At 47.8% G+C, this 137,705-nt stretch overlaps 13 protein-coding genes, 3 long non-coding RNA genes, 3 other non-coding genes and 1 pseudogene across 57 annotated transcripts; 16 read left to right on the plus strand and 4 right to left on the minus strand.

The window, feature by feature from the left end:
* The first annotated feature begins 857 nt into the window (after positions 1-857).
* Positions 858-3,854, plus strand: LOC120698035. Of its 3 annotated transcripts, XR_005684671.1 has the most exons (4): positions 858-997; positions 1,065-1,588; positions 1,660-1,763; positions 1,838-3,854. It is a non-coding gene; the product is annotated as an uncharacterized LOC120698035 (long non-coding RNA). The 3 variants fall into 3 exon arrangements; XR_005684670.1 differs by having other exon boundaries at positions 1,660-3,854; XR_005684672.1 differs by having other exon boundaries at positions 1,672-3,854.
* A 1,459-nt stretch (positions 3,855-5,313) lies between these two features.
* Positions 5,314-5,820, minus strand: LOC120700671. The gene has a single exon (XM_039984918.1). It carries the CDS (start codon positions 5,818-5,820, stop codon positions 5,314-5,316), a length of 507 nt encoding a protein of 168 aa, XP_039840852.1.
* Positions 5,821-13,359: 7,539 nt separating this feature from the next.
* On the minus strand, positions 13,360-21,656 carry LOC120698036 (protein STICHEL-like 4). Of its 2 annotated transcripts, XM_039981482.1 has the most exons (7): positions 19,847-21,620; positions 19,334-19,553; positions 18,538-19,083; positions 17,815-18,454; positions 13,971-14,031; positions 13,797-13,872; positions 13,360-13,695 (listed from the first exon to the last, which is right to left on the minus strand). In XM_039981482.1, exons 1-7 carry the CDS (start codon positions 21,560-21,562, stop codon positions 13,568-13,570), a joined length of 3,387 nt encoding a protein of 1,128 aa, XP_039837416.1. In that variant the 5' UTR covers positions 21,563-21,620; the 3' UTR covers positions 13,360-13,567. The 2 variants fall into 2 exon arrangements, with proteins under 2 accessions (XP_039837416.1, XP_039837417.1); XM_039981483.1 differs by lacking the exon at positions 13,797-13,872 and having other exon boundaries at positions 13,385-13,695; positions 19,847-21,656.
* Positions 21,657-25,570: 3,914 nt separating this feature from the next.
* Positions 25,571-29,325, minus strand: LOC120698037. 16 transcript variants are annotated; one of them, XR_005684685.1, is made up of 5 exons: positions 28,880-29,325; positions 27,307-27,358; positions 26,597-26,645; positions 26,160-26,205; positions 25,571-25,896 (listed from the first exon to the last, which is right to left on the minus strand). XR_005684685.1 is itself a non-coding variant. In XM_039981484.1 (5 exons), the coding sequence occupies exons 1-5, from the start codon at positions 28,891-28,893 to the stop codon at positions 25,804-25,806; spliced, it is 324 nt and encodes a 107-aa protein (XP_039837418.1). In that variant the 5' UTR covers positions 28,894-29,325; the 3' UTR covers positions 25,571-25,803. The 16 variants fall into 16 exon arrangements, 1 of the variants encoding a protein (XP_039837418.1); XR_005684686.1 differs by having other exon boundaries at positions 26,580-26,645; XR_005684678.1 differs by lacking the exon at positions 26,160-26,205 and adding an exon at positions 28,551-28,665.
* Positions 29,326-30,560: 1,235 nt separating this feature from the next.
* On the minus strand, positions 30,561-34,312 carry LOC120698040 (ubiquitin domain-containing protein 1-like). Its single transcript, XM_039981486.1, has 4 exons — positions 34,079-34,312; positions 31,804-31,926; positions 30,975-31,094; positions 30,561-30,883 (listed from the first exon to the last, which is right to left on the minus strand). Exons 1-4 carry the CDS (start codon positions 34,110-34,112, stop codon positions 30,819-30,821), a joined length of 342 nt encoding a protein of 113 aa, XP_039837420.1. The 5' UTR covers positions 34,113-34,312; the 3' UTR covers positions 30,561-30,818.
* A 260-nt stretch (positions 34,313-34,572) lies between these two features.
* LOC120698039 (ER lumen protein-retaining receptor A-like) lies at positions 34,573-37,748 on the plus strand. The gene is made up of 6 exons (XM_039981485.1): positions 34,573-34,797; positions 34,877-35,142; positions 36,227-36,342; positions 37,040-37,113; positions 37,206-37,269; positions 37,363-37,748. Exons 1-6 carry the CDS (start codon positions 34,707-34,709, stop codon positions 37,397-37,399), a joined length of 648 nt encoding a protein of 215 aa, XP_039837419.1. The 5' UTR covers positions 34,573-34,706; the 3' UTR covers positions 37,400-37,748.
* Positions 37,749-43,748: 6,000 nt separating this feature from the next.
* Positions 43,749-47,560, plus strand: LOC120698041 (enoyl-CoA delta isomerase 2, peroxisomal-like). 3 transcript variants are annotated; one of them, XR_005684689.1, is made up of 3 exons: positions 43,762-44,556; positions 46,848-47,058; positions 47,480-47,560. XR_005684689.1 is itself a non-coding variant. In XM_039981487.1 (2 exons), the coding sequence occupies exon 1, from the start codon at positions 43,802-43,804 to the stop codon at positions 44,528-44,530; it is 729 nt and encodes a 242-aa protein (XP_039837421.1). In that variant the 5' UTR covers positions 43,749-43,801; the 3' UTR covers positions 44,531-44,556; positions 46,848-47,169. The 3 variants fall into 3 exon arrangements, 2 of the variants coding, with proteins under 2 accessions (XP_039837421.1, XP_039837422.1); XM_039981487.1 differs by lacking the exon at positions 47,480-47,560 and having other exon boundaries at positions 43,749-44,556; positions 46,848-47,169; XM_039981488.1 differs by lacking the exons at positions 46,848-47,058; positions 47,480-47,560 and adding an exon at positions 45,833-46,747 and having other exon boundaries at positions 43,752-44,556.
* A 2,952-nt stretch (positions 47,561-50,512) lies between these two features.
* Positions 50,513-53,935, plus strand: LOC120698043 (protein LIKE COV 1-like). Its single transcript, XM_039981489.1, has 7 exons — positions 50,513-50,832; positions 51,458-51,510; positions 52,260-52,369; positions 52,748-52,915; positions 52,986-53,083; positions 53,328-53,454; positions 53,579-53,935. The coding sequence occupies exons 1-7, from the start codon at positions 50,653-50,655 to the stop codon at positions 53,674-53,676; spliced, it is 834 nt and encodes a 277-aa protein (XP_039837423.1). The 5' UTR covers positions 50,513-50,652; the 3' UTR covers positions 53,677-53,935.
* Positions 53,936-54,599: 664 nt separating this feature from the next.
* LOC120698044 (probable WRKY transcription factor 24) lies at positions 54,600-58,030 on the plus strand. Its single transcript, XM_039981490.1, has 2 exons — positions 54,600-57,478; positions 57,597-58,030. Exons 1-2 carry the CDS (start codon positions 57,063-57,065, stop codon positions 57,796-57,798), a joined length of 618 nt encoding a protein of 205 aa, XP_039837424.1. The 5' UTR covers positions 54,600-57,062; the 3' UTR covers positions 57,799-58,030.
* LOC120701669 lies at positions 54,816-54,913 on the plus strand. The gene has a single exon (XR_005686230.1). It is a non-coding gene; the product is annotated as a small nucleolar RNA Z43 (small nucleolar RNA).
* LOC120701671 lies at positions 55,153-55,234 on the plus strand. The gene has a single exon (XR_005686233.1). It is a non-coding gene; the product is annotated as a small nucleolar RNA U83 (small nucleolar RNA).
* LOC120701653 lies at positions 55,317-55,418 on the plus strand. Its single transcript, XR_005686216.1, has one exon. It is a non-coding gene; the product is annotated as a small nucleolar RNA snR60/Z15/Z230/Z193/J17 (small nucleolar RNA).
* Positions 58,031-58,843: 813 nt separating the features above from the next.
* LOC120698045 (50S ribosomal protein L20-like) lies at positions 58,844-61,678 on the plus strand. The gene is made up of 3 exons (XM_039981491.1): positions 58,844-58,990; positions 60,574-60,802; positions 60,947-61,678. The coding sequence occupies exons 2-3, from the start codon at positions 60,617-60,619 to the stop codon at positions 61,127-61,129; spliced, it is 369 nt and encodes a 122-aa protein (XP_039837425.1). The 5' UTR covers positions 58,844-58,990; positions 60,574-60,616; the 3' UTR covers positions 61,130-61,678.
* Positions 61,679-70,159: 8,481 nt separating this feature from the next.
* LOC120698046 (respiratory burst oxidase homolog protein F-like) lies at positions 70,160-79,710 on the plus strand. 2 transcript variants are annotated; one of them, XM_039981492.1, is made up of 15 exons: positions 70,483-71,203; positions 71,292-71,451; positions 71,547-71,595; positions 72,214-72,327; positions 75,116-75,538; positions 76,382-76,765; positions 76,874-76,969; positions 77,043-77,158; positions 77,266-77,433; positions 77,534-77,693; positions 77,875-78,072; positions 78,164-78,292; positions 78,429-78,507; positions 78,945-79,063; positions 79,158-79,710. In XM_039981492.1, the coding sequence occupies exons 1-14, from the start codon at positions 70,483-70,485 to the stop codon at positions 79,052-79,054; spliced, it is 2,907 nt and encodes a 968-aa protein (XP_039837426.1). In that variant the 3' UTR covers positions 79,055-79,063; positions 79,158-79,710. The 2 variants fall into 2 exon arrangements, with proteins under 2 accessions (XP_039837427.1, XP_039837426.1); XM_039981493.1 differs by having other exon boundaries at positions 70,160-71,203; positions 78,945-79,710.
* A 3,068-nt stretch (positions 79,711-82,778) lies between these two features.
* LOC120698047 (anthocyanidin 3-O-glucosyltransferase 2-like) lies at positions 82,779-84,723 on the plus strand. The gene has a single exon (XM_039981494.1). The coding sequence runs from the start codon at positions 82,863-82,865 to the stop codon at positions 84,327-84,329; it is 1,467 nt and encodes a 488-aa protein (XP_039837428.1). The 5' UTR covers positions 82,779-82,862; the 3' UTR covers positions 84,330-84,723.
* Positions 84,724-87,201: 2,478 nt separating this feature from the next.
* On the plus strand, positions 87,202-88,221 carry LOC120698048. Its single transcript, XR_005684691.1, has 2 exons — positions 87,202-87,720; positions 87,792-88,221. It is a non-coding gene; the product is annotated as an uncharacterized LOC120698048 (long non-coding RNA).
* Positions 88,222-89,412: 1,191 nt separating this feature from the next.
* On the plus strand, positions 89,413-91,363 carry LOC120698049 (anthocyanidin 3-O-glucosyltransferase 2-like). The gene has a single exon (XM_039981495.1). It carries the CDS (start codon positions 89,631-89,633, stop codon positions 91,059-91,061), a length of 1,431 nt encoding a protein of 476 aa, XP_039837429.1. The 5' UTR covers positions 89,413-89,630; the 3' UTR covers positions 91,062-91,363.
* A 1,646-nt stretch (positions 91,364-93,009) lies between these two features.
* On the plus strand, positions 93,010-95,823 carry LOC120698051. Its single transcript, XR_005684692.1, has 2 exons — positions 93,010-94,601; positions 95,531-95,823. It is a non-coding gene; the product is annotated as an uncharacterized LOC120698051 (long non-coding RNA).
* An 18,870-nt stretch (positions 95,824-114,693) lies between these two features.
* Positions 114,694-117,345, plus strand: LOC120698052. 18 transcript variants are annotated; one of them, XR_005684694.1, is made up of 6 exons: positions 114,694-115,617; positions 115,682-115,804; positions 116,221-116,326; positions 116,402-116,426; positions 116,633-116,941; positions 117,020-117,345. XR_005684694.1 is itself a non-coding variant. In XM_039981501.1 (6 exons), coding segments are annotated over exons 2-6 (591 nt in total). In that variant the 5' UTR covers positions 114,698-115,617; positions 115,682-115,730; the 3' UTR covers positions 117,231-117,345. The 18 variants fall into 18 exon arrangements, 8 of the variants coding, with proteins under 8 accessions (XP_039837437.1, XP_039837435.1, XP_039837434.1 ...); XR_005684695.1 differs by having other exon boundaries at positions 116,636-116,941; XR_005684696.1 differs by having other exon boundaries at positions 116,405-116,426; positions 116,636-116,941.
* A 5-nt stretch (positions 117,346-117,350) lies between these two features.
* LOC120700672 lies at positions 117,351-124,542 on the plus strand (annotated as a pseudogene).
* The last annotated feature ends 13,163 nt before the right edge of the window (positions 124,543-137,705 follow it).

Raw genomic sequence — 137,705 nt, forward strand, 5'->3', positions numbered from 1 at the left:
TAAACGTCTGGTCTCTTGTGCCTCTTCTGAGATTTTCACGTCCGAGGTTTCACATATTTATAGATGCGCGGCGTCACGCAGTCGCGCGCGCGCGGATACGCCCAATCGAGATCGAATCGGCATTATTCTGAGCACAAGGCGTTGAGATGAAAGAGTATATTTTTTCTGACGAACGATGCCTGAAGATATTTCAGGCCTGATTTTTCTTTTCTTCAGTCGTGTCCAATGGGTTTGAGCGCCGTTTGCATTTGATGGCTCCTCTGCATGCTGTCGACTTTGGGCTCGATCGATCTGCGCCATGAATGACTTATCTGTGTTCTTGATCAGCTCAACTGCTTCTGGATATGCCTGCTCGACGGCATATGCCGCCTGCAGAAAGCACCTAGGGTCATCCCGTCTCGCACTCACAGGTGCTGTAGGATCTAAATCTGAGAATTAAAAGGTTAAAATGGGTATCAACTATAGTTTATTCACAGCCATCTCCATCTCACGATACGACTACTTGTCAGGGAAGAACTTCATTTTCACCATTACAGATCAAAGCGCTCAACGCAATATTCCTTTATGGTCAGCTAGGTACAGAAGCAGGCCAGCTGCTAACACCTGCCACTTTTTGCCTGGTGTTTCATTCAGGAAAGCTCAGCAACTGCGCGCCAATAGAGAAGAGAAGATCCAATGGAATGTACCCTTGTAGCAGCAACATGCAAATGCACACGAACAAAAGCATATATACAGCAACGATTCCTCTGCTCCATGTGGAACGCCCGGGTGATTTCAACAGCAACGTCTCAGTTAAAAGCTGGCAGCCTATCCAAGAATAAAATCTATTCATATCTGTTGTGTATAGGAGGTATACCGTATACCACCTGTTCCTCTCCACTGGTAGTTTCTGCTAAGACAGCTTAAGTTCATGCTAAATGCTATCCGGGCAATCACCTACTTCTAAGGCTGTGTGGCATTACTTGAACAAGCATAGTTTGGCTTGGCGTCCCAAGAGGTAATCTTGTCTGCATTACTGGATGAATCTGCACAAAGTTCTCGTACTGAACATCGGAAAATGGCAGGTTGGCTAGCTTTAAGAGAGGAGGACCATTCCACGAGCACATTCCAAAGGGAACCGGATAGAGAGACCCTCTGCAAGAAAGGATTAGCTCCTCCGGAATAGTTCCCGTCCTCGGAGCATATCCGTTTCCTGGTGCCCTATATAAACAAGGTCAAGGCGCAAACCCATTCATCGGCGAGCGTCAAGGTTCAGAAACTTACAGGGAGAGGCTAGTAGGCATGTCAGCATGTGCTGAGCATGAATTACAGGGTATATCTCCTTTGGCACGGAGGCACGCAACCATCCGTAGGTATGTTAATGGATGGTGGCAAGCTGCTGGCTTGGAAGATGCAGCATAATAGCCGTGCGTGCCAAAGGAGAATTGCCCTGCGATTCACGGTTCTGTAATGTTTTTTTGTGTGATCTGACAGTTGATCGAGCTGTGTGTATAGATCCAATTAAGCACCAATATCAGATATTGGCTATGCAATGCGAGTACATCTGATCAGACTCTGTTCACTTCAGACAATTGTCGTGATCAGCTAGGTACCCAGTGAGGCATTTTATATCAGTAGTTGTGCATATGAATCTGCCAATAGTGACATGAAATTATTCAGACTACCTTGCAGGTGTCTTCATCCATTACAATGGATCAAAGAAGTTAAGCTATCCTTCTGGCCCCAACCGCTCAAGAAAACATTTGAATTCATCTTCAGGACATGTGAGTTTTCTCATTTTATCACAAAGAAAAATTAAAACTATTCCTTTCTCCTCAAAACAGAACATATATTTCAGGGACAGCACATTCAGCTGTACAGTAATATGTACTCTACCAGCCATGGTGCGTGGGGGGGATTATGTATATTTAAGGCCGTATGGATGGAGTACCCATTATGCTACTACTACATGAAAACGATGCGCTCCCAAACGTATTAGAAATCTGTAAGCCAATGCTTGTATATATGGAACATCATGGAGAAAATGACTGAAAAGCCAACTCACAGCATCATCTTACACTAACAAGAGGACGCATGCAATTCAAATTCCACTTGAGGTTAAAGCTGCCTCAGGTCATCAGGTGAATATACGCATAATCACATTTTTCATAATCTAACACTTGTCAATAATATAATTGTCTCCTTTAAAAAATTGAAAAGCACAGTCTAAAACATAGATGGATTAAGTCATGTTTCCAACATGAGGAACTAACGTTGATGATAATAAAAATTTGTAGACCAAAGCAAATAGAGTGAAACTAAGGGTATGGGCCACCGTAAAATAGCTCCAGACCCATCGGAAGGCTTTGCTTACATGTTCTTTATTTGAAGTCTACCAACCAACTTGGGAGGCAAGGTGCATATATATAATAACGATACGCGCACGCTTAGTGTCGTGTCCAAGAGTGCAGATTGTATGCACTTTTATGTCGTCAACATCGTGTGACTTAAGAACTCTCCATGCCCCGGCATCAGTAAGAAAAATCGAATTATGCTCTGGATGGATTCCGTGTACCATGCAGAACTTTCTGATTCCGAACATGCAGAGTGAAGAGTGAAGAGTGGAGGCTTGTCAAATGCAGAGTGCCATTGGAGAAGGCGCTTCTCGAATCGTCACGCACAATAGCCTTGCTACCCCACTCGCTCGATCTGCCTGCTTGTCAAATTGTAAATTAGACACCAAGCTACTTTGTCATTTGAGGACTGAATACGTGACAGGTGACTCCATACAGTCATCTAAATAGATGTACAGAACAATGTGTAGATGAAAGCAAATATATAGAGTAGCCATGTTTAGCTCAGAGAGAACAAAAAAATTGAGTAGAAGCAGGTCCATTGTGATAGCTACGGAGTAGAATACAAACCAAAAGGCTTGCTCACAGTTTACATATGCTTCAAAGACTAGCCAGCATTGTTCAAAGCTACAAGAGGTCTTTGTGAACAGGCAGATGAGAACGACAACAAGCTGAAGTTGACCTGTGACTTATTCCAAACTGCTATCTCAAAACAAGATGACATTGACTCCATTTCCAGCAACCAGTTCTTTCTCGCGTTGTAAATTTTTCTCTTGGTCCAGAGTTTCTGTAACTTTAATGTCCAGGTGGCAGCCAATCTGAGAAGCAAGGAACATAAGGGCATGCAGACACACTGTGGTCTCCAAGAGTCCAGATAAAACGCACCTTCTTCTCATCCATGTTGTATGACATGAGACTCTTTAGCTTGCCTGCAGTAAGGAAAATCAAACCATGCTCCGGAGTCCGGATGGATCGCATGCACATTGAAGTTGCAGGAGCCCCCAAAACTTCTAGGGAGTGTTCCAAACATCTGCCTTTCACTGACTTCATGCTTTAGGGTCCATTGTTGCCCAGCATAATCCTCAAGAACCCAGATTGACAGTCTCTCTTTGTTATTGTTGTTGATATATCGATTGCTTATGTGCACAGCATGCAACTGCCCTTGAGAGACTCCGATGAAATCGAAATCACGCGGAGTAGGGATTTCCCGCCACTTATTGGCATCTATGTCCACCGTGAGCAATGAAGAAGAATCAGGGCTTGTCAAATGCAGAGTGCCCTTGAAGAAGACAGAATTCCAACTTGCTACAGTACCATCGCCCCACTCAATCTGCCTGTACGTCCACGCTCCAGTTTCCGACGAGTAGATCTCCATTCCTGTCAAATGCAACTCGAAGTTTTCTTTGGCCTTCACGAGCACGAACACTCTGAAGTGTGAGGACACGGTGTAAGGAACATGGTCCATGATTTTGGTGATTGAGTGACAACATAATTAATGGGACTAATAAGTTTATGAGATTACATTTGTAGGAGTTTTAAGGTCCCATGAATATAATTCAAAATGTCCAAACTACCGTCAAAACGCAATGTTCAATCCATCGTCGAGACGCCATGTCCAATCCACCATTAAGATGTCAAGTCCAATCCGGCGTAGAGGTGCCAAAGCATAGTGAAAATCAGCTGCACCGGTTAAACCGATGCGACAAATTGGACAAAAGGTTGCAGAATCAGCTGCACCGGTTAAACCGACGCTATATTATCAGTGCATCCGATGGTTGCCGGATAGACCGACGGCCAAGCATCGGTGTAAGTTTGGACGCCAGATGGAATCAAGTGAAAACAGCCCTAAGGTACCGGTTTAACCGACGGGTCAGGAACAGGCATCAGTACAATCGACGTACTATTGTCCAGAGACGATGTCAAGTGCGCAGCAGCCAATCCTTCAGCACCAGAAGAACCGATGCCCCATCGGAGCAAGCGTCGGTGCAATGACATCAGCAGAAAAGGGTCAAGAGCAACGGCTACGTGAAGATCAAGTGACACCAGTTTAACCGACGCCCTAGCATGGGTTTAAACCGATGGTCCCTGGAAGTTGTTGCAACTGTGTCAGAGAAGCCAACGGCTTCTTCAGTGCTTAGTGTGACCGGAAGAACCGATGCCTTAGCACCGGAAGTTCCAATGCCTACGCAGAAAAGTGTCCAACGGCTTCAAACGGCTAGTTCAAGTTTGAGGTCTATATATATGGCTTCCCCCGGCCATTCGAAGCTGGCTGGAGTTCCTAGAAGTCTCATACACATCCAAGAACACCTCCAAGACATTCAAGTGCAAATAGATCAAATCCTTAAGCTTAGCACAAGCTTTGTGAGTGTTAGTGCTAGGATTAGTTCTTTAGAGAGTGTGAGAGCAAGGTGTTACATCTTGTGGCTGGTTCTAGAGTGAACCACACTTGTATTTCGGTGTGCCGGCCTCCTTGGAGTATTGGTGGCTCGCCGGCACGTCAACGACCCTTCGGCTTGGTGTGGAGCGGTGTCAACAACATTGTGCGGGGGATGGAGACCCCTCCTTCGTGGGCAAGCTTCCTTAGTGGAAAGCGGGATCAAGGTGATCGTGATTGTGTTCACGGAAGAGACTTAATTACCGGAAAGCGATACTCTTCGTGAGTGCTTCAACAACGTGGATGTAGGTGCGTCTTTGTGACAATCCGAACCACGGGATAAATCTTCGTGTCGAGAGTTTGCTTCCTCTCATCCCTCTTCTTTAAGCTTTCGCATTTCATATTGCAACTTGTGTGTTTTTATTTTCTTAGTGTAGTATCTTGCTAGGAGTGTCTATATGTTGCAAAACTCTTTTGGGATGAGGATTTCACACTAGAAGAATTATAGTTGCACATCTAGATAGATTGTTTTAGTTTAAGTTTTTGTGTGTTGGAGCCATAGGTTAAGATTTTAGAGTGCCTAATTTACCCCATGTCGCTGTTAGACTAGAGCACCCGATCACTTTCACACGGTTGGATCGAAGCCCAGACGGACGATGGGGAAATACAAGTCGCTTTTGTGCCCGGCAAATCAATCCACTCCTCCGTCACAGTTGCAGACAAAATAGCGGGATCCGACGTGCGGGCGCACATCCTCACGTTTGTACAGGAGGAGACCGTTGTAGGAGTCGATGATGCACGCGTCCCGGTGGCCGGCCGGCAGGAACGAGAAGGAGGGGTCGACCATGGGCGCGCCTCTCCCGACGAGTTGACGAAGTGGCGAACGTACGGAGAGGAGGGGCCGAGGGGCATGATGCGGAAGAAGAAGCCGGCCAGGGTCTGCGGGCACCAGCGGCGGACGGCGGGGTCGGAGCAGAGGGCCCGCCATGACCGCGAGACGAGCTTGAACCGGCAGAGCGAGCGGTAGGGCACCCGCGCGACGATCTCGGTGACGAGGTCGCCGGGCAGCCTGACCACGCGCGGCTCATTGCCGGAGCTGGACCTCACCTCCATCCCGCCGTCTCTCATCTTGGTGGCGGTGGCCGGTGGGGGGGTCCGATCTGCAGCACTGGTCGCCGCGGTGCTCCTGCGGGCACTAGGGGTAGCGAGAACGAAGGGGGATGGGAGGAAGCCGTGGAAATGGGCGCCGCCGAGCGCCGAGAGCCTGGCACCCTGCGCGGCCGCCGCAGCCAACAAGGCGGGGAGGAGGCCGGCCGCCGGGGCTGGCTCAGACGCCCGCGGGGAAGCGCTCGGCGATAGCTACCGCAGAGCCAACACCGAGGTAGGGAGGAGGCCGCCAGCGCCTGCGTGCGAGCCGCCGCCGCAAGGGACAGGGGGAGGAATGGGTGTACAGGCGGCGAAATGGAAATCGGGCCGCTTGCCGCGGTTTCGGGGCAGAAGATGAATTCGTGTGAAATTTTTTGGAGTTTTATTTTATTTTATATTATTTTTTTCGATTTATCAAAAATAAATGTTGTTATATTTTTTTGCAAATATGTCACCCTGCCGCCGGTTCGTTTGGCGGTAATTAGATACCGCCGGAAGAACCGGCGGTAGGTCGCGCCTGACAGCATCTCGCCGGATCAACCGGCGGTAGGAGGCCGGCCGGTGGGCCTTGGTGGGCCGGGCGCTTACCGCCGGATGCAACGGCGATATCTTGCACTTACCGCCGGCTCATCCGGCGGTAAGTACCTGCCGCCGTTTGGTCCGGCGGTAAGACCCCCCGTTAAATGCCCTCGGGGTTTCCCCGCGCCGCCGCCCGCCCGCTCTCCCCGCGCCGCCGCCACCCGCTCGCAATGTCCCGCGCCGCTGCCCATGCCGCTCGCACCCCCGCGCCGCTGCCCGCCCGCCGCGGCCCGTCCGCGCCGCAGCCCCCCGGCCGCAGCGCGGCGCCTGCGCCTGGCCCCCGCGCGCCGGGCTTTGGCCGGCCGGCGCTTGCCCTGGCCGCGCGCTCGCCACCTCGCGCCGCGCGACTACTCGTGTCAGGTATATTTTAAAATTTAGTTTTATTAATAATAATTGGTAGGTTAGTATTAGAAATATTAGTTATGTAGATATAGTTTTAGGTGTAGAAATAGTTTTAATAAATATTAGTGATTTACATATAATTGTTTTTAATATAAAATCGTAGTACATGAAATTGAAAATATTAGTTTACATACAAATATAATTGAAAATATTAATGAGTTCAAACAGACATATTAGTCTCATAAAAATATTATTAATTGATATTATATTACATAGAAAACGTACGAATATATGTCAGTAATAGAAATTGTAGAGAAATAATTAAGATAGATGTAAAAATAGCAGAAATATTTTTTAGCGTTGATTAAATTCTAAGGACGAGTAATTATTGTCGTAAATATTGGCAGGCATGTCAGATGATTTGTATTGTCAAGTTTTTTATGGGTCAGGAGAAGTTAGATATGGTCCTGAAGGGGTAGATTTGTCAGAGTTTAGCTCGATCACAAAAAAATACCCCGAGCTAGAGAGAGGACTTGGATTTCAATATCCAATTGGCTATTTAAAGCTTTCGGCCTTAGTCGAGATGAACATGAGATCTCTGTCATGGCAGTGGTCAGTCGAAGGGAACCAATATTTTGGGAGTTATTGCCGCTTGAAAGGACGCAAAATTGGACGAACCTTGTCAATATAAGTAGTAGCCGAGGCTTACCGCTTGTGTTGTTTGTGCAAGCATTCGAGAAGATAAGTACGGGAACTGAAGCGGGTGGAGATCATGAAGGGCAGGGAGATATAGTATCGGAAGAAACCGAAACGATGCATGAACCTCATGAAGAAGGTGGTGAACTCAAGATTTTAGAAGATGATAGACATGCTGCACACGAACCTCGTCAAGCAACTGGTCAGGCTGATGAAGGGGAAAACATTCCTGAGATAGTTGAAGAGTTTCAGAGGGAGGGTGAACAACAGCACAATGCAATGAATGATGACTCATCGGATGATGATGATGACGATGATGATTATCATGTCCCACACAACTGGTCTAGGTATGATTTTTCAAAATTAAGTGTAAATGAAGGTGAAGCGGTCCCTTGGGAGTACAGGCAAAATGAGGTATGCATCGGTTCGGTGTATGACAACAGTGACAATATGAAGGAAGCTATAAAATGTTGGTCAACTCTCTCTTTGCAAAGACAGTTCAAAGTTGTCAAGAGCAGTCCGAGAACATATGACGTGCGTTGTGTGAGAAGCGAATGTCCTTTCAGGGTGTATGCTTCTATGGGCAAGTGGCAGGATTTCTGGGAGGTCAAAAAAATTGTGGAGCACACATGCCTGCTTGAGCAATTAGAACCACAGCACCGCAACCTCAGTGCAGGTTTCATAGCTAACTACATGTACCCTTTGATCGTGGACAATCCTAGTTATGAACCTAAGTCAATCATTTGTACTGTTGAGGAGGAGTTTAAATATAAAATTAGCTACAACAAAGCTTACAGAGCGAAACAGAAAGCGCTGCAGATGAGGTGGGGGACGTATGAAGCTTCGTATCACAATATGCCGGCATTGCTGCACACTATATGTCTTAGAAATCCTGGTAGCTACTACGACTTGAAAACGTATCCATGTGCCCAGAAGCCTGGAAAGCAGGTACTCCAACGGTCGTTCTTGGCCTTGGGCGCTTGCATTGAGGCGTTTCCGCACTGCCGGCCAGTCATTTGTATAGATGGGACATTTTTGACAGGAAGGTATAAAGGCACAATCCTCACAGCTGTTGCAGCTGATGGTAACAGACAATTATTGCCTTTGGCAATTGCCTTTGTGGAGAAAGAATCAGGGGATACTTGGTATTGGTTTTTGCAGAGTGTGAAGCAGATGATTGTCAAAGATATAGAGAACGTGTGTTTGATTCATGATCGGCACAAGGGTATATTACAAGCAATCGATGACATACAGAATGGTTCTACTGAGCGTAGTAGGACTGCACTTTGGCCGGACCTAAAGAGTAGGTGGTGCATGAGGCATATGGGTGCAAACTTTCATAGCCAGTTCAAGAACAAAACCCTTATGAAGTTGTTCAAGTGGCTATGCAGCCAGAATCAGGAAAGGAAATTCAACTTCCTATGGAAAAAATAGGATGAGCTAACAAAAAAGCAAACGGCGGAGCTAGCGAAGAGATCTGTCAATACAGAGGAGGACGACCAGGTCTCACTTGAAGACGTGGGCTAGGACGATCCAAATGTTAGGCGCAAAAGGAGAAGGGCAATTAAGACATTCTCGGAGTGGATTGAGCACGAACCAAAAGAGAAATGGCTTTACTATTTGATGAAGGAGGTGCTAGGTACGGTTTAATGACTACGAACCTAGCCGAGGTATACAATTGGGTGCTGCGTGGTGTAAGATCATTGCCACTTGTTGGGATCGTGGAGTTCTTCTTGTATCGCACTTGCGAGTACTTTAGGGACTGTTACGCTGTGGCACAGAAAGATATGGTCGATAATCGCAAAGTTTATGGATATAAGGTTACGGAGTATATGGAGGCAGCTTTCAAAAAGGCCCGTTTACATCGGGTGACTCCAGTTGGCTCTATGGAACGTCGGTACGAGGTGATGTGTAGGGACAAAAGCTGAATGGGGGGCCGGCGTGAGAAGCAAGTGCAGGAGTGTGTTCTCTGACCTGATGCTTGTATTTACTCATGTCATAAGCCAAAGCTGTTGCACATGCCGTGCACACATGTCATTGCTGCCTGTTTTGAAGCTGGTGGACTACAGCCTCGTATGTATGTCTCAAATTACTTCATGAAGGAAACTATTTGGATGACTTGGAGGCACGAGATTTATGGGTTCCGCATCCTGGGAGACTTCATAACTGATCCTGAACATAATGTAACTTACATTCCGGATCCAGATCCAGAAATATTTCAAGGGGTGGGCCGACGCAAGAAGAAACACATTAGAAATAACATGGATCGATCGGAGGCTAGTCGAGACATCCGCCTCTGCTCGAAGTGCCATGAGACGGATCATAAGTACAAGGATTGTATGGCATTGAGATATGGTGGCTGCACAGATGGAGCGGGCCCATCAGAAGCAACTCCAAATCCGGCAACGCAGGCAACGGGTCGTCGTGGCCGCCGTCCGAACAACGAAGGCCTTATGTGATCGATGACGATTGTAAACTGTGTCATTCGATATTGAATCATGTTCGATGTTAAATTATGTAATATTAAGAACTAATATGTCGTAAACTGTTTTCGTCTTGCTGTACGAATATTTGTTGTAATGTGTGGAGCAAACGTATGTTCAACTTTGTTGCTGTAATTGGAAATTGAAGTTATATGATATGTAATTTGTTGTGTATCATTTATTAGTTTATTATGTTATGTTTTATTTAGTATTTTATTACATATTTGTTGTGTGTTTCATTAACGTTGTATTATGATGTAATTCCTATGGTTTACATTGTGACGATTACGCCGGTACCGTGTAGTGTTCCGGGCGATGGGATGTATCAGGGCAGTGTAATAATCACGAGTAGGTCGATGCAGTGACAGTACGACGAGTTTAAAGTGGTCGATGCGATGAGTAGGTTGATGCAATAATCCGTGTTTAAAGTGGTAGCAGTGAGCGCTGTGGAGCGTGCGAGTACTGATGGTACAAGCAGTGAGAGGTCCTGTTGTTGTTTAAAGTGGAATGAGTGCGCGCTGTGGAGCGTGCGAGTGCAGAACCGTGGACGACTGTGGAGCAGTAAGAGGTAATATCTGTGTTCAAAGTGCTTGGACGATGCAGGCAGCCCTGCGTGTATAAAAGAGCACCTTGTGGTTGCCGAGAGCACAGACTTGCAATTCAGGTTCCACTTTTTTTAATTAGCCCAAACAAACAGCTATGAGATCCTCATTCTCTCGGGCATCTTTCCGTCGGGAAATAGAGGCTAATTTAGGACCCTCTCCTAACGATCCCAATAGATGTATTACAGATTGCAAGGTATGGCCGAAAGGTGTAGAGCCACCCGATTGCTATTGCCAAATGCGTTGTGTTCCGAACATATCTCGTGATTACGAGACTTTTGGCCAGAGGTATTGGTGTTGCAAGAATATCGAGGAAGTCCAAAACAGAGGTGCAACATCACAGGTATAGATTAATTTGTAAATATGCTTTTGTTATTTTTATTAATTTTGAATCGTTTCTTGTTTGCAAAAGTACGCTGGTGATGACACGCATACTCATTGGTGTCATGTCCATGAGTGGATTGACACGTGGATCACTCATCGTGATCAGCAATATATGGAGTGGTTGAAGAAGGTGAATGAAGATTTACGCAAAGGCGAGCGTGCAAAAAGCAGACATGATTGATTGATGTTGTACTGCTCCGTCTGAATAAATAATGTAACATTTGTTCGAATTACCTAAGGCGTGTTAGGTTTAGTCTTGGACCTCGTTACCGTAGCTTGCAACAGGTCCTGACATGCCATGTCATGTGTTCTGTGCGTTGAATTGTGTGGACCACTATTTAATTTGTGTTCAATGTATGAACGGTGATTGTTTTGATTGTTTTTATTGTGTGTACTGGCCGATATATGCCCATGGAGTTGTCATCGCGTCGGTCTGAAAAGTTTATTTGTAGGGCAATGCTTCTGAAAAATCTAGTTGTAGCCAGTACAAAGTATACAATGCAGATTAATTTGACATTGAAATTACAAAAATAATTGCACTGACATGTACATGGAACACGCTAACGTCGTGTTCCATCTAGACCTAACATGCCTTAGGGAATATGAAATTCGAACATTACATGATAGTCATCTACTGAGTGCACCGAGGATACTTCCCCTACCTAATAGCCTCGGGCCCCGCCTCCTTCGCACGGCGGGCCCTCTCTCGCTTCCTGTCCCTATCAGCTTCACGCTCCTCCGCCTGCCGATGTTCCACATCTGCGAACCTCTTCTGGATCTCTTCTTTATCTTTCTTGCGCTTCTCCTCCATTTTTTTCTCTTGCAGCATTCGCTGCCACCTTTCCGCAGCCCACCTTGCTTCGCGCTCTACGTGTTCCTTAGCTTCGGTCGATTGCTCCGTGTCCAGCCACTGTATGAAATCACAAAGAGGTGGTGGACTCTATTTCCAAGCCGAGTTAGAATTAACTTACTGAACTCCGAAGGCGCAAACTAGATAGTGCGAGGTGATACTTTCGCTTTGTCCTTGCCGTATCGCTTTGGCGGATCTTACTCGTAGTTCTCACACATGAAGAACCTCCTACCGAAGTCATCGCCCAAAACTTTGGACTCCATCAGCTTGCACAACGAACCGCAGAAGCACATTGGAATCTGCACTCCTTGAGGCACAGGTTCTCTAATCTTGTTCCATTGAATGTAGGTAGAACCAGAGAAAGACATGGTGGTCGTGCGGGGATGGCTAGTGACTTCGTATGAGATGGCTATTGACTTCATATGAGATGGGGCGATGTTCTATTTATAGATGGAGCTATTTGGTCTATAGGCATGGTTCACGCATGTCTATCGCCATTTCAAACGGCGGTAGGTCCTCCTACATTTTTAATTATAGTGGGGGTGCAGAAGAATCTGATGCAAGGTGACAGGACATCGAAATCGTAATTGAAACTCATGAATATCTCATAAAAATATATTTTCACAGACTATTAGAGTTAAATCTAATTTGTATAAATTTTTTTTACCCTAACCTCCGCTATCTCTATTATTTTCTGAAATATCTCTAAACGTAAAGAAAATAATTACAGTTCAGACAACCTATAAAATAATTATACAATTAATTACAGCAGTGAGAGCATATAAAATAATTAAAAAAATTGTGGGAATACCTACCGCCGTTTCAAACGGCGGTAGGACACTGGCCGTCTACAGGACGGCTACAGCCGGCTATAGCCGCGCTGTAGCCCGGCGGTAGCACTTACCGCCGGTTCGTTTGGCGGTAAGGAGCTACTGCCGGATGAAACGGCAGTAAGTTCCATGGGCCGTGGGCCAAGGATCTTACCGCCGGATCATCCGGCGGTAACTCCTTACCGCCAAACGAACCGGCGGCAGGGTGACATTTTTGCAAAAAAAAATATAACGACATATATTTTTGATAAATCGAATAAGAAATAAAAAAATAAAAAAATTCACTTTTTTGGGCGGTCATCTGGGCCGTCGACCGCCTTACGCTCTGGCCTCTGGGCCACATGGAGTCAGTTCGGATCGACGAATTCTCCGGCTGGACTGGAGCAAAATACTTGGGTGTACTCCTGTATTTGTCAAAGAGAGCAGAGAGCGACTTGTAGCCTTGTAGGGCACCCGCGTGTGGATCTCAGCGATAGGTCATCGTCATCGGAAGGCCACGCCCAGCTTCTTGCTGGAAGTTCGCTTCATCTCTTTGTGGTGATGGATCCGAGCGGCTGAACTGCAACTCTGTAAGTGCTGAAGGATCCGAGCTGCGAATGGTTTGGGCAAACTTGCCCTCCAAGGATTTCATGGTCAGTGCTCAACCAGAGGATCCTCTGGGCTTCTGGGCCTTCGTTTATTTCGGAGCGCCTCTGGCAGCTGTGCGCCTTCTGCTAACGCCGGCAGATACACAGAATTAATTTACGGCAATGGCTTGGCTTCACATAAAAAAATAATTCTGGAACAATTATTTCTGGTGTTCCACGGAAAAGAATGGGCTATGATGTTTCTCTCATTCTCCTACATGCTACACACTAGCAGCACTATATACTAGTGCAGAATAGCACTAGCATCTACAATTTTCTGCTACAGCCACAGAGAGCAAGTAATGGATCACAACTAAGTTAGCTACGTGTAAATCCGGGGCAACCGCCCCCAACGTTTCATCTTGGAGATCTCACCGAAATGCACCTTCCGCACAAGGCAATCCTTGATAAAGCTCGTAATCTTCGTGTCCTGATCCTCAGTGCCGACAACTGCAGAAAAAACGACTCGGTTAGTCAGAGTGAAAAAGTGGAAAGCGTCGCCACAAACAGAATGGATACCATACTGCAGAGTACTATTCAAGGTTACCAACCAACAAGTCCCAAGCTACCCAGCATTTCTTTGTTACAACCATGTGATTTGTAACAATATTTCAGCATTTTATTATCCTGACACATGATTAATAATAACACCCAATTACTGTTTCTTTAAGAAAAGGGAAATAAAGAGAGAAAAGCTGGCCTAAGAATGCCATCAAAATCATTACCTTCCGTCTGGAAGTGCTTGAAGCTTTCCAACAAAGCAAACTGGTTCTAGGCTCCAATCTCCTGCAAACATATTATCATTCAAAAATACATCAAAAGCCATCTTCTGAGGATTGAAATCTATAATCTTGGACTTCCACATAATTTGCATGTAGACTACTGCTTGATCTAAGTTCCAAGGTTTCCAAAACAGAATACTGACTCTATATGATAGTATATCATGCAGCATGGTGCATCGATCAAAATTAGGCCTCATATGTCTGATAGCTTTTGACTTTGTGTGGTACTGTTAGTTGTTACAGATAGGAGAGAGTGAACTGTGCGATAGTATTGAGTTAGGCCCTTTGGGCAATATATAGAATACAAGAGAAGAGGCACCCAAACTCTAGACTACTAGTACATTTACCATTATACCCTTATATCCTTAACACCCCCTCTCAAATGCAACATGAATGCAATGACGTTGCATTTGGAGAGTGAACTAAGCCATAGACTAAAAAGAAACAAGAAAAAGATACATCCAAGTCTAAAATCTTGATATCGTCAAAGCGTGCAACTCTTGAACATGTCATGTAGATGAGCTCCTCCACAAGAGGGTATTGCCTTCACAAACCAGTACTTGAGCAAATACCTCGAGTCTTCACAAACCAGTACGTCGACTCCTCAAACACGAGCCTTGCTTTGGAGAATTGAACTTGACAATAACTTGAGATGTGTCAAACCAGCCAAACGGAGAGGAGAATCAGAGATCACTGCTGCAAGACGGCAAGCAGGAGGATGACATGATGATGACGACAAATAAACGGCCATTGATCATGATGTGGAACAAAACGGCTCCGAAAGGACCAAGAGGGCATTGTCGCACCAACAACGATGACAATGATTAGCTAATGGAAATAGCATTCTGTCACGTTCAGAGCCAACACCGTCGCCTCCGTCAACTTCCTCTCTCTTCTCCTTTGCTGAGGCGACAGGCAAGCGCGCTGCTCCACCCCGACCCCGCCGCCTCACCATTATGAGCCGACGAGCTCTTCACCGGCAGCATCCTCCTCTCGCTCCCCGCCCTGCCCCTGAAGGGAGTAGTCGAGGAGTGCAGTGGCGAGCACCGCGAGGGTGACGATGGCGGCGGCGCAGGCGAGCTCCAGGGCATAACCGAACGCCATGGTCAGGACCGGGCCCAGAGGTTGCCCTTGGCTGCTCCCACGGCGGCTCCCACGGTGGCGCGAAGCCCGGCGCCGCCGGAGGCGGAGCGGAAGGCGGCGACGGAGACGGCGATCTTGATGGTGGACCCGGCCACAACGGAGCTGAGGAGGCACCGCCGGCGGCGAGCAGGAGGCTCTGGAGGTCGTGCCGGAGCGCCCGGACGAGGTTCCGGTATGTGGCGGGTTCCGGGTCGGCGCCGCTGATGGCGTCCGCGTCGAGCAGCACGGCAGCGGCGAGCGGCTACACGGCGAGGGCGTTGCCGAGGAGCAGCGGTGCGGCGAGCTCGGCCGTGAGGGCAAGGAACGGCGCGAAGGGATTGGAGGACGGGCTTGGAGCAGGATGCGTCCAGGGAGGTCGGGGAGGAATACGCTGCCAGCGCAGCCACGGCGGCAGGCTGGGGAAGCGGCGCCGGAGCTGCGGCCTCGGGCTAGGCCGCCACGTCGACGGGGGCCGCAGCCGGGGCGCGGACTGGGATGGGCGGCGGCGGGGTGGTGAAGATGAGGCGGTCGAGGTCGGACGTCGGAGTCCGTGAACGGCGGGTCCGCGAGCTGCGGCCTTAGGCGGTCCACCACGTGCTCCGCCAGCTGTGCCACGAAGAGGTCGTCGACGAACACGTTGGACGAGCGCCCGTTGCCTTGCGCCTCGCCCTAGCCGACGTGCAGGTACGCCACAGGGCGTGCGGCGCCCAGCGCGATCTTGTGGCGGCGCTGCCACATGAGCGGCGAGCCGCGGGCGGCCGTCGCCTCCGTCGTGCTCGTGCAGGAGGCCATGCAGCGTGCGGGTGCGCGGGAAGTAGTCGTAGACCAGCAGCTTGTTGCCGCACCTGTCGTGGTAGAAGGCCCTGAGTGGCACGAGGTTGTGGTAGCGCGCGGGCGATGCGGCGCACGACGGCGCGCAGGAGGCAACACGGGGACAGGCCCGGCGAGAGCGTTGGCGTGGAGCGGTGCTGCAGCAGAGCTGGCGTGTGTCGGGGGCGGTGGACCACCCCCAGCGGAAGAAGCAGGAGCCGCGCAACGTGGGCACGTGCAGGCGGCCAGGAAACATCGAGACACAGGAGCTGCGCGGCACAGCCATGGTGAGGTCGGCAAGAAGGGAGGAGGGAGATGCGGTTCACGGCGTTGACGGAAAGCGTGACAGAATGCTAAATTAAGGTAACGTTCTTTCTTTCCATGCTATTTTATGGAGCGGCGAACTTTAGATGGTATTTTGCGGAAACAGCGATATTTCGATGCTATGAGACCAATTTTCTCTTAGCTAAATCGACAGGACTCAGCTAACCATAAAACAAAGAAGATGGCTTACTAACAACTTGAATATGTGGACACACACGGCATCGACGAAGGATATGTGAGCAATTGAACTTGGATTGACACTGACTTGGATGAATATAGCAGAAATATGACATTATACTATGGATAGAAGCAGCAGCAAGCAACGAGCAAAATAGAGCAGCAATGAACAGAGCAGCAGCAAAACAGGGCAGAGGCAGAGCAGCCGCAGCAAAACGGGCGGACGGTCCGCGACAGACGGACCGAGGTGCAAAGCAGAGCACCCCCTTTCCTCTCTGCACCAGCACCAGCACCAGCACCAGCAGAAAGTGGGCGACAGCAACCAACAAGCAAAGGGCCGGAGCAACGACGAGCAATCCGCGACGGGCGGCTGCAAAGGTCCTGGGCCTGCTCGGGCGGCGACAGTGGCGAACAGGGGCAGGCGCGAACAGGCGGAGGCACACGGGCAGCCACGGATGGAGGCCGCGACGGACGGCAGTGGAGGGGCCGCGACGGGCGGGGACGGCGCGGACGGAGAGGATGGCGGGGACGGACGCCGCAACGGGCCGCGACGGGCGGTGACGGGCGGATCCGCGACGACGGCAGCTGGACAGGCGGCCGGCGGCTTCGCAACGGGCGGATCCGCGACAGCAGAGGCCGCCGCGACGGCCAGACGGGCAGGTGGCCGCGGCAGCGTCTGCAACGCGCGGACGGCCGCGCAGACGACGCGAGGATGAAGACAGCCGGCGGAGGAGGCGGGGATGACCGGATCCGCGAGGCTGGATGGCAGCGGGATGGCGGGGACGGCCGGATCCTCGACAGGCGGACGGGCGGCGATGGATCCATGACGGGTAGGGGCTGCTGCTCCCCTCCCGCGAGCGGATCGACGACGGGACGAACGGCGATGGAGATCTACGACGAAATCTTGCTGCTGCTGCTGCTACGACGCAGCTACTAAAAAAAAGAAATGGGTTTGGGGCTTCTGGAGGAGAGGCCGCCCCCAGGAGTAGACGAAGCTCCCAGGGGCAGCGCAGCGGCGACGGAGGGTGGCGGACGGATTCAAGAAACCTGGAGCTCTGTTACCATGTTACAGATAGGAGAGAGTGAACTGTGCGATAGTATTGAGTTAGGCCCTTTGGGCAATATATAGAATACAAGAGAAGAGGCACCCAAACCCTAGACTACTAGTACATTTACCATTATACCCTTATATCCTTAACATTAGTGACCATTTTCATCTTAAGTATTCAATGATTGCAAGTACTAGACAACATTCCCAAGTGCCGGGCAGGCACGTTTACCTATTCTTCTGCAAGTTGCTCAACTAGTATAGAATTGAACTGATACAAATTAGTTGCAGCATGGAATTACTTACAAATTATCTTGTTCTAGCTTTTCTGCAATCGATATAGCTTTGTGTCTAGACCAGCCACTTTGTTGAGAACAAGCTTCTGCCTGGTTAATAACATGAGCAAGGGATACCTTGCCTCTTACAATGTTCTTTTGCTGACCATGTTCATTATTCACATTTTTTCCTCCTTGAGAAACTTCTTGGTTCTGTGATGACAAACATTCTCCCCAGGCGCCCTCTTGTCTTTTGATTGACATAACAATGCTGTTATCTGGTTCAGCCTGCCAACCAATTTGAGATCCAACTTCAATAATTTCGCCTTCAGTCAATATGTGTGGATCGGATTGCATCCAGCGTGTCTGATTTGAGCTGCTGCCCTGGACCACATTGTCTTTTTGAAGCCTCCTAATTAAATTCTCGCCTCCAGAAGAAACTGAACTATGTTTAGTGAAAGACCTCTTCAATACCATATTTGAGCCATCCTCAGGGTAGGGAGAAATAACTGGAGCATGACCTGCTATCAGATCATCCTTTGATTCGTATCGGATTTCAAGAATTATAGCAGAAGAAAGAACAGATTCAAATGCCTGCAGAATCTGGCCCCTATACTTCTCGGCTTTGGACTTATTTACACGAGAGCTGAATATTAATTGGACAGTTGGAGCTGCATGGCCAAAAGAATCAAATGTCAGCAAGACATCTTAGAAATGTTACAGTTATAGAAGTACTTTGTGGAGTGGATCTGACCTGTGCCTAGGCTGACGGAAATCAGTCGACCCTCTCTAGCCAGCAATTTTCTTAATGAGTCTGACTGAACATTATCTAGCACAGCCTGCCAAATCATTTCACTGTCAGTTTTGCTGTACCTAGATCCTCCATTCACTCTAGTAGCTCCCGTTGACAACATATGGCTGTCTGGAGTATGTTCCCCAGGTCTCCTTCCAGCATGGTAATTGCTTGCCATATTGTTGCTGGAACCAGCCACTAGATTAACATCTCTATACTGTTGATTTCCAAAATCAGATGCTCTTGGTAAGCCATGGGTACCAGCATATATCTCACTATGATCCATAGCAGAGTTCCTTGCTATGTCTCCCTCTGGGCGGGTAAGCAGCCCCCGATTAATACTTGTACTTGGGGATGAACTTGGCAATATATACTGTTTATCAGGAGCAAGTTGAAGCAGAGCAGCTGTAAGCCAGGTCATCTTGTCATTAGAGACCCTCAACTGTTTTTCTGCTTCAGAGAGTGTTTTCAAGGCCTGGCGTAGCTTTTCCATATCATCCTTTGATACTGAAATCAGTATATAGTTTTTTTTCACAAACGTGATGTGTTCAATATGAATATTTGCAGTAACAGGACTGATTGTAAGAGAGGAAACGCTTGATAGACATAAGTAGTGTAGTATGCTACTAACACTGTATTTTGTTGTAACGAAGAGATATGAATACATGACTAATAGGTAAATCAGGGAAAATAATCCATCAGTACTAGAACACACTAGAGTATGAATTTGGTAATAAGAAAGGGAAATGCTGCTTACAGGTTGGACGTTTGAAGAATTTTCTTCGCACTCTTTCTCGAGTGAATGCATAGGTGCCAGAAAGGATGTCAGTGATTATTGTAGCAAGTTGAGACATCAGGGCCAATGGCTCAACACCTGTTTCGGTGATATCTCGCAAGGTTTTCACTGTGTTCACTGTGTCAGCAGATAATGCCAAATCAAGCAAGTCAACCAACTTCTCATCAGAAACCAAGCCAACCTGTGGACATGGGAATGATGTGTTGTTTTGTCAGGTAATTTCAAATGAAGAATTCAATATGGTAGTAGAATTAGTCGCATAGGTGTCAAATGCTATACTTTGAAGCCACTATATTCTTTAGGAAAAAGTAATGCAAAAGAGGAGTCTGGCCATTTAAAACTAACATCACAGTTCTTTGATGCTACAGATATTTAGCAAAGAAGAAATAAAATTGAGGGAACAAAGAAGCAAAGAAGAAGAAAAAGTTGAGGGATCAAATAAGAAATTTTGATGATGGTTGTTGGACAACTTACAAGTTCTTGAACAAGCGACATCGAAATTCTCTGTCCAAGCAAACTCAACTGATCCAGAGTCATCTCTGCATCCCTCAGTGACCCATCTGACCGGGAAGCAATAAGTTTCAATGCATCTCTATCAACATCCAGACCTTCAGTAGTAGAAATCCACTGCAAAGTGTTGATAATGTCACACTCCTTCAGCTTGGGGAAAAAGAACTTTTGGCACCTTGACACAATTATATGAGGGAGATCGAGATTGGGGCTGATGAGAATAAAAACTACACGCCGTGGGGCACGTTCGACGACCTTGGATATGACACTCCATGTATCAGGCGGCAATGTGTTGCAATCATCAATTATAAACACCCTGTGCTGGGATGGCATGGGCGAAAGCATCACATTATCAAGGATATCCACAATGCTATCCAGATCAATGTTACCCACGGGTCCAATCTCCAACAAACTTCTACTCTTGCCCAGATTGTGTGCAATACAAGAGGCACATGAGTCACAGGGCCTCGGGTGCTCAGCAGAATGGCAATTCAAGGCCTTTGCGAATACCCTGGCACACGAGGTCTTGCCTGTGCCATGTGGTCCGTAGAAAACATACACCAGTCCAATCTTTTTCTTCAGAATGGCATTGGACAGCGCCTGCACCACCAAGCTCTGCCCAACGACGTCCTTGAAAGTCCTTGGAGCATACTTCTGTGTCAAGCTCCGGTGCCGACCACGGTGCGAGCTCCGTGACCTCTGCCCTGACCGTGCCTCGGACGCAAGGTCAGAATCCAGCTCGCTACTCTTGGAGAAGATCCCGAGCTCCCCAGAGAAGCTACTAGAAATGCCACCGACGCCATTGCGCACGCCGTCGACGAGCAGGGGCAGAGAGTCCGAATCTGAACTCGTCGAGGACGTCATCAGCCTCGCGGTAACCGGGAAATGCGGGTGCGAACGCGACCCATTCATATTACCGCACGAGGCCGCGGAGGTGGCGGCTTGGGACCTCCGCGCCCCCGACGCCGACTTGGGGTCGGAGAGGCCGCACGAGAGGCTGCGGCCGGCCATGTCGAGGATGGACTTGCCGCGGTGGTGGATGCGCGACCAGTTCCACGGAATGCCGCACACGTTGCGCGACTCCTGCGACACCTGCTGCTGCATGAGCTCGTCGCCGCCGCCGTCGCCGTCCGCTCCGCTGGCGCCGAAGAGGTACCTGTTGCCGCAGACGGCCTCCTGGGAGCTGGAGTTGGCGGAGACGCGCGGCGCGGCGGCGGGGCGGTCCAGAGCGGCGGCGGCGGGGACGGCGCGCCGGCCGGCCCCGCGCCTGAAGCGGCGGCGGGGCCGGCGGGCGGGCTTGGGGTGCTGGTTCTCCGCGAGCTGGTCGAGGAGCGTCTTGAGCGCGCCGCGGCGGGAGTGGTCGGCGGCGTCGGGGTCGGCGGCGACCCTGCTGCCGTTGTTGTTGTTGTTGGACGCGGAGTCGACGGAGCGGCGGGTGCAGGGGTCCCGCAGCGAGCGCGAGCGCTGCAAGGCCAGGAGGTCCCGCATCAGCGAGGCCGACGCCGACGCGGAGGACCCCGTCGGGCTGCGCCTCCGCCCGGACGCGCCGTGCGCGTGGTGGTGGCGCAGGTGGATGCAGCTGGTCAGGTGCGCGTGGCCGCGGAGGTGGTCTCCTCCGCCGCCGCCGCTCCCCGCCGCCACCGGCGCCGTCGCCCGGTCGGGCGGTGCCGGCGCCGGCATTGCGCGGATTCGAACTATCCCCCCGCCTCTCTCTCTCTCTCTCTCTCTCTCTCTCTCTCCGGCTAGACCATTTCGGGGCTACAGGCCACTGACGGCGGACTGGAGTGGAGAGTGGCGTAGCGTTGGACGGCGAGGGCGAGATGGGGATGGTGGTGGCCAAGTTGAAGGGGAGGTGGGCGCGGCCTCCCTCTCCTTCGGGGCGGGTGCGGGACTGGCTGTGCGTAGGGGTGGTAATGGCCATGGCCTTAATGGCCTCTTCACAGTTCAATAAAGCCCTTAAAATTTTTAGTTCAAAAATATATATGTTTAGAGCCCAGTCTTTTTAGAGTCCGATCCTTAGATTTTCTAGTTCAAAATGTTGTTCCCTTTACCACCCTTAGCTGTGCGCCTGCGACGTCGCGTCCGCGGCGTAGGCGTAGAGTAGGGAACAGCAGGGCGCGGCTGCCCGGCTGCCACGGCCGATCTGTGGATTTCAGGATTCCGTTCGGCGGCTCGGCCGTTGCCCACTTGCCCGCACGTAGCACTGGTGGCTCGGCCGTTGCCCACTCGCGGTCGCAGCCAGGGTTAAAAAAACCGCTGGGAACCGGACCGGTTACCGCGGTTACCGGTCTAACCGGCCCGGACCGGTTCCGGTTCCGGCCGGTTCAAACCGGGCCCAAATTCAAATTTTAAATTTGAATTCTAAAAAATGGAAAAATCCCCAAAAAATCTTAAAAATATTTCAAGTTGTGACGAATTTAATGATGTCAAATTTTTTCAAATATTCGTTCATTTAGTATACTTTGCGAGCATTTGAAGTTAAACAAAAAAAACGTGCATACAAAAGTATACAAATACAATGTAAAAGTAGTACAAAAAAGGGTTGGAGGGTTCATTTAGGCTAAAACATGTTATACAAACATTCATTTAGTATACTTTGCGGATATTTGAATTTAAACAAAAAAAGAAAAAAAATTGAATTTAGCGGGTTACCAGTCAAACCGACCGGTTACCAGTCAAACCGACCGGTAACCGGTCAAACCGGACCGGTAAACCGGTCTAACCGGCCGGTTAGCCGTTCGAAACCGGTATAACTGCGGGTTTTGAATTCAAATTTGAGTTTGACCGGTTTTTACCGGTAACCGGTCAAACCGGACCGGTTAGCCGGAACCGGACGCCGGCGGTTCGGTCCGGTCGGTCGGATAAAAAAACCCTGGTCGCAGCCCGGCATTGGCAGAGGCTAGAAACTTTTTTTTTCAGGCCAGAAACTTCTGCTTCTGAAATCTGAAGCATTTTCTGCTTGCAGCGCAGGTGCGGTGTCTCAGACAGTTAGTGCCCTCAGGTCATGAGATTCCACTTCCATGCTTTTTTCCGAGTACTCCTACCCGCGATCAGTGGGCGAGACGAGTGGTGCTAGGTGCAATTCGGCTTCAAAAAAGGAATGTTGCACTGCGGGCATTCTTCGTTTTGATCCCGATTGTTTGGTCTCTTGCTTTTTGTACTCGTGGTACTGTTTTTAAAATGGCTCCCTCTTCTGACCCTCACATGGCGAGGATGGGTAGGATCACATTTTATATCCGCGAGTTACGAAGAAGGCTCGCTCAGGATTTTCTTTGGTTATGGCCATGGCTCCATGATTTTCTTTGGTGTACTTCCTGATTCTCAGTAGGAGTATCTCCTTGACTTGCCTGCCGTGTTCATATGCTCTAATGGACTATGATCCGTACGTACGAGCTCGCGCGCTGCGCGCCACTAACTAGAGAGTACCGCAACTAACCAGAGATTGCCGTATGGTTATTTGTCAGATCACACGGTGGTTACTTGTTAATGTTAGCGATCATGCGTTCACTGTGCGTTGCCGTACACAGCGCCGCGAGGGGCTGTACGACGAGCAGCAGACGACCTCATGTCTCCTCAGGGCAGGTACAGGCGTTTCGCCCAACACATCAGCTGCTGGACCGAGCTGGAGGGGAGAGAAAAGAGGTGAGAGAGTGAGCTTGTCGCTCCTGTGACCGCCGAGCGCTTGCACTGTTTCTTGAGTAGGTGGGGTCTGCCACTTCCTCTCATCCAACCACAGGGTTTTCAAAGTCAGGAACCCCTCCACTTAAGGACAAGGTGGGTCTAAACAAATTTAAATAAAGGAAGTTGGAAGATGTGAAGAGATGATATGGGCTTGGCTTATAGCCAAGCTTATTGGCCATGCTCTCACACGACACGAGGCGTGCAGCCACATGTCTCTTCGTCGTACTCGTACAAGTCGTCTTCGCCCACATGTACCCCGGTCCTCCCTTCCCAGCGGGATCGGACGGAATCCAGAGGCTCTCCGTTCCCGCCGCCACGTCATCGCCACCCGTCCGATCGCCGACGAAAGGATAACTGCCGTTGGTGGTGGTCCCACGGACCAGTGACCACACCCGGTGGGGCGGCAACCGAGCGTACTAAAGTACGACGGCGACGGTCCGCTCTCCGCTGAGATAGAGGCCTTGTTTGGTTGATGGTGTGAAAACAATTGCATGAAAACAATTGCATATGTTTGGTAAACATGATGGCGTCGAAAGTCAAAAAATGTTACATGCACACACATGATGTAGTGAAGCGCCGCGGCTGGGAAACAGGGGCGGCACTTGACGCCACGGGTGAGGGACCGGCGGTGCGACGCCGGAACCCGCACAAGGCAGGGACGCGCCGTGCCGCGGGGGCACCAAGGTCTCCGGCCGGCGCACCGGAGCAAGGTAGGCGGCGGCGGAAAATGAGGGAACTGCCCCCGGCCGGCGGACGGATTCGAACTAACGGGCGGGGGGAGCGGCCGGGAAGGACGGCGATTGGGGCCAGCCGGCGGCGGAACCGATGGCCGGGGCGCCGGTGGGGGGGGGCGAACACGGGCCGGCGGCCGCCGGTCCGGCCCCGAACCCGCGGAGGCGCTCCTGCTCCTTGTAAGGCGGCGGAACGGAAGCGCCCTCAGATCCGGTGTGTCTTGGGTTGCGGCCACCGGATCCGGGAGGCGGCCGGCAGCGTCCGGCGGCGGCGGCTTGCGGCGGCCCAGGGAGAGGCGCCCGTGCGGCGGGAGGGAGCAGGCGGGTGAGGGCTGTGAGGGGGAGGAGGGTGCATCATCGCGGTTCGGCAGCCCACGGGTACGCCTATCTCCGTCCGTCGTGGGTCCCACCTTTGGCCCCATCCTCTGGGCCCAATTTGCATACTGTTACAACCAAACACATGAGAATGAAACTAGGGAAATTTTTCCCTCCCCAAAACCAAACACGGCCAGAGTTTTTTTTTTTTTTTTTGAGCTGCCGACGGCCGCCAGCGACGGGGGCGCAGCCCACGTGGCGGGAAAGCGGGCCGAACGGGTAGAAGGGGGGGGGGCGGAAAATGCTAGGCCCACACGATGTGGCCCAGGGAAAGGCATGACGGGACAGAATTGGCCGATGGATGGATAGATGTTTTTGCAAAAAAGAAAAAGTCCAGAAATCGTGATTAAAAAAAGGTCCAAATGGTCGATCGGGTGAGGTCGCGATCGCAAAACGGTAGGATTCTGGCAAGAGCTGGCGGAAATGGCCCGAGTGGTTTGCTCCCTGCCGGCACTACCTGGCAGTCTGCCACATCTGCGAATGGCATGGGCCCGAGTGGTTTGCGTTCCACGCAACGCGGCTCGCCCTCCCTCGACGTTTCCAATACGGTTGGAGCCTTGGAGGGGCGCGATCTGCAGACACACCCGCGAGTCAACTTGCCTGCCTCCTCTCCCCGTAAACTGGAGCATCCGTGAAAAAGGCGTCGAGATCGATGACATGGCCCTTGATGCACGGGTGCCATGGCACGGAAGCGCCAAGCGTAGATGCCAGTCCATGTCTGTTCGTCCTTGTTAATCACTGTGGCCATCGGAGAACGTTAGATTGCTAGTAGTACGTAGCTATACTCAGTTTCTTAACTCACACTCAAACCGACCTCAGTCACATGAGTATAGGCATACTAGCACTACCCCGGAGGAACCGCAGTAACCGCCTTGTCGGAAGGAAGCATGATCCATACCAATCAATCCAAACAAAAACATGTTATGGTAGTTGCCCAAGTAAACTTCCAAGAACAGCATGACCATAGTTATATCAACAAAACCTGAATTCCAATATTGAGCCAGCAAATGACCACCCAAAAAACCTATCAAAGACGGGCACCAAAAAAGAACTACAATGCATTTTTCGATTAAATCTGTCACTTGCTTCCCAAAACGACAGTGACCCTATCTAGAGCTTCTCCAAGACTTATCATCAAGGAAGGCATCCCGAGGTGGCTTTCTCACAAGCTGATCCTAAATGAAGTGATGCAAGTATAGATGTATCACCACCAGAGTCCAGAGGTATCTGATTCATCAAATCCAAAAAAAAAAGGAGGCAAATTAAATTCAGCCGTACACACATCCTATTTGACCATAATCATCAGATAATTGATGCAGGTGTATAAAATAATTTCGTGTATAGAGCAATATACAACACATCTGTAAATGTATACATCATAAATCAATATAGAGCATTAATTTCGTGTATACATCACATCAGTAAAAAGCAATATAATACTAAGAACTATCTGTAAATGAAGGATCTCAGAATGGTGAGAAGCATGTTACCAGCGGATTAAAAAACATGTTGGCATATCCATGATGCAGTGTGTGGCTGAAAAAAACATGTCTAAGATTTGGGATAACACAAATCATAATTGTTGCTCCGCATCAACAAACACCTAAATAACACTTGTGTTTATGCTAGAGCATACCAGAAAGATGCACATCACCAAATAACTTTCCAAAGGTATTAAATTTAGATTACAAGTTCTACAGCTGTTTCTAATGAGAGAATGATTTACCACCTCTCAAGTTGGAGGAAACAGTTTCAGCATGGACATGACTATAACAAAAATTGTAACACACAATTGAATGACTGCACTGCAGTAAACATAAAAAATAGTCTAGCTATTTAGCTTTTCACAGCAAAAGAAAAACAGAAATTAATATGGTAAAAGAGAAGTACAGAATGAAAATCTGCCTAACCAATTGTGCTTGCTCACCGGTTGCTTTGATATGGCATTCTTTTGTACTTTCTTCTTGTTCCACAAACTGCATAAAGAGGTGAGATAAATTGAAATTTGAGAGCAAAGAAAAGAAAAAGAATAAATGATGCCATTCATCCAGAGTAGTTGCATTTTTAGATTTATTTTTAGCGTTCATTAATTGACTTTCCTGATCAATTTAACCACCGTTGAAATCAGCTTTTTATTCATTTATTACTTTGGGTCGGACTGGAGAATTGCAAACAAAAACATCCAATAAAGAGGCAGCAAATAGGGACCCAATTACTCTCTATCCATTCAGAGCATCCCCATAAAGACCAGAGAATCAAAATAGGGAAAAAAGAGAAGAAATCAATTCAGTACGGATGCATCCCCATAAAGAAATCAATCAAGCTCGGCAGCATGTCCACACCATGCCAGCCAGCCAGCCTATGATAAGTTAAATTTCCAAAGCAGAGACAATTATTTCAAGAACCATCTAATATGCAGAAGCACTGTATGACACAATCATAATGTTTGGCCTGTAAAATAATGGCTTATAATAAGATCTAGACTCCAGAGAAAGTATTGTATGCCACAGATCTAGAATGCAAGATATATCAACAGAACATTAACTCTGAACAATGCTAATATGCAGCATTTGTAAGAGTGAGAGAGAGAGAGAGAGAGAGAGAGAGAGTATTTCTTCATGTGCCCTCTGTAATTACCATCCAGCAAACGATCATGATTCAGGCTCAGGTGCACCACGTCGAGGACGTCCTGCAGGCAGAAGCACAAGCACTGTTGTTGGGGACTTTGGTTGCCAAGGCACTCAACCTGACGACCTATATGGCATATCTATCTGACAGCAAGCTACTCATACAGACCCTCACAAGTGACAACCCTATTCAGGCAACAACAAATTACAGGATCAGATCTCAACTATCAGAAATCATGCTGAACACCCAAGGCAGGAACGCGCAATACATCAAGATCCAAAGGACGCAAAATTCCCAGGAACATAGATTGGCTAAGCAGGCAGCAACATTTACTGGCAATACTCACTGCCTTTTCTCCTGCTTCCATTTGGATCACACTTCCAACTGTCCAGTGCGGCATGCACTGCAGTCTGTACAATGGGGCAGTTTCAGCCTCTTCTCTGTAACTTGCATTTGATGCTTAAATAACGTTCTATAAGTATAAAAAAAATGCTATTACTAAGGCGTAGCATTGCACATAACCTCACAGTATATCCATTTCAGTTATTTGACTATTTAAGAGATGCAATTAGTTATGAACATCTCAGAATGAACAGTCGGTAACAAACCAAAGAATTTCAGCAAACAAACCCAACATATTCTTCTTGCATCAATATCAAAAATTCATGTTGCTACTTGTTTATAGTATCAAATAATGGTAACATTACAAGATGACAGACGTAAGTGCTCCTGCTCACTAATTCCAGACCAGACACAACCAAATCAGTTTCCATGTGATTTTTAAATGATAATCAAATCTATATGAGTTTAGCCATCCTGCAACCAGTCTCATTATTACTTGAAACCTGGTGGCTTCTTCAGGCATGCTGCCTCAAAATATTTTTACCTATCAATAATTGTATTCAAAATATTTTGCAATCATTTTCAGGCAAAGAAATTCCCCATCCTCCTAGACAAGATATGTCTGCCAAGGGAAGGTACCAATATGGATACTGCACAACCAATTGACAGTATAAAGTATAAACAATGGTAGGGAAATTGACGTTGGCTGAACTTGCACAAGAAAAGGACCTCTATGGATCTATCTAGGACCACAAAAAAGATTGACAGAGGACCATCTTCTTCCATAATCTTCCATAATAGCACCAACGAGGACTATCTCTTACTCTATCAAGGACAACCAACAAACTGACATGCTATGGAAACAGGTTGAAACGTAGAGCAAGTGCAGATGACATCAAGCTGTACTGTACCCCTAGACACCGAGCAGCTTCCAGAGCAACTCAGGGACTCCAACTTAGATGACCATCCCTTCCCTCCAAGCATTTCAACCCACGCCAAGCAAGCACACTCCATCCTCCATGAACTCTGACAACTACAGAACCGATATATGTCCTGATAATCGATCATAAAAAAAGAATAATGCCACGAACAAAAAATCCATGTTACCCTAATCAAAATGTTACTCGAATGTTAGCAGGCATTCCTAAACAATGTAGAAATTGAGGAATGCAGAACCGAATTGCATACTGAAAATCCCCAAATCTCCCAAACCTAACCCTAAGATTGAGGAAATCCTCACCTTTGCGGGAACATGGAGTTGCTACAGGCAGGGCACTCCAGCAGCTCGTGCACGCTGGTCGCCGGCGAGCCCCCGCCTGCTCATGCCGTGGAGCCGCGGCAGCAGCAGCAGCCGCCGCCGCCGCTCCGGCCCCACCTTCGAATCTCGCCAAAATTGATTCCCGTCGCTTCTTCTTCTTATGGACGGCGGAATCCCGCGCGACGAGCGGCCCGCGACCTCCGCCTCCACGCAGCCGCAGCCGAGTCGGCCTCCGGCTCCGCCCTCCGCCTCCGGCCTCTGGGTCCGCCGCGCCGGCGGCGCCCTCCGCCCGCCCGCTCGCGCGCCGGTTGCCCCCTCCGCCGGACGCCGTGCCCCGCGGGCGGAGCCGACAGCGGGCCAGTCCGCAGCAGCCGCGCCGGCGGAGCCCTTGCAGATCCGCACGCCGTCGCGTGCGTCCGCCTCCGCCTCGCCCGATCCGCTCCGTTCCTTGCGGATCCGCACGCCGTCGCGGCTGCGTGGAGGCGGAGGTCGCGGGCCGCTCGTCGCGCGGGAGTCCGCCGTCCAGCAGAAGAAGCGACGGGAATCAATTTTGGCGAGATTCGAAGGCGAGGCGCGGGCGATGGGCTGCTCGCTTCAACGCGTTGAAGCAAATGTTTCTGGTCCGTTGGATGGAGTTGTAGATCTTTTAGGTGGATTTTGAACCCTCGATTTTTAAAGAGTGGAGATTTTGGGTACAAATCAGTTGGTGCACAGCTTGCTGAGCGTCTCAGCGGGGGACACAGAACTGGGTGGACGGAGCATAATTTGATGTTGGGTGGATGGAGTGGGGGTCACAGTCACTGTATTCGGCAGATTAGAGCTGGAGGCTGGAGCTGGAATGGTGTGAAAGAAAAATACTGTTGGGCTGGCTGGAGTTGGAGCTGGTGGCTGGAGTGGTGTGAGAGGAAAATACTGTTGGGCTGGAGCTGGAGTTGGCTGCCGAACGCAGTGAGTATCTGATGCAATGCAAGGGCAGCAACTGTTGCATTGTCAAAGTTTACTGTATTTTGTCGCGCAATTTAATTTGGGCCAAATTTGTCACAAGTTGTTGGGCGCCATCACGCGTAGGCGTCCCTGCAATGCAATCGAGACTGGTACGCCCTTCATGCAGGTTCCAGGATGCGGGAACAACAGCTCAACAAGGCACGCACTTGAGCTTCACTTCTTCTTTTAGTAAGCAGAGAAAAATGCCACAGCTACTGTTTGTCCGAACACGAACAGCAAGCACATCGCGGGCAAATTCAGACCCTCTTTTTTTCTGGGCCCGACTCGACAAACCCCACTGTACAGAGTGACCTCTGGAGTCTGGAGGCATACACACAATGTCACCTCAGTGTGATCATGTGAGACTTCCGACGAGTCGATCTCCAGTTCTTCTGGTAGATCCGCCCTTGCCCTGCCGATCACATCTCCGATTCAACACTGCCATGCTGGATTGCTGAGCGGGATTGATTCTAAGAAGCCTAGGCTAATCATCCGCGGCCATGATGATTGGCCTAGTAGCTTCATGCTTCAATAACTGTTGTTCTTGCCAGGCATTTTCAGCTTTTCACGACTTCTTTAAGATGGCATTTGGCCGCGGCTTCGGAACAGCTCGCCTCGTTAATTTTCAGCACTGCAAACGGCGAGTTTAAATGCAGAATTGCAGATAAATGACACCGTATTTTGCAACAGGCATGGGGGTGCAGTGTTTCTCCAAGCACAACAGATGGATTGGTAGAATATATATGCAGCAAAGTCAGCACTCTCCGGTATAAGCGACTTCAGTGGCAGGTCTACGACTAACCAATAAGATTTACTATACAGTGGCTAAAATGAGGTCGTTGACCCCGAAAGTTGCAACCAGAGTCAGCGACCAGATGGACATTTTAACATAATTTACGTGGCCCTCTGTTTTGTCTTCTAAGTCTTCAATCAAGATTCAACCGTCGCGGATCAAATTAGTTGGTTCGCTCAAAACATATTTCGGCAGTTCATACTTGGCACCTGCAACACAGAGGTCCCAGTTTTAAGACCGGCCCTGAACAACTCGTCAAGAAAAAGAGAATCAAGAATTTGGTAATTAAGATATACGCACCTCTCTCGTCGTAGCAAAGCGTCATGTCAGGGTTCGAAACGATGATCCCAGCAGTGTCCACTATGGTTTGTGCAAGGGCTAAATCAGATTCTGCAGCAACTTTAAGAGCATCCCATATCTCTGGACAAACAAACAATAATATATTACTAAACTGATGCTAATAAAGGTGCCCCTTCATAGTAAAAACTGAAAAATATGGCTTCCAAACTTTAGCCAATGATTATATACAGTAAGTTTGCATCTGGCCAGTATCAACAACTTGTGAAAAAATTATAATTGCCCAAACCAAACCCTTTTTTTGGTGCAACCGAGTTAATGTTCTTATTTGATACACCCCAAACCAAACCCTTTTTTGGTGCAACCGAGCTAATGTTCTTATTTGATACAAAGCCAGTACCACAAAATTAAGGCCTCAGTATTATTTCTGCTGAAGAATTAAAATTACATCGAACAAATACAGCCCTGAGTTTAAGGATAATAACTGTGTAATAACTGGACAGGTCAAACAAAATATCAGCCAGATATCGTGCAAACATTCACTCTGTTCGGCGGCTAGCTTCCGGCTGCTCGCGGCTGCTGCTGCCGTTCGGCTTGCTGCTTAGGCTGCTGCTGGCTGCTCGCTGCTAGGCTGCTGCTGGCTGCTCACGGCTGCTGGCTGCTGCTGCTGCAGCCCGGAAGCTAGCCGCCGAACACGGTTATTGAAAAACAAGATAGAAGACACCAACAATTGGAGACTAGCAAAATGAAATCAAGTTGCAAGAATCATGCAGCACACATCAAAAGAAGAATTTAGTTGTGTTCAACTTTGCCTAAACAGTTGTAAACATACCTTTTTGGCCACCATAATGCGGAGCCGTGTCCCAGAATTCATCACGCATCTGTTTGAGTTGTGCTGGTGTAATTGGTTGACTGTGCTTCCAAGCCTTAGGCTTTTTCAGCTTCTTATTGTTCTCTGTATTCATGGAAATATCTCTTAACGTTATTTTATTGGATAGTAGGTCCAAAGGCACAGTGTTATCATGTGAAAGAATGCTGCTAAATCTAATAGAGAGTGGATTATTGGGAACTGAAGGATGTAACCTATAACATCAAAAGAGAACATCCCATATAACCTATCAAGATATCATGATGCTACCATGCTAGGATATAGAGAACAATCGGGACGAAATCTGGATTCAGGAACTGTTGGAAACTGAAGGAAGTAAATTCTCTTTAGTCGACTGCAAGACTAGCACACAACACAACTTTCTTCACAATTCTTCAACAAAGTCGCAAACGGATGGATATTCGATTAGTCTTAATTAAACTCTCTGTATGTAGGCTGAGTTAGCACTGATTGGACACACACATATATGATGCCGAAATTAGGAATCATCACAAAAGCTAAAATTATTTTGTAAGTTTCAAATTGCGAGTATAAGTACTTACAAAGAATAGTGCTTCTTTTCTGAAATGTGACACCTAATAAAGTGCTTGGAACTGGATAAGGCATTGGCAATAAAAAAAGGAAAAATTCCTCACATGTCATTGGTTAAACACTAAATCCCTTATATGTCACCGTCAGTCAGTGGCGGACCCAGGTATTGAAACTAGGGTAGTCCTAGCAAAAAAATTTCTAAGTGTAACTCGGTATACTCTAATAGCACTTTGGCAAAATTACGGTATATAATGATCAAAATTTACAATAACATAAGTATAAAGGCCTCATAATCATTCAATTCAACAAATTAGTTAAGAACCATGGTTCCATTAAGTGAGATTGAGATGAAATCACAGAATCATAGTCTCGTGGAATACAGGAACAGAGTACTGATCATTGAGGGGAGTGCAATTGTGCAATCGAGTTAGGCAGCCAGCTGCAGAGGCGCCGGACGATCGGGGCGGCCGCGCGGGTGTGCGGGAGGCTGTTGGCGCAGGTGTGCTGGTTTGCCGTGGCTGCCAGCCGCGCAGGCCCGCAGCAGCCGGGAGGTGCGCGCGCCGCGCTTGCCCAGCAGGGAAGCTGCTGCTGCCGTCCGTGCAGACTTGCGCACGACGCCGGCGGGAGGCGCGCGCGCCACGCTTACTTAGCAAGGAAGCAGGCAGCAGGGACCGCGGGAGGCCGGGCGTCTGGGGTCAGGCGGGCAGTGGCAACTGGCCGGCGCGCGACCGCGGGTGGCGACGCCCGGTGTCGGAACGCCAAGGCGCTGAGGCGGAAGGGGAGTCGGAGGGAGCCCGAGATTGGGAGACGGGGGAACTTGGGCTGAGGAAGAGGCTATTTGTTGGGCTAGGATTGATTGTTGGGCCATTAGTTAAGCCTGGGCTTTAATTTTTAAGCGCTAAAAGCTTTTTGGGCTGAATTTTTGGGTAGTCCTGGGCCTACCTGGACTACCCATTGGGTCCGCCACTGCCGTCAGTGACTTTGGGGGACCCCACATGTTATATACACAATGATGGCATATGAAGGATCACAAGTTTTCTAGGTGGTATATAAGAAAATTGCCCATCCAAAAAGAGCAAATTAATTTGCACAATCCATAAATAAGTTCCTTCGTCCTATTGTGAGAATAAACCATCACTTCGCCGCTCTCAAAATCTCATCTTAGCTTTTAGTAGGTGCAAACAAAGTTGCTTTTATCATGCTAGAGAATATAGCCATCACTTCAGGTGCCCTTTTGAACATGATAATGTTATCCATTTATCTCTCCACTAAACAAACCACCGTGATGCAAGAGTTTCCACTAGTACTGACTCCACTGTACCAGCCTTACCAAATTTGGACGAGTACATCGATGGGAATCGACAGTTGTGACAATCTACATAGAAACATCATCGCAGTAACCCAGCAGAGACAATTTGCTAAATTTCCTCTCGATCAACACTTATGTTGCTTCAAAAAAAAAAAAACACTTCTGCAACTGAATTCTTGCATGACTAGTGAATTGGTGTCTTCAATCCATGGGATTTAGGGTCACTCGATCAAGAATCAAGACGATAGACGAGTAAAGAGCAAACGATCAAACCCTACTCCTAACAGCAGCGCCTGGAAACAACTCAGACCTGATCCTAGCACCGAACAATTCAGAATCAAAGGCCACCAATCAGCGAAGCAAACACCAAGAAGTTACCATCGACTTTGGGAGTGGATCCAGCGCAGCCCATGGCGACGCCCGATCAGACGCTCATGGGACAGGCGTTCCAGAAGCTTCTGGAAGCGCAGCCGGATCTCGGGCCGGGAGAGGCGGGTGGAGGGGTAAGGCAGAGAGCGGCGGATTAATAAGTGGAAGCAGGGGGGAGTAGGAGACGCGAAACATCAGCGGCACGTGAGAGCCTATACAAAGTGCAGTGCAGGCCACAGAGAAGAAAAGCCGATGAGGTGACACCACGCAGGTGAGGTGCCCGGCCACGTCACCTCTGCGCGCTGCCCCCACCCATAGCTGCACCAACTTCACAGAGCCACGACTCGCCACCGTAACTGACGCGTGGGACCAGAGGCGAGGCCCACGTGTCGCTCGCGCCTCCCTCCACGACCTCTCTTCCTGCACCCACCTCACCAGTCCAGAAGTCACTGACGTGTGGTCCCCACATCATAGGCTCTGTCCCCACCTGCCCACGACGCTAGCACCTCCTCCCCCTTCCCGTTTCTTCCTGTGCTGTGGCGTCCTGCCCACCTCCGGTCCGCCATTCCCCTGCGCATCTGGAGCTGTTGTTTCTAAACCCACAAACCCTAGCCGCCGCGCCGCCGGCGCCGCAGCCATGAACGCCTTCAGGCTCCTCGGGGACATGACCCACCTCTTCTCGGTCCTCGTCCTCCTCCTCAAGATCTACGCCACCAAGTCCTGCTCAGGTAAGCCGTGGCTGCGCTAGGGTTTCGGCCGCCGGTTAGGGGAGGCTCGCCGCTGACGGATCTGGGCGCCGCCGCGCAGGGGTGTCGAGGAAGACGCAGGAGCTGTACATGCTGGTGTTCGTCGCGAGGTACCTGGACCTCTTCACGGACTACATCTCGCTCTACAACTCGGTGATGAAGGTGGTGTTCATCACCAGCTCGGCGGCGATCGTATGGTGCATGCGCCGCCACCCGCAGGTGCGCCGAACGTACGACAAAGAGCAGGACACCTTCCGCCATGTGGTGCTCGTCGCCGCCGCATTCCTGCTCGCGCTGATATTCAATGAGCGGTTCACCTTCCGGGAGGTGATGCCTTCTCTCTAGCTGATCTGTCCTGGATTATTTATTGCAATGTTGAATCGAGGTTTTTACTGGATGCTTGATGAAACTGAAGTTATGTTAATCGTGCTTTGAAAAATATGATATCATCTAGTAAAAAAAGAAATATTATATCTTTTGCATAGTTGATTTGTCCGTCATTTTATTACTTGAACTGTAGAAGCTACGGAGTACTATTAAACAACTGCAACTGGCATGTTTGAATTTTGAAAAACTCTTCCAATGATGTCTGATAGTCCCTCAACCAAATTAGCTGAGTATGTCTGGTGGCGATTTGATGACCCATCACATAGATACGTTCCAAAAATTCTTTGGTGCAGTCATTGACAGAGTATCCTAAAAGGCCATTTCATGCCAGATTGCCAAAGGTAACCCCCATCACAGAGGACTCCCATCACATAGATACGTTCCAAAAATTCTTTCGTGCAGTCATTGACAGAGTGTCCTAAAAGGCCATTTCATGCCAGATTGCCAGGCAAAGGTAACCCCCATCACATAGGACTCTGATCTATTTCATGCTAGTTAAAGGTGATCTGAGATAGTTGTAGAAGACCTAGCAAAGTGCCTGCAGATTCTACTTGTAGGTGACTAGAATACTAGATGTTATTTGCTGGTGGTCAGATTTTTCAGATTCTTCTTGTGATTCGACATTTTGATCTATTTAACAGAGTATCTATGTTACAGTACAAGACTTGATGTTTAGTTTGCTGAAGTGTATTGCAATCCTAGAATGTAAAATTGTAAAGAGAAGATCAACTAAAACAGCATCTAACTCTACGAAGTTGACTTATAAATCAGTCTCCCTTCCATTCACACTTCTGTAAATTTTGTGTCTTATCTATCTTCTTTATTAGTAACTGCCTGTTTTGGGCAAAATATCGTTCCTTATTGTCTTTGCTGGGATTGTTGTAGCTACTAATATGTAGGCTCAATGATAACGTATCTGAATCATAAATAGCATAAGTTATTGCATAAGCTGAAATTGTTACTGGTTATACCAAAGATTCATTGACAGAGTATCCTAAAAGGCTAAAATACCGTTCCTTTGCAGATATGCTGGGCATTTTCAATCTATTTGGAAGCAGTGGCAATTCTCCCGCAGTTAGTGTTACTCCAGAGAAGCAGAAATGTTGATAACTTGACTGGACAATATGTTTTCTTCCTTGGGTATGTATTTTTTTCGCTCCCTGCAGGCAATTTGCAATTTTTCTGAACACCACATATAACAAGGAAAAATACGAATCAATTTACAGTTTACACTGCATTGAAGTATGTACTCTAATATTAAATCTATCAGCATTTAACAGTTATACATATCTGTAATAACTGGCACAGACAATTGTATATGTCAGTTATATATTTTCTTTAGATTTGTATCCATGATATGATTCAGAGTTAACTGTTGAATGGCTCTCTTCACTTTCTGGAACTAAATAGACAGTCCGACTGGTACTGTAGAATTATAGTAATGGACTATTGCATGTTATTTGGAGTTCATATTTTAGAGGAAGGATAGTGTTTGTTAGTACTGCTCTGTCAGCCTGTCGGAATTAGTTTGTATGGAATAGTTTTGGAGTTTGGACTAGAATCTTAACCTTTAACCCAGGACAGCTTAACTTTTTTGGCATGCACTCTGTGCAAATATTATTTTGTTATTTTACCATTTGAATTATACTTGGGACTGTCGTTGTAGTTGATGTGCAGTTTAACATATTCTTCTTTCCAGGAATGGGCAAAGTTTATAATAATCAAAGATGCATCATGAGACAAGAAACATATTATTTAGAATACTAAATTTTCGTCACACTTTTCAGTTCACTTGCTACATTGTGCCTTCATAATAACACCATAATTATTTTCTCAGGGCCTACCGTGCACTCTACATTCTAAACTGGATTTATCGTTATTTCACGGAGAGTCATCACAGCAGATGGATCCGTAAGTTGTCACTTTTCTATCTTGGTGTTTTATCTCATCTCTCTCTTTTTTTTTTTTGGAATTGCTGTCCTCTAATGGTCTATTTCTTTCAGCTTGGCTTGCTGGTTTGGTGCAAACAGCTCTGTATGCAGATTTCTTTTACTACTATTTCTTAAGGTGAACTGCATACTATTGTGAATTGTCACATATCATTGACATATTATTCTTTGGCTACTGAGTATTGACAATTCTCAGTGCTAATCGTTGCAGTTGGAAGAACAACGTGAAGCTCGAGTTGCCTGCTTGATGTTCTGAAAGACTGCACACTACGTGACTCAAGTGTTCTAGAGATTAGTTCATTATATGGGCAGGGAGAGACTTGGTGGAGCAGTTGCAATTGATACCATATCCTGGGTCTTGCCTGCGAGAATTGATATTTGTGTTTCCCATGGCAAAGTCTATACGTTTCAGAAGCTAACAGTTGCTGCTGCACAGAAGTAGACTAGTCCCTTTTTGTATCTGCTACCTTTGATATGAAAAATCACATACATTTCAGCTGGTCTGTTGTTTACTCGCGCTGTTTCGATTGTCGGAAACAAAAACTTAAGATTCCAGTGCTCATGCCATGCCAGTTTTCTGTAAAACCGATGTGCTGATTCGGTTGCGCATGTGTTTAGTGGTGGTCCGAGTTGTGCAATTGGATATTTTTGCCCGACTCATGAGGTATTGTATCGTATTAGCAAATGCGTGATTCTTAGGTGCACTTCAACCTTCTTTAGTTCAAAATTTATACTACTTCAAAATGTTACGAAATCTGAACGCTCGTTTATCTGCTTAAACTATCTACTTGTCAACACATGCTGGAAGATACCAATAAACTGCTTGCTTTGATCTGGATTAGGGCTCATTGCCTAGTCATGGTTGAATCACCTGCGCGGCACCATATCGCATCACACGTATCTTTAAAAAAAAAATCGCATCACTCATCTTACGGAATCTGGATTTGCCTACTTTTCTGTATTTGCACACTCTAGAAAGTACTCGTAGCAATGGCTTTGTTCTGGATCGGGGCCATCCGCCAAATCATGGCTGAATCACTGGATGCCGGGTTGGTCGGTCGTCGCGTCGATACCCAAACGTTTATAGCGGCGCCAATGCCGCACAAATCTTTGCCTCCTCCGTCATCCATTTTTCAGCTTTACCTCCCGTACTCAGAAGCGTCGATCCGTTGAGCAAAATGAATAATCTCCCATCGTTACGTCTGCTAGCTGCTGCCGGCCTGCCGCCACTACGAGTCCACCACGACCAATCTACCTGCCTTGTGCGCTGCGACTTCTGTAGGCATCAAAGAGAAGCGATGACAGAAGCACTGAAAACGTACACTTGCTACTCATCTCCTCATGGCGTTCCACGTTGTCGTTGAAGTTCCCAACACACAACCATGGGTCAGCGTTCAGCAAGCTTTGCACGTAGGAACCTCATCAAGTTCCAACTTCCCCTTCGTTCTCACCTCCCTTTGGTTAGCGCCACTGTTGGCCGGCCGTTCAAAGCACCACATGAGAGAACTGGCATGGATCCTATGAAAATGTCCGAAAGTGGCCAATTTGTCCTCATCGAGATCAGAGAGCGCATTCAGCCATTTATGCAACGCTTGACCTGTCTGAAGATCCATTCACAAAGATGAGGTGCTTTTTTTCAGAGGTTGCGACGGCGCACTACCACAGAAGTTTAGGCACGTCTCGCATTGCAAGCACCATGAATCATCTTTCTGTCTGAAACAGGCTTTAATTTGTTTCCGCACATATTTTTGGCACAATTGGTCATGTGGTTCTCTTTATACTCTTCACGAATCACAATTTTTAGGGGGTGGTCAAATGGAATGCGGTACGTACACGATCACATGCTCGAGATGCAAACACGGATAACAGACGCGCCACTATCTGAATCTTCAGAAGATAGAAGTGACAAAGACACCACTGAGAATCTGGCACAATGGACTGATCCAATCTGGGTGGATCACAGGAACACTTAACTTAAAAAGATTGTGGCCGACTGGCCGGTGATTAGGTTCATATAGCCTGCTCCATCATCATCCAATCGCGGGCTGATTCGTCGGTTGCTCCGGGCTTCAGCCTCCCAGCTGCAGTGAAAACCGGGCGCCACTTGATGCTCCACAGTCCACACCAGCACGCTAGTTTGGCTCTCTAGCTCACTTTGCTAATAGTAGTGTGCGAAAAGCTAAAAGGCGGACACCGTCACTGGCCGGTTGAGATATCAAAGAGAAGCGATGACGGAAGCACTGAGAAGGTAGGTCACCTGAGATGAGTAGGTCATGTATCTGATGAGGTCAGTAAAACCACAATCCAGCACTACCTCCTGCCTCCGGGAAGCCAGCCATTTGCCACTGCTCCCTTCCGTCACCACTAATCCGTACCATTTGATTTGTTTTGTCCGGTTTTAAATCTATACCCGTGGTAAAGATCGTCGACAGGCATGGATCACTTCTTCTGAAAATTAAAGCAGGAGCAATGCCATATCATTTAAGGGAAGGGCAGCTTCAACAGGAGCATCTCCTCCTTGATTGAAACGAACACTTGAAGAGGTTGGCTAGATTTTCGATCAAATATCCGTCAATTTCTTTCTTTCCAAAGATTCGAAGCAGTGTACATTAAAATTGTAGCTTCCAGTCTTCTCAAATTCTTCGGCAGCCCTACCAGCGAGCCGCTACACGCCTACACCAGGCCTCAATTGTGCTGGTTGGCTCAGGAACAGTCACAAGATCATTTGTCCATGCTCTAATCTTCTCCCGAACCTCTCTCGCAAATGGGCAGAGCAAAACACGAGTACGCTGGTGTCTCAGCCTCTTGATCACAGATTGTGCAAATTCGGTTGCAAGGCCAATTTCTAGCCATCAGCTTGTCCGCAGTTAAGATTTTACACTGAAGCTTAACCAAGCTAGCGAAGAAACTTTTGCTTTTCTTGTACATGTACCTTTTTTTTGTGCTTTCCAAATCGAGGATGCGTTGAGAAACTGAATGATCCACTTAACTAAATTGTACTTGATACGTGATCCGAGTACTCTCCATCCCCAATCCATCGCCAAGTGATGATGTCATCAGATTGATCTGTGAGAGAAAAGTTGCTAACAAGATCCCATAGCTGAACAAAATCTGCCATATCTTCAATTGTGGACATTTTCCAAAGTCCTCTTGAACAAGTTAGGTCCTAGATCCTTTGGTGCCCTTCGGTCCAGCCAATAATCATGTGCCAGTAAAGTCGCCAACAACGGCCAGACGGCCAGGATGACGAGGACAAGCAGCTGCAGATGGGCCCATGAGAGTGCGCCAAGAACGTGGATTACAAGTACTGAGTAGTGCTACTACAAGGTCTTTTACCTCCGCTAGCTTGTGGCGTCACACGTTAATAGCCTACATCCCGGACCTCTCCGACCTCACAGGCATGGTGGCGGACATGCTCCCGCCAGACGCGACCTCGAAGAAGAGCATCGTGGACGCCATGCGCCGTATGGTGGTGCCGCACAGGCGCATCGACACATTAGTGAGCAGGCCGAGACCAGGTGCGGGCTTGCTGGTGTAGCTGCGCTGTGTATTGCCAAGGACGTGAGCTTCCCATAAGGATCGAACCACTCGAACCGGTGGTTCTTCCAGTTTCGATCCGCTGACCCTACGCCGCTTCGTGGGTTGGAGTAGGAGCCCATTTGGATCGTTTCTATGGATCGGTTCAACGATCCGCTGGAGCGAACCGCACCACGCCCATCTTTATGCACAATTAGGCCTTGTTTAGTTGCAAAAATTAAAATTCCAATCTATCACATCAAATGAGAATCTTACATGCATGGAGTATTAAATCTAGACAAAATAAAAAACTAATTGCATAATTTTGCTTGTAAACTATGAGATGAATCTAATGAGCCTAATTAGACCATGATTAGACATCAAATTGCTACAGTAACTGCAACAGTACCATGTGCTAATGATGAATTAATTAGTCTTAATAAATTCATCTCGTAGTTTACAGACGAGTTATGAAATTAGTTTTGTGATTAGTCTATATTTAATACTTCAAATGTGAAAAGATTCTATTTCAAAAATTTTACGGAGGCAACTAAACAAGGCCTTATTAATGCGGTTCTCTTTCTACATATCACAATTTTTAGGGGGGCGGGCAAATGGAATGCGGTACACGATCTCATGCTCGAGTTGCAAACACGGATAGATAGCTCCAAAGTGAAAAGGACACCACTGAGATAGCTCCAAATTAAGATTGTGGCCGAGACTGGCCGGTGACTAGGTTTATAGCCTGCTCCATCATCATCATCCGATTGGTGATTAAACGGTCATAACCTACCGTGGGGTCACTAATCTTTAGTTAGCATAGTGCCTTTTTAGTCAGCAGGTTTGTCATGTTATCTTTTTGCCCACGTAGTAGTAAAGCTCGCAAGATATGGTGATGTCAAATGAAATGTGTCATGACTTGTGCAACCACTTGCAATTGTATCTAAATTAATTACAAGTATTTTAGCAGGAGAGGATCCAGAGTCTGCGGGGAAGGGGGCTCCTTATAAATTATGTGTCATGTTACTATTTTTATCTCAAGCATGTCATTTAATGAAATTTTAAAATCCCCATAAAACTTGCATTGTCAATTCTTAGAATGACTCGATGTAAAAACTAATCAGTTCTACGTTGTGGTTTTTCCCCCAATTAACAAAAATACTCGTCAGTCAGCTGAATAACAGGTTCAGATTAGTAGGTAGAAGCGATGTCATGTATATTATGATTCACAATCACCTGAATCAGCCGTCTGCTAAAAGAACAACGGAAATCCCATTTCGGGGCAGCTTTAACGGTCTGGGCTGGGGCAAATTTTGTACTGTATATAGTGACTACAGAATTCTGATGCTTTGCTAATACATGTAAAGAAAAATGAGATACTTCTATATTAGTAGAAGAAGTACAGACACCAGTAGCGAGGAAACATATGAAAAGAAAAATACTTTTGAGGCGGCAGTTGGTCCCATGGGCTCTCCACTCCACCAGTAGCGAGGAATCATCTGCGCCGGGAGGCTATAAAATGGAGCTCATCCTCGGCCCCATCGGCACGAGCAGCAACGCATCCTAGTCTGTCTCTGAAAGCAAAGCTGGTAGCCGACTAGGCAAGCCGAGCCGCCTCCTCCGACCAGAGCCGAACCGAGAGCGAGGAACACAGCACCACCGCGCTTCCAATGGGTTCACGCGGCGGCAACGCTTCCCTGCGGCTCGTGTCGGCGTGCCTTGCCCTGTGCCTGCTCCTGCCTCGCTTCTCGCCGTGCGAAGGCCGGAAACTGCTGGTCGCGGAAGAGGAAGGCGGCAAGGTGACGCACTCCGAGGCCGACCCGGTGCTCGGAGTGGCACCGCCGCCCAGCATCGGCTACGGCCCAGATGCTGTTCTCGCAGGGCGACCTGGTGCCCATAGGTCGACCTGGTGCCCAGACTGCCCGCCAGCAGGGACGCGCGGTTGATGCGTTGTTGTTGTTGCCGCCGCCTCCTCGGCTAAGGTCCTCGGCTGAGGTCCTGCTTCTGCGCCTAAAAAGTGATAATGCGCCTAGGGTGATAAAAGGACTAAATAATTTAGCTTAACAAATTTAAGGATCGGGTAAATATAATATTCTCTCCGTTCCGAATTATTAATTATTTTGACTTTTTTATATATATAATTTTTGCCGTGCATTTAGATATATATCATGTCTAAATGCATAGTAAAATTAGTATATCTAGAAAAGCTAAAACAATTAATAATTTGGAATGGATGGAGTGTGTCTTTTGCGTGGTGTGTGCCATTGTTACTAGCCGTGTGGCCGCTTCTGCTTTTTTTTTTTTCTGGTATGGATCCTACAAATTCCAAGGCTTTAAACCGTCGGCTCGGCTATCTAGCTTGAATCAAGGTAGATAGTTCGCCCCCCTTATTTGGCTTGTCGTTTCCCTTTCCTTGCTGTTTCTGGAATATGAAATCAGTGGAATTTCTGTTCTTATAATAAATGGGGTAAAAAAAATATCGCATCACACTGAATCTGGATTTATGTACTCGACTTGTTTGCATGTGCATACTCTAGCAGATACTCCTAGGCCCAGCTGGGGCGGCAGTGGCTGAATCACTGGACGCGAGGCTCCTCACGTCAACTCCGATGCCCAAACGGCCAAACAAACGTTTGAGCGAAACATGGCGGCCCGGCACCTTTGCGGTGCGGCGGCGCGAGCTCTTTGCCTCTTCCGTCATCCATTATTTTCAGCTCTAACTCCCCTACTCAGAAGCTTCGATCCGTTGTGCAAATTGAATAATCCCTCGTCGATACGTCTGCCGCCTGCGGCCTGCTGCCACTACGAGTCCACGACCAATCTGCCTGCCTTGAGCTGCAACTTCTGTGATTCTGTCCATACGAAATTGTGAATCAACTTCATCCAAGAGACAAGATCCATTCGTCGGATCGGTCGAGAACATCGTGCGCTGCATATATACGTCATGGAAACATAAAAAAAATCGTGCGCTATATTTTTCTTTCGGGTAAGCATCGTGCGCTAATTCGTCGGTTGCCCCGGGCTTCATTCTTCCTGGCTTGCTGCTTAAAACTAGACCCACACCACACCAACCCCCGTGACCGTGAGGCGTGAGAGAGGAGCGTCCCCCCCCCCCCCCAAATCTGCCGGCAGCGATGTGCACCCTGGAGCAGCGCGGCCGCGTGTTCGTCCTGACCCTCACGGGCGACGGCGAGCACCGCCTGGGCCACGCGCTCATCTCCTCCCTCCGCTCCGCCGTCGCTGCCGCCGCGGAGGCCGCGGCCCGGGCGGGGCCGGGGGCCGCGCTCGTCACCGTCGGCGAGGGCCGCTTTTTCTCCAACGGGCTCGACATCGGGTGGGCGGGCGCCTCCCGCGCGCGCCTCGGGGAGCTCGTCGACGCGCTCCGCCCGCTCGCCGCCGACCTCCTCGCGCTCCGCATGCCCACCGTCGCCGCCGTCACGGGCCACGCCTCCGCTGGCGGCTTCCTCCTCGCGCTCTGCCACGACTACCGCCTCATGCGCGCCGACCGCGGCGTGCTCTACATGAGCGAGGTCGACATCGGCCTGCCCCTCCCGCCCTACTTCGTGGCCGTGCTCCGCGCCAAGATCACCGCCGCCAACGCGCTCCGCGACGTCGTGCTCCGGGGCAGGAAGCTCAGGGCCGCGGAGGGCAGGGAGATGGGCGTCGTCGACGCCGTCTACCACTCCGCGGCCGAGACGGCGGCCGAGGCCTTCAAGTTTGCCGAGCAGCTCGCGGCGAGGAAGTGGGACGGGGCCGTGTACGCGTCCATAAGAATGTCCATGTACCCTGAGGCCTGCAGGTCGGTTGGAATTGTCGAGGAGGGTGACGAGGAGAAGAGGAAGCACTTCGCTTCCAAGCTCTGACGCCGTGTGATTGTGATTCGAGTGAGGTCAGTGTTCGCAACTCTACATCGTCGATGCAGAGTCCTTTCATCCTTCGACTTCATATATAATCTCCACGCCTTGTTGCTGATCATCGTTAATAACGCGCGATGGAAATATATAGTTTCATCTGTGCTGATTTTACTTATGAAATGGTTGTGCTGTACCCAAATCGATTCACTATACCCCATAGTTTGGAATTTCGGATGATGATGTTGACTATCAGTAAGAATCTGCTTAGTTTCAGCTCTAGTTGTTTTTTTTTTTTTGAAAAGAAAGCTCTGGTTGTTGCCCTTGAGCATAGTTCGAAAATTGAATTCTATCGCAGTCTAAGCTTAGCAGATGTTTTGGATCTTTTGCGGACCGGCTTTAGAATTTAGATATGTGCAAACAGTGTCGGAGTTTGGAGCAAAATGGATAAATGATTATTTAAATACAACACTGTGACGACATAGCAATAGAAGCACAACTTGAGGACTGGTTGGTAAATGCCAGGTCAGGTAGAGATCAATATAGGGTTCAGGGATGATTGGTTACGGAATAACAGTAAAGGATGGATGCAGTGGGGTTCTATCTTTCCTTGTCCATCTCTCTCATGGCATTAGCAGATAAGCTACAATTTTCAATTTGTCTGTTCCTTTTTATTTGATTGTTTGAGTTTTTTTTATTGTTTGTATATGCAGATAGTATGGTGATTTATGTAGGTTGAGCTCAAAGAGGGCTTTGATTCACTGTGCCATCTTTCATGTTTATTGCTGTTCTGAACTCGAGGCTGTTTTCTTATAACGACAACCCCTTAAGAAAGACACATCAAGTTTGGATAGCTACTAGTGTGACAATAATTCAGCAAGTGGTCTAGCTATCGATACTTGTTAGCATTTCCAATTGCATGCTTGCCAATCATGATGCAACCATATTTGTTATCATGAATTCATGATACTGAATTATTGGGCCACCAGATCTTCATGAAGATGCCCATATTCTCTATTGCAAATTTGATTTGAAGATGACATGCGCGTTGCATCATCAACTAGATTTTCGTCACATTTGACTATGCATTTCTCATTGACGCAACTTGCAACATGAGAAACATTCAGTTTAATTTCTGCTCGTTTGGTTGATTGTATAATTGTGCTGGAACTAACCAATTCAGATAAAAAAAATTCTCCCTTTTGAGTGTAGTTCTGGTCCTTGTGAGAAGCTTGAATTTATTGGGAGTCATATAGAGCCAAGCTTAGCTGATGTTGTTAATCCATCTGATGTGAATCAGCTAACTATATCCAGGGGCGGAGCCAGGACCCTTGTTGGGCGTGCTGCAGCACGGGTCCAGCTCGGTTCATCCCATGTAAGCCTGTGTAGTATTTAGACCAAAGCAGTACTATTTTAGCATAATTTTAATTAACCTGGTATTGTTCACTGGTTTAGCCCGGGCTGGAGGGGCTTTCTAGCTTCGCCCCTGACTCTATCTGTACAATGTTGATCCATCGGTCAATTCAAATACACAGCTGTGGAATGAGTTTGAGAGTGACCATTAGGGCGACCACTTGTACTTGAAGTGGATCTAGCTACTGGCAATTGAAAGTTGAAAAAGGATGGGAGCATTTTATCTTTCTTTGTCATCATGGTCATAACTACAATTCTCAACTTATTCACTTAAAATGTTTGTCGGTTGGATAGTTTAGCATATGAATTACTATCTTATGAACCAGATCCATAAGCCTGGTACCAAGCCTTTGGTTCTTGCATTTGTAACCTTACAGATATTATTTAGGAAAATTTGCATATGTACGACCAATCTAGACCTGGTATGCAATAATACTGTCACATTTTAGCTCCGTCCATCCATACCATCGTACTTTCAAAATTTTCCATTCAGACCACCAAAATCACCTTCATGGCTTGACTCCTCACAGACAGTTAGCATCGTTTATTTGATACCAAAATACCCTCATATTCATCGCCTCCTATGACTTATCTGCAGTTTGCATCACTGTATAGATTACCTTGCATATCATCATTGTACGATCAAGAAATCCACTTTCTTGTATACATTTATGAATTTTGAATCATAACTTATTTACACTCACAAATCATGTTGGTGCAAAAGGTGCTGCTAAGACTACAAATTACCTCCTGGCATCCTTATATATATATACATTACACTTTCTGAGATGTTGCATTGTCCATGGTCCTACTTTGTGATATCAAATAAGCAATTGTGACACCTTTGTCAATTCTGACAAACAACCTCTTTTGGAGTTTCTGAACCAGACCTTATTTTCCTTCTTCTTTTTTGCAGGGTTTCTGTGGTGGAGATCCCTTCCCTTCACGTTCTGTATTGGTACGTCGGACAGCCATTGACACTATGGATAAATCAGACAATATGTACATTTGCAAACCTTGTGATTGTGAGTTTGGTTGCTTGAAGGTGGGGGACTAAATTCATGATTCTCTCCCCACCTTGCTGGAAAAATTTCAATGTGCCTGCTAGACTATATAGAACTAGTCAGGTAAATGAATGAACAATCTAATTATATTTTGTGGGTTTACGGAGGAAAATCAAAACCCAAGAAGTTGTACAACTACCACATGTAAATGTAGTATACAAAGTTTAGTTATTATTTTTGTATGTAAAAGTAGTTAAATATATTTTGTATTGTCAAATAATGGAAGGAAAATATTTTTTCAGATAAAGAGACTAATTTAATAGAATCGTGGGCCCCACGTGGGTCCCGCTTGAATAGTACATGGGTCCCACGTGGGTCCCGACTGAATAATACGTGGGTCCAACGTGGGTCCAGCCTGAATAGTATGTGGGCCCACGTGAATAGTACGTCGGACCCGCATGAACAGTGCACGTCCCCCCGTGGGCCAGGACTCATGAGGTTGCTCCAATTCCTGGAGCTTTAGTATATGTACTCAACTAGTCAGGTTGGCGCGCTACGCGCGCCTGTACAAAAAACGTGGACCTAAAATATTAATAGAAAGATATTATTTGTTACTATATTCGAAGCAACATCGTATCGATGTATTGAGTTAGATCTAAAAATTACAGTAAAGCGGGCATAGTAGTTTTGTGTCTGAGAGTGCGCAAATCTCAACCATTGTAGTATAGAGGTACAGGTAATTTTTCCTTAGGAATTTTTTTTGGGTGTCAGTAGGTATAGTTTAATTATTTTAATAGGGAAAAAAGTAAGATTAGAAATGAATGAACAATCTAATTATATTTTGTGGGTTTACGGAGGAAAATCAAAACCCAAGAAGTTGTACAACTATCACATGTAAATGTAGTATACAAAGTTTAGTTATTATTTTTGTATGTAAAAGTAGTTAAATATATTTTGTATTGTCAAATAATGGAAGGAAAATATTTTTTTAGATAAAGAGACTAATTTAATAGAATCGTGGGCCTCACGTGGGTCCCGCTTGAATAGTACATGGGTCCCACGTGGGTCCCGACTGAATAATACGTGGGTCCCACGTGGGTCCAGCCTGAATAGTACGTGGGCCCACGTGAATAGTATGTCGGACCCGCATGAACAGTGCACGGCCCCCGTGGGCCAGGACTCATGAGGTTGCTCCAATTCTTGGAGCTTTAGTATATGTACTCAATTCCAATAAGATCACCAATATGTGTTCATATGTTGTGGCCGAGCTCGCGTTATTTCGTCATACTGGGATATTGGAAGTTTGTAACTTTCACGTTGCAATTTGCAAGTTGCAACTGCATCCGTGGCGGGCGGCGTATCTTGGCCACTCCCGTCATCCCGTGGCTGCAGCCCGCCATGGATTTACATCCTTTCCGGCTTTGGTTGACTGTTGACTCTTGTTGGGTGGTAAATCTAGCCGGGTGTTAGAATGCACCCGCCTAAGTCCTGAGGGAGAATGAACTCGAGGGTAGGTAGGATTAGTTCGATCTAGATGCAAGAACACGATGAACACAGAAGGTTTAGAGTGGTTCGGGCCGTCGGACCGTAATATCCTATTTCCACTATGTGTTGTATTGACTGTGCTCACAAGAGATTGCTCGAGAGTGGCTCCAACTGGTGAGCTGAGAGTGTGAGTGAGAGTGAGTCCACTTGTCCTGAGACTAGCGTGTGCTCCCCTTTCATCGTTAAAGGGATGCACGCACATAGCCGTTGAGACCCCGACAGGTGGGCATAACGTGGATGTATTTAAATAATATAATGCCTAACACTACTATGACGCTACGCCTGTTGTAGATCTCCTCCGGGCTTGCCTTGTCCCGTCGGCGTGATTCCAGTAGCGTAGGTTGCGGCGTAGACTGTTATGCCAGCAATGTAGACTGCGGCGTAGGCGTCATGATGTAGAGGCGAGCTGTCGCCTCCACTTATTGTGGTGGACAGGCGCGTGCGGCGCTCGTGACTTTACTGTTTACCCCGGTAACTCGTGACCCGCTGTGCGGTCATTCGAGCCACCTCGGTAACTCGCGATCCACAGTGTGGACTGACAAAAGCTGCCCCGTGCCCAGCGGCAGTAGAGCACGCCTCAACCACTCGCACTTAATGCGGGTGGGTGAGGGAGCTTCCAGCGGAAGGCTTGTGCCCGCGCCCGCACATGCGGGACACGTGGGCGAGCTTCCAGAGGAAGGCTTGTGCCCGCGCCCGCGTCTGCGTGACACGTGGCGGCTCCGGACCCCTCCCGAGCAGCTAGCGGAGCCGAGAGCTCACGGGGGTCCGGATAGGCACGTGGAGGTCCTGGACCCCCCCCCATCTTGCGGGGGTCCGGGTCGCGGCCACAGGTGCTGAGTATTTCCACCTCTGGGACACGTGTGGTGACACCGGACCCGTCCCGAGCGGAAGCGGGTCCGGGTCCGTTGGTCGGTGAGATGGAGTCGGACCCCAGGGGTCCGGCTGCTCAGCTCCTTAGGGCGTAGTTACGGATAACTACGCGAGTTTTGGCACAGTAGGAGTGATTAGCCCAGTTGCAGACGCCTCAACCACTCGCACTTAATGCGGGGTGGGTGAGGGAGCTTCCAGCGGAAGGCTTGTGCCCGCGCCCGCACATGCGGGACACGTGGGCGAGCTTCCAGAGGAAGGCTTGTGCCCGCGCCCGCGTCTGCGTGACACGTGGCGGCTCCGGACCCCTCCCGAGCAGCTAGCGGAGCCGAGAGCTCACGGGGGTCCGGATAGGCACGTGGAGGTCCTGGACCCATCTGCGGAAATCTGAATGGCACGTGGAGGTCCCGGACCCACTTGCGGGGGTCCGGGTCCGCGGCCACAGGTGCTGAGTATTTCCACCTCTGGGACACGTGGTGACACCGGACCCGTCCCCGAGCGGGAAGCGGGTCCGGGTCCGTTGGTCCGGTGAGATGGAGTCGGACCCCAGGGGTCCGGCTGCTCAGCTCCTTAGGGCGTAGTTACGGATAACTACGCGAGTTTTGGCACAGTAGGAGTGATTAGCCCAGTTGCAGAGTACCGACGACTATAAAGGGCTCCACTCGCGGTGCGCCGCCATGCTGGCTTGTATACTGGATAGGCTTTCGAGACAAAGAAATGATTACGTGAATTTTAAAAGGAAGGATGTTTTGGTTCAAGTTGCTTACAACTTTGGATTAGAAGATCCTCAGGATGTCGCCGTAGACTTTAGTACACACATTTTTGCAGTATTCAAATCAATTTGATGCCACCTACAAAGTCGGGAATTCAATATGTGCCGGAGGCTTCACTGTTAAAAACCTTGTTTTGGCGTACCTAACAGTTTATATCGTGCTAAAAATCGATCAAACATTCAAACTCCACCCACCTGATTTTTTTTGAAATAAATACCCACCTGATTGATCGGTCATCAACTCATCATTAACTATCACTCCGTCTCGCACGTACATGTGGGCCCCACGTCTCCTTTCCACGGGAGCGACTCGACACGACAGGTGCCAACGAGGCACCGAGACCGCGAGACGGGACGAGCTACTATGCTCTCAAACGACTCCAGATTAAAGAAAATTGAAAATAAAAGAGGAAAAGTCCCTCGGCCCCCTCGGCCGTGCCGAGCCGGCATCCCCCATCCCCACCTGCACCGATCGCGACGACCGGAGCCGGCAAGGGTGACCGCCGCCGCGGCAAGCCGGCGAAGGAGCCCCCATGGGCGACAACAAGTCCCCGCTGAGCCTGAGCCCGATGGGCGGCCGCGACCGCGACCGGGACCGGGAGCTCCTCATCCCGGTCTCCGGCGGCGGCTCGGCGCCCGGCGACGGGGACGGAGACGGCGACAGGGCCTCCTCATCCTCCACCTCCGCCGCGCTCTCCTCCTCCGGACGCGAGGTCCGTCTCCGCCCCCACCCCCAGGCCTCCTCTCCCGCTCGATTCATAGATTTTCCCCCCTTTTATTCAACTGCTGTTCGGCTAATTTGATGGGTCCAGTCTACGCTTCCTGCTGTTCTCGCCGTTTCACCTCGCAACGTCTTGTAGACTGCACTTAACTGCATGAACCAAGTAGCAAGCAGTAGAAGTTATGTGCTAGGAAATGCATCACTGTCGTATTTGGACCTTGAGCCCGAATTCATCAATTCAATGGCCTTGATGCACCTTATTAGATCTGCTTAAAATGGTAAGCTGTGAAGATTTTGCTTCAGCTGCTTTTCGGCGATGACACCCCTTGATATTACACTTGGAACAGAATGATATTTAACATATTTATTATGATTGAACTGGTATGAAATCCCTAAACAGCCTAGAACCTTTAGGATACCGTGTTACAATTTGAAACTGTTAGGCAATATTTTTGTTCCTACCCCCTTGCTGGTTCATGTCCTTCCCCTTTAGCTTATACTTGCCTTTCAGAAACTAAGAAGGCATGCTCTCTAGATTAGGTATCTCTCTTTGTATTGTTCAAGCTAGAACAGCTCATGTTGATTTTTACATCTCCTTTCCCCCCCCTGAAATGCAGGCATTCCATAAGGTCGTCCGCAGTTGGGCTTCAAAGAAGTTCATGACTGGGTGGTAAGTCTATAGCAAAACTAATCTTCTCTGGCCTCATGATTACTGTCTAGTGTTTAGCAATGAAACAGTAATAGTGCACTTCCTAGTAGCTAATGCAAGGTTCTGTTTCCATTATTTTGTCATGTATATCCTGGTTGTTGCGGATAAGTGCTGTAGCATCTAGCATGACTTAGCAGCCACTTGAAAAGTCAAGTTTGTGGTTGCAATGCTATATGGTTGTCAAGCCAACATCCACTCCCCTGTACACCACAGGAAGTCATTTAGGCAGGTGATGCCATATTATTAATGGATACAACCAGCAGTTACTAGGAACAGTGGGGTGTTTTTTTTTTAATTCTGGGTTTTGTTTCTTTAAATAAAAAGATTACCTTGTTGAAATCCTGATAAAATCAGGAGGTGCATGGTTGGTATGAAGGATTTACATGTTGTAAGTTTGTAACGTGATAATTCAACATTCAAAATATGGGAATTTGAACTTACATTATAGAAGAAACATACCATGATTTTCCATCATTAGGATTGCTGTAAAGTCCTAATAACAAGGAATTTCCTGATTCTATTTCATTTTCAGATAATTTCGAACATATATGTTCCATCCTCTACTTTAGCCGTTCAGAAAAAAATGATGTTGCATGTGTCATTCTTATGCAATTTGCAATTATGTTGCATGAATTTATTCTTCCATGTGCTTGCCACATATACTAAGACATTTTTCTTTTGCTGTCATTTTATTTGCTGCGAATCTCTAGTGTGATTCTCTTCCCCATCGCAATAACATTCTACATCACCTGGTGGTTCATTCATTTTGTTGATGGATTATTCTCTCCAATATATGCTCAACTAGGAATCAACATATTCGGTATGTGAACTTACTGTTTTTTATTGAAATCTCAGAATTTTTTGACTGTTGGTATTGTGTAATGATTTCGTTTCATTCAGAAAAAGGGGCACCTTCATTCTGCCTTTAGTTTGATTCGTATTACAAGTCAGCTACAATGTTATGTTCTAGCCGCTGATCTTTTATATAACATATTAATCTGGACATCATTGTACCCAAAAGTTCTAGTGCTATCTTGTTCTAAGTTTCACAATGCACCATATGATTGGATTATCACTTCTTCTAGAAACTGGGAGACCTGGCAAAAATTAGTGTCATATGGTACCTTGTCTTCAACGAGAAGAATTTGTGTTGCATATCCAACCTAATTTTTCACTTTTCATTCTGATGATTTCGCAGGTCTTGGCTTCATCGCATCTGTTACTTTCATATTCTTGATTGGAGTGTTTATGTCATCTTGGGTTGGAGCATCTGTCCTTAGCCTTGGTGAGTGGATTATTAAGCGCATGCCTCTTGTGCGCCATATCTACAATGCATCCAAGCAAATAAGTGCTGCAATATCACCAGGTAAACTTATCATCACACTGGTCAATCAGCTTAACTTAAGCGCAGAATAAACTCTGGTTGCTTCGTGCAGATCAGAACAAACAGGCATTCAAGGAAGTGGTCATCATAAGGCATCCTCGCGTAGGAGAATATGCGTTTGGTTTCATTACATCATCAGTCTCGCTCCAGGTCTGAAAGGCTCTTCAATATTACTCTCAGACAAGATTGCCTTACATCTCTACATTTTTTTTATGCATGTGCTACAGTTTGCTACCTAGTAGTTGTAGGCTCGTAGCAAATTTCAAATTCTTGCAAAGGTTGAAACTCAAAATGTTCTTACAGTTTCAGGGCATGAGAATAGTAATGATGATGTGTGCTCTCTGGTTTTGATGTGATGTCTAAGTAAATTAATATCATCATTTTGTTGCCACAGAGTTATTCTGGTCAAGAAGATCTTTACTGCGTCTATGTCCCTACCAACCATCTTTATATTGGTGATATCTTCATGGTGAATTCAAAGGATGTCATAAGGCCAAATCTTTCTGTGCGTGAAGGCATAGGTAATTCACAATTTCTCCTGTGTCTGTCATTTGATATTTTGCTTAAATAAGCGGTGGTGGATAGTTACTTATGCAGTTATGCCAAAAGACATTTTCACATTAAAAGAGCATATATCTTCTGCAGAGATTGTCGTATCTGGTGGTATGTCAATGCCACAAATTCTGTCAACCCTTGACCCACAAGTGATCATTGGGGACAGAACCGGACCAAGCAGAAGCTGAAGCTGATATGAGCTCTTTGTGTGCCCTTTATCCTGGGCACCAGTAACATTTTCATACGAGTACAGCAAACTAGATTCTGAGCCGAGGTATCTGTATATTAAGTAGATGTAGGCGACTCACATGGTTTGATTGTTGGCTGGAGTTTGTACTTGGTACTGCACCTTATGCAAGAAAGACGCATCACAGCTGTGATATCCAACTGTTGTAGCATTCCTATCCTTGTGCTCCTTTGATTCTGTTGAAGAGCTGCTTTGCTTTCGTTCGACGATGTTGACTTAGGGGTTCTCAACTCGTGGAGCTGTCGACGATGGTTGCATTCTTCTTCATTTTGTTTGTTTTCGAAGCTAAACTGCATCGTGGGCGCATTATTCGTTCTCCTAACTCTTTGGTTGAAATTTCGATGTTCTGTTCTGCTGTGTTCGTGTACGTGCGGCTGATTTCCTCAGGTGGCAACATCCTCACGGTGCCTTCTTCCGTGAAATTTCAGCATCCTTCGTGTTATCTTCTTCGTTTCGTTGAAAACATGAAAAATCTCCGGACTTCTTTTTTTTTGCGGGTAAATCTCCGGACTTCTGATCGACAAAGCAATAGTTATAGACAGAACCAGAAAAAAACGCGTACTCGAGTGTTGTCGTGTGTTCGTTGCGCTTAGCCGATACGGCGCTACACTACACATAACACATGTTGACATTTTTTTTTTTGAGGAGGAACACATGTTGACACTTGCCCGGGCCTGGGTTACTTTCCATGGGCCTATATATTTTCGGCCTTGGCCCAAATAGCGGAAACCCCACCACTAGATGGGCCTACTCGAATGCGATACATCGGACGGCTGCGATTCGCTAGCCGGAGAATCCGAGAACGAGAAGACCCGCCGCCTCTGTTAAAACCCTAGTGCCCAAGAGGCCTCTATATAAGCACGGGCCGGCCGGCTCTCTTCCTCACGCCGCCATCTCAGTATCTCACCTCACATTGGTTGATTCCTCTCTCTTCCGTCCTTCACTCTGTCCATCAGCAGATTTCGATCAGCGTTTTGGTTTTGTGGGCATCAGCAAGTTTTTTTATCTGCCTTTTCTTTTCGGTTTGTTTTTGGTTCTATGACTCTGATGGTGGATTTGAGTTGCATATTGTCGGGTTGAGGACTGTGAAGATTGTATCTATTGGTCTCGTTCGTCGTAACTGGCATCTGTTTGCCTTGCCGACCATCCTGATATATCACCACCCATATTCCGAGTCCTCTACTCAGCCGCAATCACTACCTAGTACCCATCGAGATTTTATTTTGTTTGTTCTGCATTTTTTTTCTCAGATCTGTTGGGTTTTCTGACCGATGATTAAATTAAAAAAATAGACAAGCATATGTCTGAATCCTTCTGTGTGGAAAAGCCTAATCTTCTCTATGAGGTCAACTAGATCTTTTAGTCTTTGTCTTTATTTTTTATTTTTTTGGATTTACTTGGGTTTTGATTCCATTGGGGCCTAGGATTAACCATTTGGATGTTATATTTGTATGATATATTTGTGATTACAACACCATTACTGCCTTCCTTCTGAGGCCTCTTTACGTTTGTATCTTCTGGAATTCATGTTTTTTTTGTTCAATCTATATTCTCTAAGTTCGCGGAGATTGATTTGTGCTGTAAGGTCGGGTGATGAGTACCAGTGCATAGTTCAGATGATCTAACCCTAGTGGTTGTGATTACTTCGAATAAATAGTCTTTCGCTCCTAACTGACGACCATATCAAAACCCAATCTCTGGACTTTGGTGAAGCTCAATTTTTTTTGCCAGTTTTGTTCTTTATATTTTCTTTCATGCTTAAATTTTAGTATACTTTCATGGAATGATATATTTTTATGCATGGGCCGAGGGGTTTTTTTACTGCCTAATTCATTGTCGTCCAGGATTTACTCGAGCTGTTCTGATCTCTCTATTTTAAAAGAGCTTTTCTCATTGTGGAGTCTAAGATGATGTTGAAGATTTCGAACCTGTAATCAGTTTGAATTTTTGAAGTTAAAGTCTGATAGATGCTGCCCCTAGCAGTAAGGAAGATTTAAAATTTGTAATTACGTTGTGAAAGGAAGATGCAGTAGCATTGAATTTATTCCTTAGCTTGCCCTGTAAATATCGTTCGAAGGATTTATTAGGCTCTTGATCAAAAACGTTCGTTCATTTTAATGATGTTTGATCACCTGATGTACTACAAAATTGTTTATACGAAACAAATGTAAATGTTCTAATTAACCAAGTTCAAATTCGTATGATTCAAAGTGAAATATTTGTATGTTGAGATATCATTTGTGCAGAGGTTTTCTGTTGTTGCGTGAGCGAAGATGGAAAAGCATCAGCCGAAGCCGTGAGCCTACTGTCCGGGGGGCTGCTGGGGTCACGCCACAGACTTCACCCACTCCAAATTTTATGTTATTAGGTCTAATTTTTTTTATGTCAAATTTTATGTTATTGGGTCTAAAATTTGACTATAGTCAAATTTATTTTAGAATAAATTTATTTTATTTCGAAATATTTTTTAATTATTCTAGTAACTAGTAATAAAAAAATTGTTTGGAAATATTTTTTAAAAAACAATAAAAATAATTATTAAACTTTGTGTGATGGTTTGATTCTTTTATTAGCCCAAGCCCAGATCGGAAATGCCTGGGCACGAGCTACGCGTTCTGTTCTCTTCGGCCCATTTAGCAAGCCCGGATTGGAAATGCCTCGTCCCGAGCTACGCGTTCTGTTGTCTCTATGGCCCATTTTACCTGGACGATATCACTGAATGAGACTGGTTATTGGTTTAGCTCAACCCCGCTCTGGTCAAACCCCGATCGACGTTGTTTGGTTATGGTAGAATGTACACCAACCGATGTATCCTGTCTATAGTCTCAGCAATAAAGACTAAGTTGGCTCGTTAGTCGTTTAATCTAGATTTACTTAGTTAAGCTCAGTCTTCGTTTCTAAAACAATCTGGGTGAGCCCCTACTTTCTCGCGGCATGCATAGTTGAGCTCAGCTAGTGGCTTCCCCACCCCGCGTCTCCAATTCGTAAGCCGGTAGGCGTTTCGGTATATCGCCTGCCGAGCTTCGGAAGAGGTAAAAACAAACAGTATCCGGGGTGGACGGGGCAGTTGAGCTGCAACCACGCTCATGCAGCGGTGGTTGGGTTGCGGTCGCTGGCCTTCCCTCACCTCGCCGTCGCCGCGCTCCGTTCCTCCGGTCTCCCGTGTATCGCGCCCAACGCCTCACCTTCCGGCGTCCTCCCCCTCACACGCGCGCACCCGCCAGTCCCAGCTACCGCGCAGCCGCGCCCCCCTATTCCCTTACATTATCCATCCATCCCGCGGCCCACCTCGAGCTCCTCACGTGACCTCGTGTGCAAGTGCGGCCGATGGAAGACTCGCCGCAAGGAGGCAGCAGCCAGCAGCAGCCGGAACCCCAGCTGCTGCCTGCTCCTGCTAGGTTGCTCGCCTCGGCCTCGCAGGTGCCGCAGCTGGACTGGGCGTCGCTGCTCCTCCCGCGCGTGCCGGGGTCGTTGCACGATGTTGGGGCGATGTCGTCGCAGCAGCAGGAGATGGCAGGGGCTAGTGGTTGTAGCAGCAGTACAGCAGGGGATGGCGACGGGGAGACGGAAGCTGGGGAGAAGAGCGGCGGCGGGACGAAGGGGGATAAGAAGAAGACGAAGAAGAAGAAGGTGAGCCGGCCGCGGTTCGCGTTCCAGACGCGGAGCGAGAACGACATCCTCGACGACGGCTACCGGTGGAGGAAGTACGGCCAGAAATCCGTCAAGAACAGCGCCTATCCCAGGTTTAAGTATTTTCCATTATCCGTCTCGATCTACAATGCAATGAAGTTGGAGTAATGGTATCTATCTTCAAACGTACTGATATGGCTTCTTGTTTTTGCCTTTTGCCAATGCGTGCAGGAGCTACTACCGGTGCACGCACCACACGTGCAACGTGAAGAAGCAGGTGCAGCGGCTGGCCAGGGACACGAGCATCGTGGTGACCACGTACGAGGGCGTGCACAACCACCCCTGCGAGAAGCTCATGGAGGCACTCAGCCCCATCCTCAAGCAGCTCCAGCTCCTCTCCCAGCTACAGTGCAGCACCAATCAGCTCATCTGATGAGCTAGTACTATTCATCTGACGCAGATGACAGCGTGCATATATATAGTCAGCGCGAACTAATGCAGATTAATTTAATTATTGCCCCAAGTGTACAAATAAAAGTAAAAACACGATCTAGATCGGGAAGAGAAGGAAATAGTAGACTGTCCTACCTCCCAGATACAAATTAAATGTGTTCCTTCTTGTTTCATGCATGTATCAAAAAAACTTGTGTGTAGGCACTGATGCATGTGTTGTGTTGTAAACTTAATTACAAAAGAATATGTGTGCTAAACCGCTGATCGGAAAGGCCCTAGTAAACTTACAAAAGAATGCAACTTTATCGTGCGAGCCTTGTTTAGTTCTTTAGGTGTAAAGTTTTTCAAGCATACGGACACACATTCGAGGTATTAAACGTAGACTAACAACAAAATAAATTACAGATTCCGTCTGTAAATTGCAAGACGAATTTAATATTTCAAATTCCAGCAAAGAGCGGTGTAGATGGACAAGAAAGCAGGGACATCTGACGGATCGTGACTAGGCAGCATAGTAATGGAGTATTTTGATTGAATGCAAGAACTTAAATGCATTTTTCTCCCAATCCATGCATGCGTCTTAGATGTTGTTTATAATAAACTCAAGAAATATTAATTTTTTCTTTTTTTTAATTTAATTATATCAAAATACTTATTCAACAGATTTTAGAAAAAAATGCTGAAACAGTATTTCTAAAATGTTGAGCCAGATTTAATGATATGTTGAGCCAGGTGTTTAAAAATGTTGATGGTGAAATGATCAATCAACATTTTGAATCCATCATTTTAACGTTCATGTTTACAATTTCAAAATTTGACATAAAATGTTAAACGTGTGCTAAAAAGCGTTGCCATTGATTTTAGAAAATTCTGAGTTAACCATCTAGTACGATTTTTGGAAGGTCATAAGAGAAAGATAGAACAGAATGGAAAAAAATGGGAAAAAAAATCTAGTCTAGCCAACTGACCAAATTGGGCCGTGGGCTTATTGGATGGGCTTCTATTGGATTATAGATGAATACCACCACCCTACCTTAGAAGCCCCCCACGGAAGTCCCCCCTCTGTTCTCCTCTCTCGCTCGTTCGGCTCCGCCGCCTTCTTTCCAAGCGGCGACGGCAGGGGAGTGGCGCCGCCCTGCCAGTTCGTCGTTGGACGCTTCGCCGGCGACAAGGTATGTCCGCGCGTTCCCTTCCCTTCCTTTCCTGCTGCGAAATCGAACACCCGAAACCCCTAACCTGTGCTATTTGTATTCGGATCTGACCATGTATTTTACCTACAAACTTCGAGTATTTTTGCAACAGTTTTGGGTGTATATGTGATAACCCATGACCTATACTGACTATTGAGTCCGCTCCTGCTACTTCACCGTTGGCTTGGCTGTTGGAGTGTTGGGTGTGGCTAACTGGAAAATTGCAAAATAGCGAAACGGCTATATCGCAAGTTAATTTGTAGTTCCCACTAGGCTGCTACTGCGTTTGTAGTTTTAGTGTGGCTTATTATTTTTTCATAAAAATGCTAGCGTATCTTCTTTTAGGAAAATGACGTATCCGTGTATCTGTATCCTCCCGATACTTATAGGCATATCTGTATCCATGCTACATAGCTTTGAATGATCGTCCATGAACATAATGTATTCTTTGTTTATTGCAGCTGCCAAATCAATGAGTTGTTATTACTTATTACCTGATTAGTAGATTTTGTTTTTCAAATTGCCCTGACCCATGCCAAGCCAGTATGGATCCACATCGACAGGGAAGATGTGAATCCACCTCAATAGAGAAGAGAAAAAAAATATATTCATTACGCTCCTAGAATACCGCGAGAGTACGGTTAACCCCCTACAGTATTTTTTTACTGAAAACCTTGATCTTGTAATACGAGCTCACATAATCCTCTTTACCAGTTTCGCTGAGCCGTTCTGATGATGTGGAAGCAGTAGTGTGCTGCCATTGCCTTTCTTTTGCACCATCGGTGGTATGAATTAGTCGAAGCATCAGTGGTATGAATTGGTGGAAGCATTAGTAGTGTGAATTGGTGGAAGCACAGTGTGGTTGCAGGAGCTGAAACATTTGGTTTCCAAAAACATTTTTGCGATCTGTGAATCACTCCATGTGAACTATTACTGGTTGATGGTCAGATTAATGTGATATGAGTGCAAGTTGAATATCAGATTTGTTTTGCCTGCACTTGTTTTGCCTTGGATATCAGATATGTGCTTCATTTGTTCATATGTATTTGGTTTTCAAGATTCGAGTCCTTGGTACAGTCTTGTCTCTAAAATTGTGAAATCTATTTATAATTCAATTTCTGTGTTCTATTTGCACTTGGCTTTTAAATTAGTTTTTGTGTGTTAGATGGATTAGTTAGGTAGTGTTGGTGCTGTCTGCCTGTTTATATTTGGGCTGATCATTGAACAAAGATCTCCATTTCGGGAGGATATTTTAGAAATATCATAAGTAATTAAATGACTCCTTCACACTCTCAAATTCTCTCTGTAACATATGCTTCCAATTTCAGTTGAACTCGTGTGACCTTGTAGTATTAAACGCATTGTAAAAATTATCTTCTGTGATGTTTCACTTGTACGGGGTCTCTAGTTGGTAATAAATGTTTGCCAGATCCTATGCATAGTCTGAACACACATCTGATTAGTGCATACTGAAATCCTGTGTTTTCCGTACCTTTTCCTTGATACACATCTGATTAGTGCATACTGAATTCCAGTGTTTCCTTACATTTTCCTTGATGTTGCAGATACAGGGAAAAGTGTTTTGTGTGAGACTACCAAAACTTGAAAATGAACAAGGGCAAGATTTTTAAGTTAGCTAAGGGATTCAGAGGAAGGGCAAAAAACTGTATAAGGATAGCAAGGGAGAGGGTGGAAAAGGCACTGCAGTATTCATACAGGGATCGGCGCAACAAGAAGAGGGACATGCGATCTCTTTGGATTGAGCGCATCAATGCTGGTACACGCCTTCATGGGGTATGTATCCACTTACATTGAGGCGTCACAGGGCAATCTGTTGCACATTTTCTATCTTAGCCCAAAGTTTCTTGCGTGCTCATGCTAAAACAAGCAATTCTCAGAAATCACCTGCTTATTATATTTTCTTAATTGTTTGTCCAGGTGAACTATGGCAACTTCATGCATGGATTGATGAAGGAGAATATCCAACTTAACAGGAAGGTTCTCTCTGAGCTGTCCATGCATGAGCCATACAGCTTCAAGGCTCTTGTCGATGTATCTCGCAATGCATTTCCTGGGAACAGGCCTGTTCCTGCTAAGGAGGGGCTAGCAAGCATTCTGTAACCATTTCTTGCCCAATAATCAAACTTGACGGCTACATCTGCATCTGAAAGTACCTTTTGTCTTGTAACGTTGTGAAGACCTTGTCTGTTTGATGACCTGCCGGACCGACAATCGTAGTACATGTTTTGTACTGCAATTACTTTTAGATTTCTGAAAAATGTATTCCGTTTACTCCTGAAAGCCTTTGGAAGAATTAGTTAGTGGTCAGGTTTTCTACTTCATTGGCAAGCTTATAAACTGCTACCAAGAGAGCAGAGTAAGTAACCACTCATTTTCAAGCACGTGGAAAAAGGATGTGTGTCTGATACTGCAGACGGCAGCCGAGTGGTTCGTATTTGCCTTCTTCTGAAATCATGGCATCATCGCATCTCTTAAAAATTCGGTGCGCGGGCTGCATCATCGTCTCCTAGATGATTAGAAGAATGACGCTTCCTGTTGGCTGCTTCGTCCTGGTCGCCCTATTTGATATTGTGTGGATGAGCAAAACTTTTCATGGCATGTATACATTTATTCTATCTCACACAGCTCTTTACCTATTCTTTAAAAAAAGAACGCAACTCTTCTACTTTTAGTTGTACTCAAGTTTCCTTGATGCAGCTTCCATGTTCGTTCAAGGATTTCCTTCAAATTTGAATAGATTTGAATTATCCTGCCATGTTTTTCATCATTTCATTCCTGTGTTTGTAAGCACATTACTTTCAACTATTCATATTCTGGTGGAGGGATTTATCACAATGTGTCTTCTATATATCTAGCTTATGCAGCCATTGCAATCTCCATCACATGGGATGGGAAAGGTCCGAGTGAGCTTCCCGTGTGAGACCGATCACAGTCTGGCGTTAGGTAGGTCCATGACTATCTCAGATAACCGAAAGAGATCCATCTTCCCTCGATAATCGTCGTTGTCTGTACAGCGTGGATGACCCGTCGCTTGATTGATGCATCGTACACGTTGTACCTGAGCTGCATGCAGGAAGTTTTGTCACTGACAGGCCGCGTCAAGTTGGTCACAGTTTGAACAAGTGGGAAAACGAAGCCATGGTAGGTCGGCGGCACTGCAGCGTCTTGGTCCAAATCTCGGCTGCAGCCTAGGACAAACGCGAGACGTCTTTGGGGTACTTCCAATCTGGACCCTGAAAAGCAGGAGTGCGGATTGCTTCATCTCTGAACTGTCTGGTTCTCCGACAACATTTTGCTGCAGTTCGCAAGCACCAACTCAGGACATGAGCTGGCCGATTTATATTCAGAAAGCTTTAATCATGGCCATTAACCAGACTGATTCAAATCATCCAATGTACTTCTCATTTGTTCTAGTAACAATATTTTAAACACAAGCATCTGAACCTAGGGTACGAACAATCTATCAAGAACATGTGTTCATTCTAGATCATGGGCGAGCTGATATGATTCAGGAATTGCCAAGCAGATACCTGTATCTGTATACCAAATGACTTTGCCCCCAAGGTCTTCCTGTGGCAAAGTCAGATGTGGAACATGGTTGTGGTAGCTATGTCAACTAGGAATTCTACTTTATTCCCCACAATATAATTAGTTTTGTTTTTATGATCATTAGATGACCAATCATTTCGATTAATGACACTCATGCCTCTTGAGAACATCCCCTGTCTTTGTAATCTGTAAATCATATCAGCTGGAACCCAATAATCAAGAGCAAATCATATGCAAAGAGGCGTGCGAGTTCGGTATGGACTTGGTCATCGAGCGTTCGAGCTCAAAGATGTCCTCCACTACGCCTTGTTTAGTTCTCAAAAAAATTTCTACAGTATCCGTCACATCGAATGTTCGGACACATATATGGAACATTAAATGCAGTTGAAAAAAGCTAATTACACAATCTAACTGATTAGCACGAGATGAATCTTTTAAGCCTAATTAGTTCATGATTGGACATTATTTATCAAGTAACAATAAAATATGCTACAGTACCAAAACCAACAATTTTTCACCAACTAAACAAGGCTGAGCATTGCTCAGTACATTCCCGTGCTTTCCTATCCTCTGAAGCACAGGTATTGGTAGGCATAGAAATCCATTGACCAAGCTCGTCAAGCTCAACTCAATGCTGAGTTCCCTTCAGGCACGTTAAGAAATGTTTATGGGTACGGACGCGATCTTTTTATTTGATGCGCGTATATAAATCTTTAGCTGATGAGCTGGTTAATCATGGGGCGTTAGTTGCGTTTTGCTAATCAAATGGGCAGGCCATCCATGCATTGCAAAAAAAAGTAGTAATTGTTTGTCAAAGAAGTAATTGTAGACCGATTCTATGAAGCGATCTCTAAACGGACTCTGAGGCTAGTAGCGGAAATAAAATACTTTTTTGCGGATTCAATTGTGGTGCATATAGTCACTTTCATCTTAAAAATTTTGATCTAGAAGAATGCTTTCAGCAAAAAAAAAAAATCACTCTCGCAGTTTATCAGAATGAGCTTTCACAAACAAGCCCTTACGTTTGCCGTCCAATTACAGTTTTAATTTTCCGCGAAAGCATTGTTTTTACACCGGAAAAAAACCACTTCCATAAAACTGAAAAGGTGAAGCGTCCCCTCATAAGAGAATACTTAAAAGTGATACAATATTAGTCCCATGAGGCTGATAACACTTTTATTACATTAGATGGTACATCACCGTATAACTCTACGCGGAAGTGGGCAGCGAAGCGCCACTATCGCGAGGATAACAACTAACACCCACACAACGATATTAACTACGAAGAGGGGGTCGTCAGAGTCTTGCGCCATACGGAACTTCCCGCGAGTGACCCTATCCACAGGCAAGGTTAGGTGCAGGACGGAACCTCTACTCAACGTCTTCGGGAACGAAGTATGGATCTTCCTCAATAAAAATTAAGAATAGGGTGAGTACAAACGTACTCAGCAAGTCCAATCACACCCACGGAGGGGGTATAAACAGAATATAATGCACATGATAAATCAATGATAAGGCTATGGTTTAATTTGCGAAAAGTGAATTTTTATGCAGGGGTTTATTTGCAAGAAAGGGGTTTTCAAAAGCAATTATCTTGCGCTGAGTAACACGTAGGGTTGATCCACACATGATCCCAGTTTTAAGTTGCTACCGGACTCCTCATCCGCCGTAGCACATGACACAGCTGCCGGACACTTTTCCAAAACAACACACGCCAACCCATCCATTCTCAGAAGAAACACTAGTTGTGTGACCAAACCGTAACTCGCCCAGTACCGTGGGCATGGCTATTCGAATAGATTTTAACTCTGCAGAGGTGTGCAACTTTACCCACAAGCGGGGTACCACAGCACGATCACCTTAGTGTCGGTGCAGATCCCAACAAAGCCATTACCCACCTTAGCTAGACCTGACTAGCCACCACGGGATCCACAAAGGGGTCATCAACCTATCACCGAGGTTTAATCGGGGCGTCAGTCACACAGAGCTTATCCCTTCTCCTTGGTCACCCGTTGCTCTCAGCTCTCCTGATGGCTATCAGACTAACTAGTGGGGTTTATGCTAAGCCGTTGCCCATACAATGGTCGAGTGGTTTGCACAATAGTGGAGTTAGACAAGATGACACACCAACTTGGTCCTTAGTTGTGACAGGATGGATATCTCCCTTCCTTGCTCAACCACACAGTTACGAGCACACCATTCGGCAAATCACGCAGAAGTACCATCCATCCCATCTAAACTCATCTTTCGAAAATTCCACATTTTTCCCTTCCCACACTCACACATTTTCCCTTTATAAAACAAGTTGTATCGTATTTAAGATCCTAAGCGTTCTAGCAGCGATTAACGTCCAAACAAATCACATTCAGACATTAATCTAGGTGGTCAAGGAATGGTTATTACAAATCAAGGGGTGGCTATCCAACCATATTTCCAGTAAACAAAACATATGCAATTTTATAAAATAGGCTAATAGGTTGTGTTTATAAAAACTGGGATACAACATGCATCAAAGGATGGGATTGAACTTGCCGTTCTCAAAGCCTTCCGGGAAGTCCTGATCGAGGTACTGTCCTTCAAGTTCAGGGTCGCGGAACTGGTCCTCATTCACTTGCTCGCAGTACTGCTCGTCGACGGGTTCTCCCTCATTCACACCGTGATCTACGACGTACACAAGCAAGCACACAATCAAGAAAAAGAAATAAAAGTTTTATCGCTGAGCTCGAATCGGAAACAATTAAGATATGGAGATAGGAGTAATATTTTTGGGCGATTTTCTAATGGCATGGCCAAAACTATGTTAGAAATGGCATGGTAAAGTTTCAGGTCGATCGGAGATTATTTGGCGCATGAAATGATAGGTTACAGGGAGGTTTAGGGGTTAAACCGGGGTTCAGGGGCCTATTTGTAAATAGTTTTGGGATGACAGGGGCTTGTTTATAATATTCAAACATGTCAGGGTCACTCTTGGAAAGAACAGGGATCTATTTAAAATTATTTTCATTTAGTGGAAGGGTTTGTTTGCAAAAAGGAAAATAGGAGGGGCCTCTTAATTAAAAAGGAAAAGGGCAGGGGGCTAAGGGCAAAATGCCCTTCTTCAACCTCCCTCCCGAACAGAACAGAGGGGGGGACGGGGCGCCGGCGGCCCTGTGGCCGGCCTCCTAGGCCTCGGCGGCGGTCGGGGAGAGGGGGAGAAGGGGCAGGACGGCGCGAGGAGTCGATTCCCCTGCCCAATTTCAGAGGAGGAGGCCCGCAGGGAGGGGTGCGACGGCCATGGACGTGGCGGGCGGGCGGCGGCCATGGGCAGTGCGAGCAGGGGCGAGTGCCCGTGGGGAAAAGGGAGAGGGAGGGCCAGGGCACCTACCTCGGCCCTTGGCTCGAGCAGGGAGGCGGCGGAGCGGGCCGGCCACGGGAAGCAGGCGCGGCGGGCGGAGCAGGCTCGCGGCGGCGGCGCTGCTGCGCAGAGGAGGAGGGCGCGCGGCGGTGGAGGTGGTTGTGGAGCTGGGGAAGCGGCGCAGGTGCCTCTTTATAGGCCGAGTAAGGCAGTGGGGAGAGCGGTGGGGCGGTGGCCACGGGGTGGTCGGCTAGCGAGCTTCGCGGGCGCCTTTAATGGCGTTTGGCCGCTTACGAGCGTCGCGGAGCGGCGCGCGGGCGGCGAGGCCGGCTCAGGAGGACAAGACGGCTCGGGCAGGCGCACGTGGGGGAGGCCTGGCCGCTGTGCGCGAGCAGTGCGGCTCTGCGGCGAGGCGGGGCACAGGAAGGCGGTGGCGGTACTAGACGACGGGCGACGCGGCGAGTGTCGGGGTCGCGCGGAATACGTGTTGCGCACAGCGCGCGGCGCGTGGGCAAGCGGGCAGGGCGGGTCGGCAGCGGCGGGCGGCGCGGCGAGCGGCGCGGCCGCGTGAAGCGCGTGCGCACGCGTGGGCAGGGGCGCGCGTCGAGGCGGCGAGGGGGCTCGGCGTCGAGGCAGGCGAGCGGCACGGCGGCTCAGCGAGGCGGGGTCGAGCGCGTGGAGGCGTGCTCGGCGCCGCGCGTGCGGGACAGGGCAGAAGCAGGAAGAAGGAGAAAGATGGAGGAGGGAAGAAAAAGAAAAAAGAAAATGGAAAATAAGAAAAAAAGAGAAAAGAAAGAGAGAGATGGCGGAAATCGCGGCGGTGCTCGCGACTGGACGCGCACGCGTGCCGGTCGGGCGTGACGCGCGGAACAAGGGAGAACAGGGAGACGAGACAGCGATTGGATTCGGATGTCGGGACAGAGATTTGATGGAAACGGTTCCAGGGAATTTGGGGAGCTCAACGACGAACCAAAATTTTGAGATGATTTCGAGTAATTTCTTTAGGTGAATTTTTGGGATGTCACAAAAGGTAGCCTATGTGCTATTGGGCGGCAACAAGCGCGATGTTTGTTTGGCAGATTACTTTTTCCTTTTTTGAGTGGAATGTTTGGCAGAAGGTTGAGAAAACAGGTGTGGCTGGCATTAGGCCTCCTCCGTCGGTCGACGGTATCGCCAGCTAAATTATTTTTCTAATCATTAAACAGTGCCTCACACCTCTCGCTAGCGACGCACTCCTCGCCCAGCGATAATCCTCTCCCCCTCACAGACACGCGACCCGAGGCTCTGTTTTTACTGTGCCGCCCCAGCGATATCGTCGGTGCATACTGTAACCGCTGGAGGAGGCCTTAGGCTATCTCCAACAGTCGAGACCCAAATACAAGAGGCATTTCATGGTTTGGGTCGCACACAGTCACAGGATCACGCACCCAAAACTCCTTTTTCTCCAACAGCGGACGCAAACGCCGCCATGTCTCCTCGCCGTGCCGGCGGCCGGCTCCCCGCCGCGCCCCACCTCGACGCGGACCCGCCGCACCGGCGGCTCCCCGCCGCGCCCCGCCTGGATGCGGACCCGCCGCGCCTCGGTTTCCTCGCAGTGCCGGCGCCTCCCTTCCTCTGCTCTCTCTCTCCCATGGCCGACGGCGGCAGCAACCTCTCTCCTCCTTGCCTCCACCGCACCACCACGAGCAGCGGCGGCCTCCCTTCTCTCTCGTGAAGCACACCCCTGCTCCTCCGTCTCCATGCGTTCCTCTCCTCCAGATCCACCAAGCAGCGCTACAGCCCCCTCTGCTCAGCCTCCCGCTGCTCACCTGCCCGCTGCTCGACGCGGCCTGCGGCGGCGCGCTGGATCGAGTTCTGGAGCGATGCGGCGTCCGGCCGCCGCCGCCGCGACTCATCCTCCTCGGAGGCCTCCACCACGTCGTCGCTGTCCGACTCGACTCCGTGCTGCGGCCGGGCGGGTGGAGGGACACGGAGGTGACGGAGATGGTCGAGGTGACGGCCGTCGGGGGAGCTCGCGCCGGGGGAGGGCCGCCGCTAGTGGAGGGCTTGGGCCGTCGGCTAGCCCAGCTCGCGCGGGAAGGAGCTCCGACCGCCGGGGTCCCCGCCGAGCGCCGAGCCGCCGAGCTCCGTCGCGGGCTCGCCTCGCGGGCCCGCCTCGCGCCGCCGCGGAGCCTGGAAGCGCCGGCCGTGCCCTGTCGCGGGCCCACCACTGGACGAATGCGTCGCGGTGGAGAGGGATGCAATTTTGCGTCGTCGGTTGGATGGGGGATTTGATACCCAAATGCACTGTGCCGAACCTATTTTGGGTTTGGGTTCCCATTTGGGTATGTTGTTGGAGTCAGTCTTAGGACATGACAGAAGTGATCCACGACAGCTGTTGCGGTTTATTCGCACTGTTTGCCGCTTGTGAGACCGTCCACAGTGGAGGGAGCAAATGAAGGAGCAAATACACTGTTTGATATTGTAGATGTATTATTTGGCACTGTAGACAGAGAGGCGTGGGAAACGAGGAGGAGGAAATTTGCTCTTGCTCCCTCCGCTGTGGTCAGCTGGCGTACGCAGCGGTAGTCCATTTACCCGGTGATTTGGTTTTTTTAATCGATAAACAGTGCGCACAGTGCCGAGCTAGCGACTCTCTCAGCGCTAGCGCGCACGGTTGCCGATGCCGTCTCCTCTCTGAGGCACGCTCGCCCACGCCCCTGCCGGCACTGTGCGAGGACCTTTGCGGGTGCCCTATAAGACACGCATTTCCTCCCTCCCTTTCCTGTCTCCCTCCAAACCTCCTGCCATCACTCACCAGGTAGCCAGCAGCCACTTGCATGGCCATGACCCGCCGTCAGCTGCGGTTTCGGCCCCTCACCAGCCGATGACGCTGCCACCGCACAAGCACTCACCGAGGGCTCGAGTACGCTTCGACGAGCTTATGCCCTGCCGAGCAAACCTGGCGTCGGCGACGCGCCTGGAGGAGTAGGAGTGAGGAGGGGGAAGGTGCCGTGCTCGCCCCCGCAGCCGCACCCACACGGCACGGCACGGCACATGCAGCGGCTCGGCTCATGATGGCGAGCGATATCTTCTCGGGTGGCCGCCAGCAGCCGCGGCGCGGGCCGCAACCGTCGTGTCCCGCCCGCCCCCGCGATCTCACAGACGATCACGTTAGGTGCGCCCCACCCCGATGGACTCGCACGGTCCCGCACTCTGCCTTTGCCTTTGCCTGCACGCGGCGCGGCGCCGAACGAACCCAACCAAAGGGGTGGGGCGGGCCGGGGCGGGGCGGTGGGTGGCGTTCCGTATCGCCGGGCGCGGGGCCGTGCGCGGCCGGGCCTGGGAGCGGGACGAGACAACTCACCGTGCACGTACGCGGGGGGGTTGACGTCGGGAAAGGGTAGTTGTGGTCGGCTGGGCAAAGTGGAGGAGGGAGGACGTGGGCACTGTCGTAATCGCGCATCCTGGCGCGCGCAGGCCAGGTAGAGTGTCCGGCTTGGCGCACGCATGCCCACGAGCTGGAAGGAGGAGATTCTGCCTGCGCCAGATCATCATCAGCAGCAGCCGCCGCCATGGCAACTGGCCTCCGGTGGTTAGAGGTCAATTTATCTCTTCCCCGTCCACGGTCGGCGAAGGCTCTCTTTCTTTCCGGCTCCAGCTACTCCTGCATTGTTCAGTTTCTCCTCAGCTGCCTGTGAAGTGAAATTCGCCGCCATGCGACTGTAGATGATGCGGATTTGACCTGGAGCGACGAGTAAAATCTCACCGCGGACGCGTGCACAACTGCTGATCACACTTAAACAGGGCGCTAATAATTTTTTCTGCGCTGGCGGGCGCCTGGCGGAAGCGGATATACCGGCCGCGGCGCCGCAGCTCCAAGGAGTGAAAGCACTGTGCAATCAAACTAAAAAGATCTTCAAAAAATTTGAAAAAAATCATGAATGTACATCTCGGTCTACCCCATCTACATAAAATTTCATAATCAAATTCATCTTACTCTAACAGTTACAAAAAAGATAAATTTGGGCTGCATTTGAACGTTAATGATTGTCAGAAAATTTGTCTTTTTTGTAACTGCAAGTGTAAGATGAATTTGATCGTGGAAATTTATATGTAGATGGGATAGACCGAGATGTACATTCATGATTTTTTTCAAAATTTTTTGAAGATCTTTTTAGTTTGATTGTACGATGATTTCACCAGTTCGGTGATTGCACCAGATATGCCTCCTTTTTTACTTTGTTCTCGGGGCGGCGTCGGCTTTTGTCTGTCCCCGATAAATTGCTCGCCGTGTCTCCTCTCCCCTTTCCTCCGCTCGGCGCCTCGGCTGTCCTCGGCGCGAGGGTGCGGGTGCCTTCCTCCACGCACGCACACGCGCGCGCAGCCCACAGCGAGAAGGGAGGACAGAAGAGGGGACGGAGGGTGTGGAGGGGTGACTGCAAGCTACCGCGTTTTAGGTCGCGCCCGCTTGGACTGTTGCGCCTGCGAGCTAGCTGCCCAAATCGTCAAACAAGTTTGGTGGTGGCTGGCTGGGCTGGCTTGCAGCGGGTAGCTAGCGGCGCCAGGCGGGGGGGAGGAAGAGGAGGCGATGCGAGGAGGAGGAGGAGGAGGGCCGCCGGGCGTCGGCACGCCGGGCCGCCCGCGATGGGGCTCCGGGGTGACGACGCCGCGGTCGCTGAGCACGGGCTCCTCGCCGCGCGGGTCGGACCGGAGCTCCGACGACGGGGAGGAGCTGGTCGAGGTGACGCTGGACCTGCTGGAGGACGACAACATTGTGCTGCGGAGCGTCGAGCCGGCCGCGGCCGCGGCTGCCGGGCTGGGGGTGGGGGCGTCGCCTTCGTCGTCGGGGGCGCCGGCGCCTCCCCCGCCCCGGCGCCACCCGGAGCCGTCGTCCGGGGCGCCGTCGCGGTCGCGGTCGCCGGCCATGCGCCGGACCTCCTCGCACCGCCTGCTGCAGTTCTCGCAGGAGCTCAAGGCCACCGCCAGCCGCGCCAAGCAGTTCTCGCAGGACCTCACTAAGCGCTTCACGCGCACCCAGAGCCGCGCGAATCTCGCCGGGGAGGCAGGCGCCGCCGCCGCCGCCGCCGCCGCGCCCTCGGGCATCGACGCCGCACTCGAGGCCCGCGCGCAGCGCCGCCGCCGGGCGCAGCTCGACCGCACCAAGTCCGGCGCGCAGCGCGCGATCCGCGGCCTCCGCTTCATCAGCGGCGGCAACAAGACCAGCAACGCCTGGATCGAGGTCCAGGCCAACTTCGACCGCCTCGCGCGCGGCGGCTACCTCTCCCGGGACGACTTCCCCGAATGCATAGGTTCACTTCAATACCTCTCCGTGCACCGACAAACCCCCACGCTTCTCCAAATGATTAGTTCCTAACCGCATTGGAGTTTCGGATGCAGGGATGACGGAGTCGCAGGAGTTCGCGATGGAGCTGTTCGACACGCTCAGCCGCCGCCGCCAGATGCAGGTGGACAAGATCAACAAGGATGAGCTGCGCGAGATCTGGCAGCAGATCACAGACAACAGCTTTGACTCGCGCCTCCAGATCTTCTTCGACATGTAACTCCCCACAATCTACCAACTGCTATATGAACTCCATCAGAGTTATGTTGTTCCATTAACGTGTCTTCGTTTTGGTATATAATTTTAATCAGGGTGGATAAGAATGCAGATGGCCATATCACAGAGGCGGAAGTGAAAGAGGTAAACAATTCCCCTTGGCTGTGTTTGGTGTTTTCACTCTTTTTTTTCTTTGCTCTTGCTGTTCGGGGACATTTGGATATAATTATTTGGAGTCTTTTGATAATTCAGCTGTCCATTTCCATGCCTCTGTGCATATGTACTTGTTTTTTGCTGTCTTACAAGTTTATGCTCCCGGATTCACGCATAAGGATTACGAAATCGATAGCTTGAGAAAACATTGCCGACTAATCGAGGCATCCCGGCGAAACTGGCGGGGAAAGCATCCCCACCACCGGCCGGCCGGTGCCCACACATCATTTTTTGTTGTGCAATTGATATTGTTTGTTCTAGAACGTGGGAGGGGTGTTTCGTAAATTAACTATTGATAGAGATGGAGCTGATCGTTCGGACACCAGAAGGCAGTAGTTGGTGGGGGCATTTCCGTCATGCTGCCAAATAATATGTTCAAACGATGCGTGGAAAGGAGGCAGCTTTTGGATTAGAGTTTAATTTATTTAGTTAGCTGAGGTCATCGTGGAAAGGGCCAGGCCAGGTTGTTTGTTTAGGTTACTTTTTTCGAGGTGTGAAAAGGATGGTTGGTGATCAGTTGATTGAAAATTGCCACTGTTCTGTTTCCAGATTATTATGTTAAGCGCTTCAGCTAATAAACTGTCGAGACTTAAGGAGCAAGCTGAAGAGTATGCCGCCTTGATCATGGAGGAACTTGATCCCGAAGGTCTTGGCTACATTGAGGTAAATAACATATGTTTTATCTTGCACCATGCAATTTTCTATGACAGGAAGTTGGTGCACATAATTTGTTCCATGATTCCATCTGTATCCGCTGATTTTGAAGGTGTTCAGGAGAAACATATTAACTGGAAAAGTGTTAGCTTAAGGAATAGAGTGAGAAAATAGTGATTATGACTGGACATGTTTGGCACAGCTGCATTAACCTCTTCTTGTTGTTGTTGTTTGTGTGTGTGTGTGTGTGTTGGGGGGAGGGGTCTCGTTTTAACCAAACAACATGGCATGGCCGGTCCTCAGTTCAGTAATATTTGGTAAAGACTGAAAGCGAAAGTTGACCAACTTTTCCATCAAAAGAATCTCAATCCTGATAGAGCCATTAAGGAATCATTGGTCAACCTAAAGGAAAAACTTTTATTCCTGCTCAATCAAACCCTTCCACTGATTTTTTCCTGCTTCCCTTCTGTATCTCCATGTAACATACCGGAATTCCCTGTAGCAATAACCATCTCGCTCATGTTCGGTCTGGGATACATGTCTCTGTGTTTTATTACTTCTCCTAATGCTTTGCTCCTCACGTATTTTCTGTGACTTCCACCTGAAAATTCTTATTGCACAGTAAAGTTTCTTTGTGAGGAACTTGGTACCTGGAGGGAAGAGGCTGGAGCCCTTCTGTCCAAAATTTGAACTAACTGACTTCATCTATGGAGACCCTTTGATCTTTATACTGGCTCACTTGGGGATGCATCTTGTAGCAAAAGTAATATAGCTCTAGCCAGCACACATATGCTGTAATTAGACATACATAATGTCAACATCAGTGTTTTAAAGGCGACAAGGCGACCCAATGCCTTTAAAACACTGGTCAACATTCATATAACAAAATAAAACAGATTGTATGAGAAACTTCCTACCATCCTTCTCTTTGTTTTGCTGCCTAGTTCGATGCATACCTTTCTCCCTGCAGTTCACTTTTCTTCAAATGATATCCTCAGGTCTTCTGCATGGCAGACCACACCGTATGATGCTTGTTTAAATTGATAAGATCATTCATTCATATCCACTCTCTCCATTCCAGCTCCATGGTACTTACAGAGTATTTTGATAAATCATTTTGTTTATTGTTTGGACTAAGATCCAGCCTGGATCTCGGAGGTGGAGCTGTACCAAACGTGGCCTTAGTTTTGTCTTATAGGAAATATAGTAATATACTAAGATCTACAGTACCACATAAATGCACCATCAAGACATTTATGGTGGATTTAATGGAACTAATTTGATGGTATAGATGATGGTGCTTCTATAAACTTCGTCAAAGTTAGAAAAGTTTGACTTAGAACAAAACATCCATAACTGATCTTAAGTTTTGAATTTGTCCCAATGAAGCATTCTGGTTGACTGGTCGTCACTGGGTATCATCTGCTTCTCCATTTATTCCTGAATGGCACTAATCATATTTAGACTCACTATTTTAAGGTAGAACATATCCACCTGATGATTGATGATGATGATGACTGATCCTACATCTATCAAATACAAGGCTAGGAATCTCAATGTCCTTTCCTGAAGGAAAGTTGCCTAGCAGTTGCTGCTGATAGTTCCATTAGGTGTATAATACTAATTGTATTTGTTTTGAACAAAGTGGAGGTGTATAATACTAATTGTATTTGTTTTGAACAAAGTGGCACATCTAGTCCGTGTTATTTAGCAGTGTTATCCTAAACGCTAAACGGTAAACAGTCAGTCACCTTCCGTTTAGCCCATTATTCGGGCAAAACGGGTGTTTAAACGGGCAAAACGGCCATTTAAACGGTCAAAATAACTGATTAAATGGAAACGGTGTACCACTGTGTAGCGTTTAAACGGTGTGTAAACGGGCTAAACGACCGTTTAGGCGAACAGTGTTATTTAGATAATTCTATACAGTATGGCTAGTTATGTACTTATGCATCTTCCAGTCTCTGAGATAGTGCGAGTACAATTGAGAACCAAGTTCATGTCCCACCTTTCCCCAAGGGAATTATTGCGTGCATGTTCCACAGCATGTATGGTGGGCTCATATGGGAGCCATGTGCACCGGCAGGTGCAATTATAATCTTGTGGGGACCATCTGCGGTTTCGTCGATTGGTTGACTCGGTCCCTTAAATCGTGTTCAGTTAATCCGCCTCTTTTTTTCTCTCTCTGAGAATTGTAATTTAGGATGCCCCCATCCTTGGCATCTTTGTCCTGTGATTTGTATCGATGGGATTGATTTTACTAAGACAGTGCTGTGAATTGTTGGTGTTAATCCACATGCAATAAAACTAATGGTTAAAACAATGCTTCCTTACATGCTAATAAATACAATTACTGCAGCATTTCTGAGCAGTAAAACCATGCCTCTTTATCCTGATTGATGTGAAGTTACTTTTAAGTACTCGGTATCCTGAATCCTATCTCTGTCTAATATTTCTGAGCAGTTGGACTGTTCTGAAGTCTGAAACAAGGATACTTTTGCTTGGGAATTTCCTTTCATATAGGGAGTTCCTCACTGTCATTTTAGAAGTTTATTATAGTTTTGTTCTTTAATTTCAGTATTAAATTATCATTTTTGCCACATTTTAAGTGTGCCATGTTTACATGTACAACTGTATATATTATATCAGTTTAGGTGTGAACCTGATCAATGACCTGTACGTTGAAATCTACAACAAATATCTTGGGATGATGTTCCATAATATTTTTTTCCAATTTTATCTGGCTTTAGAGGTGGATGTGTCATTTGAAAAAAACTGCTTCTGACTGGCATTGCAGCTCTGGCAATTGGAGACACTGCTACTGCAAAAGGATACCTATGTAAACTACAGCCAGGCCTTGAGCTACACAAGCCAGGCATTAAGCCAGAACCTCGCTGGTCTTAGGAAGAGGAGTCCGATCAGAAAAATTAGCAGCACATTGAACTACTATCTGGAGGACAACTGGAAGCGTCTGTGGGTCCTTGCATTATGGATTGGGATAATGGCTGGATTATTCATTTGGAAGTTCATCCAGTATCGCAACCGGTATGTCTTTCATGTGATGGGCTACTGTGTTACAACCGCAAAGGGTGCTGCTGAGACTCTCAAGCTGAACATGGCACTTATTCTCTTGCCTGTATGCCGCAACACCATCACCTGGCTGCGGAATACGAAAGCTGCAAGGGCATTGCCATTCGATGATAACATAAACTTTCACAAGGTTAGCCATTATACACTTAAACTACTTCTTTCTAAGTTAGGAGGTTTTAGTTTTTCCTAAGTTAAACTTCTCTAACTTTGACCAAGCTTATAGAAAAAATGCACCAACATCTTCAACATCGAATCAGTGCCATTATCCACATGAAAAATGTCTTGATAGTGCATTTATTTGTTTAGATGCTAATATATTTTGTATAAACTTGGTCAAATTATAAGAATTTGACTTAGGACAAAACTAAAACCTCTAATACTTTGGAATGGAGGGAGTATAAGTTACAGCTTAATTAATGGATTATTCCTCCATACATGATACATTGCCTGAAGGCTTTATTTAATTTTCTTATGGTTAGAGTCAGGGCATAATCTAGATTTGTGATATCCCATTATCCCAAACAAACAGTCATTTGTGCCTATGTTAGATCAAACTGAATATTCATTGTTCTTGACCAGAAGTATTTTGTCCTTCATAAGGGAGGCATTAATCTACCCTTTGCCATTTACATAACAAAGAAATCATTTGGTTGACCGAAGCTTACCCATACCTTATATTCATTTAAAGGGTACTAGTGAATCTAAAACCAACGTCCAAATTGCATGTTGGCCATGATCGGTCCATAGCAATTTGCTAAAAGCATAGTTTTGGGCAATGCCATGTCAGGCAGCTCATGCTATAACCATTCTTGCTGGCTACGAATGTAACAGAAACATATAATGGGGTAATCAGTGGCGCCTCATAATAAGGGATTTTTGTCTTGTCATGAAAGGACATGTGGTATTTCATCATTCAGTGAAAACCAATAATATGGCTAAAAGCACAAATTTGTTGCTTGTGTTGTAATGGCAGACTATTGCAGCGGCAATTGTGGTTGGTGTTATCCTTCATGCAGGGAACCACCTTGTATGTGATTTTCCGCGGCTCATAAGTTCACCGGAAGAGAAGTATGCTCCGCTGCACGACTACTTTGGGGATAAGAAGCCAACATATTTAGACCTGGTCAAAGGAGTGGAGGGCATAACAGGGGTAATCATGGTTGTGTGCATGCTTATTGCATTTACTCTAGCAACAAGGTGGTTCCGCCGTAGCCTGGTGAAGCTTCCAAGGCCATTTGACAAATTAACTGGCTTCAATGCTTTCTGGTACTCCCATCATCTATTCATCATTGTGTACATAGCACTCGTTATTCATGGAGAGTGTTTATACCTTATCCACCACTGGTACAAAAAGACGGTGAGATAATCTTCATCTTTTTCTTACTTATTATCTGGACCTCAATTACTATGTGTGTGTCTAATATATACATGATCAATATTGTACATGATATATTATTTTGTACAGACATGGATGTATCTCTCGGTGCCTGTTGGTCTGTATGTTGGGGAGAGGACTCTTAGGTTCTTCAGATCGGGCAGTTATTCTGTCCGGCTATTGAAGGTCACTCCTGAAGAATCTAGAAATCTGAGTATTGATTTTGTTTACAGTTCTCTGACCCATAGTTTCTTTGCAGGTGGCCATATATCCTGGTAATGTTTTGACATTGCAGATGTCCAAGCCTCCCACATTCCGTTACAAGAGCGGGCAGTATATGTTTGTTCAGTGCCCTGCTGTTTCACCCTTTGAATGGTGTGTGGCTGTTCTTTGTAACTAAACTAATCCAAGATCCCAAATTTTATGTTTTTGGACAACTTTTTTTCTTCTATAAGTAATAAAACACTTAATTCCGCTTTCAGGCATCCTTTCTCAATAACTTCGGCACCTGGGGATGACTATCTAAGCATTCATGTTCGGCAACTTGGTGATTGGACACGGGAGCTCAAGCGGGTATTCTCAGCAGCTTGTGAGCCACCGGTGGGTGGGAAAAGTGGCCTTCTTCGAGCAGATGAAACAACTAAGAAAACGTATATTAATTCCCATATATTCATATTAATACTTAATAGTCTGTCTCTGCAATTGGGGGCTTCACTTATTTATTTATTTATTTATTTATTGGAAATTCAGCTTACCGAAACTTCTGATTGATGGACCATATGGGTCTCCTGCACAAGACTACAGCAAGTATGATGTTTTACTACTTGTTGGATTAGGGATTGGTGCCACACCTTTTATTAGCATACTGAAAGACTTGCTCAATAACATTATCAAATTGGAGGAAGAGGAAGTAAGTTATTCTTCTCATGTCACCAACTGGCCTCTTATACTTTTTTTTTGTGACTTAGGAATCAATAATCGATTTAATTCTTATTTTCTATGCGATTTAGTTGGCCATCTGTTGAAATATTTTTTTCCCCTCACCAATACTAGATAGGCCAGGAATTAATTTATTTGCCTAAAATCTTCAGGAAGCTTCCAGCGATCTTTACCCACCAATTGGTCGCAGTAAGGCACATGTTGATCTTGACACCCTTATGAGGATTACCTCAAAACCAAAGAGGGTTTTGAAGACAACAAATGCTTACTTTTATTGGGTGACACGCGAACAAGGCTCTTTTGATTGGTTTAAAGGAGTCATGAATGAGATCGCGGAACTAGATCAAAGGGTATGTATCATCTAACCCTTTTTTTTACATATCATGTTATGTGCTTTCTCTTCGCAAATTTGTTCTTACAGATGTCCTTGTTGACTATTAGAATATAATTGAGATGCACAACTATCTCACAAGTGTTTATGAGGAAGGGGATGCTCGGTCAGCACTCATCACAATGCTGCAAGCTCTCAATCATGCCAAGAATGGCGTTGACATAGTTTCAGGAACCAAAGTAAGTTCTAGTACTCCTGCATCTCGCTGTAAAGTGTTGAACTTTATTATAGGATGAGGAAGAATACCTTGTAATGTTCAGTATGCAACTTATAAGGATGTGTTCTCATTATACCATTTTTCTGGTTTTTTTGCAGGTCCGGACACATTTTGCAAGGCCAAATTTTAAGAAAGTCCTATCTAAGATAGCCACCAAACATCCTTATGCTAAAATAGGTCAGATACTTTTCATATTCCTGATATAGTTGAAAATTTTCCTTTTAGCTGCAATATGCCATTGCATTCAGGATGGGAGTTTCGTTTAGTCCTTCATAAAACCTGGACCAACACTTTTACATAACTCAAATAAGGAGTTTCCTATAGTGAAAATACCGATTCTCAGTGGTACGTACATCAGAACAGGATGTTTAGTATGCGTTGCCATGGTAAACACAACTAGAAAGTTTTCTTGCAATCTCCAAAAGAAAGTTTTCTTACAAAAATAAAAGGAATTTTGAAACGTCTTTTTTCCCTACTTTTATGCGCTGAAAAGAACTTAAATCTAGGGGGGAGGAGGGGGGTGTAAAAACACCCATTTCTTGCTGAACCAATAATCTCGATACCATCTTTAGTCTGATCACTGTAAATAAGGTAAATTTTCTTGTTGTGTACAGGAGTGTTCTACTGTGGGGCTCCAGTTTTGGCACAGGAACTAAGCAAACTTTGTTATGAATTCAATGGCAAATCTACAACGAAATTCGAGTTCCACAAGGAGCATTTCTGACATAACAAGGTAAATACAGAATAGGGGAACAAGGTGGGGAAGATGTGTTGTATGTAAACCATTTTTGCTTTAACACGTTGCCTTCTTTGCAATGGGTTGGAAGAGCTAGGGATTCTGCACATGGTGTTGTGTCATCACGGCGCCCTCCGCACCGTGATACTACAACCAGTTACAGCAGCGACATCAATTGCTTGAGATACTCAAATACAATAAGAGCGCATAGAAATGTTAATGGGGGAGCAGCTGGTACAATCACATGGCTTCCATCATAGACTGAACAGCAATACCCCAGGTGGACGTGGACCAGCAAGGTCCATGGGGTGGGGGATTCCCTCGATAAGATCCCCCATGCGCGGAGTCCACAGGTTCTGAGGATGGTTGTGATTGTAAGCAGCGTGATGTAGGACACAGGATGAAGGCCAGGATGTCACAAGGCTATCTAATTGTATATTTGCATGCAGCTGAGTGGTTGACTGAGGCCGCATGTTTGTTCTAACTTTGTAATTATACAGAGGGATGAAAAAACAGGAAGGAGTATAGTTGGTTTTTGTATGTAGTGTAGGGTTGGTAGTGACTGGGCCCAGATTGCCGGGCCCAAATTTGATTGAAGCTTGTTTTGCTGTGTTGTCTGAGTGAGAAGATGGGAATTCTTTTTAGGGGCCTAGTGTCTGATTGAATGATGTACATCTTACTTCAGTGATGCCCTTGTTGGGGGGGGGGGGGGGGGATGTTTATGAGGCGTCGAAACGAAAGGATTACGTGTGGTAAAAGGTAAATGATGATCACATCGGTGAAATTCGCACGAATAGTTGCGCCTGGTAGATCTGGTTGGTACCTGCTGCGACAACTCGGTGCTAATGCAACGAGACGCCGGACGTTTGATATTGTTTGTGGAATCTATGTTTTTCAATGCTAGGTGATGCATATAGTATTTTGCTACACGTAGGTAGTGTGCGGATGGGATGTGTGCACGTGTGTCCTCTCTGATGGAAACGAAAGAATCGCTAGGTGATGCATGTAGGGCTTCGCACCACAACACCACATTCACTCTGTTCATCGGCCAAAATCAGCTAGCTTTTTCAGCAAATTCTCACTCAGATAACACTATTGAATCAGCCAAAATCAGTCCTCTTTTTCAAAACAGATTCTCTCACACAGGCTATTGAAAGTTTGAACCCACTGCTGCTGATTCACCAGCGTGACAACGGGGCTGGATAGCTTAGCACCAGCAGCTTAACATCGTCGATAACCTCGAAATAACGTCCGGCTGCGCTTCCTCATTGCTGGTGTCCGCCTCGGCGTCGGCGTCGGGTGCCACTTAGGGGTGATAAAGAGGTGTTCCTGTACATCCTGTGGAAGATAGTTAAGCTATACATTTTTGATCCAGCAGCGGCCCAATAGTGGCCCAACGTGTATACCAGCAGGCCCATACATAATAGGCAACGTCTCCATACTCGTCTCCGTCCTTCTATTCATCCGCGTGATTGATACAGCAGGACAGCAAGCTGCCCGTGCCCAATGTACAGTAGTCTGCCGTGGGTTCTGTAGAACCTTTTTTTTGTTTCTTCTCTTGCTCCGGTCATAGATCTCCAATTTTCGTTTTCAACATTTCAAAATATTCTATTCAACATTACTTTAAATCTAGGTCAACATTTCAAAGAAACTGATTCAACATTTTATTTGGTAATGTTGAAATAGTATATTTAAAATATTGAAACTAAAAAACTAAAAATGTATATAATCATGTGGGATCTCAGTTTGTTGAAAAAATTCCAATAAAGATGATGGTTGAATCAGAATTGAAGATCAACGAGGCATCCGAGAGATATATAAGTTGAAAATCGGATATCCAATCTAGCACAAACCAATAAGCTCCTGCCACCTGTCCGTCCCCTCCGCCCACATGCTTGCATCAGGTCCTCCGCACGGTTACCGGGTCACGGCCGGGGCCCCCTGCCAGTGTCCGACCGCATCGTCCTTGCTCTACCAATAGGTTAGCATGCGCGCATCTGGTTCGTTAGTTTAAGTATACGCACGAATCTTATAGTGGAAGATGTATAATGAATTTTCTTATAGAAGATATATAGAAATTCTCGTGATAGAGGGCTGTTAAATTTGCCCTGGGCTGTTAAATTTGGCCTAGATAATTTAAAGATCGAGCTTGAAAAAATCGAGCTCCAATTCTATATAATTTTAAGCTAAAAATTAAAGGATCAAGTTGAATTGTGAAGTAACTATTAAGTGTCACGGCCCATTACCATTCCTGCTACCACGGCCCGGCGTGGACTGCCACGGCCGGCGGCGGCGTGAGCCAAGCTACATCCTGCTGACGCCTTCTGGACAGTAGTAGATGAAATCCGCTGTGAAGACCTTCTACCGGTGTGTGGCAGCACTCCGGCGCTGCCGCTACTACAGTAACTATTAACGGAGGCGGTCAAAAATCATTGGCCGAAATGGACAATCCCAACCGCCTCGGAGCAAAGCTCATAATAAATAACCTATTTTCTGATGCGGTTTTGATATCTGCCTCAATTAATCAAATAAAAAATTAAAATAAAAAGGAAAAGCCCATCACTAGTCCGTCGAGCCCATCCCGCACCATTCGTCACCACCGCATTCGCCGTCTGCCTGGGGCCGCAACCGCCCTGTGCGCCTTTGCGCCGGCGGTTGGGGGCAGCGCCCGTGGCCGAGCCATGTTGGGCCAGGCCACGCCGCTAGATCCGCCCGTGCCGCACTCGGGATCCGCCCCCACCGCGCTCCGCCTGCACGCATGCTCACGCTGCACCCGTGCTCCGCCCGCCACCGCGCCCTCAGAGAAGGTGGAGGAGGGCGGCGACGTGGAGAAGGTGGAGGAGGGTGGCGACGTGAAGGAGGGTGAGGAGGCGGAGGCGGAGGAGTAAGGATGACAACGGGTCGGGTTTGGATCGGGTGGAGTCTCCGTGCACCCAAAACCGAAACCCGAAATCGAAATCCGAACCCGAAACCGATTCGGGTGGAAATCCATCACCAAAACCAAACCCGCGGATACCCGAAATCCGCGGATAAATATACACATATTCACATGTATAAACAAGAGGCAACAAATAATAAATATTTTCATGAGTCAACTTTCAATAAATTTAATAGTCTAAGTAAACAAGTTATCATTAAAATATTATAAAACACGAGTTTTAATTCCAAATGATTTATTTCGGATATCCATTGGATATCCACGGGTGGAAACCAAAACCCGAAACCGAACTCGAAACCAAACCCAAACCCGAACCTGAAAACCATGGGCGAAAAACCAACACCAAACCCGAAACTCGAAAAACAAAAACCCACGGATATCCGCACCAAACCCGATCTGCTGCCATCTCTACAAAGGAGATGAGGCGGAGGCGGCGGAGCGCTCTAGTTTTGAATTTGCATGTATGTGAATTGGTGTTATAATGATATTCCGTTGGAGTTTCAATGTGTGCACGAGGGGTTTGGTTTCTATAGGACGTGACTTTTTATCTTTTTTGGCAATATATACGTGAGCGCTCCACGGGACTGATGGCTCATTTAATACATGTCATGTCTTGATGGGGCAAGTAACCGCGCCCGTCTGCCATCGCTGCAGGTCCATATGCTCTGTTGTGCGGTTGGTGGTGTGCCACGCGGTGCGATCATCTCTCGATTTCGTCGGTCCGTCCTCCGCTTCCTCCAGCCCTACACTCTATTTATGTTCCCCTCACCTGGCTCAAAGCAAGAACTCGTGCCACTCACTCTGCTAGACTGCTACGTACAGCCAACAGCTTGGCTACACAGCCAAGAGATAGAAGCCATGAAGAAGACGGTCGTCCTGTACCCGGGCCTCTCCGTCAGCCACTTCGTCCCCATGGTGCAGCTCGCCGACGTCCTCCTAGCGGAGGGCTACGCCGTGGTCGTCGCGTACATAGACCCCACCGTGAAGGGGGGCATGGGCTTGCCCGCCGTCGTCGACCGCCTCGCCGCCTCTAAGCCGTCCGTGGCCTTCCACAGGCTCCCTCGCATCCAGGACGGCCGCGCCTTCGCCCACGGCGCCGATTTCCTCGCCAGCTACCACGACTACGTGGGCAAGTTCGACGAGCACCTCCGCGACTTGCTCCTGTCCATGCCGCCCGGCAGCGTCCACGCCCTGGTCGTGGACATGATGTCCGTCGGGGTCCTCGGCAGCGTCGCCGGCGAGCTCGGGATCCCGGGGTACACCTTCTTCCCCTGCAGCGCCTCCACGCTCGCCACGTCCGTCCAGGTCTTGGCGATCCGTGCGGAAGGCCGGCCTAGTCTCGGAGAGCTGGGAGACGCGCCTCTCCACTTCCGTGGCGTCCCGCCCGTGCCGGCTTCCCATCTCACCGAAGAAGTGTACCAGGATCCGGGGAGCGAGGCGTATAGGGCGATGGCCAACATGTTCAGCGGGATACGAGAAGCCCACGGAATTCTAGCCAACACGTTCGGGTCGCTCGAGCCCCGTGCGGTGGGAGCTCTTGGTGACCCACGGTTCTCCCCCAAAATGCCTCCGCTCTACTGCGTCGGGCCGCTGGTTGCCGGGTCCGGCGAGGCGAAAGAAGAGGGAAAGCACGAGTGCCTGGCATGGCTTGACGAGCAACCAGAGCGCAGCGTGGTGTACCTCTGTTTCGGAGGCATTGGCGCCGGCAACCACTCGGCCGAGCAGCTCAAGGAGATGGCCATTGGCCTCGAGAAGTCGGGGCACCGGTTCCTGTGGGTGGTGCGAGCCCCTCCCCCCGACGACGACACGGACCAGCCGTTCGACCCCACCGCCGACCCAGACCTCGACGCCCTTCTGCCCGAGGGGTTCCTCGGGAGGACCCGCGGCCGCGGCCTCGTCGTCAAGCTGTGGGCGCCGCAGGCGGAGGTGCTCCGCCACGCAGCGACGGGGGCGTTCGTGACGCACTGCGGATGGAACTCGGTGCTGGAAGGGATCACCGCGGGCGTGCCGATGCTCTGCTGGCCGTTGTACGCGGAGCAGAAGATGAACAAGACGTTCATGGTGGAGGAGTACGGGGTTGGCGTGGAGGTGCTCGGGTGGCAGCAGGGGATGGTGAAGGCCGGGGAGCTGGAGGCCAAGGTGAGGCTGGTCATGGAGGGCGAGGAAGGCGAGCGCCTCAGGGCACGGGTCGCCGAGCACAGGGAAGCCGCGGCCTTGGCCAGGAAGGACGGCGGCTCGTCGCGCGCCGCGTTTGGCCAGTTCCTGTCGGACGCAGGCAGCCTCGCGCAGCCGCTGACACGCCCATACACATGTGCTTCCGGTTGACCCGTCATTGCATTTGCGCCGCAGCTGCTCAGAACTACTTTTAACTCTTAATCTCTCTTATAGTGTAATCATTATATTCGCCAACGCGCCTGCGCGGACTCCCGTTGCGGAGGCTACCCGCCCGGGTTCGATTCCCAGTCTGGGATCGCCCGGGTGTGGCACTGGGGTTTATCCCCAGAGAGGGTACCGGGGTGTGTGTGTGCGTGCGTATATATAGGTGTGTGGTGTGTGTGTGCATGTGTAAGTCCTGGTAGGCGCGTCTTCGGACTTCCCGGCAGCCCATTTGTGTTGAGCGCGCGGTCAGCGTGAGTGTCCAACTGAGTTCTTAAATGTTTCCCAGTACTCCTGGGTGCTTTCAAAAAAAAATAATCATTATATTCATCATTACATGAAATTACAATGATATGATTATTATAAGACAGTTTTTATTGTACAAGATTAATCGTAGGGCAAAATTTTTAAAGTTTGAATCTTGAATTACATGTGCGCCTTGTATATTGGTACAGAGGGAGTAGTTTTTAACGTGGTGTTTCTTCTTTGTATCTAAAAGATTAGAATTCATTTTGGTTGTTTTGTGCTTACTCACTCCGTCCCATGAACATGCAATTCCATGTTTGAAAAAAAATCTCATAAGCAGTGCAATCCTAGAGAATAATCTTAAAAAATTGTCTATTCCAGTGATCAGGTTTAATTTGCATGTTAAAACTAACCACACGTGGCCAAAACACTATGAGTGAAATTTTTTTCCGATCCCGACCGGTCGAGAGCAGTCGGATAGTGATTCAAATATTATTTTTGGATATCCAGATATTTTTTTGGATATCCGATACAAATTCGGATAGATTATTCGGATATCGGATTCGGATATAATATGCGTAATATCCGTCGGATATTGGATATCCGGTCGGATAATCCGAATAGGTGATTCGGATATTAAATTCAGATAGTTTATAATATACATATATTTTAATAAATATTAAATTTAAATTCTAAAAATTTATAACTAATTCATTTTAAATAAAAAAAATACAAAATTAGTACCAAAAATTTTGTAAAAATATAATCGACCTACTACCACTACTCTAGTTTTACAATACAAAATATATACATAAATAAAAATTGAATTTGTCTCTAAATTCATTTCAAAATAGAGAAATATAAAATTAGAGCAAAAAATTTTCTAAAAATATAATCTACCTATTGCCACTCTAGAGAATATGAATCTTATTTATTCTTAGTCTAGTTTAAGAACTAAAATCAAACTTTAGCAATAATTCGACATTCTATTTTAATAAAAACTCAATATCATATAATATATCAAACTAGAGCGAGTTCATCAAACTTCTCTGAAGTCAATATCCAACATGTGACAGCCCATTGATTTAATTAATTTACACCTAAGGTAAATTAAAAATCACTATGGTGATGTTGTAATCTCCAATGCAAAATTTAAGGGGATCTATATCTTCTTGTTGTTTTGGATAATTGGAGGTAGTCAACAAAACTTCAAACCTGACAACAATTAGAGGTAGTCACAAGATGTGTATACCCCATAAACAATCATTATTAATATGGTACACACATAGTAGATAATCTCTATGTCCGAAACATAGAATAGATCTCTCAGTAGTAGGCAAATAAATTGATGTCATAGGCACGGTCTTTAGGCTGATATATTCACATGAATATACCGCAGCCAATGCCTAAGACTCTACTATCTATGTGTAATCTTTAATAATGAATTATGGTAGTCACTGTAAAAGTATACCGTTCGTATATTTCCAAAACACTTATTTGGGAGAACACAATGTAGGTAATCATCAAGTTTAAAATAAATGTGATGTAGACCTCCAGCAATGGGCAAATAATCCCTGCCATAGGCACGGTCTCTGGGCTGAATAATTCAATATGAATTAAACACAGCCAATGCCTAGGACTCCATTACTTGTGTTAGGATCCCAAATGTATCCAAAATATAGATATAACAATTTTGCATAACCCCTCAATAATTAAGAAATTCTTAATTAAGAGAAACAATCTTTGTTAAAATGTTACTTATAGAAAAATAACCAAATTAACAATATTAACAAAGTACTCTACCATATTGATACTGTTTAATTCAGATATTAAAATAGAAAATTTACTAAGCACATAGTGCTATAGATGAATAGTGGCATAATTTGCACAAATCCTGTAGGGATCGAAGCAAATTTCCATATTTTATGTTAGCCTTACTAGCAAAAATAGTTTGACTGCCATTTTGCCTTTCTAGACTGGGCTAATATTAGCCTAAATACAATCGTCATTAATTAAGCATCACTTAACTAAGAGGATCCAATTTTATTGCAATTAAAATAATTGCCAACCAACAAAAATGATAAACTATTTATGTTTACATATACAATTTTTTGGTCTCAAGAGCAGACAATGTATAGTAGTAAAAAATCTACCATACAAATTCTGTTAGAGTCCATAACTAAAACAGAAAATCATAGACACAGAAAACCTTTGTAAACTTTAAACAATGAATATCTCCGCAATATAATATCTTATGATGCAATTTCTTAAAACTCGTATGTTTCAGAAACTATCTATTTACTTTAGGTAAATAATTTGCATCATAAGGCATTTAAACACAAGGTCTAAAAATAAGCATTTATATCATAAATTATAAATGCAATATATTGCAGTGTTATATCTAGTCTAGAGGCTAAAACAGAACATCTAGGGCCGCAAATATACGCACAACGGGATAATCTAAAATGTAAATAGATAAAGTTCTAGAGATTTTCCTGCAAAATTGCATGGGAGATAGGGGAAGAGGGCTTGGCTCGGCCTGTTGGCCTGCTCCGGCATGTGGGCTGTGGCCCGTAGCAGCCCATGCCGGCCTGGCCGCGGTGGCCCGTATAAGGGCCTCGGGGCGGTTAGGGTGTAAACCCGAACCGCCGCCGCCCCTCCGCCCCAAGCGCCGCGGCCCCTGCGCGTGGCGTCGCCGCCGCCTGTGGGTGCCGCCGGTGAGCGCCGCGCGCCGCCATGTCCGTCGCTGTTGCCAAGCGCCGCGAGTCGTCGCTGCCGTGCGCGCCCCTGTCCGCACCTTCCCTTTCTCCTCTGCTCCCATCTGTGCCTGCCCCCATGCGTGCCGGCGTTGCCGGCCGCCGGTCGCCGACCGTGACGCAGGCCGCCGGGCGAGGGGGTGGTGTTCGAGAAGGTGCCGGCCGCCGATGGCGTTGATGCGAGTGCCAGTGATGCGGCGATGCCGCTGCTGGTTGGGGTGGAGATGCCGAGGGCGCTGGCGAGGCCGCCGATGGTGGGGATGCGGCTCCGGCGAGGATGTCGCCGATGTTGTTGGTGGTGCGGTCGTAAGGCGAGGCACCCATGATTGCAAAGAAACGTAAGATGCAGTTTCTGTTCTTGTTGAAGTTTAGGCCTTTTGGCCTCATTACTCGTGCCGTGGTTGTGCAGAGCATCTTCTTTGCGAGAATATTTGCCATGTTGTTGCTTCGAGATGCCGAATTGCTTCAGCGAGTTCTGTTTGCGTGGCCCAATGATGAAGTCGAGTTCTTCCCGGCAAGTGTGCTTTCTTCTTTGCGTTGCAAGAGTTCTGTCAAGTTGTGTCTAGAGGACTAGAGCGTGCGTGAACAGGGATGTGAGAGTGACATGCCCTCCGGCGTGTTCTCGTCTCCGTTCTTGCCATGGTGTTGCCGAGGATGGCCTCTGCATCTTCGTTGCCGAGTGTGAGGCCTCTTGTTCTTGCCTTGTCGCTCAGGGTAGAATCAAAGTGCGTGATAATGTGTTAGAAGTGAAAGAGAATGGAATGATTAGCTTCTCATTGATAGGATTGATTACATATTTATACAAGTCCAAAGGGCATGGTGTCCCTTGAGATTGGCCTTTTTGAGTTGGCCCTTTCGAGATTAGTAACTTCCTGATGACATCCTAGTGATGTCATTAAATCTAATTAAATAATTACAGAAATTGATCACTAATCTATTTTTTCATAACAAAATTGATATCTCCTACATATTTATGCATTTATGCATGTAATAAATTAGAATGTCAATGTCATGTAATTGAGTGCTTAAAATGGTATGCCATCTATTGTTAATGTGGTTAATCAAGCACGATTTAAGTTCAAATCTAGCCTCAAAAATAGACGAATCAATTCGAGTGCTTCAAGTATCATCAATGTAACAAGTTATAATATTGTATAATTCAGTATTTACAATCTAAACTATGTGGCAAGTTAGAATATCAAGTAATCGAATCTCTCTCGTCTATATAATCGTTGGAAAAGTGGTTTATTAGTTGCTTCCTTAAGTATAATTTAATTAGAATTTGAAATCTTAGGATGTTCGAGTGTTACAACATGTGCGATATAGATAAATGTTGCCTTTACTCGATATCTGAATAAACATTCGTGCCCGACTTGATCTGTATCCAGTCCATTCTGTATTCGATACACATCTATTCATATTCTTAACCTAAGTAATTAGAATCCGTATTTGTATCCGAGACTATCCGTGTTCGAATCCGAATCCGATAAAAAATATGAAAACAAATACAATATCGACAATATTCATCCGTATCTAATCCGTTTACATCTCCAATACCACTAGTCTATCTGAAAAAAGCTAGAATTACACTCTTCATATAGGAGCGGATCTAGCGATGGGTCTAGGAGGGCTCCAGCCCCCTAGGACCCCACAAACAATGGAGCCCCCCTTGAGCCTCTGTCCCCTCCATTCTTAAGGATAAAGGAGGAAGAAGGGGAGAAAGGGAGAGGAAGAAGAAAATCAGCCCCTTAATCTATTTATGGATTGGCCACTGCCTTCATAGTAGGAAGGAGGGGGGGGGGGGGGAGTAGCTGTGCATAGTGTGGGAAACTTTCTGTTCCTTGCTCTTTTGCTCTGGTTCACCGACGCTGCCAATCTCAGCCACCGCGATGGTCCTCGGCTGCTCAGCTAAAGATGACGTCGTAACATCTTGTGACATTTTATTCCAAGAAAAAACATCTTATGACAACATTGTTCATGATTAACCAACATTTAAAAGGGAGCGGTGCGCGGCCTCGCCGATGCACCCACCATCCGTCCTTGAATTGCCTCTCTACCACATGGAATTATTGCCCTCCTAATCGAAGGACCACAACACTGGTTCTTTTTAGATCCTTCTCTGCGTCCAGATCATCGTTGTCCACCAAAGCAAGAACTTGGGCTTGGGCTACTCCCAACTCCCAATTTTAAGACAGGAAAGGTGCATCCTCTGCTGCAACTAGCCACAGAATTGCAGCAAAGCTAGGCCATGAAGAAGACCGTGGTTCTGTACCCCGGGCTCTCCGTCAGCCACTTCGTCCCCATGCTGCAGCTCGCCGACGCCCTCCTGAACGAAGGCTACGCCGTCAAGGTGGCCCACATCGACCCCGCCCTGAAAGGGGACATCGCCATGGCCGCCGTCATCGGCCGCGCCGCCGCCTCCAGGCCGTCCGTCACCTTCTACGAGCTCCCACGGATCCAGGACCCTCCCACCGTCCTCCACGACGCCAAGTTCCTCGCCACGTACTCCGACCTCCTAGGCCGCCACAACGAGCGCTTCCACGACTTCCTCCGCTCGCTGCCTCCCGGCAGCGTCCACGCGCTGGTCCTGGACGTCCTGGCCGCCGAGGCGTTGGGCGTCGCCCAGGAGCTTGGGATCCCGGCCTACTCCTTCGTCCCCACCAACGCCTCCGCCTTCGCCATTTTCTCCCAGCTCCCTTCGATCCGCACGGAGGGCCAGCCGACCATGAAGGAGCTCGGAGACACGCCTCTCGATTTCCATGGCGTCCCACCCATGACGGCCTCTCACATCCACACCGAAAGCCTCGAGGACCCGGAGAGTGAGAAGGTGCTGCTGGACATGCTGGTCGCGACACAGCAACGAGCCAACGGCATACTCGTGAACACGTTCCTGCCCCTGGAAGCTCGGGCGGTGGGCGCGCTCAGGGACCGGCGGTGTTTCCCCACGATGCCTCCGGTCTACTGCGTCGGCCCATTCATCGCGGAGGCCGGTCTGGCAGGGGAAAAGCATGAGTGCCTCGCGTGGCTGGACAAGCAGCCGGAGCGCAGCGTGGTGTACCTCTGCTTCGGCAGCGTCGGTGCCGGCAACCACTCGGAGGAGCAGCTCAAGGAGATCGCCGCCGGCCTGGAGAAGTCGGGCCACCGGTTCCTGTGGGTGGTGCGGGCGCCTCCCCACGACGATCCGAAGAGGCCGTTCGACCCGCGCGCCGACCCGGACCTCGACGCGATCCTGCCGGCGGGGTTCCTGGAGAGGACCCGCGGCCGCGGCCTCGTCGTCAAGCTGTGGGCGCCGCAGGTGGCGGTGCTCCAGCACAGGGCGACGGGCGCGTTCGTGACGCACTGCGGCTGGAACTCGGTGCTCGAGGGGATCACGGCGGGTGTGCCGATGCTTTGCTGGCCGCTGTACGCGGAGCAGAAGATGAACAAGGTGTTCATGGTGGAGGAGTACGGGGTCGGCGTGGAGGTGCTCGGGTGGCAGCAGGGGGTGGTGAAGGCCGGAGAGCTGGAGGCCAAGGTCAGGCTGGTGATGGAGGGCGAGGAAGGCGAGCTGCTCAGGGCACGGGTCGCCGAGCACAGGGAAGCCGCGGCCATGGCCATGAAGGATGGTGGCTCGTCGCGGGCGGCGTTTCGCCAGTTCCTGTCAGACGTAGGCAAACTCAGGCTGAGGTCAACACGCTGATGAATCGTTGGCGACGTGATTATTATTACATGAATTATGTGCCACGCTCTTTGAACGGTGGAAATAAGCTATCGAGTGCATACTTGGAATTTTCTTCATACTCTCTCTCCGTTCAAATTATAAGTCATTTCATTAAATTTTTATAGAAACACAAAAAATCTATGATTTGGGATGGAGTACATCATATGCCTTGTTAGTATCTTATAAGCTCTCAACTCGCTAGTACAACAATGTAATAATAATGTATTAGATCGTGTGCATCACACAATGTAAAGAACGAAATAATGTGTCATTTTTGTGAATTACTTCCCAATTCTTGCTAGTTCAATGTATCGGCTATAATCCGCATTGGAGTCACTCATGTTTTTATTGTGCCATTTAGTAGTGTACGCTCGTTGTACATGTGGTATTTGAGCATTTCGATCTTCTTTGTTTGTGTTTTGCTGATGCATATAGTTTATAGGAGATCGGTCTACAATGTTGCTTTTTTTATAAACAAAAAAAATCCCTCGCATAGTATCGGATGAACCCTAAATCCCTTATATGCCACCGTCGCTGATTGTGGAAGGATCCAAAACAATTGAAAAACCTTCCTCACCTAAAAAATTGCAGCATAGAAGGATTATAAGTTTTCTCGGTGGCATAGAAGGAACTTGCCCTTCTATAAACTAGTCAATAAATTGACTCATGCTCCTAAATTGGCTAATAATTATGAAAGATTATAAGAGTTAGATTTATAAATATATTTGAGGCTCACAGGTTATTAGAATTGCTTGTCTCTGCAACACATGCTCTCTCTCTCTCTCATTTGTTCGTTTCTGGCACAATACACGTAGATACTTTATTTTTATTTATTGTGGTATATTTTATCTTTATTGATTGTGATATATTTTATTTACAAATAGCCCATCAACCAATTTGCACGGGCAAGTAATTTAAGAGACATAATTTATAGAAATCTATGGATAAATGTGGGGCTCAAACATATTCCAGTTGGGCCGTTGTTTAAAAATTTTTGCTGTAAAAGTCCAGTGGTGTAAGCTAAATTTAATTCGGATATATTTGATTTAAACTTCATTTATCATTTCAAACTCTCTTACATGTGAGAAAATGTCACTTTTTTGCATGCATGCACCAAAAGGAGCCGAGCGAGCAAAATCAAAGGATTGGCTGGGCTCAGAAAACTTAAATCACAGAATAATTTAAACAATGGCAATTCTGTCGTTTGGGTGCGCGCGCGGGCGTGGGTAGGTGACGGTGTTCATGCATGCACCCGCAGATGGGGCCAGTCGCGAGCGTCCTGTATAGAGGTTGTTTGATATGATGGTTGTCAAGTTTCTACCCAAGGGGGAAAAAATCGCTGAGAATCACCTTTTGCGAAACAATTTCTGCATGCACGAACGAGTCCCTCTGCACTGCAGTTGCTGCAAAGGAGACCCATCCGTACTGGTTGTGAGCTAGCTGTGAGCCTGTGACCGACGACACAGATGAGCCGGGCGAGTGGCCGGCCGTTGCCGTCGCGTGTTTTGGAACAGGGACTAAAAAAATATTAGAGACTTTTTAGTATTTAGAAGTATTAAATAAATATTAATTATAAAACTAACTGTAGAATCTAATGAGATATCTTAATCCATGATTAGCGAGTGGTTACTGTAGCATCAATGTAGCAAATTATGAATTAATTAGGCTAAGTAGATTCGTCTCGCGAAAAAGCACTCAACTGTAAAAAATATATTTATAAACAGATTTTATTTAATACTATAAAATAGTAAAATTACTTTTGATGTGATAGAGACTTCTGAAAAAAATTGGAACCAAACAGGACCTGAATCACATGTCTATCTACCTATATCCACCTCACAAATTCTACTTTTAGACCTACTTAGAAGTAGCAAATGTTTAAGAGGATGGCAGACTGAAAACGTGTCTACCGCCCGTTCAATCACGAGACCGCGCTCCCCTTCGCGTGGTTTTTTTTTCACCGTGGGGAATTCTACCTGCCCACGCGTACCCACCCAACCCCGCCCGTCTATCACGCCGCCGCCCCATCGCGACGCGCCTCCCCGACGAGGCGATGACGCCGCCTCCCATCGACGCCCCCTCCTCCCTCGCAACACCGCCTCCCCCCGACGCCCTCCGCCCCAACTCGCATCCCTTGCCAGATCTGCATCGCCGCGGTGTTGCCCGGCCGGCGTGCGCTGCGCGTAGCTGCCCTCAGGGCCGGCGGTCCGGTGGCCGTGCGTTGCGGCCGGCTGATCCGGCGTCCGCGCCCGGCGTGCGGCCCTGCCGCCGTTCGCTTCCCTCAGAGGCGGCGGACCTTAGGGCCGCGCGCCGTGGGGGAAGGGCGCGTCCGCCGTCCAGCGCTCCAGGGCGGGCCGCGTGCGGCGCTGCAGGGCGGCCGGCTTGCCGTGCGCCCTCCGCGCAGGACTGGGCTCGGCGAGCAGATCCAGCAGCGTGCGGCGGCGGCGGGGCGGGCCCGCGGCAAGCAGCACGAGCAGCGCGGCGGCGACTCTGGGGCGCGGCGAGTGGCGCCCGCAGTCAGCGGCGGTGGCTCGGGTCCGCACCGAGCAGAGGTTAGTGACCTGCTTACCGGCCGGGAGCTCTCGAGGTAGGGCAGGAAGCGGCAGGCGGCAGCATGGCGGAATATCCCAGGGGTGCGCGGTGGCTTTGACCGCTCCGCCTGATGAGCACAGCCGCGGCAGGCCGGATCCATGGGAACCATCGCCGACAGCCTACGATCTGCTCCCATGGCCACAGTTTATCCATGGTATGTATCATGTCGAACTCTGGAGAAAATTCTGCCAGTTCACGGACGGGTGGGGCATCCTCTTGTGATATATGTGCATCTATCATCTGGAGTTGAAGGTATGTATCTGATTTTTGTGTGGGATTTGCTGGTACACATGATAATTTGTCAATTCGTTTCTCCATTCTAAGCACAGGTTCTAATGGGACGACAATGGTTGGGGCCATCATCTTCTGATCTATCTAGCTTATCAAGAAATATGTATCAAACCTTCTCTTAGTTTTGGCCACCGATCATATTGTGCAGATTTACTTTGTTGTTTTGATCTGTATTACTATGGTGGGAAAAGGTGCCATTTTTGGGGATTGGAATTCAATGTGGTCTATGTATTATTTTAACAGATATGTAATTGCTTGCAAATAGAAATGAAAGGTTGAATGCTTAATTTTTTGGTTAGGGTTTCATTTTAGTGCACAAATTTCATCTTCCCTAAACATTTTCTGAATGAAAGAACACGTTAGTTGATATGTTTAACAATAATAATTGTTGCCCATTGCCATTATAAGAATGCTACAATATTACCATTGGTCCATTGATTTTATAATAATGCTACGAACATTTATTAGAATCATTTGATGTGGCAGGCAGGTAGCAGCGGCGCACCCAGGCCACCGATGGCCCCAAAACCAAGCAACATTTGATGACGACCACAAGCTTAGCCACTGCACCGTCAGCAGTCCACCGGTCAATCATCCCCGTTCTCAGAATCCTCTTCCTCCGCTCCATACCTAAAGGTAAAACCCCCCGCTATGCTTCCTCTCCTATTTTAATCCACGATCAGGTGGATTTAATTGGAAGTTGATGGATGGCCACGACCCTAATGTGTTGCACCTCCCTGAAAGCTTCCATTCACTCTCTCATCTTTTGATATTCAAAGGATCCAGTGTAGCGAATTATGGAATTTGCCTTTCTGTAAATCCAAGGTAGTGAATTGCATGTCGAATCTCTATGAATTTAACATTGGCTACTAAAATAACTTTCAGTTATAACACGCGTCACTATGATTCCTGACCTAGGATGCAGAGATCATTTATATGGTGCTGCATCTATTATGTGAGTTGATATATTGCTGACTTCTATTAGCGTCAATAGTAATAGTAAAAGAATATATAAAAATTGTTGGAAAGAAAGATTGATGTGAATTTTGTTTGGAAGCTGCATCATTTTGTTTCTCATAAGCTCTATGATTCGGGCGCTGTAGGTGTCCACCATTGTCCTAGGTGATCTGTCCATGCACTAAAGGAGAGAGGTCTGATCATTCTTGCTCTATTAAGTGCAGCTACCATGGATCCCCGTTTGAGTGAGTGGACATGCTCTGGAGCTAGCCGAATTACGATACGCATCCTGTGCTCATCACAAGGTGGCAGCACGCAGCAGTTTCTGTGCTCTAAGGACATGATCGTGATCCACTTTGGCATCCTCGGACTGCATTGACATCATAGCTTCAGAAAATATAGAATAAAAAGAATCTTATAAATATTATATAGCTCAATTCGCAATTTCATTTACATTTCCAAAGAAGTGGATACTTTTTTTTTGTTGAGATTTGGTAGTACCTATCAGACTTAATGCCTAAAAGTCAGATAAAAAACAATGTCATTTGTTTTTATTATTTTTGAGGACTAGCAGGGAATTGATTGTTCTCTCTTCTGAATGCTTTCAGGTTCCGAAGACTTCCTAACTCATAACAAGTGGAGTTATGGCAGCCATTGAATCAACTATGATGCAATTCTATTTTTTTTAATATTTCTTGCTTCTGAAATAAAACATGTACTCAATATAGGAATATTTTACTGCTGCCGCTTGCCTGCATCAATCAGAGAGCAGGTGGAGAAAGGGAGGAAGATATCATTGCTGTATTTCATTTGTTTACATGATGTTACTTACAAAGCTTCAGGGCGTTGCTTAATTTCATCATCTGACATTTATTCAATTCATTGCGAAATTTCTGTCTAACAAAGTTCAGACTATAGGTTAGGAAAAATTACTCTTATCTCCTTTTTGCTATAATGTATGTTGGAATGGTATCTTTTAAATAAATACTGCGCCATTGCTCTGTGTACCAGGGTGTTTTTTTGAATAATAAGCTACAAACATAACATGCTTCATAATTTATACACAAATCTATTAAGCTAATATGATTATATATAGAATATATTTGTATATTATTATTGGTCATATGAGAGATACTGTTATGATCGGCAATGTCTATGCACGCCGACGTCGTGGCTGAAGCAGTTCCACTAGAACATCAAGTATTTGAAATTGCAGCGTAGTCTTGCAAGTGTGCGTGTCTCTATCTGTAACTAGTACATGTGTGTTTGGTTTGTAACTTCTATCTGGCTATATAGCCTGAACGTGTGATTAATGTCAGTTACGCTTAGAGATCAGTTTGATCTCAGGTGCCCCCTGCATCTCCCTCTGTTTCCTTGCATCTTCCCCACGCTCCTCTGCAGTTACGTCCGCACGGTCGCCGGCCGTCAGGACGGTGTCCGCTCCGCGCCGCCGCCGGCCGTCAGGACGGTGTCCGCTCCGCGCCGCCGCCGGCCGTCAGGACGGTGTCCGCTCCGCGCCGCCGCCGGGATCCTCGTCCCCGGCCTCCGGTGTCCCACTCCTACGCCTTGAGAGGACAACGCCCTGACAATCTGGTATCAGTCATCTCCACGATGTCTGGGACCTCCGCCGCAATTTCCTCTGCAGTCGCCGCTGCTTCCGCCGCGATTTCCTTTGCAGCCGCCGCCGCTTCCGTTTCCAGCGCTCCACCGCCGATTTCCGCCCCGCCCAGCACCAACCATCACCAGCCTCCATTAACCCCGCCGCCTCCACACCCACAACCTTCTACCACTACTGCTCCGACCTCCGATGGCTCCTCTGCCCTGCACACACTAACGACCGCCATCTACGGTCTCCAGCGGCAGATGAGCCAGTTTGCGACTCGTCTGGCCACCGTGGAAGGGCGGCCACTAGTGTTCCCCGGCGAACCGTCAGTCTCCATGCGCGGGATTGTCCACGCCGGTGCGCCCCCACCACCGCCGGCGTACCCACCACTCGGCATGCCGGGCTACGGCGGGATTCCACCCCAGCAGCCGTCCCCGTCTGTGGTCGTCCACAATGAACCTCCACACCACTCTGTGCCAATAACCCAGATCCCATTTCCCCACTCTTCTTCACAAATCCCAAATTTCCAGCCACCACCCCACGATACCTATGATGAACATGAAGATGGCGTCGCCGTTCCACGCTACCACAAACTGTCGTTTCCGACATTTGATGGCAAAGAAGACCCAATTGGCTGGCTCAATCGGTGTGACCACTTCTTCCGGGGTCAGCGAACTCGTGAGGCCGACAAGGTGTGGCTGGCAACATTTCATATGACCGGCGTCGCACAACATTGGTTCTATATTCTAGAACGTGATGCCGGAGACATCAGTTCCATTTCCTGGCCGGTGTTCAAGTCTTTGTGCCAGCAGTGCTTTGGACCACCTCTCGGCACCAATCATTTCGCCGAGCTTGCGCGTCTGCCATTCCGTGGTTCTGTCTCTGACTACCAAGTCGTTCCAAACGCGATTGGCACACGCGGGTCCTCTGTCCGCGGAACAACAGGTTCAGCTTTTCACTGGGGGACTACCGCAGCCGCTCCGCACTGACGTCGAGTTGCAAGCTCCTCAAGATCTGCAGCGCGCCATGGCGTTGGCGCGCGCGTTCGAACGCCGCTCGTCTGCACTCTCGCCATCTACCTTCAGCCTCACGTCAAGACTGCCACCTCGCACTACTGCACTTTCCTCTACTCCAATAGCAGTCACGATGCCCACTTCTGCGGCAGGTTCAGTCACCGCTCCAGCCCCACCCCGGCTTCTTCTCCATCTCACACCATCCGAGATGGCCGAGCGCCGGCAGTAAGGACTCTGCTATAATTGCGATGAACAATACACACGTGGCCACAAGTGCCCCCGGCTGTTCTACCTCGAGGTGACTGACCTTGAAGATGATGACACTGGTGTGCCAGCAGAAGAGACTCACCAGGAAGAGCAGCTCCCGCTCATCTCACTACATGCAATTGCAGGCTTGACAACTAATGACACGATGCACGTTCGTGTCAAAATTGGAGAACATGAGCTCACAGCATTGCTTGATTCTGGTTCCACTTCCAATTTCATCAACAGGGACGTTGCTCATCAAATTGGCCTTCATTTTCATGACAGCATGGGTGCTAGTGTCATAGTGGCCAATGGTGACCGAGTTAGATGTCAAGGCCTAGCTCGTGATGTAGCAACCAGAATTGGCTCCGATTTTTTTTCCGTGGAATGCTACGCAATCCCCCTTGATTGTTTCGACATGGTGCTTGGCATAGAATTCCTCAAGCACTTGGGTCCAATTCTCTGGGATTTTGATGAGCTGTGCATGTCCTTTTGGCATCGTGGCCATAAAGTGCTGTGGAGAGGCATTGGATCCCCGCAAAGAGAATTGCCTCCTGTGAATCGGCTTTATTCCCTCAGCGACACAACACATCCATTACTTGAGCCGCTTCTGGAATCTTTCACAGATGTTTTTGAGCCACCTACTGGTTTACCACCAGCCCGAGAATGTGATCACCGCATCCATCTTCTTCCAAACACTGCACCAGTGGCCGTCAGGCCCTATCGCTACCCACATCTTCAAAAAGATGAATTAGAGCAGTAGTGTAACACAATGCTTGAACAGGGGATCATTCGGCCCAGCAATTGTCCCTTCTTGGCTCCTGTACTATTGGTGAAGAAACAAGATGGCACATAGCGCTTTTGCGTGGATTATAGAGCTCTGAATGAAAAAACAGTCAAGGATAAGTTTCCCATACCCATTGTAGAAGAATTAATTGATGAATTACAAGGAGCCCGCTTCTTTACAAAGTTAGATCTTCGGGCAGGGTACCATCAAGTACGTGTACATCCTGATGATATTGCCAAGACTGCGTTTCGCACTCACCATGGCCATTTTGAATTCTTGGTAATGCCCTTTGGTCTAACAAATGCACCAGCCACCTTTCAAAGTCTTATGAACTCAGTTTTGCACCAATTCCTCCGCAAGTGTGTGTTGGTTTTCTTCGATGACATATTAATCTACAACAGTTCTTGGTCTGAACATTTGATGCACCTGCGGGCTGTGTTCTCTGTCTTACGTGAGCACAAATTACAAGTCAAAAGGTCAAAGTGTTCCTTTGCTACTTCATCTGTCCACTACTTGGGCCATGAAATTTCTGCAGACGGTGTTGCAATGGATGTTGACAAGGTTAAAGCAGTTCAGTCCTGGCCCCAACCCACTTCTGCAAGAGCACTGAGAGGATTTCTAGGCCTTGCTGGCTACTATCGCCGCTTCATCAAAAATTATGGCATCATAGCTGCTCCTCTCACAAACCTGCTAAAAAAGAATGGATTTATATGGTCTGACACAGCAGCCAACTCATTTCAAAATCTCAAGAATGCATTGTCATCAGCACCTGTTCTCCACCTTCCCAATTTCTCCAAACCATTTGTGGTCGACTGTGATGCATCGGGGTCAGGCTTCGGTGCTGTCCTTCACCCAAATGAAGGGCCATTGGCATTTTATAGCAGACCATTTGCAGTTCGCCACCTCAAAATAGCAGCATATGAACGGGAACTAATAGGACTTGTTCAAGCAGTACGCCACTAGAGGCCATATTTGTGGGGACGCAAATTCATTATCAGGACAGATCATTATGCACTCAAATTTATGCTAGATCAACGTCTATCAACTGTCCCTCAACATCAGTGGATCAGTAAGCTATTTGGCTTCAATTTCTCTGTCCAATATAGACCGGGGCACCTCAACATAGTGGCTGATGCACTCTCCAGGCAACATGATCAGCAACTATGCGTGCTGTCCAGCCCTTCTTTTCAGTGCTGTCCAGCCCTTCTTTTCAGTTATTTGAGGAACTTCGCACTGAATTAAATGAGAGCCCACATCTCCAAACTCTCAGAGATAACATTACAGAACTTCATGGTGATAGTTGGCACTCTGATCAGGGCCTAATTCTCAAAGGATCACGGATATATGTTCACCCACAGTCAGCTTGCTTACCTACAGTACTAGAACTGGCGCACACAGCAGCTCATGAGGGCATACAAAAGACCTTGCAGCGCCTCAGAAAGGATTTCATTATCGATCGTGACAGGGCAACAGTCTGTGATTTTGTACAATCATGCACAACATGCCAGCGAAACAAGACTGAAGCCCTTCACCCAGCCGGTCTATTGCAGCCCCTGGAGGTACCAGATCAAGTATGGGCTGACATTTCTATTGATTTCATTGAGGGCCTACCCAAAGTTAATGGCAAGAGTGTGATCCTGACAGTGGTCGACAGGTTCTCCAAGTTCGCCCATTTTATTGCATTGGGTCACCCATATACTGCTGCAACAGTTGCACGTGCCTTCTTCACTGACATAGTCCATTTACATGGTTTCCCTAAATCCATTGTCAGTGACAGAGACCCTGTATTCACAGGACACATTTGGCAAGACCTCTTCAAACAAGCTGGCGTCAAATTAAAGATGAGCACAGCCTTCCATCCTCAGACTGATGGACAGTCCGAAGCAGTCAACAAAACAATTGCCATGTACCTAAGATGCATCACTGATGATCGCCCTCGAGCATGGCTTGATTGGCTACCATGGGCTGAATATGTTTATAATACAGCATATCACTCAGCGCTACGCACTTCTCCCTTCCATGTTGTTTATGGCCGGCCTCCACCTGAACTAGTTCCATACAAGGCATCCGCAATCAGAACAACAACAGTTGACACACTACTATAGGAAAGGGACACCTTTCCCGCTGATGTCTGTGATCGTCTTCTTCAAGCTCAAGAGCATGCCAAGAAACACTATGATGCTCATCATCGGCCACTGACATTCAGCGTCAATGATTGGGTATGGCTGCGCATCCTCAATCGGCACACTCGTTCACTGGAGCCAACAGCTCGTGGAAAGCTTGGCCCTCGCTACGCGGGACCATTCCAAATCAGTGAACGCATTGGAGACGTTGCCTATCGCCTGCGCCTACCTGCAGCAGCTCGCATCCATGATGTCTTTCATGTTGGAGTCCTAAAGCCATTTCATGGGACACCTCCATCTACTACTCAGCCATTGCCACCTCTCCACCATGGCCGTATGCTACAACAGCCAGAGAAGGTTCTCAAGTCACAGCTGCGCCAAGGCATTTAGCATGTCCTCATACAATGGTCAGGCTTTCCAAGCTCAGAAGCAACGTGGGAAGCTGTTCCAGACTTCAAGCAATCCTACCCCGACTTCCAGCTCGAGGACGAGTTGTTTCTGGAGGAGGGGAGAGATGTTATGACCGGCAACGTCTATGCACGCCGACGTCGTGGCTGAAGCAGTTCCACTAGAACATCAAGTATTTGAAATTGCAGCGTAGTCTTGCAAGTGTGCGTGTCTGTATCTGTAACTAGTACATGTGTGCTTGGTTTGTAACTTCTATCTGGCTATATAGCCTGAACGTGTGATTAATGTCAGTTACGCTTAGAGATCAGTTTTGATCTCCCTCTGTTTCCCCTGCATCTTCCCCACGCTCCTCTGCAGTTACGTCCGCACGGTCACCGCCGCCCGGATCCTCGTCCCCGGCCTCCGGTGTCCCACTCCTACGCCTTGAGAGGACAACGCCCTGACAGATACTTAGTGCTATATTTCTAATATAGAAGAGTATGCCAAATATCGTGCTATAAGTTACGGAATAGAAATATATAGCTCGGTGGTGTATAGAATCAACTTTCATCTCCACACACCCTATGAATTTAAGTTGATATGTGTGGTAGCCGAAAAAACTTCTGGTCTAATTAGTTAAATTGATTTGTACATAATGGTCAAAATAAGTAGCCATAAACAGAAAGTTTTTTTTATGTTTTGTATTGGATTGGTGTAATGGACCTTCTGCTTGCAATGGAGCTTGAGAGTTATTTCAGATAATTTCTCAAGCTCTCTAATTACTTTTTGGCTCCTTTGATATGTACTGTAGAAATTTTCCATGTTCAGTAGTGGACTATTTTGGCGTGCCAATTGCCAGTGCTTAGATGCTTGGTTCGACATGGTTGAGCGCTGCTCGATGGCAGCAACAAAATATTAAGGATCTTGTCAGAGTTGGACGGAAGGTGAAGGGATGTGCAAAGCACTAACCATACTAACCAAACAATGCCTATATCTACCGTTTTTGCTGTTTAAAATGTCACTATATCGTTAGCACGGGCTTTACAAATGAAGTTTGGTTCATTTTATTCACTTCATGAGTCAAATCGTGTTTCATTGATCACACGTCTTCATGGTTCATTTTGTTTGCCTTTTACATTAATAAGCGTGTCACACTAGAAGTAGCATCTATACACAAAATCTGTGTATCTGACCATCTGCTCCTCTTATGGTCATTTTGCAGATATTATTCGGAAGATAAGAACGGTGGTGGAATCTCTGAATTGATTTTGTAGGGATTGCATTGATAAATCCATGCGTCTTGGGTATGTTCCTCGATATTATCTGTTAAGATTGGAAGTACATTTATGTTGGTCAGCTCTCCATCCCCAGCAAAAACATGCAAAGGTCAGTGTCCAATGTTGAAATGCACATGTTACACTCAATGCAAAGGCCGAGATTACTCAATGCTGCTCTGATGAATAAAAACAATCTTATATTGGGAGCGACTCAATTTCACTTGGGAGGTTATTTACAAAGGCTTGTAGTCTTTTATTTTTTCCCCATCTATCTCATTTCGGTTGTTTATTTTGTGTGTCTATCTAAATAACATCATTTGTCTCGGTAGGTTTATCTCATTTCATAATTTTTGGTTGTTTGGTACTTTGTTCACTCTGTCATTTTTGGCTTAATGTTGTTACATAGACCCATTCGTGACCTTAAACTTCACTGCCATGGCTTGCCTTGGAATTATGCCCACAATTGTAGGATTTGTTTGCTCTGGCCGCATTTATGGTATTTCTTTCCTTTACAACCTTGGTTGTCCTCACCTTAGTGGCTCTTACCTGGCGCTCATAATAAAGTTTTGTAGGGTGGAGTAGTATGGTAGGCAATAAAAATCAGCAAGGACTCAGTTGAGTAACAGCCTAACTGAGGAGCATTTACTGAAAGTTTCGGCTACCATCACATATCTGAAAGTTTCAGCTAAAAAAGAACTGCACATTAGAAAAGGATCAGACAAATATTTTTGCATTCTATATTTGTGGAAGATGCCTTTCCTCGTTGCTGATTGTCATTTTTGTTACTTCTTAAGCTTTCTCCTTGTTTACTGACTTAAGCAAGTATATATAAACAAACTCTTGAGTCACCATATGTTTAGAGCACAACCATTTGTGTAAAGATAATATGGATTCTCCACGGCTTCTGAAGAAGCCTGCAGCTGAAAATTGAGGGGACGAACTAACCAACTTCACTTAATTTGCAGGTTATCTGAGGAAACAGAGGATGAGGTAGGCTTATCTTAGATACTATTCATACAGTGCTTCTACAGTTTAGTTTTTCGCAAATAGTATCTTATTAGCTTGATTGTAGTTGAGTTTTGTTTTTGAATTATATGGTTTTTGTGTATTTATTTTGCAAAATAAGGCTTTATTGATTCTGATTCTTTTTCTGGTTCATTTGCAGCTCTCTGAGTGGATAAAAACAAGCTCCTCAGAATCGGAAAATGTGAGCAAGACCCTTTGTGAAGATATTAGCAAACACTGTCGGTCCACAAGGTATGTCATATCTAATTTATCAACTATCAAGCATAGATAGTCAGGAAATGGTTTTTGTGATGATGGCTTTTGGTGCCTGTATATAAAGAATTGCTGTAAAGAAGGCATTGTACTTTTTGTAAATTAAGATCCTTCGTTTTAACCAAATCTCTGAAGAACATTATGTGACAGGGCCATGTCAGCTGTTAGATTCTTTAGCATTCTTGTACAATAACAACGATGCAGGCCTATTTGTACATTCAGACACTGCACATTTTTCTCCTATTTTGATTGCTCTAAAATTTGTCCTTTTCATTTCCTTTTCCTTCCAGAGGTACCATCGAGATCGATGATGAACTATAATAGGCCGCGCCCATGGTGTTCGGCGAAGCAAAATAGACAGCAGGCTGGGAAATGTCAAAGGCACAAAGCTCAAATGGCACAACACTCAATTTAGTCAGATGAAGCTGCCATATCAGATTTTTTGTGTTGAGCTCACATTCTTGTACTTCAAAATAGGACCTGTAATTCTCGTTCCACATGTTGGTGTTCTTTGTCTAGACTGCTCTATAGAGAACAACGAAACAGCAAATGTTGAACACTGAAATTCAGTTAAAAACAGCCCCAACTAACCTGTCAGGGGCTATTTGATATCTGAGTGCTTCTAAGTTTTTATCCAATTCGATCAGTGCTCTGAATTATTTCATGCACTATTAGGGTTGATATCATTGTATAGCCTCATCGTAGAGTAAGGTATCTTGCATTCTAATGGATGATAGGAAATCATTTGGTGACGCCTCCAACACAACAAATATCGGTACATGACGAGAATTAGATGCTTATTCTGTAAGATTTTTGTTGTTATTGCCTGTCTTGTTAACACGTGCGGGACCCTACTAGTTAGACTTAGAAAAAGGGCTCAAGCAGAAGCTGATGATATATAAGCTTCATCTTGCCGCCGGCTAGCCAGAAAAATTAGCCTCCCGAAGCCATGGCCATGAAGAAGACCGTGGTTTTTTACCCCGGCCTCGCCGTCAGCCACTTTGTGCCCATGATGCAGCTCGCCGACGCCCTCCTGGAGGAGGGCTACGCCGTGGTGGTCGCCGTCATCGACATCACCAACGAGCAGAACCTCGCCTTCGCCGTCGACCGAGTCGCGGCCTCCAAGCCGTCGGTCACCTTCCACACGCTCCCTCGGATCAAGGACCCTCCCACCTTCACCAACGATGCGCGCTTCATCCTCGGCTACTTCGAGCTCGTGAGGCGCTACAACAAGCACCTCGGCGACCTCCTCCGCTCCCTACCCACTGGAAGCGTCCGCGCGGTGGTCGTGGAGTCCCTGTCCAACGAGGCGATCGACGTTACCAGGGAGATGGGGATCCCGGCCTACACCTTCTTCGCTTGGAGTGCTTCCGCCCTCGCCGCATGCCTCCAGCTCTCCTCGATCCCTACGGAGGGTCAGTTAAGTTTCAGGGAGCTCGGAGACTCCCCTCTCGACTTGCTCGGGATCCCACCCGTGCCGGCCTCCCATCTCCTCCTCGAATTCCTCGAGGACCCCAAGAGCGAGATATACCAGGCGACGGTGAGCTCCTTCCGCAAGAACCTGGAGGCCGACGGCATACTGGTGAACGCGTTCGCTTCGCTGGAGGCCCAGGCGCTGGGAGCGCTTGAGGGCCCCCGGTTCCCCTTCGGCCCCGGAATTGAGGTCGCGGCGCCTCAGGCGTACTCCGTCGGGCCACTCGAGAAGGCTGGTGAGACCAAAGCAGGGCACGAGTGCCTCGCGTGGCTCGATACGCAGTCGGAGCGCAGCGTCGAGTTGTTGGGGATTGGGTCTTCCGGAAGTCCCCGGAGGTTGATCCCGCCCTCGAAAATATCTCTTAACCTGTCCGCAGGTTCCGATGGTTGGGTGACAAATACGTCCGAAGGATAATTGTCGTCTTCCGGGACCTGCGAAGAATCAAGGAGCTCATCTTCGGGAGGTCGAAGGTGACAAATGATCACTCAGAAACACAAGCTTGAAGACTAGAATCTGCGAAGGTCCTCAGCACCCGAAGGATATTGGGGACAGAGTGCAACCCAGACGAAGGACATCAGAACCTTCGTCGGTAGTGGGCATGCGTGTAAAATGTGAATACGTGAGAATGTCGGATTTGTGCACCTCTCACCTTGTAATTTTACCCTGAAACCGTTTGTAAGTGAGCTGTAAATGAGTTGGAAGGGGGCAATTTAGAAAAATTTGGCCGAGGGCTAGGAGAATAGCCCCCTCTCTCCACAGTGTAAAGGGTTGAATTTCCGGGTGATTTACTGGAGAATTAAGAGCCTACTTTTATTGCCTCTTTCATATTATTCATGCTCCCTGTTTGGGCATCTAAGAAACAAAGATCCCAACAGCGGCGCTGAAGCGTCCCCTCATAAGAGAAGACTTAAATGTGTTACAAACATCAGTCCCAGGAGGCTGATGACACATTTATTACATCAGATGGTTCATTTCCGTACAACTCTACGCGGTAGTGAGCAAAGAAGCGCCACTATCGTGAGGATTACAATCCACACACACGCAACGATATTAAATATAAAAAGGAAGTCATCAGAGTCTTGCGTCATGCGGTATCTCCTGCGGGTGGCCTTAATCCACAGGCAAGGCTAGGTGCAGGACGGTACCCCTACTCAACGTCGTCAGAAACAAAGTCTGGATCTTCCTCTGTAAAAATAAAGAATGGGGTGAGTACAAACGTACTCAGCAAGTCCAACCACACCCACGGGGGTATAAACAGAATATAATGCACAGGGTAAATCAATGACAAGGCTAGGGTTTGATTTGCGGAAAGCAATATTTTATGCAGGGGTTCATTTGAAAGAAAACATTTTTCCAAAATCAATTTTCTTGTACCGAGTAACACAAAGGGTTGATCCCCACAGGATCCAAGTTTTAAGCTGCTACTGGACTCCTCATCCGCCGTAGCACATGGCACAACTGCCGGACGCATTTCCAAAACAACTCACACCAACCCATCCCAAAGTAAACACTAGTTGTGAGACCACACCGTAACTCGCCCAGTACCGTGGGCACGGCTATTCGAATAGATTCTTAACTCTGCAGAGGTGTGCAACTTTACCTACAAGTGGGGTACCACAACTCGATCACCTTAGTGTCGGTGCAGATCCCAACAAAGCCATTACCCACCTTAGCTAGACCTGACTAGCCATCACGAGATGCACCAAGGGGTCATCGACCATTCACCTAGGTTTAACCGGGGCATAAGTCACTCGGGGCTTATCCCTTCTCCTTAGTCACCCGTTGCTCTCAGCTCTCCTGATGGCTATCAGACTAACTAGTGGGATTTATGCTAAGCCGTTGCCCATACAACGGTCGAGTGGTTTGCACGATAGTGGAGTTAGGTGAGATGTAACACCAACTCGGTCCTTAGGGGTGACAAGATGGATATCTCCCTTCCTTGTCCTGCCACACCGGCACGAGCACACAAAACGGCAAATCACACTGAAATGCCATCCATCCCGTCTAGACTCATCTTTCGAAAATCCACTTTTATCCCTTCCCACACACACACCTTTTCTTTATAAAACAAGTTGTATAAAGTAGCAGATCCTAAGCATTCTAGTATCGATTAACATCCAAGCAAAATCAGACATTAATCTAGGTGGTCAAGGAATGGTTATCACAAATCAAGGGGTGGCTATCCAACCGTGTTTTCATGCAAGCAAAACATATGCAATTTTCTAAAACAGGCCAATAGGTTGTGTTTATAAAAACTAGGACAAAGCATGCATCAAAGGATGGGATTGAACTTGCCGTCTTCGAAGCCTTCGGGGTGGTCCTGGTCGAAGCACTGTCCTTCGGGCTCGGGGTCGTGGAACTGGTCTTCGTTCGCGGGCTCGCAGTACTGCTCGTCAACGGGCTCTCCTTCGTTCACATCGTGATCTACGACGCACACAATCAAGACACAGAAAATAAAAGATTTATCGTTGAGCTCGATTCGGAAACAATTAAGATATGGAGTTCGGATAATTATTTTCAAGCGGTTCCGAAACTAAGTTAAGAGAGACGTGGTAAAGTTTCGGGCCGATCAGAGTTCGTTTGGTGCATGAAATAATAAGTTGTGTGAAGGTCTAGGGGTCAAATGAGGGTCTAAGGACCTGTTTGTAAATATTTTGGGGAGGACAGGGGCTTGTTTATAAATTTTGGAAATCTCTAGACTATCCTGGAAAGATCAAGGGTTTAATTAGAATTATGTTTATAGGGGTAAGGGTTTATTTTGGATTACATCATAAAAAGGGGCTTGGTTTGCAAAATGGCCAAAAAAGGGGAAGGACTCTTTCTGGAATAGAAGAAAAGGGGGGGGGGGGGTTCGGCAAAATCGTCATCCCCTTCCACTCCCCACGCAGAACAGAGGAGAGGGGAGGGCGGCGTGCGGCGCCGGTGATTCGGGCGGCTTGGGGGTCCAGCGGCGGCTCGGGGTAGGGGGAAAGGGGCAGCGGGGTGTGGAGGTTCGACCCCCCTGCTCACCTTGGCCTGAGGCGCGGCGAGGAGGCGGGGCAACGGGAGCAGGAGGCAGCGGCACTAGCGGCGTGCGGTGGCGGCGCTGGAAGCCTTGGGGAGGAGCGGGTTGTGGCGGTCGGGGATGAGAAGCTTGAGGGCGACGCCGAGGCCCTTTTATAGCTCGAGTATGGCGGTGGAGCGGGCGGGGTAGATGGCCGGCTAACGAGGTTCGTGGGCGGCATTAATGGCGTGGGCGGTGGCGTGGGCGTCGAGACGCTGTTGAGCACGTGAAGTGGGCCGGCGTTGAGCGGGACGACGCGAGCGGCGAGGCGGGGCGAGCAGTGCCGCGCTGTGCGGCCGGACAGGGCAGCGGCGGGCGACGCGCGGCGCGACCAGGCGCGCACGTGGGCTCGGCGGAGCTCACGGCGTTGCGGCTTGGCACGTTCGCCACGGCTCGGTGCTCCGCATGCGCGTGCGCATGGGCGAAGCAGGGAGCGTGCAGCCGCGGGGTGCGTGTGCGGGCGGCCTGGCAGCGGCGCCGCGACGGATGGCGCGTTGGGCGGCCCGGGCGGAGCACGTGGGCGAGCAGTGTGCGCGTGGGCGCTATGTCTCGGCGTGCCGGGCACCGCGTGCGTGCGCTCGTGCGCGTGCTCACTGGCAGGCCGGGGCGGGGAGCGGGAGCGGCCGAGGTTGGGGTGTGCGTGTAGGAGCGGTGTGCGGGCATGGCCGAGCTGGCGGGGTGCGCGGGTGCCTCGTGTGCGTGCGCACGAGCAACCGGGGTGGCACGCGCAGCAGGGTAGGCCGGGAGCGGGGAGGCGCGCGCACGGGGGCGGCCGGTGACGGGCCGAGCACAGGGGAAAGCCGGGAGGTGAGCTGCTCCACGCGCAGGGAAGGAGAGAGGGGAGGAAGGGAGAGAGGAAAAGAAAAAGGAAAAGAAAAGGAAAAAAAGAAATGGAGAAAGGGAAAAAGAGCAAGAGGGAGAGAGAGAAAAAGAGAGAAGGAAAATGGGAAAAGAAAAGGGGAGAGGGAGAGGGGGAGTGAGTGTGCGCCGGCGGCGATGGCTGGGTGCGCGGGCCAGGGGAGGCGTGCGCGGCCGGGTGCGCGGGCCAGGGGAGGCCCGCACGGCCGGGTGCGCGGGCCAGGGGGCAGTGGCGCATGCGGCCGGCGCTAATCGCGGCTGGCGGTCGCGCGATGAGACGGTGGCGAGGAAAAAGAGAGAGAGAGCGAGGTACGGTCGGCGAAAAAGAAAAGGTGGCATCGACAAATAGAATCGGGAGTTGGGAATCGGGTATTCGGGACAGAGAAAAGATTTTCGGGAGTCAGAGTTCAAGTTCAGGTTTTTGAGCTCAACGACGAAAAAGAGTTTTGAAAAAAAAATTTAGCGTGTGATTTATTTGGTGAATTTTTCGGGTCGTTACAGGCGCCCACCGTTCCAGCTCGTGAAACAATCTTCGATAGCCCAAGCGAAGAAGAAAGCTCCCGCTAGCACCTCCAGCAACTCCACTCAGCCTCGCACTGCCCCCGACGGTCCGCCACTCACTGGGCAGACCGAGGAAGCCAACCCACAGGTTGAAGACATCACCACCGAGGCCGGCCTTCATGGAGATCCGGTCGAAGACGGCGAAGACACCGAAGCTCAACAAACCCAGTCTGCGGAGCTCACAGAGGCAGCACTCAAGCTCAAGGCCCTAGAAATGAAGAAAAGAAACATCGAAGCTCAGCTCGCCACTAGAAAGAGGGCACTGGATCAAGCAAACAGGCTAGCAGAGGTCAGGCGCAAGCTAGCAAAAATAGAGGCAGAAGTTGAGAAACTGCAAAAGGACATACCAAGAAATGCCCAAAAGTTCTGCCCAACAAGAAAATCGTGTTATCCATCAGACAACCTTTGCTCACAATAAAGACCAAAGGCCACCATCGGTCAACCTCCCATATGACCCGGCATCGCCACTCTCAGTCGCTCTGCAGCGAACTTCATGGCCGCTTGGCTACAAACCCACACAGCTCCCCAAGTACAATGCCACAACTGATCCAACCCAGTTTCTCATGGCCTACGAAGCAACCATTGCCTCGGTCGGAGGTGACGACTCCACCATGGTCAAGTCCTTCGTCATGGCCTGCGAAGGTTCTGTGGCCAACTGGTACTCGTACTTGCCTCCACAATCAATCAACAATTGGTACCAGCTGAAGGGAAAGCTCCTCCAGGACTTCTAGGGCTTCAAAAGTCTAAGCACCAACACTGTGAAAGACTTCAAATGCTCACAGCATGACCGTGAGCATCTTTATGACTATTTCCGCAGATTTGTCCAGAAGAAGACTCAAATACCAAACTTTCCAGAGAAAGATGCGATAGAGAAATGCATCGAGGGTCTCCTGCCTGTCCAACTTGCTTCCCACCTCATAAGAGAGCCTCCAAGGACCCCAGAGGAGCTCTATACCGAAGCAGAGAAGTATGCGAAGTCAGATGCCAACCATCGCAAAAGGGTTGAGCAAAGAAAAATTATGCGTCAGGCAGAAAAATACAACCAACAAACATGGCAACAAGAGAAGCAGCCAGCTCAGCAACTCATCCTACCCGTGGAACCTTCGCAGGATGATGAGGATCAATTAATCCTCGATCCCTTCATGATACCACTAGAGTCCAAACCTCAACACACAAATGACAAGCAATCTTCGTCCGGAGCACGGGGCAGAGGAAGAGGCCGAGGTCGCGGACCTTCGCGCGAGCCCAAAAAACTCTTCTGTCACTTCCACGGGCCCGATTCTGATCATAGAACCAACCAGTGCCCGAAGAAGAAGAACACCCTTGAGAGAATGGAGTCCGAGAAAAAAGCCAAGCTAGTTGGGTATATTATATGGCCTCAGACTCCACAAACACAAACTCCGCAAGTACAGTACACGCAACCTTCATTCGTTCCACCCCCCATTTACCCAAACATACTGCCCACCCGCATTCAACTACAACTACAACCCCAACTGGCAGCCGTAGCCAAATCCTCAAACCCAACCAAGTCAACCCACCACTCAAGCTCAGCAATCGCAAGAGCAGTTACCCCCACCCCCAAACCACCCTCCAAAACAAGAAAACCAAACCACAAATAGCCAACCTGCGGCACTACCAACCTTCGGGATGATCATGCCCATCTTCGGAGGCCCCCACCCTAGACTTCGAAAACAAAAGACAACGCAGAGACTATTTCAGACAAGTCCATTGCATTGTCTCTGAAGGCCAACCTAGAGAACCCATTGGTCACACTCTCCAATCACCTTCTCCGAAGAAGATGTCAACCTCATCAGCTACCCACACACAAATTCTCTGGTCATCGAGGCAAACATTCAGAGTTGGAGGATAGACAAGATACTGGTTGACACCGGCAGTTCTGCAGATATCATCTTCTCTGACACCTTCGACAAAATGGGCATCGACTGAAGCCTCCTTCAGCCTTCGGAAATCCCATTAATGGGATTCGGGGGAAAAAGAGTGAACACAATCGGCAAGTTGTCACTCTCTGTGTCCTTCGGTGACACTGCCAATGCAAAAACAGAACACACCACCTTTGATGTAGTTGAGATGCCCTACCTATACCGTGCAATCTTAAGAAGGGGAACCATCAACAAATTTGAAGCTATCATTCATCAATTGTACTTGTGCATGAAGATTCCAGCTCCCGCGGGGGTTATCACAGTCCGCGGGGACCAACAACTTGCGAGAGACATAGAGCGGGGCTACACCTCAGGTCAGAAGAATGTCCATAACCTTCGGACTGAATCAAAGTCCCTCACCTTCAAAGAGCAGCAGAGAGATAAGGAGAAAGCAACTTTCGAAAAAGACTGCGAAGTCAAGAAGGTCCCCCTTGACGAGCACCTTCCAGACAAATTAGTAACTATCAATGCACCCCTCGAGCCCGAGGAAGAAAAAGAGCTTCTCGAGTTCCTCCGCAAGAATCAAGATATTTTTGCATGGTCCGCCAGTGACCTTCGGGGTGTCAGTAGAGACATCATTGAGCATCGCTTGGATATCAACCCCAACGTCAAACCGAAGAAGTAGAAACTTCGCAAAATAGCAGATGAGAAAGTCACAGCAGTCAAGGCCGAAGTCCAGAGACTGCTAGACGCAAATGTTATTCGAGAAGTCAAATACCCAACATGGCTGACAAATACCGTGCCGGTCAAAAAGAAGAATGGCAAGTGGCGCATGTGCATCGATTTCACTGATCTCAATAAAGCCTGCTCGAAGGATGACTTCCCACTCCAAGGATAGACAGAGTCGTTGATGATGCGGCAAACAGTCAACTGATGTCTCTGCTGGATTGCTTCTCCGGTTACCATCAGATATGGGTGAGAAAAGAAGACGAAGAGAAAACAAGCTTCATAATACCCTTCGGCACCTACTGCTTTGTGAGGATGCCCGAAGGATTGAAAAATGCAGGATAGTCTTTCTCAAGAATGTCTTCGGTGGTTCTAGAGCACCAACTCAGAAGAAATGTCTTGACTTATGTTGATGATATCGTCGTGACCAGCTCAATAAGGAGCAGCCATGTGGCAGACTTGGCTGAAACCTTCGCCAGCCTAAGAAAAGCAGGGTTATCCTTAAACTCCAACAAATATATCTTCGGTGTTCACAAAGGAAAGATGCTAGGATGCTTCGTATCAACAAAGGGCATCGAAGCCAATCCTGACAAGGTGAAGACACTCTGGAACATGGAGGAGCCCAAGTCCATCAGGGACGTTCAGAAACTCACTGGGAGGATAGCAGCCCTAAACTGATTTATCTCCCGCTCGGCCGACCGAAGCTTACCATTCTTCAAGGTTTTTCGCAATGCGAACAAATTCGAGTGGGGCCTCGAGCAAAGCGAAGCCCTTCAGGCACTCAAAAACCATCTCTAGAACATGGTCAAAATGACCTCGCCTGACCCAAAGGATATGCTGCTCCTGTACATCGCAGCATCCTACTCTGCTGTCAGCACAACGCTTGTGCTTGAGAGAGAAGTCGAGAGGAAGAAGAAGTAGCTACCCGTCTACTTTGTATCCGAAGCTCTTGCAGGCTCGAAGCTTCTATACTCAGAACTAGAGAAAATGACATACGCTGTAATCATGTCTGCTCGGAAGTTTCGCCACTATTTCGAAGCCCACAAGATAATCGTAGTCACAGATCAACAATTGCATGACTTGTTCAATAACAGAGAGGCCTCAGTCAGAATTGCAAAATGGGCTTCGGAGCTCTCTGAGTTCTACATTGACTTCGAGAGAAGAACAACCATCAAGTCACAAGTATTGGCAGATTTCATCGTCGATTGAACATCCCCAACCTTCAAGGAGGAACCGTCGACTGAAACCTGGATTGTGCACTGTGACGGGGCCTGGTGCAACGATGGAGCAGGCATTGCTGCAATCATAGTCTCATTCGGGAGCAAAAATAAGATACGCAGCACGCCTAAGCTTCGGTAACCTTGAATGATCAACCAATAACACCACCGAGTATGAAGTCTTGCTACTGGGCCTTCGCAAAATGAAAACCTTTGGCCATCAAAACTTCATAGTCAGAACAGATTCGAGGGTTGTCATAGACCATATCGAAAATGACTCGGAGGCAAGAAAACCAGAGCTCATCGAGTATCTCGATGCTGTCAGATCCATGGAGAAACATTTCAAAGGATTCGATATCGTTCATATCCCGAGGCATATGAACGACGAAGCTGACAAGCTCGCCAAAGCAGCATCAAGAAAGGAGCAACTACCTCCGGATGTATTCTTCGAAGAAATTACAAAACCTTCGGTCAAGCCGAAGAGAGAAAAGCAGGTTTCAATCATCTCAGTTGAAGATTAGAGAACACCTATAATAGAGTACCTTCAGGGAAACATTGAACTAGTCTATACTATAAAAGTTGAAACAATTGAATATATTTGTCACCAAGAATTAATTTATCCATCCTCACACAAAATACTTTCTAATGGCTCACACGTAAGACGAAATAGTTTGACAGCCAACTGGCAGACCGAAAAAACTGATCCATGGAGAAGGATTCCGCCATCTCGGAAAAAGTTTCGTCACCGCGCCTTCTCTACCCGCGCTCCGTGTACCCGCCAGGGTTTGTTTTCCCGACCGGTTTACCCAAACCGGCGCCCACCGGTTCCGGTTTACCGGACCGGTTTGACCGGTTACCGGTAGAAACCGGTCAAATTCAAATTTGAATTAAAAAAACTCAGTTCAACCGGTTCGTACCGGTATACCGACCGGTTTACTGGCCGGTTTGACCGGTTTGTATTCAAATCCAAATTTAAAATCACATGTGTAACCGGTTTGGACCTGTATACCGGCCGGTTAGACCGGTTTACCAGCCGGTTAGACCGGTTTACCAAGTGGGACTTAATGGGCCGTCTCATTTTTTTTCCTTTTCTTTTTTGTTTTAACTTTGAATGCCCGAAAAGTATGTTAAACGAATGAATTTTTGAGAAAATTTGACACCATTAGATTCGTCGCACCTTGAAGTATTTTTAAAAATTTTTTAGAATTTTTTCATTTTTTCAAATTTAAATTTGAATTTTGAACCAAACCGGCGGTAACCGGTTAAACCGGACCGGTTAACTGGGTACCCTCCCGCTCAGTCATTGTTTCCCCTGACCCTCGCGCAAATTATCAGCAAAAATCAGCGTTTGCCTTCCATATTAGCCCGCTCGGCGATTTTGTTCTTTGCCTGGGCGAGGCGATCTGGCCGTCGCGCGCGGGAGCCGCGGCAGCCGGCGTTGTAGAGCAGGCGCAGGGTAGTGGCGGCGCCCGGTATGGTGCGGCGGTGCTGGGGAGCTCCAGCGCTGAGCGCTGTCGAGCAGGCGCGAGGTGGCGGCGGCGGCCGGCGCTAGGGAGCAGGCGCGGGCGGCGGCGTCCGGCGCGTGGAGCTGCCGTGCGAGGTATTCTATCCGTCCAATCTGGTCTTCGCCTCCGCACACGACATGCTCCACCTCCTCGCCTAACTCCCTGCCTCCCCATCCCCTTACTCGTACTCGCCCCCATCGCCGCCGCTAAATCGCCGTCGCGGGCTTCCTTCCCCACGCACGGCCGTACCCCGACCTGCTTCCATCCTCCCGCGCATATGACGCTCCTCCTGCAGAAGTAGCCGCCGCCGTCCTCTCCGCCGCCTCCGGCCGGCATCAGGTCCCATTGCTCGGACCTGTGGAGGTCGACCTCGTAGACCGCGGGGCGAAGCCGGTGTCGGCCGCCTTCGGGGAGAGGTAGTGCTTGTGCAGCTCCGCCCCCGCGTCGGTCGGCCAGAATCGAAACGGCGCCGCCGACTCGCACCCTCGCCGTCACCCTCGGTGGACTCGAAGCGGCGCCGCAAACCCACGGGAGGGCGAGCCCCCTCGCCATCACCATCGCGTCCTTCTCTGAGCGACGCTGCCGCGCCACGCGGGAGCGCCCGCAGGGACCGTCGCCGCGTGGTGCGCATCGCGTGGGGGAAGCTGGCCCGCTGGTCCTGTTCCTGGCGCCGCCACAACCGCAGCGACGTCCTCGAGAGTCGAGACCATGCGCAAGGTAGGACGGGATGCTTCGCTAGCTTCCTTGCGGTTGCAGGATCTGATTGGCGGTGGCTGCGCAGGTGGGCTTCGCAGGTGGTGGTTCTCGGGGGAGGGTCGTTCGGAACGGCGATGGCGACGCACGTGGCGGCTAAGAAGGCCGACCTCGAGGTGTCCATGCTGCTCAGGGATGACCTCGTCTGCAGGTCCATCCACAACATCCATATCAATTCGTTCGTAACTATTGTTGCTTCCTTTTCCTAAAGAAAGAAAAAACCTATTGCTGCCTCCTCTGAACCTTTCTTGATCGGTGCACGAAAGCAGATTGCTACATTCTTGTTTTATTCTCGGAGCATCTGTTAGGAATATCATTTTTTGTCCATCAAAATTTAGATTCTTGGTCAGCACCCATGGCACAACAAGCATTTTGGATCAATTTCGACTGCATTCCCATCAATATTTGTTCCTACAAGTTCTTAAAAAAATAATGTAGATGTACTATTTGGCATCACAAAGAAGTGCACAAGATAAAATATATTGTGCATGTCTATAGATACCTGTTTTTTTTTCAATGGGGAAATATTATGAGTCATCTGCATTACAGCTTGTCATTTTACTGTAGCAAATACTTACCAGAACACAAATTGTCAGAAAATATTGTTGCAACAACAAGTGCTGTTGATACTTTAGCAGGAGCTGATTTCTGCTTCCATGCCATTCCTGTTCAGGTATTCACATTTCTTTTTGAAGCACTGTGCGTTCTGCAGGGATTTCATCCTTTTTGACTCTGATATTGTTTGCAGCAGTTCAGTTCATCCTTTCTTGAAGGTATTTCAACACATGTTGATCCAAAATTGCCATTCGATCCAAAGTTGCCATTCATTGCACTGAGCAAAGGGCCGGAACTTAGTACCCTTCGGACAATGTCTAAGATGATCCCACAAGCATTGGGAAATTGACTCCAACCATTTATTGCTCTATCAGGACCTTCTTTTGCAGTAAAACTAATGAACAAATTGCTGCCTCGTGTCCAGCAGGCAGAGGAGAACCGCTTGTGCCTCCTGCATGCCGATATGCAGAAGCGGGCTGCTCTGAAGGAGAGAACATCGAGGTCCCTGGTGCAAAAGGCAACATCAGAGAGCAAATACATGGAGCAGGTGCGGTCTGCAATTTTGCAAAACTGTACTGCTGCTAAGAAGAAACGGTTGAGGTTGCTTGAAGCTGAAAAGGTGAAGGCTCAAGCTAGGCTTTTGCGCATCCAAAAAGCTGCCATGAATGTATGCAGCCAGAGGGAAACAGAGAGGAAGAAACTGAAAGAACAACGGGACAACAAACTTCAGAGGGTATGAATTCTAAATTGCTCACAGGTGTGTTAATTCTAAAACTATTCTATCCTTCTATTCTATTTCCTACATTCATAGATTATCTTATTGGGACAAGCGAAGAGGCAGAGAGCTGAGTATTTGAAGCAGCGAGGAAGTCCTCTCAATTCTGCCCATGCTGATTACGTCAAGCATGCAGAGTTTCTCTCTAGAAAGCTAGCGTGGTATTGATGTTGCTCTCAGCAAATATATTATCTTCTGTGTGAGTGGAATTAGTTTGATGGTTTTTGTCATTTTGTTGTATATGAGATGCTGAAGAGTATTTGTAAAGTCCAGGAAGACAACACTAACACTGGCTGAAGCCTATGATGCCTTGGGAATTAATGAGAAGTCTGTGAAGAGTATACCTTTTGAAAAATTAGCTATGTCAATGGAGTCTCCAGTCTCCTACGGTTCTTCAGACCACAAAGGCATTACTTGACCGATTGGAAAGATGTCTTGTCATTTCTCATTCAGTAGCATGTTCATCAGTGGAAAATGTTGACCAAATGCGTTAGTTCTCTTCTCCCCCAAGGAGGAAGGTACTTCCCAGCAGAGAGGGAAGAACCTGGGCAGTGGCAAAACGATCAGCTAATAGTTCTGAGGCAATCATCAGATTGCCTAGGTACTCACTGAGGGTTGTGCTTTGTGCTTATATGATACGGGCTCATCCCGGTGCTGTTTTAACTTTTAAGTGGGCAAGGTGAGAAGGAGAAAAAGCTTTATGGGATATGGTTACTGACTCCATTAGAGGAGACAAGCTTGATTATAGTCGATTGATTAACCTTGTAAAGGAAGTGAGGGATTCATTACATGAGTTGGCTCCCAAGGAGTGGAAGGAGAAAATTCTTGAGAATATTGACCTAGAAATTCTGTCTCAGGTACTTGGTTCAGGTTCCTAGGATGCACAATACTTGGGGCAAATTTTGCAGTATTCTCTGGATATGGTCCGCAAGCTCTCTGCCGCCGCAAAAGAGGATGAGATGAAGAAAAACCACGACAAATTATTGAGTGAGTTGGCTGCAAGTTCTGAAGTTAATGACAATGGCATCAACTCATTTGTTTTTGCTGTCATCAAGGGCTTGCATTTCATCTTGGAAGAAATAAAGGTGCGTTCCTTGCCAATGTTAACACAACAAACATCCTAGCCTTTATCATCAAAACAAACATTCCTAGAATCGGTTGCACGTTGTGTATATTTGGATTCTTACACTATCCTTTGCAAAACAGGAACTGCAAGTAGAAGTGACTAAGGCACGAATCCAATTTGTGCAACCGATTATAAAATGATCTGCTGGAGTGGAGTACCTGCAGAAGGTTTTCACTGATCTCTATGGACCACCTTGTTAGTGTTGATCTCCACCGTTTGGGCCCAACGGACCAAACGGGCCTTGACTCGCGCCCTGATCGGGGGCGCCTAGCCCGTGGAAGGCTGGTGGGCCCCGTCGCGCAGCACACATATAAAAGGAAGAGGTGGGGGGGTCAGTGGCACAATGTCTAAAGTTCGTCGCCCTTTACCCACCAACAGAAACCCTAGCCGATCAGGGATGTGCTGAAGCGGCGGGAAGCTCCACCAGTTCGCCGTTGTCTCCTGGGGGTCAAGGTACTGCGCGCCGGCACCCCTGCGCATCTCGCCGTCGACCACGCCGTCGTCACTGCTAAATCAGCCCCTGCGCCGCGACTTCGTCACCCTTCCACGGTGGCGCCATGGCAGGCGGTAACGGTGGTCACCGAAAGGTATTCATCTATGTAAAGAAGTCTAATTTACCCGCTCGATCTACACCTAGATGTTCCAAAGAATTCTAACAATGGTATCAAGAGCCGATCTAGCGATGTAGATCGAGATGGGAAAAAGAGGATTCGTTCACGAATCGAAAGAAAACAAAAGATATCGATCTTGGATCGAGGAAGAAACAAAGAAAAGAAATTTCGATTTTCGAATAGGAAGAACAGTTCACCCAAATCCTAACCGGGGTAGTAGAAAATCAGAGAAAAGAAAGAAAGTAAAAGTTTCGATCCCAAATCGAAGAAACCAGACCTCGACGTCACATCGAAGTCGTGAGGACTCGGGCTCATGCACCACCGCACGGCCGCTCGACGGCGGCGCGCTCACCCACGGGCGAACGCGCGCACCGGCGAGAGGCACCGTGGCGGCGCTGACGCCTTCCTCTGGCCGCCAAGGTTGGACGCCGCTCCGTGCTCGCTGTACGCTGCGAACGGTAATGGGAAGGAGGTAAAAGAAAGACTGAGCTCGGGCTCTTGCGGCCATGGCGCGCCCATGGCGCGGCGGCACCGCCATCTCCGGCAAGCCGCTGGCACGGGCCAAACCACCCCTTGTCGTCGCCGCTCCTCTCCTCGGTGCGGGGCTGCGAGAAGAGCAAGGGAGAGAAAGAAAAAGAAAGGGGGCTCGAGTCGCCGGCCATGGAGCCGGTGATCGGACCTTGAGGCGCGCCGGCGAGGGCCGCCGCCGGACCCGGCTTGGGAGAGCTGAGGGAAAAGAAGAGAAATGCTAGAGTAGAAAAGGCAGTGGCTTGAACTGCATGCGGCCGTAAAAACAGAACAGAGAGCAAGGAAGCCTCGGCATCGCAGGCCTAGGCACGGAGGCGGACCGGGCAGCGCCGGCGCCGGCGCCGCCGGCTCGGACCAAGAAAGAAAGGAAAGAAAGTGACCCTAGGGTTAGGGTTTACAGAAAACAAACTCGATTATACCGGCCGATCCGTGCGCTCAGCCATCCGATCACGTCAGACGACCGCGATCGAGTCGGGCGGAGGCTCCAGCGCTGCTGGATTGTTGGGCCGATTCGACGCCTGGGCCTCTGGCTTTGCGAGATCCAGGCCCATGAAACCTGCCGAGCCGAACGGCGCTCAACAGCCAGGCCGAGCTGGACCGCGCGTGCATGAGAGAGAGGTCGCGGCCGGTTTTGGTCTGTTGGACACAATGCACAATAAAGGAAAGCAAACAGTTTCATTATTTTTTCAGAAGCATTTATTAGTTGAATTTTATATAGTGTTATTATCTCTAATCTTTTGAAACGTACAGAAAAATTGATTAGAGAAAAGTAAAGCCAAAAGAATGCTTCCGAAGGAGTATTAATTTTAGGCAGAGTTTTGACAATTTTGTCAATATTTAGACCTCTACTCAATTTTGAACCAACGAGATAAATTGTTTAGAGAGAGAATCATTGTACAGTAAAGTTTAGAAGTATAATTACTTCTAAAAAAAGTTTTCCGATGCCATAAACAAAGAAAAAGTTTTCCGCTGCAAAGAAAAGTTTTATCTTTCAATTAAGTCGGAACCAACGAGAAGATTTAATTGAAAGTATAGTTCAAAAGGTCTTAGATGAGTTTTTTTTTGTGGGTAAAAGCTACATTTAAAGTTTAAAAGATAGAAAAGCTTCTGCTGTTTAAAGTCAAAGTTGAGTTTTGACATTCTTATGCCAAAGTTGAGCATCACTGGAATCATAAAGATAATTCTCAAGGAAGAGAAATTTAAAGTTAATTACAATATTGTTATTTTCTGACCAACGTTGATGATAACAATACTATAATTTTTTTTATAAGTCATAACTTAAAGTCTCTGGTAAATGTTGCATCAAAGTGACCTTTTTTTAGAGAATAGATAAAGAACTGCTCTTAAACTAGAGAAATGTATTTTTCTAGTTTTCGCTGCAATAAAGTTGATTATTCTCTAATTAAATTCGAACGAACGGGAGAATTTAATTTTGAGGAGTAGATATATAGTTTTAAAGTTAATTGAGTTTTCCATGCGTTAATTCCATTTCTGCCCAATGGTGATATGGAATTAATGTAAAAGAAAGATATTTTATTCTATTTCTGCCCAACGGCGATATAGAATAGAACTTAAAGTTTTAATTATTGTCTTTTCAGACAAAGTTTTGCATGTAGTCCTTTTTGACGGGACAAAAGAAAATGAACTGAGTAACTGTTGCTCAGAAAGAAAGAAGGTCATCGCATGAGAAAGTGTATTTTCTTTAAAGAATGACTTGAAAAGAAAAGTACTTATGGATGTTGATCCAAGAAAAGAAGATAGAGCAATAAGAGATCGTTTTTGAGAAATACCTCTTGTGTACTATCTATCCAGAAGAATTCATTTTGAGTTCATTTAAAGTTGTGATAAGTCATACATGTTTAATTTGACCAACGTCGGATTAAGCATGTGTGTCATGAAATATTCAGATTTATTTCTGAATTTGATATGAAGCAATCCTGACATTTATGTTTGGAAAAAGTATGAAATAATACCCGCATGACAGGGTAAAGTTGGCATAGTGCTAATCCTGCATGGCGGGAGAAAGTTGTGATGACTCATGTGCTGGTTTATCCCACACTAGGAGAAAAGTTTGGAGTAGCTTTGCTATTCTAGAATTGATCAGGCACTTCTATTGTGTCACAGTGATTAAGCACTCAATAAGTTTAAGAAAAATGGAAAGTTATATATGAATCTCAAGATAAGAAAGATATGCGAGCGTGACTTGCTAAAGTACTGGTAATAAAGGACTGTTGAGTTCGTGAAGTGAAGTAAGGAAAAAGTATTGCCATATCGAATAAATGACTCTATTGAGTTCTAAAAGTAAAATGAATAAAAAGTACTCCCATACAAAGTAACAAATTACTTGATTCTGCATGTCGTAATCATGTGGATGAAGTAAGTAATAAAAGTTTCCTCATTCACAGAAGTTGTGAATAGTTTTCGAAATTGTGGCAGAAAAGTTCATGCCACATTTCGAGGGGGAGAAATATGAGATAGTGAGAAAGATACTCCCCTGTAATGTGCATTGAAAAGCAAGAGATGATCTATTAAAGAATGAATGTGACCGTCAGGGGGAGTACAACGGTCACTATACTGATACCCCTATGTAAAGAAATAGCTAAATTCCAGCATTCATGCTGGACGACCCTCAAAAATAGTAAGATGGTGCTTACAGGGCACATATAAAATTTTTAACAGATAGAACCTAAACAAAGAGATTTACTGATACGCCATCTTTACAAAAGATGACAAAATCTGGGCGAGCATGGTATGTAGAGACCTAAGACTTGAAGAGAAGTAGGAATGCGCGTCCACTTCAATGATTCAAGAATAAAAGTTTCGCATGTCTACTGATGTTGCATACAACACCTGTTGTTAGATGTCAAAGAAAATGAATAAAGTAAAAAAAGAATCTTGTTATGCAGGATCTCATTAGCCCATTGCCATTTGGCTAAAGGAGCAACAACATTCCTATATAAAGTAAAGAAAATAAAATGGATGTTGATTGCACCCCATTTGAAGAAGTCATGAGAATTCATGGGTTAAGTCCATGGAAAAAGGAGTAATTCCTGAAAGAGTCATCACAGTAGGTTATAATGGACCTACAAAACGAAATGTGACTCCAGAAGGAATCTTGAAAGATACAAATCAAAACTTGTGACAAAAGTTTTACTCAAAGAGAAGAAAGAACGTATGGGATACCATAACGACAAATCCATTCATGGATTGAAGTAAGCCTCGAGACCGTGGTATCTAAAGCTTATTGAAATAGTAAGAAAGGTTGGGTTTAAAGAGATTGAGGAGGACAATAGTTTTAAGCAAAGCAAAAGAATGGGAAATCTGATTTCCACATCTTAGATGAAGATAACATCCTACTTTCTAGTGGTGGTGTTAATTTATTGTTATAGATAAAGAATTCTTGTCCTCAAATTTTGATCTCGGTGATGAGTTTTTTATTATATGAATTGAGACTAATCGAGATAAAAGAAAGGGGTATTATGGTTACTGCAAAGGCATACTCAGAAAAAGGTTCTAAAGAAATGAAGTATGCAAATGAGTAAATCTACACCTGTTCCTATCGTCAAGGGTAATAGTTTTGGGAACCTTAGTGTTCGAAGAACCAATGTGAAACAGAAATAGTCTCATATGCTTCAGTTGTTAGAAGCTTTATAAGCGCGCAAGTAAAGAACTTACCCTGACATAGTTTGTGTATCCAGGTTATTTTGGCAAAAGTTCAATCCAGATATAGATCACTGGAAAGAAATTGAGAATGTCGGCCTCATGCTAAGTTGGAAAGAACAAGTACTCTCAAAGGATTGTGAGTACAAAAGTAGAACTTGTGAAATGTGTAGCGAAATCCACAATTGTCGCTAACTTTCACACTTGGAGGTTTTGTGTGGAAAAGCTCCAAAATGAAATAGTTATCATCATTGTGATGCAAAGACATAGTATAGCATGATACGAGGCCGAGGGACAGGCAAAATGGTTAAAGGAATATGTACCTGGAGTTGATAATGGTTGACAGCAGCGATAACCATTTAAATAGTTTTTACTCCTATGACAACGAGTCAAGTGTGGTGCCAAACACATTGACACAAAGTTATACGTTGTAAAGGAGAAAGTCCGGAATCATGATGAAATGCATTGTGAGTATAAATGACAAAAAGTGTTTTGCGGATCCGCTTACTAAAGGCTTGCCACCCAGTGTGTACAGAGAACACACAGTCGACATGGGTTTGTGGTATAGCCTATGTTTTCCGGACGATAAAGGGCCCAAAGTTAAAGTATCTGTTTCAGAACCGAGAGGTGTGTTGTAGCTGTTAAGTCCATCGGCTATTGACCGTGACGATGAGGCATGCTCATATGCACTAATCCGTGATGGAGTAGGTAGATAAAGAATTAAGAATGGTGAAAGTAAAGATTGAGATAAGTTAAAAGACAAGATGAGATCAAGGGGGAGAATGTTAGTGTTGATCTCCACTGTTTGGGCCCAACGGACCAAACGGGCTTTGACTCGCGCCCTGATCGGGGGCGCCTAGCCCGTGGAAGGCTGGTGGGCCCCCGTCGCGCAGCACACATATAAAAGGAAGAGGTGGGGGGTCAGTGGCACAATGTCTAAAGTTCATCGCCCTTTACCCACCAACAGAAACCCTAGCCGATCAGGGATGTGCTGAAGCGGCGGGAAGCTCCACCAGCTCGCCGTTGTCTCCTGGGGGTCAAGGTACTGCGCGCCGGCACCCCTGCGCATCTCGCCGTCGACCACGCCGTCGTCACTGCTACATCAGCCCCTGCGCCGCGACTTCGTCACCCTTCCACGGCGGCGCCATGGCAGGCGGTAACGGTGGTCACCGAAAGGTATTCATCTATGTAAAGAAGTCTAATTTACCCGCTCGATCTACACCTAGATGTTCCAAAGAATTCTAACACACCTGACAACGCATCAGCTTCTCTACCCCTAACTCTGCAATGGATTTCGACATCAAAGCACATTGTGGAAGAATGGAGTGAACATTCAGACTGCATTTCAATAATGCCACCAGGAAGCCAGGCTCCTGCCCTTGTTCCAGTGCTCGGAGCTGGTCATGGAGCTCCAGTAGGGCAACCATCTTCATCTGCAGCAGTAGCTTCTGGTCAGCCAGGTGTGCAATGGTGAGAAGCTGGACAAGCTGATAAGGATCGGCCTGTTGCAACCTATCACTAGCATGGAGGGCTTGCAAATGCAGTCAACTCCTGAAAGCTTGCATATTAATCTGCTCAGGCTGAGGGCTGTGCAGAGCCAATTCCAACAAGTGATTGTGATTGCCACAAGGTAATGGTTCTATCATTCGGCCTCCGAAATTACTACAATTGGATACATGTTTGTTTTTAGGAACCACCTACTTTTACTTAATATATATTTGCTAATAATTAAGCATATATATCGTAATGCCATCAATCTTTTGGGTTTCCATTGCAACCCTCTATGTAAGTTTAGTTATTTACAATAATATATGATATGAAACAATGATAGTGCTGTGTGACTAAATTTGAGTAAATAAATAGTATTTTGATATTTATCATTGCTCAAAATGGCTGAGTAGGACCAATTGTTCTCTATCTGGAATTTTATCATGTGCTTCACCCAACTATAATATGATGTTCTAATTTAAGCTACCATTGCAGAGCATGGGCAGAGGTTGTTGGGCTCCACGTAGCCACTCTACGGTGCTTGTGCGTCGCTGCCGTCCGGTCCCTCAATTCCATCCACAAGAACAACAATGAATCAGTGGCGGGGGCAGCATCGATGGTGTGTGCCAAGCGTGAGAATTTTGATTCTCCTCCCAGCCTAGATGATCTCAATCATGTAATCTGTGATTATTTGAACCGAGAGCTTAGAGGTATTGATAAGGTATTAGTGTTGGTATTTTTGGTGAGCAAAATTCACTGGAGTTGCCTCCATGTGCACTCTTAAAGTCATGTTTATTTCCGTATGTTTGTTTTCAGATCCCCCCTATGTTTGTTTTCAGATAGGTTTAATTATACTTTTCAGATCATGGGAACATATGGCATTGATTATTCAATCTTATGAAGTTCTTCTTTACCTCTTCATTTATATGCTACCCAAACCTTTTGGTCTATGAATATAGAAATTCATGTTTATCAAGTTTTTGTATTGTATTGTTACATATCCAAGACAAGTGTTCATGTCATGATTATTGTCCTATATGTTCGTGTCCTCTAAACTTCGGTTCTGTAGGTGCTCACAAAAATTGAAGGGAGCTCTTTATTCCTTCAATCTAGGCGTTGTACTGTGGTGTGCGTAATAGGGAAGAAGAAAGAAGGGGGTTTGTTTACTTCTTAACCAAGAAAAGAAAAATTAAAACCACTGCGTGCAGGGGCGGGGGTTTTGTCCCACCTCACCAATGCAAGGAAAGGGTGGCCAGCTTATAGGCTTGGATTCTCCTTGCTATTTTGAAATTCTGAAACACACACTCTTGAGATGCTATTTGAGACTGCCATGCTGTCGGTGTGCGCTTGTTCCCCACGGATTGAGCTCGCCCCTTAGGGCCCAAGGGTTTGGGGCCAACATGCTCTTACCCTCTTTTAGGTAGGAAGTTTTTTTTTTTTGCAGCAATAATAACTTCCTTTCTTGTGGCTATCACGTAAATTCATGCTCATGTGAATATGTAATGAAAATAAAAACTATTTTGGCACCCCATACCTAACTGCGTGTATGTATATACATTGCAAAAATCATAGACAAATTATTAAAATATTTATGATTTTAAAAGCAACACACAATCGGAGGAATTAACCGGCGTATTTGATGTTTTAACCATGCTGAATCTATTTACGATAGTTTTAGTAGTTATTCGACGTAATCCAATTATTTTTAAATAATTTGACTTTAAATACGTGCCTCCACAAGCACGTGCATCTCCACTAGTAAATGAGAAAGATGAGGAAAAAATATTCCAAAGGGCAAGGGGCTATGTAATCTCCAAGGGTAAATTGTTCAAGTCAGGCGTCACCAGTCCATGGCTAAAATGCATCTCCACCTCCGAAGGCATCAAGCTCCTCAAGGAAATACATTCCGGATTCTGCGGATCCCACATTGGCTTCAGACAACTCGTCTCCAAAGCCTTCAAACAAGGATTTTCTGGCCCACGGCGCTAAAGGATGCCCAACACATAGTCAAGACATGCCAAACAAGCCAAATGATGGGCTCGAAGTCCTCGAAACCTTCGGAGCCAACCCAGCTAATACCTCCGACCTGACCTCTACAAAGATGGGGAATTGACCTAGTTGGCCCCCTACCCACAGCTCAAGGCAATTACAAGTACGCAGCAGTTGCTGTTGAGTACTTCACAAAGTGGATCGAAACCAAGCCACTCATCAACATCACATCAGAAATAATTAGAAAATTCTTCTGGCAGAACATCATATGTAGGTTTGGGGTCCCACGGGAAATAACCGTTGACAATGGCAAACAATTTGATTCACAGCTCTTCAGAGAGTTCTCTTACAACATGAGCACGAAGGTAATCTTTGCGTCGCTATACCACCCACAATCCAACGGAGCTGTCGAAAGAGCCAACGGCATCATCTTCGACAGCATCAAAAAGTGCCTGTTTGATCAGAAAAAGGGCAAATGGGCCGATGAACTCCCGAAGGTCATCTGGTCCCACAACACTTCAGAATCAAGAACAATCAAGTTCACACCTTTTAGGCTACTCTACGGTGCCGAAGCAATGACACCAGATGAGCTTAAAAACCAAAGCCTAAGGGTGACTCACCAAGTCGAGGCTCTACCCACGGATGACAAAGACCTTATGGAACTAGACATCCTACAAGCTTCGGAAAACCTAGAAAAGTACCAACAAGAAACGACGAAGTGGAGAGACAAGAAGGTTGTGAAAAAGAGCATCACAATCGGGGACTGGGTCCTAAAAAGAAAACCCAACGCCGAAACCTCCGGCAAACTTCACTCCAAGTGGGAAGGACCATTCCTGGTAACCAAAAGCAACAGGCCAGGATCATACCACCTGTCTGACGCCGAAGGCAACGAGCTGCAGCATTCGTGGAATGCTGACAGCCTAAAGAAGTATTACATTTAAGCCTGTAAAAAGGTCGCATCGCAAGACTATAAGTGATTGCGGACCTTCGTAGATAATCTTTTACTATTTCCGGCATTATAAAGGGCCGTACTCTTTTCCTTACAAGGGGAAACTCCACACCGGAGGTGAGGTTTTTGACGAGGTGGACCCATTGTAACTTATTTCAATACAATGAAATTTTCCCCAAAACAGTGCCACCTTCGCCTAAGTAGCCCGAATGGCAAGCTTCGACAGTCATCTACATGCCGCCTAAAACAGTAAGTTAGCAAAGTATGCAGAATCCGCAAATTTTGCATACTTATCTAAACAAACGCCTAGGGACTTCGACCTACTAAAAGGTCCGAACCAAAAAACCTTCGGCACCAAAAGGCACAACAAGTGCTAAACAAATGCCAAGGGACTTCGACCTACTAAAAGGTCAGAATAAAAAACCTTCGGCACCAAAAGGCACAACAAGTGCTAAACAAACGCCAAGGGGCTTCGACCTACTAAAAGGTCCGAACCAAAAAACCTTCGACACCAAAAGGCACAACAAGTGCTAAACAAACGCCAAGGGGCTTCGACCTACTAAAAGATCCGAACCAAAAAAACATTCGGCACCAAAAGGCACAACAAGTGCTAAACAAACGCCAAGAGGCTTCGACCTACTAAAAGGTCAGAACCAAAAAACCTTCGGCACCAAAAACCACAAGAAGCGCTAAACAAACGCCAAGGGGCTTCGACCTACTAAAAGGTCCGAACCAAAAAAAACCTTTGGCACCAAAAGCCACAACAAGTGCTAAACAAACGCAAAGGGACTTCGATCTACCAAGAGGTCCCAAAGCAAAACCTTCGGCCCTAAACAAGGGAACAACAAGTGCCCACCAACGGCCAAGGGACTTTGATGTCCCGAAGGTACGAAACAAGAGCAACATCAGAAAAATTGAAAGATGGATGCCAGGAAGGGGGGAGACATTTTTCTCTTCGGGTTCGGCACCCATCGTTCGAGCCATGCAAAGGAAAATTAGAAGAAGAAAACCATTTTTCTCCAAAACATAAAATCTTGCTAACACTGCCTCGACGGCGAACAATTTATCTACCGAAGGACTAAAAAAAGGAGGGAACCTTTTTTCTCCAAACCACCTCTTACAAACCGGCCACCCCCAAGCAACGGTTTGTTAGGAAGGGGGGAGACGTTTTTCTCCAAAAACAAAACCCTAACACACGTCACTTTGGGTGGCAACAACTCGCTTCCTGAAGCACACGGTCGGCACGAAACAAAAGGGGGATATGTTTTTCTTGCACAAGACAAACATATCTTCCGGGACGACGGCACGCAAGGAAGGGGGGAGACGTTTTTCCCCAAAAACAAAACCCTTGCATGTATCGCCCAGGCTTTCGTTACCTCATGAACTCCGGGAGAAAAATGCTAGGAAGGGGAGACATTTTTTCCGGAATCCCCCTCGCACATCACTCATCAGGAGGCCAACAACAACCCGCAACACCAAAGACCTCGGGAAACATTTTTCTTTTCTAACACTAAAAGGCACCTCGAAGGATGCACAAAACGAAGCACCTCGAAGGATGCACAAAATGAAGCACCTCAAAGGATGCACACAAACAATCATCTCGAAGGATGCACAAAACGAAGCACCCCGAAAGATGCACACAAACAAGCATCTCGAAGGATGCACAAAACGAAGTACCTCGAAAGATGAACTCAAACAAGCATCTCCAAGGACACACACAAACAGGCACCGAACTATCACGATTACAAATTCCGCCAACCAAAAGAACCTTTCAAAGTCGAAGGTTACAACGAATCATGACCGGACCAACCTAAGTACTCTACGACGCTGGCTCTAGGGTGAGCGAGGCTGAAAGCCTCCCAACTCAACAACGGCATAATGTTGTTCGCCTTCTGCAGCAGGGGAATATTTACAAAACAACCTTCAAAGTTCCCAAAACAAATTCCTACAAGCAAGTCTCTACACCTGAGCTCCGGCCGAGCCGCTGGCATCGCGTCCCGAAGGGGACCTCCTGGCTTTGGACGACCGATTACCTTCCGAAGGTTGATCAGGAACCGGCACCTGTGCAGACAATAAGATCTCACCACAAGAAAGCAAAAAATCGAAAATGCAGAGCCTGTTTAAAGAAAACTTACCCCCATTGCGGTAGCCGCAAGAGTTCGAACGGCGACCTTACCCGAAGGTTCCCAGAAATGCTCAAAATATGCAATCTTGACTTCCTGGATCTTGGCCACCTCCTCGGACAAACCCTCATAGGGGACGTACTGAAAGTCCCCTTCGAGCTTGGAAAGGTCAACGGCGCTGACACGGAGGAGGTTACCCACAAGTCCCTCGAAGGAGACGGACACTGTGTTATCATTTGCAACGCCCATCACCTCTCCGAGTGCCTCAAACTTCGACAGCATCTAGTCCAAAAGCTGAAAGATGACCTGAGAACCTTCGGCCGGCTCAAGCAAGGACAAAGGCTCTGCTCCAAGAGTGGCAAGAGCCTTCTTGTACTCTTGGTACACTCCCTCGGCCTGTGAGGCGACCTTAGTGAAGACTTGCTCGAGCTCACCCACTCTAGAATAAATCTTCTCCAACTCGGTGATCCTCCCCTTAAGGTCAGCCTTCTCATTCGCGTCCTTTTCCACAGTCTTCCGAAGGCTCTCCGAAACCTTCTCATTGTCCAAGGCAGCTGCCTCTAGCTTCGAACACTTGCTCTTTAATTGCCGGTTCTCATCCCTCAGGGACTGAACCTCCTCCTCGGCTCGCTTCAGCCTCTCCGCCAGGCTCAGCCTCTTGTTGGCTCGTTTGACCCGTAGGTCCTCATCAGCCTTAGCCTTCTTCATAAAAGCCTGGCTGTCATAGGCAAGCTTCTTGCTCATTTCCGCCACAATAAAGGCAGCGTCGGAGGTAGAAGTTTCCGCCAACGCCGCGTTAAACTCTGCAGCAAACACGAAGTCACCTTTGGGAATCCCAAAAATTAAGCAAAAGCTAAACCGAACCCTGCGCCAACTAACCTCTCTCCGGGGGAAGGATCCCGGTTCTGCCAGGCCCGTGCATCACGGCCAAGAGCTGCTTCATCGACGCAGACACTTCTGCAAAGGCAATAAAAAAAGGAAGGTTTTTAATAAGGTCGAAAACAAACCAACGGCTCGTTAAAAACAAAGAGACGAAGCTTACCAGTTTCGTCAAAGTTCAACCCCTCCAACATCTCCATCTCCTTGTCCGAAGGTGGAGTCGCGGACCCACCCAGGAAATCACCGTCCCTGAGAGAAAGCAGCGTCTCACCAACAAGAACCTCCCCCTCCTCGACCCCCGCTGCAAGAGTAGGCGTGGCGACCGCCGTCATCGGCGTCGGAGCCTTCGGGCACTGGTCGCTGGCCCAGACGGCTTCGGCCCCGGTGGCTTCGAAATGTCCAAAGGCTTGCTGCCAGTCTTAACAAGGCTCTGAATCCTCCAGCATTTCGCCATACCTTCGGGGTAACAATGAAGATTAATTAGTGCCTTCGCCACCTCAACTCGACGGCCGAAACCAAAAAGCATGGTCCCGTACTCATCGCTAAGATCATAATGGGATCTAAAAAGCCTCCCTTCGGGAACTACGATCCCCCCGCCCACAGTCCCCATGAGCTCTTCCATAAATGAGGGCGTACCGCTATCGCCCGAAGAAACTTCCTCGTCCTGCACCTTCCTCTTAGCGATCTCGGCCCTTGCAACCGAGACCCTCGAGCTCGAAGGATTCCGCCCCCTCCCACGACCTTGTCCGCCCCCTCCGCCACCCTCGCCCGAAGTCCCCACCTCCTCGTTCTTTGCCTTCCCCTTGGACTTCATTGACGCCACCTCGGAGCCAACATTGCCCGGAGGCGTCATCCTCGGAACCACACTCGCAAGCACCGGCCGGAAGCCGTACTCCACGCCCATCTCCGCCAAACACTGGTTCAGTCAAATGTTTCTCTTACAAACCTCGAACAGGGAAAGATATTCCTTCCTGTTCCAAGGCCCCAGGATGTCCGAAGCCTCCCGCTCCAATTCAGCGACGATCACTTCATCACTCGAACCTTTGGGCCTCTGAAGCCCCAAAATCGGTGAGGTCAAGTCATATTCCATTCCAGCAAACCACTTCCGGTCGAACCCTCGGGGAGCCCAGCCAGCAGACAAAGGCCAAACCCAAGTGGCAAAAAACTCTTCCACCACATCTCTGCCCCTGCAAACTTGACAGGCCGTCATAAAAGGTTCCAAGCACGGCTTGAAGACTGGCGCACGCTTGTTGTATGCAGGCTGAAAAGTGTGCTCAAACGGCTCGATATCCGAAGCTAACAGATACCTCTCTTCTCCCGAACCTTCGGGATCCGGAAATCCGATCTTGGCGTAAAACCAATACTCCAGCCAATTCCCCTCCCACTTTTCTTTTGGGCCGAGGAAAGCACAACCTTCTCCAAGCCCACCTTCTTGTTAGGTTTGCGAGGAACGAAGGTGCAACACCCATTCTGCACCTCACTCTCCTCCTCCTCATCATCCACGAAAACCTTCCGAGGCTGACAGTGCAACTGAAAAATCCTGCAGAAGGCATCAACTGACACTTCACCCCCGAACATCCTTGCAACCCATAAGAACTTGGACAATGTTACGATCCCATTCGGGGTGAAATGGCGAAGCTTTACGTTGAAAGGCTCGAGCAGCTTCGGAACGACCGGATCCATCGGAAGGCGCAACCCGGCGGTAAAGAAATCCTTAAACACCACCAACTCTCCAGACTCAGGCACCGGTAAAACCTCCGGGCCAGGAAGGCGACACACACCTTCGGGAAAGTATCCTTTCGAAACATAGAAATTGATTGTACTATGAGAAACAACAGATGGCTCGAAGAGCAAGGTCTTACACTTCTCGGGAGCCATCAGTTCAGAAACGCTCGCCGAAACCCCCGACAGACTGCCACTGGCTTGTTTTTGCTGGGCTGGCGGGCGCGAAGACTCGGATCCTTCGGGACGATCAGTAGAATCAGCGTCTGCGCGGAGAACCACCCTCTTAATGAATGCCATATCTACAAAAAATCAAAGAAAGGCAAATCAAATAAAAGGCTTAACTCTAACCTCCGATTAACCTCGCCGTCTGCTTAGTGCAAGCCATGAGCCACCAAACTACTTACACTGAAAGAGAGACGAAAAGCTCGAGCTCGCGCAACGCGGAATCTTGTAAGGATCGATGGACCAAGAGGGGGGTGAATTGGGCCTTTTTCAAATTTCTAAAACAATTAAAACGACCTTAACCTATGCAAAGCTAGTAAGGCTCAATTCACCAATCGGCTAACTAAGCAAACTACACTAGCTATCAAAGATACAACAAGATATGAAACAGAGCAAGGTAGAGCTAAGTTATGATCTCTAAGGTCAAGCACATGAATAATTGCATGAAAGTAAGTGCTTGAAATGAAAGAGTGGGCAACAGACAACCGGATTTCATCCCGTGGTGTCGATGTGTTGGCACACGCCCCTAATCCACGTTGTGACACTCACTAAGAGTCTTGTCACCTCCCGTGTCACCGAGACTTGGGCGCTCACTAAGAGTCTCCGTTCACCATCCCGGCGTGGTGGAGCTCAAACCACGTACAAACTTCTTCGGCCTCCCACAATTCTTGGCAAGCTCCGGAAGAAACACTTTCAATCACCAAGATCGCCTAGGTGCTGCCAATCACCAAGAGTAACAAGAGTAACCACAGCATACTCAAGAGTCAAATGTACATATCCATGAACTAACATCAAATGATATGATAAAACATCAAAGTCCTGCAACTACGAGCTCTCTCTAACTCTACCCTCCCCCTGACTCCAACTCCCCCTAACTCTCTCCCCCTTTGGCATCAAAGCACCAAAAAGGCGAGCTACTGATCCGGCTGTCGTGGCACGGCGAGGAAGCGGTCCGGATCGTCGTCGTCGTCGGACGGAGAGCCCTCGGTGACGGACGGGAGCTGCTGGTCTGAGCTGACTGGGGGTGTAGCTGTCGTGGAGGCTCTCGTGCTAGCACTGCCTGGAAGAGGGTCCGTAGATGTGGTAACCGGCTCAGCAGAAGAAGTGTCAACATCTGAAGTAGTGAGTGCTGAAGCTGCCGGCTGTGACGACTGCGGAACTATAGACTCATCTCCTCCTCCCCCTGAAGATAGTGTCTGTGGTACAACGGGGAGGGCGACTGACTGAACTGCCGATAGTGAGTCCTGGAAGAGTGTAGTCGCTGGCAGTGGTGAGAAGAGCTGACAACCGACAGACCCAAGAAGTGCGGAAATCGAGAACGTGGTCTCTGGTGTCGCTGAAGTAGCTGGAGCTACAGTAGGGGCTGGAGCTGGAGTGACTATAAGCTGAGGTGCTCCAACACCCTGAAGGCCTGGCTGCTGCGGGGCGAGTCCGGTGTGAGTGTACAGCTGTGTGATCATCCCGAACATCGCCATCATGCCCTGCTGCATCTGCAGAAACTGAGCGTCTGTCCTCTGTGATACTCGATCAATGAGCCCGACAAAATGCTCCTCGGCTGCAGCACGCTCTCGGGCAGCCTCTCTCTGAATGGCTGCTAGCTGGGCCTCATGGGCTCTCCTGGCCTCCTCCTGTGCTATCCGATCCTCTCGCTGCTGAGTGACAAGCTGCTGAAGGAGAGAGGTAAGCTCAGATGGCTGAGTCACCTGGGACTCTGTGACTGTAGCGGCTGCGGGTGACGAGTGAGCTGGCTCTCTGGACCCTCCTGCCTTGTGGTCGTGACTGGCGGGTGTTGCAGGAAAGTACTCGGCATCCTCGGAGGAGTCTGACTCAAGCTCAGACCAGTGAATCTCATCATCTCCTCCAAGAAGCTGTGCCTCGGCTACCAGAAGTGTCTCCTCCTCCTGTGCTACTCGGGCTTGTGCCTCAGGTGATAGCTGTGCCATAGCAGCTCTCTCGGCCTGTCTGCCCCTCCTCCGGTCCTGGGGAGCTGTCGGACGGTAAACTGGGAACCGGGAAGCCTCATCCTGACGGTAGACACTGCTGACAGGTGACTCTGCTGGTACAATCATAGAACAAATATAGCTGATCCAGTGTGCATAAGGGAACTGCCTCACGACCCCCATCCCATCAGTGATCACATCCTCGATCTCAGCTATAATAAAGTCAACTATATCAAACGGCTCGTGAGTGAGGATGTGAAGTAGTAGCAGTTGTTGTAAGCCAGTGAACCCCTCTGGGTAGCCACTCCTCGGTAACAGAGTCCTCCGGAGTGCCATGTGAACAGCGTACGCCTCTGGGGTCAGCAAGCTAGGGACTCTGGCATACAAGGCTGGAAACGGCTAGCGGAAACACTGAGAGATCACCTCGTGAGAAGGTGCAATCCCGCCAATCATCGCTCTGCGCGGTGGATCTGCGTCTCCATATACCATCTCATGCAGGGAGACATCGACCAAGTCAACTCCGAGAATCCCTGCAATGGTCGCCCTGGGCAGACCAAAAACCTGGCCTCCAAACACGAAGTGTACGGCTCTGCGCTCGGGAGCGATCCAGGCTGTGGCATAGAACACTCTGACCCAATCCTCGATATATCTGTTCTGCTCCATCTGAGGCAGCCTGGGCAGACTTCTAAAGTGTGCAAAGTGCTCTCTAATATCTGCTCCCCCTGCAGCTGTCCTCAGTGAGACCCAGTCGAGCACCCTGTGTGGGAAGATCCTGTGCCCTCGCCTCTAGTAGGTCTCGTAGAAGCTGGCCTGAAGAAGTGTCCAGAATCTACGGTCGACCCTGCTGTCACGGGTCACGGAACCACTCCTCCTCTGACACACTCCACCTGAGCCTCTTGACCTTCGCCGCATTGGCCTTGGTCAAGTTCTGGAGCAGCACACCTGGCTCCAGATGCACAACAGTGTCCATACGGAACACTGCGCTCTCGGCCTCTAGGGCCTTGGCTATGCGAGCTGCTGTTGCTGCAGCTGTGGACCTGCGAGGCTCCTGTGGCTGGTGACCTCCTCGCGTCCTCGGTCCAGTGCGACGCTCGGTCGCTGGCAAAGACTCTCCTGCTGGGGACGTCTGCCGAGTGCGGCCAGAGCGTCGTAGAGTCGGTGACCCCTGAGTGCTCTGCCCCTGAGACTGCTCTGACTGGGCTGCCTCTGAATCTGCATCTGACTTTGCAGCTGTATCTGAGTGATCTGACTCTGCTGCTGCCTCAGTCGTGGCTCTGGTGGCCCTGGCACCTCGGACTCTGCCCATACCTCGACCTCTGCCTCTGCCCCTGGCTGGCTGCTCCCTGATCGCGAACGGTCGAGCACGGCCTGTAGCCTGCTCCTCGGCGGCCTTGGCCACCATCTCGGCCCTCTCGGCCTCTCTCTCTGCGCGGGTTCACTTGCGGGCCGGCTTCTCAACCACAACTTCCTTCCCCTTCCTCTTCTCGCGACCCATCTCGAGCAGGCAAAACGTCGAACACCCTGTGAGCACTTGGCGAGAAAGTGCTGTGGCTGCGGCTGCGGCGTGGGCTGCTGCTGCGTGGGCGACGCGCTGTGCGGGAGCGGAGGCTCTAAGCGAATGGCGGCGGCGCGGAGTGGCAGTGGCGGCGGCGCGGAGGCACTCGGTGGCAGCGGCGCAATGGGCGGCGTGGGGTGCGCGCGGGCGGAGCGTGAGCGGCGGTGGTGCAGGCAGTGCGTGGCGGCGGCTGCAGGCCGGCGGCGTAGATGGCAGATGGCGCGTGGAGAGTGCGGGGCGCGGCGGCTGCGGCAGAGTGGCGCTGACTGCGTGGGCGAGCGGCGGCGGCTTGAGTCGGGAGGAATCAGGCAAAACAGAGAAGGAAGAGAGGACGGCAGCACGAGCAAGACACATATATGACAAGTGGTCCCTGCGATTTTCCTTAACGCCGGTTAAACCGATGCTTAGGTTTAGAACGTCGGTTGATTGCATCGGTTCAGTTCACCCGAGACTTCCTACAAAAAATCATCTGAACGCCGGTTGATCCGATGATATGCATTTTGAACTCGCCGGTTGAACGCTGTTATCACCGGTTGATTGCTAGGTCAGATCAGTATTATGCTCACCGGTTGATCCGATGCTCTGACATTTGTATACGCCGGTTGAACGCCTGGTTTGTCTGAGCTGAGACAGAAACTTAGTAACGCCGGTTAAACCGATGAGTTAAATCTTTTAAGCGTCGGTTTAACCGGTGAACCCGAAAAAACCTTCACTCAGCTCACTCTTCTATGCTAAGTCCAAAAAACTTATAAAATTCAACTAAACTCAAGTTAATGGACTTGCATAGGCGACTTTACCCCTCAATATAATTAGGATAGCACACTAGCTTAATAGTTTTTCTTTTTGAAAACAACGAAAGGCCGCAAAGCGAGACAAAGCGCCAAAAATAAAATGTATGAGTCTTGTCATAGGAATATTGAAGATAGAGAGCTTCAAACTCATCATGACATGACTCACTAGGCAATAACGCACCTAACACTTTGCTCTTTTCACTTTTCATGAATTAAGATCTTGTATATGAAACAAGTCTCATTTTCATCAATTGATCTCCTTTGTGACCCTTACGCATGCAATGATGGTGCAAGCTACAACCACATGCGAAAGAAGAATAAACATGAAGTGCACATCTATATGACAAGGAATGCATAACAAGAATTTAAATTATACTTGTCATGTTTGAACCCACGGGAAGCTTCTTCATGATGAGCCTTTCTACAAGCCTAGAGGAAAACAAGTGGACCACCACCTCTAGCTAGACCCTTGCTCATCACTATCTTACCATGGTTAGACAAGTGTCTTATATGTATGTATTTTTCTATATGACATGGCAACTTACATGACGTTTGCCGCATCTAATACATTAAGCTCATCCCATAGCCTAACAAAAGTACTCTCGTCTAATGGTTTTGTGAATATATCCGCCAATTGCTCCTCGGATCTCACACCTTGAAGAGATATGTCTCCTTTAGCTTCGTGATCACGCAAGAAGTGATGGCGAATATCAATGTGCTTTGTGCGAGAGTGTTGAACCGGATTCTTGGCAATTTTTACGGCACTTTCATTGTCACAAAGGAGTGGTATCCAATCTAGTTTCACACCAAAGTCCAAAAGGGTTTGCTTCATATATAGGATTTGGGCACAACAAGCACCTGCCGCTATATATTCCGCTTCCGCGGTGGACAAAGCCACAGAATTTTGCTTCTTACTTGACCAAGAAACTAGAGAACGCCCAAGCAAGTGGCAACCCCCGGAGGTACTCTTGCGATCCACACGGCTTCCGGCAAAATCCGAATCCGAGTATCCCAAGAGATCTAAGCTAGCGCCTTTGGGGTACCACAAGCCTATGCTTGGGGTGCATTTGAGATACCGAAGGATCCTATTCACAGCCGAGAGGTGTGATTCCTTTGGGTTTGCTTGAAAGCGGGCA

This window comes from Panicum virgatum, chromosome 3K, assembly GCF_016808335.1.
Source record: "Panicum virgatum strain AP13 chromosome 3K, P.virgatum_v5, whole genome shotgun sequence".
In the NCBI taxonomy this organism is placed as follows: Eukaryota; Viridiplantae; Streptophyta; class Magnoliopsida; order Poales; family Poaceae; genus Panicum; species Panicum virgatum.

Bases quoted from the DNA above. Each gene is read 5' to 3' on its own strand.
- LOC120700671 (XM_039984918.1), bottom strand. From the start codon at position 5,820: ATGGAGGTGAGGTCCAGCTCCGGCAATGAGCCGCGCGTGGTCAGGCTG.
- LOC120698036 (XM_039981482.1), bottom strand. From the start codon at position 21,562: ATGCCGGCGCCGGCACCGCCCGACCGGGCGACGGCGCCGGTGGCGGCG. The intron at 19,084-19,333 runs GTAAGCAGCATT...TACTGATTTCAG, and splicing joins ATTCTTCAAACGTCCAACCT to TATCAAAGGATGATATGGAA. The intron at 18,455-18,537 runs GTCAGATCCACT...TTGGCCATGCAG, and splicing joins TTCCGTCAGCCTAGGCACAG to CTCCAACTGTCCAATTAATA.
- LOC120698037 (XM_039981484.1), bottom strand. The intron at 26,206-26,596 runs GTGAGCAAGCAC...TGTTTTTTTCAG, and splicing joins ATGCCATATCAAAGCAACCG to CCACACACTGCATCATGGAT. The intron at 25,897-26,159 runs GTAACATGCTTC...TTGATGAATCAG, and splicing joins ACATGTTTTTTAATCCGCTG to ATACCTCTGGACTCTGGTGG.
- LOC120698040 (XM_039981486.1), bottom strand. From the start codon at position 34,112: ATGGGCTGCGCTGGATCCACTCCCAAAGTCGATG. The intron at 31,095-31,803 runs GTATGTTTACAA...TTGTTTGTCCAG, and splicing joins GCATTATGGTGGCCAAAAAG to AGATATGGGATGCTCTTAAA. The intron at 30,884-30,974 runs GTGCGTATATCT...TCTGTGTTGCAG, and splicing joins GCTTTGCTACGACGAGAGAG to GTGCCAAGTATGAACTGCCG.
- LOC120698039 (XM_039981485.1), top strand. From the start codon at position 34,707: ATGAACGCCTTCAGGCTCCTCGGGGACATGACCCACCTCTTCTCGGTC. The intron at 34,798-34,876 runs GTAAGCCGTGGC...GCCGCCGCGCAG, and splicing joins CGCCACCAAGTCCTGCTCAG to GGGTGTCGAGGAAGACGCAG. The intron at 35,143-36,226 runs GTGATGCCTTCT...GTTCCTTTGCAG, and splicing joins AGCGGTTCACCTTCCGGGAG to ATATGCTGGGCATTTTCAAT.
- LOC120698041 (XM_039981487.1), top strand. From the start codon at position 43,802: ATGTGCACCCTGGAGCAGCGCGGCCGCGTGTTCGTCCTGACCCTCACG.
- LOC120698043 (XM_039981489.1), top strand. From the start codon at position 50,653: ATGGGCGACAACAAGTCCCCGCTGAGCCTGAGCCCGATGGGCGGCCGC. The intron at 51,511-52,259 runs GTAAGTCTATAG...GCGAATCTCTAG, and splicing joins AAGAAGTTCATGACTGGGTG to TGTGATTCTCTTCCCCATCG. The intron at 52,370-52,747 runs GTATGTGAACTT...ATGATTTCGCAG, and splicing joins ACTAGGAATCAACATATTCG to GTCTTGGCTTCATCGCATCT.
- LOC120698044 (XM_039981490.1), top strand. From the start codon at position 57,063: ATGGAAGACTCGCCGCAAGGAGGCAGCAGCCAGCAGCAGCCGGAACCC. The intron at 57,479-57,596 runs GTTTAAGTATTT...CAATGCGTGCAG, and splicing joins AAGAACAGCGCCTATCCCAG to GAGCTACTACCGGTGCACGC.
- LOC120698045 (XM_039981491.1), top strand. From the start codon at position 60,617: ATGAACAAGGGCAAGATTTTTAAGTTAGCTAAGGGATTCAGAGGAAGG. The intron at 60,803-60,946 runs GTATGTATCCAC...TTGTTTGTCCAG, and splicing joins CTGGTACACGCCTTCATGGG to GTGAACTATGGCAACTTCAT.
- LOC120698046 (XM_039981493.1), top strand. From the start codon at position 70,483: ATGCGAGGAGGAGGAGGAGGAGGGCCGCCGGGCGTCGGCACGCCGGGC. The intron at 71,452-71,546 runs GTAACTCCCCAC...AATTTTAATCAG, and splicing joins CTCCAGATCTTCTTCGACAT to GGTGGATAAGAATGCAGATG. The intron at 77,159-77,265 runs GTGTGTGGCTGT...TTCCGCTTTCAG, and splicing joins GCTGTTTCACCCTTTGAATG to GCATCCTTTCTCAATAACTT.
- LOC120698047 (XM_039981494.1), top strand. From the start codon at position 82,863: ATGAAGAAGACGGTCGTCCTGTACCCGGGCCTCTCCGTCAGCCACTTC.
- LOC120698049 (XM_039981495.1), top strand. From the start codon at position 89,631: ATGAAGAAGACCGTGGTTCTGTACCCCGGGCTCTCCGTCAGCCACTTC.
- LOC120698052 (XM_039981496.1), top strand. From the start codon at position 115,731: ATGGCGACGCACGTGGCGGCTAAGAAGGCCGACCTCGAGGTGTCCATG. The intron at 115,805-116,220 runs GTCCATCCACAA...ATTTTACTGTAG, and splicing joins AGGGATGACCTCGTCTGCAG to CAAATACTTACCAGAACACA. The intron at 116,327-116,632 runs GTATTCACATTT...CCTCGTGTCCAG, and splicing joins TCCATGCCATTCCTGTTCAG to CAGGCAGAGGAGAACCGCTT.